Raw genomic sequence first — 121,896 nt, 5'->3', positions numbered from 1 at the left:
TCTTCGGCCTCTTTCTGTATCCCTAGTGCTTAGCAGAGTGCCTGGCATATAGTAGGCACTTAATAAACGTTCATAGCTAGGTGGCATAGTGATAGAGTGCTGGGCCCAGAGTCAGGAAGCCTCATCTTCCTGAGTTCACATCTGGCCTCTGACATTTAGTGGCTGTATGATCCTGGGCAAGTCACCTCTGTTTGCCTCAGTTTTTTCACTTGTAAAATGAACAGGAGAAGGAAATGGCAAACCACTCCAATATCTCTGCCAAGAAAACCCCAAATGGCTCACAAAGAGTTGGACATGACTGAAAACAACTGAATAACAATGACCAAATGTTTATCGATTGATGTTATCTGTTGGGTTGTTCTCCCCCATTGTTTGCAGCTACAGATGCCCCCTCTCTACTTTGCTACAATCTGGTCATTCTTCTCTGCTGGTAACCTTGGGGGTGCCCAGGCCAGATTAACTGTTCTGTTCTTCTATTTATGATTTTTCTTAATCATCTCTCTTGAAAGTCTTACTTGGGCCCCACAGCATCTCATCAGTGAGTGAATGCTAATCCCAAGAAGATAAAAGTCTCCTCTGGCCAGATCTGAAGAAGGATCAGCAGTTGAAGAGATGTCTGGGATTCAATGTCTATTAATGAAGAATTGTGCAGAACCATCGCTGCAAAGGACTTGGTCAACTGCCTCACACGTACATCAATGCTAGTTTTCATCAATCTAAGCATGCCATTTATATCAACATAGTTTTTTTTGGTGGGGGGAATGCAATTTTCATAGCAGCAGAGAAACAACCTATACATTTGCTAATAGAGTGTTCCCCAGCAAGGGTCTCTATCATACTGTCTGCAAATTGAGGTTCTTGGTTTGGAAGTGAGTTGTAGAGATCGATTCCAAGGATGATTGGGCAGCAATCCCCTGACCTGTATCCTAATGTCTTCTACCATGGATGTCACTAATCAGAGATGGATAATTGCTCTGGCCTACTATGAGCAGGACCAAAGTGGATGTGTATGTCCTATGTCATAGGGCCCTGTATTTGACACTATAGTGATCTCCTGGAGTAGATGAAGGGAACAGGGTGAGGCTGACAGTCTTATACAGTCTCCAGAGAGTGAGCCATCAGTACAAGCCAAGGTTGTTGCACTGGACCAATATTCCAAGTCCCAGTTGCCCATGGGTGATTGACTGTAAACTCAGCTGCATTAGGCAGGTCTATAGGAAGTGATATAGGGCCATGGCCCTTGAGGGGATCAAGCCTAGCTTCCCTGAGGATACTTTACTGTTGAGAGAGTGGCAGAAGTTGGAACTATGCCACAGAGGAGGTTATGGAACTACAACTCATCCTAAAGGAAGTATTGTCCAAAGCCATGTCTACAAAAACTCTCCATGATGGTTTTGGACACCTGAACCATGAGAAAATGGATTTGGTACAACATGGGTTCCCGTGGCTCTAGATGGCAGCAGATACATCCGCGGGCAGGACCCGGGCTTGGTGTGATCAGAAAAAAGTGCTTCCAACTTGAGCAGCTTACCTGGAGAGCATAAGTGGGATAGCTGGGCTGGTGTGACTGGCTATGTTGGCTCTGAAAAGGGATAGGAAGGACAATGGCCACACCAAGGATATACGGAACTCAGAAGGAAAGGGCTATCTGCTAGCGTTAATTAACCCTTCTGGGTTAATTACAATACATATTTTAACTTGAAGTCTGCTTTGATTTTCCGTTTCCTTATCTGCAAAATGGGGATGATAATCCTTGTAATACCTGTCTCATAGGATTGTTGCAAAACTCAAATGAAATAAAGCATGAAAAAGACTTTATAAACTTTAAAATGCCATATAAATGCCAGTTGTGAGCATTACTGTTATTACATAGGGCATATAGATGCCACCCATATATAGAAACATACACATATGTAAGTATGCATGTATATATGTATACATACGTATATTTTAATACAGATGGAAGAAATGTGTTATCTCCCTAGTGATGGGTGATTGGCCTGGTGGATTCTGTAGTGGTGGTCAGTTGGCCTGATGACTGATGGATTCTAGAATCGTTGGGGTGGTCAGTTGGGCTGAGCTCTGCTGAAGGACAAAGCTGGGGGAGGGAGCGCTGCTCAGTCTAGCAAGTGCTGTAGGCCAGAGGGGTGGGAGAAGGTTGTTATCCTAGGAGCACTGGAGATTACAGTTGTGGGGGTGTGTTTGGGTTTGTTCAGGGACTTGCAAAGGCTGGAGTAGGGAGAAAAATGCCCTAAGTTGTAACCTCTGAGGTTGAAAGATGAGCTTGCTGAGCGGAGGGACCGGAGATCTCTCAGACTCGAGTTTGATGAGATGTTCAGATGGGAGGAGGGAGGTTCCTTCAAGGTTCAGGTTAGTCTAGGGGAGAGCAGGCAGAGCTCACCTAGATTTTGGTTAGGCATGGGTGAAAGAGGGAGAGTTCTCACAGTTCAAGCCAAACTTGGTAGAAGGTCAATTAACAGCTCTGGTTGAGTCAGGGCAGGAGGAAGTAAGAGTCGTCTCAAGGCTAGGTTGAGATGCAAGAGGATCGGAAGTATTCCTCCAAGGCTCTTCTTGGGCACTGAATGGGTGCAACCAGAAGTTTCCCATGGCTCAGGAGCAAGGGGCATCTGGCTCTTCACAGTTGGGTTAAAGACCTGACAGACTCGGAAAGGTAGAGGGGCGGGAACCCAAGCTTGGTCTTGGCATTTTTGAACTGAACACTGCAGTGGCTGCCCAGGCAGGAATAATTATTCCTCAGGGGGCTCAGGACTTGATGCCCAGTATATGAGGCAGGGCCCAGGACAAGGTAGCTCATGCCTGCCTACAACTTAAATAAGCAGGGAGCTGGAGATGATGTGTGCCTTGCCTGGGTTACAGAGACAGGGGTCATCTACCAGGACCAGCAGAGACACTAGAGGTTCCAGGCTTTGAGCAACTGTCATAGCAATCGACTGGCCCCTTCACCAGGTCTGTTTCAATTTTGTTTTCGTTTTCCTCTTTTTTTTTTTTCCTTGGGGGTTAAAAGAGAGGGAGATGTGAGGGGAGCATACACTTTCTGTATTGTTGAAGGGACTTGGACAGGTCTGACCTTCTCCTCTCCCTACCTTATTATGTATCTTATCCAGTGTCAAGAGTTATGTTCTAAATGAAGTGAGGACACATTAGATGTCATTTCCAAATGTTATGCTGATTTCACTCCAATACTTTAACAGAATTTAATATCCCCATTCATAGAGTTCTCACTTATAAAAGTAATTAAGGAGTGAAACATGTAGAGAGACATGTGAGGGTGGGGAGGGCTGTGTAGATGTGTGATGTCTTAAGAAGGAACTATTGATGTGAAGGGATTTGTCCAGGCCAATCTACAAGCAACCTGAAGTCTCAGAGCAGAGGTACTTGAGCATTTTTGTGCCATGGAACCCTGTGGGCATCTGGTGAAGCCAGAATCACATTTTTAAATAATTGAAGGAAATGACAAATAGCAAATTTCAATTAGAGGTTAGTGGTAAGTAAAGATATAGGGCATTTTTTTTCCTCCAACTAAGTTCTCTGATATCTATCCACAGACCCAAGTGAAAAACTCCTGTCTCAGAAGATTCCCTTCTAGCACCAAGAATGTAAGTGACTTGGCCAGGGTCATAGAGCCTATATCAGAGGCAAGAGTTGAACTCAAGCTTTCCCAACTCCAAACTAGTTATTTATCCATGACACTGCGGTTACCTTATAGAAACCTACTAGCAACTTAGAAGTTTGTTCTGGTTGCTCTAAAGGGCAGCTCAGTCATAAAAAGATGCATGAGAATAACCCTGAATGTAAGCATCCAGGAAGTGCCTGTGGAAACTGGAATTGACATTTCAGGGACTTCTTAAGAGGGAATACAACAAATGATTCAATGTAATTCTGTATAATGGGGCTCAGCAGTGGACAGAACACTGGGCCTTGAGTAAGAAAGATGTGAGTTCAATTCCAGCTGCTGTGTGACCTTGGACAAGTCATTTCACCTCTACCTGCCTCAGTTTCTCACCTATAAAATGGGTAATAATAAAATCTATTTACAGGGTTGTGAGAATATGTTTGTGAAGCACTTTGCTGTTACATAAATGGTAGGAACTGTGCAGTTAAGCCAATGTGATTTTTCCCTCCCACAGAGAAACAAAGTCTTGGATTGTTGGATTCCTAGCAAGACACTTGGCCCTGGACACAAGTGGAAAGGCTGAATCACAAAGCAGCATTTGGAATGACTGGAGCCAGAGAGCATCCCGAGTGGGCTTGTACCCACTTGGAAAGGGCTCAATGGCTCCCCTGCTTTTCCAGCTTCACCATTTCACAGAATCTCAGGCTTGGAAGGGACCTCAGAGACCGCCAAGTCAAACCATACTGGATCAAGAATCCCCTCTACCACAATCCCCAATTCAGACTTGACTTCAAAGACCTTCGAAGAAGGGGAAGCCACCCTCTCTGAAGCTCCTCTCTTCCATTCTGAGACAGCCCTCCACGGAGCTGCAAGTGCTCATTCTACAACTGCTACCCATTGCTCCTAATTCTGCCCTCTCCCCCCAGGGTCAAGGAGTCCCTCGTATTCCACCCATATGAGTCCTTCCAATACCTGAAGACAGATACCATATTTTCCCCAAATCTTCTCTTTGTTGGGTGAAATATTCCCAAGTTCCTTCAAATGATCCTCTTATGGCATGGTCTCAAAGGCTCTCACCATAATAGTTACCCTTCTATGCCACCTTCTAGCTTATCAATATCCTTCTTAAAATGTGGTGGCTATTTGCTGTTCACAACAATATGGGCTGTGCCTTCCCCTCCCTAGTTCTGGACACTACCTTTTTTCCAGTCTTAGTTCGCTTGGGGTGTTACTGGTCATGTGGCATCTACTTTCTTAATAATCTAAGCACAGAGTCTAACGCAATTGACGGGACTTCCGGTTTTTCTCATGGTCACCAGTCTTCCTAGACTGGGAACAGAACTTGAAAGCAATCCCTTGAAAGCCCCAGACTTTTGTAAAGATGGTGAGAAACAATGCTTCCCGGCACCCCTGCTGGGTAAAGGAGCTGGGGAAGTGGGCTCCAGAAAAGGCTGGTTTCTCAAAGTTATTGTCGCTCAGGCTCAGTTTCCTCTTGAGGATGACTGCTCTGGTTTGCTGTCTGCATTTCCCTTTTGTGTAGCACTTTTACATAGCACTTCTGGGCACATGAACTGAAGAAGGCAGTGACAGACAGAACCACAAGACATATTGCTGTTTTCTCTTTAAGTTTTCCTAGATCAGGCTGGAAAAGGGGCAAATTGTTCCTGGAAAAGGGGCAAATTGTTCCTAAGTCCACAGACTGGGCTGGTGGGCTTGGGATCTTCTCAGGCTGCAACCCCCTTAGGAACTGTGGGGGACCACTGATGTGATTGCGGGGGCAGATTGCACATGGCTCTAGGTCCAATTCCACTGTCTCCTGAGTCATGTCTGGGGCAATAAGGATGGTGGTGGGTGTTGGGCTCTCCCAGCTCACAGGGTCTACTTTCTGTAGGACTGGGCAGCTGGTGGGTTCAGTGTGGGGAAAGGAATAGCCTGGCCCAGCAATTTCCTACCTCCTATGGACCTCAAGGACAGGTGGGAGCTCAGCCTCTTATCAATAACCCTCTTATCTGCCTGGTAGGAAAATCTTCTGGAATCTTATTGGTGACCAAAGCCTAAACCAAAACTACTAATGGCTGTCACCTCAAAACACTCAGCTCTCTGAGCACTAATGAGGAAAGCTGTGAAGCTGAAGGTCCCTTTAATTCCTATTAGGAACTCTATCATATCAAGCTCTTGAAGGCTTTCCAGTGCTGTGGAAAGGCTGCAGCCCTATAAGGGGAAGCTATGGCTGGGTGTATCTGTGAATCCCGTTGGAGCTACTTTTCAGTGTGTTGGGGAAATTCAGTCCCCATAACATCCCTGAAGTTGTGCCGGGAAAGGATGTAGACCTTAAATGTCCTGCTGGGGAAAACTGTTCTATTGGAAAGCAGTCTTGGTTTTTCTGAGGCAACCAGTGACACTCAGCAAGAGCTCCCAGGGAAAGAAAACTATGGCACAAAGGGGCTCTTGAAAGAAGTGCCATTATGGAGAAACAAACCCCAGCTTCCCCCATTTGCTGGATTCCCACCCAGGGCAGTACTGTAAGTCATAGAAACTACTCAGATCTCTGGAGGGTAAGGTGTCTACTGAGGGTATATTGACTCTTCAGGCTTGGATGCAAGCTTTGTATATGCCTTAATTTGCAAATAAAACTTTGATGTCTTGAGCCTTGTGAGCCTGAACACTTTCAAGGGGATCTGGGAGCTTGGGACAAGTGGATAACCCTAATGTTCTGGGGCTGTCTAGCTGGAAGCACCAAGTCAAAGATAGGAACCCAGGTTCTTGGTATCTTGAAGTGTCTACACCACATGAGTGACATTATATTCACTTTTCTCTCAATTCCTTAGAACAGTTATTTTTGCAAACTCTAAACCTTGCCTCTATGGAGAATTAAGATAAAGAACATTTGGGAAACTGGGTCTGGAGGGCCTAGGAATGATCTGAGTCCCTTGGCATTCTAAGACTGGATCCTAAGTGAGTGCCCAGAGGGACACAGTAAAAGAAGGAGACTGGAGCTTTGGCATTTGAGGACCAGCTATGCCATGCCAACCAAGTCATTTCTTCACAAGGTCTGAAAGGAGTCTAATACTAGGCATGGGGGTAGGAATGAGGGAACTAAGTTATTCTGCTGAGTGATTAAATGAATGGATTCTATCAGTCACCTATCACCACCACCACCACCTGATGGTCCTTTCACCCTTTGCTCAGTAAACCCATTCTCCAGATGGTTCAATGGAGGAATCCACCCCTCAGCTTACATGGAGCTACTAGACCTGGAAACATTTTCCTCAGACCCTCAGGGTGTGAAGAATGCACTTGCCAGTTCCATGTATGCAGGGAAAGTTTTTTAATCCTAACCCAGAAGTTCTAGGGTCTGTGTGTCTGCTATGAGGGGTTCTTCAGTAGTCTTGTGGAGCTGTTGCTCTGGGTGTCAAATTCACTCCAAGAGATACTAGAAAAAGAGTGTAAGCGCCTGAGGGAAAGGACTTTTTTGCCTTTGTAGCCTCACTTCATTGCACACAACAGGTAATAAATGCTTATGGAGTTGCAGAGTGTAAGTGCTAAAATAACAGATACATGATTTTGGAGAGAATAGCCTGAAAAATGCCCCAAATCACTAATAATACAACAGTTAAAACTACTAAGGTTTTCACTGCACACCTGTCAGATTGACAGGTGACGAGAGGAAAATGGCAATTGCTGGAGGGATTGTGGGAGGGTAGGCACACTGATACATGATTGGCAAAGTTGTGAACTGGTCCATTCTGCAAAGAAAGGTATAACTACACCCCCAAAGTCACTAGACTGCATATTCTTTGAAGTCAGTAACATCACTACTTGGCACACAAACCAGAGCTCAAAAACAGGAAAGAACCCTTATGCATAAAAATTGGCACTATATGTTGTAGCAAAGGATTGGAAACAAAATGACTGCCTATGAGATGGACTACATAAACATTGGTGTGTAAACACAGTTGAATGTAATGATATAAGAAATGACAAACATAATAGAGTCACAATGTAGGAATTGATGCAGAGAGATAAAGAAGAAATAGAACTATTTACACAATGACCACTACAGTATAAAGGAAAATAACTTTAAAGGACTTAAGAACTCTGATCAATGACTTCAGAACACTGATGATGAAACACGTCCTATCTCTTAGCAGAAAGGTGAAGAATGAGACACAGTCCTAGATAACTAATTTGTCAAGTGGGAGAGGAAAGGATGAGTTAGTGGGCAGTGATAGAGTAGGGAAAAAGGCATCATTAAACATTAAAAACAACAATTCAGAAAGGGACACAAAGCAATTTTATTACAATCCTGTTTAACAATCTACACTTTAAAAATTGCACAAAATAAATTCTTGGATTCATATACAATCCTCTCTTTTCCATTTTGAATACTGCCATACTTGAGTTAATAATTTCTAAGTTCATAATAAAAAGAAAAAAGTTATTTTAAAAGGGTCCAGAAGAAAGGCATCACTTCTATTTTGTGTTGATCAGACCACGTTTGCAGTGTTGTGTTCTTTTCTGGGCACATTTTAAGAGGAAATTAAGTTGGAGGGTGATCATCATAAAGAAATAACCAAATCATCATAAAGGCACATTAATTCACAACTGGTAGGGCTGTGAATTGGTCCAACCATTCTAGAAATCAATCTAAAACTGTGAAAAAAAATTACTAAACTGATTATACCCCTTAATGTAGCAATTCCACTAGATTTCTACATACAGCAAAATATTCACAGTAGAACTTTTTTGTAGCAGCAAAATAACATATGCAAAATAAGTACCCACTGAAGAGGGAATGGTTGAATAAACTGTGCCTTGTGAACGTAACGGTATTACTGTACCAGAAGAAATGGACATGAGGAATTTAGAGAAATGTGGAAAGACCTGTATGAATGCATGAAGTAAAGCAGGAAGACCAAAATACACCATGAGCACAGCAATCTAACAGAAAATGACACTAAAACAACCCAGAACAAGTGAAACAATAAGTGAAGTTGGAACATGTCTCCTTCCCTTCGGTGGAGCAGCAGTGGACTAGCAACTGGTTTGGCTACCCCATAAAAAGACTCTCAGATCTACTGATCTTGCCCTAACCTCTCTCCTGACCCCCAGCCTTGAATCCCCAACTCCACTGGACACCTCCAACTCAACGTGTGTAAAACACATCCTCACTTTGGAGGCTGCCACCATCCTTTTAGTCACACAGGTTCCTAAGTGAGGTGTCATCCACAACTCCTCTCTTTCTTACATCCCACCTCCCATCCAAGGAGTTGCCAAATCCTGTCGATTCCACTCTTCTAAGCATTTTTTCTATCCATTTCCTTTTCCAACTTTTTGGTTCTTGCTCTCTGTTGTAGGAGGGTGCCCCTCAAAGACTATACAGTGTACACGTACGTTATATTTATGTAATACATTTATTTATATATACACAATATCATATTTATATAGTATATAAAATGCTATGTGTGTAAAGTCTGGCACATGTTACAAAGACAGAAAGCCTTCTTGTATGGGTACAGCAATGGACTCTGTTCCTGTCATCCGAGGACCAGCCTACTTTGAAAGGTTCATTACAACCCTCTTTGAATGCAGCAATATCCACATACATTTACTTATTGTAGTCATATCATGCCACGAAGGTCACCTGCCAAGTGTGGAGAGATGGTGCTCATCATCAGCTGATTCCTTCTAAGGAAAGGCATGAACATTTTAATAAGATAGAGCTCTATCTAAACACAGTGGAGACATTTCAACCAGGCTTGGACTCAATGAGCACAGAGCACAAGGACAAAGGGTCAATCTGTCCAAGTTCTTCCCTCACCCTTCAGTGGAACAACACTGGGTACAGAAATGCTCTAGCACTTTTTATGAGGCCCTGATCTCTACAACTCCTTTCAGTTCAAACAGTCTGTAAGTTAGTCAGCAAGCACTGATTAAGCACATTCTGTGGCTCAAACAACACCCTCCAGGCCATCAAGGAGCTGAGGGATTTTTCTTAGTGATGAAGAGACTCATTTCCTAAGACTTCTCTCTGCCAGGCTAGAGGCTGAAATGGTGCCCTCTGACATCCATTTGCACCTTCAAAATGACCTCACCCATGTGTCACCCCAAAGTCCTTTCGTGGTATAAAACCTAGATTCTCCCTCACAAGCTTGCAGGAGACAGCAGGATGGTATAGTTCTTAAACTGAAAGTGTCTAGTACTGTGCCCAAAGATGGACTTTATCAGCCACAAATAGGATCACAGCCAGGGGTGAGCACAGAAGCCAGCCCTTCTTTCTTAGGATGTATACAACAGCCCACCTAGCCCTTTCCCCAAAGGTCTCCCTTTATAACAAATCTCTCTCTCTAATCTCTCTCTGCTATTCCTCACTGGCTCATGAAGCCTCAAGGCTACCACAGTATACTTTGCAGTCTTCTCTTTTTAAAGCTTACTGTCCCTTATCTCACATCAGTAACTTTACTTCTTGCTGAGCTTTTTCCAACCTGGCTTATCTTACATCCTCCAGGCCAGCCCACTCCAGGCCCAGAGGAGTCCCTGGAATACTAACACTTCATTTCTAGCTATGGAAAGTTTGGGTAGAGAATGGAACCACGAACCCCAAGAAGCCCACAGCCTTCCTTAAGTGACTGAAGTTGTTACTGGGCTTCACACCCTGGCACTCTAGGCTGCCTTTTCGTAACACAGGCCAATCTTTCAGCTTGTGGCTCTCAAGAGCTCTATACTAAAAACACCCCTGCCTGATAGGCTAAAAGCAGTGCCTGCTATCCTAACACCACCCTTCCTCTTGCCCTGGACTATCACTGAAAATAAGGGAGGTAATTGCCTGCCTTCCACCTGGCGCTACACTTAGTTCATGGCAAGAGCCTTCTCAATATTCCATTTAATAATGACCTTGGCCAATGAGTCAAAGGTAACACTGAGCACCCCTTGAGCAAAGTAGAATTTTATTTTGGTTGTTTAAAAAAATATCAAAATATCAATAACAGTGAGTTGTACTAAAGGAATAAGAGAGATGTTTATTAGCAGGCGAGGATATTTGTTCTGGAAACTGCTTCCTTCCTACAAGCAGCAATCCTGCCTCCTCTGCCAGAAGTAATTTCATGTCTCCAATCCTCACTGCTCACAAGAGACTCAATGGTGGAACACAGAACAGGTGGCTTACGGTATAGACAGTGTGTTTCAGAGGACCAGGAAGGCAGCCCCACAAGAAGACCCCTGAGCCTGACAGACAAAGGATTCGACCTTGGAAGTGTGAAAAGGCCTCAGTCCTCTTGGGCAAAGTCAAATGGCTGGAAATGCTTGCGGAACAAGCGAGCTAGGGCCTCCTCTTCTTCTCGGCTACGAGGGCACTGCCTCCAGTCAGACTTATCAGGAATGTTGAGGATGGCCTCACTCGCCAAAACCTCCCTGCAAAGGACAAGGCAGGTCAGAGCAACCTCAGCTAAGAGGCCCAGAGGCCATTGCCCCCAGGTAAACTTTCTCCCTCCACCCACACTGGCTTCATGTTTGCCCACACTAGCCATTCCCAACACAAAGGACTATTTCTAAGGCTCTGGGCTGGGTTCCGAGGAGATGGCAGACATCAATCAGACCTGCTCCCTAGCCCTGAAAGGGGCTCCTGGTCTGCTATGGGAGATAAGAGATGCATAAAAAAAAAAAAAAACCACAGCAGAAAACAGAATGTGATAAGTGCATTCAAGAGGTATAAACAAGGTCCTGTGAGGATTCACAGAAGGACAAGTCACCTCCTGCTGAGGGGATAGATTTCATGGGGAACATCTGGGCTAGGCTGAGTGAATAAGAAGAATGAGGGATGACTCTGGTTCTGAGAATGGGATGTGATCTATAGGAAAAACACAGGCGTGAGAGTCAAAAGACCTAGGTTCCAGTCCAGGCTCAGCTTGACCTTTTTGGCTCTCACTTTCTTCATCTGTACAATGTTGGGGCTGGACTAGGACACCTCTAGGATCCCTGACAGCTCAAATACTGCATGGCTTTGTTGGTGGCAATGAGGGGGTCAGGGGAATAAAGAGAAGGTTTGGGAGGAAAAAGGATGAATCATTTTCAATAGTGATGTTGTGGTACAGGCAAGAAAATCAGTTGAAAAAAGTCAAGAAGCCAATTGGAAAAGCAGGGCCAGAGTTGTGGACAGTGGAGTTCTCTATGGAAGAAGTCTGCAGAGGATTAAAGGGAAGGGTAAATAATCTAAAAGGATTAGCAGAGGTGAGGGGGGAAGGAGGGTTGATACTTTCTTGACCAAATATTCCCTAACCTCCAGCTAGAGATGGCAATTTTCTGATGTTTGGATAGCATTTAAAAATAGCACCATCATTTATAACCATGGAAGTTATAATCCATCTTGTCAGGAAGAAAAGACCAATGGAAAAATACTGCGGTTAAGTCCCTGCAGCGTAGGTGTCTGATGCCCTGTATGAACAGATAGACTAAACAGGTTAATGATCTAAGGGCATACTGTCATCCGATCACTACTTGCTTGATGTTGGGATTGGAAGCTCAATTCCGTGTGGACAGTCTCGGGCGGGTAAAGGTGAGAGCTCTAAGATTTAGAAGCTCCCACCTTTACCCGCCTGAGACTGTCCACACGGATTTGAGCTTTCAATCCCAACATCCCATTCACTTTGTGTGTACTTTTGTGTATGGTTAGGCCGAGCCTTCTGGAGAGCTCAGAGTTTTCACTGAAGAGCCACAGTAAAAATTCAGGACTTGATGTCCTAAACGACATTTCACTAAGTTCCCATGATTACGATTCTTTCTGCTTCACCTCTGCCGTTTCTCCAAGTCAGGGGCCATGTTATGCTGACCCCATTTCAGTAACTTCTCTGGCCCTGCAATCCTCAGGGCCACAACCTTAGTTCTCTAGCATCCCCTCTCATCCGCACTTCTCTAACAGCCTCCCAGCTGGTCTTTGGCTGCCAATCTCTCCTCCCCAGACCTGCTGAGATTAACCCTGCCCAAGTACAGTACAAGCATGACATTGCCTGCCTCATAGAAGAAAATAGAAACTCCTCTGACTTTTAAACCAAGTTCTTCACAGTCTGACTCTGACCATCTCTCCAGCACATATGACCCCCTCGCTACACACCTGATGTTCCAGGTCAAGTGGCCACCTGGGGTTCCCTGTACATGATGGTCTAGCTATGGCTTTTAGGCACTGACATAGGCTGTCCCTATCTCTGAAATGCTCTCTCTTTTCCTCTGCCTTTGGGAATCTCTAATTCCTACAAGGCTCAGCCTTTTCTGAGGCTGCGAGGGGGTGCCAAGCCTGGAGTCAAGAAGATCTGAGTTCAAATTCAACCTCAGAGAGTTACTAGCTATGTGACTCAAGGCAAGCTAACTTCACCTGTTTGTCTCAGTTTCCTCACCTGTAAAATGGGGATAATAACACCTCCCAGGGTTTTTATGAGGATCAATGAGATAATCTTTGTAAAGCACTTAACATAGCCCCTGGTACATAGCAGGTATATAATAAAAATCTGTTCCTTTGTCTTCCCCCTTTTCTAATAAGAAAACATCTTTGGTGTCCATGCTCTTTCCTTCCTTGGGCATTTATTTATTTGTTTATGTGCTGTGTCCCTGGCCAAAATGTAAGAGACTATTGTTCATCTTGCCTTTGTATCCCTTAGCACAGGGCCTTATTCTTAATAAATGTTTAAGTATCATCACAATCATCATCATCATCATCGTCGTCGTCGTGATCCCTCACATTTACATATGGTGCTTTAAGGTTCTGCAAAATGGCTTGTAGACTGTATTAACTTATTTGACCCTCACAACAACCACGTGCATTTCCTCCATTTTACAGATGAATAAAATGAGGACAAGAGAGATTAAATGGCTTTCCTGGGGTCACACAGCTAGTAAGCAGCTCAGACAGGAACTGAACCCTCATCTTTCTGATTCCAAGTCCCATTCTCAATGCACCAGCCCATGCTGCCCATCCTTTAGCAGAAATCTTCAAAGCTGCAGTCTTTCTCTGAACATCTATGATACTCACTGCCGCTACTACACAATTTGGCACATTAGATAGGACAACTTCTTTACTGATTTATGGTTATAAAGTACTTCATATAATTATTTCATTCTGTAGAAAGAAAACCCCAAAGTACTCACAGAGGCTTCAGCTCCTCCCAGGCCATCTCCAAACAATCTTTCCACATATTCTCTCCTTATCAGCAGCTAGAGGCCGGTCTGAATGGTGGTATTCTAGCTCTAATCTTTGTTAGCCAGGATGTCCCTCACACATGCCCTAAATGAGCTCATAAGTTCTCTTTCCCTTCAGACTTACTTTCTTTCTGGGGTCAAGGGCACTACCATCCTCTGTGACACCAAGACCTACAACTTCAATGTCATCCTCAACTCCTCCCTGTCTCCTGAGTCATTGCCAAATCTCCACTCCTATGCTCATAGACCCAGTTCAGGCCCTCAACATCTGTTCATTTCTGTATTCCTGCAGTGAGTGCCAGACACATAAATGGGCTCAATGAAGTCGTGGTGAATAAATGAAAAAAAAAAAAAGACAAACCTTCCAAAATGTAAAGGAAAACTCCTCTTAATTCTGTGGAAAAGCTTCTCTCCTGTGTCCAACTCCACATAAAAATATGGTGCTCCGGGCTGTGTAATCTATGACAAAGAGAGTTCTTGAAGTATGTGCAAAATTACAGAGGCAGACCTGCACAGGGCTCTTGGAAGCTGAATCATGTTAGCCAACCAGGACAATTACTCCCCTGGTGATTGAGAAGCAGCCTGGTAAGCCTGGTGACAGAGCGGGGTCCCCACTTCTCAGGAGCTCCCTCAGAGGTTCCAGTTCCAGGGTGAGCACCGGGTCTTTGCTCTGAAACTGCCTGTCACACAACCGTTTCTCTTGACAGCCCCAAGCTTCCTCAAGAAATCCAGGCCTGCACTGCCCATCTGCCTACTGAACATCTCTATACAGGTATCAGTGAGTCAGATGGTCAGAAAGCATTTGTTAAGCACCTACTGCGTGCTAAGCTGGGGGACAGTACTAGGGATACAAAAAAAAGGGAATAGACAGTTCCCACTCGCAGGGAGCCTGCAGTCTAGTGAGGGAGGAGACAAGTCACCAGGTGTGGTCAAACAAGATATAAATGGGATCAAGTCAGGGTCATATCAGAGGGCAGGCACTAAGTTTAAGAAGGACTTCAGCTGAGATCTGAAGGAAGCCAGGATGGAGGAGAAGAGAGAGCATCCTAGGCCCAGGGGATGGCCAGAGAAAACACTCCAAGTTGGGAGATGTAGTGTCTTGTGTAGGGAATAGCTGAGAGGCCAAGGTCACTGTTGTTGTTGTTCAGTCATTTCAGTTATGTCTGCAAAGATACTGGAGTGGTTTGCTGTTTCCCTCTCCTGCTCATTTTAGACATGAGGAAACTGAGGCAAATAGGGTGAAGTGACTTGCCCAGGGTCATATAGCTAATAAGTGTCTGAGGCCAGATTTGAACTCAGGAAGATGAGTCTTCTTGACTCTAGGCCTGGTGTTCTGTGCACTATGGCACCCCCTAGCTGCTGCTTCCAATGTCACTGGATGGAAGACTGTGGAAGATTGGGTACAGTCCTCCCTGGTAAGAGGACTGGAAAGGTAAGTGTTTATATATAACGGATTATAAACGGTTTTAAGAACCAAAGAGAACATTTTCTATTTGATTTTGGACATAATATTTAGCCACTGGAGTTTACTAAATGGGTGGGCAGACATGCTTTTCTGGAAGATCAATTGACAGCTGAATATCACCTTAAAATCTAAATTAGTTGGCAAGTTCCATGTTCATCCACATAGCCTCTTCAGACTATTTCCTTCTGTGAAGAGGAGTCTGGTGAGAGGAGACTGGGACAGTAAAGTGAAACTGGACCATAAGCCTTAACTGCTAGACTTGAGTTCCAACTCGACACAGGAGGGATGAGCAGCAGAACTCTGCTTCTGTGACACCGATCTGGCTGCTGAGTGAAGGACAGACTGGTGGGGAGTGAGGAGGAGATGGAAACCAGTTGGTTACTGAGCAAAAGGAGAGAGGAAGGCCTGGCTTAGGGGAAGCAGAAAGGACGGATACAACAGATATCTTGGAAATGGAATCGATAGGACTTGGCAACTAATTGGATGTAGAGCTGTGAAAGAGGAAAAGACCCAAGGCGGTACAAAGGCTGCGAGCCTCATCTGCACTAAGAGCGGTGAGATCTTAAAAAGAAATGGACAGAAGACGGAAACAAGGGCAGGAACAGAGGAGGAATATAAGACCATGACCCAGTCCTATAAAATTAGTGTCAAGAGCAGTAAGGCGGAGGTGGAGGGAAATTAAGAACAACAATCAAGCCAACAACAATCAAATGAAGAACAATCAATCAAGAACAAACAAATCAAGAATGAACAATCAAGAGGAAAAGGAAGAGCATCAAGGACACAGTCACTGACGGTAGAGAGAAGGCAGGGAGGCAAACCTCGTATTTTCAGTCTCTCTGCTCGCAGAATGATCTTTGCATTAGAAATGGCAAGACAAACATGGCCAACAGGGAGGTGATGGAAAAGGTAAGAGAAAATACTCTTAATGAATCCTTGGGTGTTAAATGAATGCACATGTGTGACTAGGCAGGTATCACCGATATTTGAATGATGATGGAAAATGGGAGAGGAACCATGGACCTGGAGAAGGGCATAATATGGTCTCAATCAAAAAAAAAGTAGGAACCAAGTCCGCAAATTCTACATTAGCATGACTTTGATTCCGTGGAAAATTCTAGAATGTATCATTAAAAAGAGGGTTGACAAACATCTGGAAAAAGATGCCATTACAAAGAGCCAGCACATCTTTATCATGACATTTGAAGAACTGGGGCTACTTTAGCTTGGAGAAGAAAAGATTTGGGGGCATGGGAGAGATTAGAACAAGACATTCAGGATAGTTTTTTTTTTTTAAATTAAAGGAATGCCATGTGGAAGAGGGACTATATTTGGTCTGCTTGGTTCCAGAGGGCAGAAGCAGAAGCAATGGGTGAAAGTTACTCAGAGGTAACTTGAGGCTTGATGTCAGAAAACCCTTTCTAACAATGAGAGCTGTCCACAAGTGGGACGGACTGTCTTGGCGAGAGGTTGTATGATCACATGCTGGGTATGTTTTAATAAGAATTCCTTTGGGCCACGAGTTGGACTTGATGCCCCTGTGGTCCCTTCTAACTTCTGTAATTCTGTGATACATTCTACTACCACCACTCCCAGAATAAGTCCTGTGTTTATGCTGTTTCCTATATCTGGAATGTCCTCTTTGCTATCTCTCCTACTTCACTGCAGCAGTGCCACTTCTTGCAGTACTTTCAGACCTGCTTCTGTGCTCCTCCTGCTTCTCAAAGAATATTCAGAGCACAAGGGAACCCACACACCGAGTATCTCCTAAGCACATAAAGGGAGAGGGGCCTTGGGACTTACCTGTTGGAGATCTGAGTGTTCTGGGATTTCTAGCAGCTCAATCTGCTGCTCCTGGGCCTGGACAATGAAGGCCTCCTTGATGTCCTCAGTGGTGCAGCAGCTGAGAGGTACAGGAACAGCCTGGGTGGGGAGAGCAGATGTCACTGACTCTGGTCCCAGAAAGGAGGCCAGTGACAAATACATCACAGGGGTGAGGAAACACCCCTCAGAATATGTTCTCCTCATCCCAGAGTGTACACACTCCATGTACTCTCTGTTAAGATTTAAACTCATGAGATAAAACCCTGCATGTGGGAGCTGAAGTAAGGTTTGAAGTGGGGAGAGGCTCAGATGAGGCCTGACCATCACCAAGACTGTTTGCTCCTATGTAATCTTTGTGGCAGAGTCAGGCCGATTTGATACTTAACAAATTGGCCAAAAGAAAACTACCACATCACGAGAAGTGTCTTATTTCCCCAAGCCCTCCCTTATTGCCCTCATGACCTCCATGAGGGCAAAGGCCATGCCTTTATCTGGTATTTCCCTCAACACCTTGCCTTGCTCACTAACAGTTGCTCAGTAATATCTCGGGTAGGTCCACAGCATGTCAACAAGCTAAGCTGGCTTAGTCACCTAAGTTCTGAGTCCCCATTTGATTACTTCTCACCTTCCTAGTTGCCTTACACTGGTCCCCACATGAATTATTGCTCTCCTCTGACCCAATTTGAATCATTCTTCTCCATGCTCAGCCCAAGCTACACCTCCTTCTCAAACTCTGACTGTTCCAGGCCATACAGATACTGTCTTTCTGAGGTCCTCCCATAATACTTTTATTGGCTGTATTATTCTATATTTAGCACTTAACACATACTGTTTTATGATACCTGTACTACTGTTACTTCATAACTGTTGACTTTTTAATACATGTGGTCCTTTTTTCCTCCAAAGAGTGTGAGCCAAAAGGGTAGACTGTCTCTTTTCTTTCTCCACTAAAGCACTAGGAGTTTCTCTGCAACTACCATAGACACAACAGAATGCTGCCAACAAGGCAGAAGCCCAGAAAGCACTGGCTATCTTCAACAGGGCATCCACCCCAGGGATAAATGAATGCACATGAATCTTGGGTCCCTCCAGGGATATCTGGGGTTCCCTCTTAATTGTTGGACCATATATCTCCCCACCTGTAGCTGGAGGTGATGACTCCTATAATTCCTCTCAAAGAGAACGTATCGCTGCCCTTTGCTCTTAAAGAGCTGTCTCACTGCAGACTTGTACTTTTCTACTTCTTCCACTACCTCTCTTGAAAGATCTACCACTGACTGGTAGTGTCCGATGGGCAAGATCAGGACATGATCATCACATAATCCGCCTTTGGCCAGGGCGAGGTAGCACTGGGAAGGAAGGACAAAAACAGAAGAGTTAGGATTCCAATTCTGTACGGGAACCCTTGTTCTTCTACAGAGGCTATTGAAGAGACTGGTTGGAAAGACCATTCCTAAGGAAACAAGCAGGCCAGTCACCTCTCAGAGATTTAAAATTCTGACTGCAGGTGTCTGCTCTAGATCAGAAATCAGAGCCACTCTTTGAGAAATGAACTGCTGAAAAACACTAAAGAGAAGTTTGGCAGAAATTATGATTAGATTAATGCCTTGCACAATGTACCTTAACAAGCTCAAAATAGATGTGGGCTATGAAAATAACAGGAATAGTGAGCATTTCTATGTTTTAAGATTTGTTAAGTGTTTGACATATGTTCTATTATTTGGTCAAAATGACTATCAAGGGTCATATAAAATGATTAGAAGAGGCTATCTATGACTCGGATAGAAATAGAAATAACAGAAACAAAGAAGATCATAAAAGATAGACAACTTTGACCATAAAAAATAGACAAGAACATTGTGAAATATAACTATAAAATCATAGAAAGTCACAATGTCTGTAAAAAACCAAAGGGAGAAGGAACTCACATGTGTGCCAATGCTGACTACCAAATGCTTTTCCACTTCAGGACTGGCAAGACAGAACCAGCAGGGCCCCAGAGGCTGAGCTTCATGTGGAAAAAACAACAGCAAAAATAAGTGTTATGATGGTCCAAACACTAGGGTAACTCATTATCCTGTACTCATCAGTCCAGTCTGATCTCAGGTCACTCCACAGTAAAGGTATCACTTCCATTCTGCTGTGGCCTGCATGAGGCACAGAGCCCAGGACTTTATTTTCAAAAGGTTTTGTTGTTGGAGAAGGCTGGTATTCAAAGAAAAGGCAAGATTTTCATTGCATGCCTCAAGTTTCCTTATATCTAAATGTAAAATGAGGAGGCTGGACTAGAAGAACTTGAAGGTCTCTTCCATCTTTGGTAATGACTTTCCTTTTCCATCTTCATATAACACTCTGTTGTGTAACACTGCTTCCCTTATGTATCACAGCCATGAGCTACTACCTTATTACGTAGTACTTACGTGGCTTCCGGGGTTGCTTGGGTGAAACACCCTTGCTGTCTCTCCCTGTGGACTGACGTTTCTTTCCTTGCTTTTTGCTTAAATCAAAGAAAAACTGAGACGCTGGTTCTTCCTGTGAAGGTAAAAAACCATGCAAACAGATATTCCTCAGTAGAGCTCTAGAACTAAAGTTGGGCCTGACATTCACAAAGATATTGCTGCCTTCCTTCTCTTTTGTTCTGCCCTCTCTGCTTTTCTAGCTACAGCAGCAACTTGTCCAGGCTCCTGCAGTACACGCCTCAGCCCTCCTGCCATGGCTCCCAACTTAACTCCTTGATCCCACTTCAGTGGTCTGTCACATGCTACCACATACCTGTAATTCCCCTTCATCACTCCACTCCCTAAATCTCTACCTCCTGAAATCCTATCTGAAATCTGTCGCTCTCTCATCCTTCAAGCCTGCGTCAAATGGTGAGGTGGCCCCTCTTCTTGCCAGGCCCAACTGATCTACATGTACAGGTGATCTATTATATCTCATCTTCTCCAGAAGATTACCTACACTGTCATCCCACTCTATCACTTCTTTTCAATCTCTCCCCCTCTGGCTGCTTCCTTATGGCATATAAATATTCCCATATCTCCTCCATCCTCAAAAAATCCTTCACTTGATCCCCACTAACTTTTGTCTCATGTAGCACCTTGGGAAGACTATCTATAATCAAGACATCTACTTCCTTTCCTCTACCTCTCTTTTTTTAATTCTCTAAAGCCTGGTTTCTGACTTCAGAATTCAACGAAAATGGCTATCTCCAAAGTTATCTTATATCTTTATCAAAGTTATCTCCTAATAATCTCTTAATTGCCAAATCTAATGGCCCTTTTACAAGCCTCATCTTTCAAGACTTCTCTGCAACCTTAATAACCTCCTATGGCTACTAACATCTCCAAGACTAAGTTCTGTTTGGCATCTACAGTGTTTCAAAATTTGGTTCTCTCCTCCCTTTCTAATCTTACATCTTACTCTCCCCAGCCTCCACTGCTCTATTCTGCCACAAATTTCGAGATCCAGTGATTCTGGTGCCCTGATTTTTTTTCCTATTACAAGATACTCCATCTCCAGACTGTGCATTTTCACTTACTGGCCCCCATTCCTGGAGGGCTCCAACTCCTAGCTTCCTTCAAGCCCCAGCTAAAGTTGCCACTTCTACAGAAAGCCTTTTCCAATTCCCTTTAATATTAGTGCCTCCCTCCCACAAAGTATCTCCACTCTGTCTTGTCTATATCTCCCTTGCATGCTGTCTCTCCCATTAGACTAAGAGTTCCCTGAGAGCAGGCATTGTCTTCTGTCTAGCACTAAGCACATTGCCTGGCACAAAGTAGGTACTTAATAGATGCTTCTTGACTATTCATTCTCCAAAGCCTAATTCAGATGCCTAATTCAGAAGCCTAAAACATTCTCTGATCCTCCTCTCTAGTCCCAAACCTGAAAGTACCATCTCTCTCCCATGAAATCTCATACCAAGTATTGAAACATCTTTAGGCAGCTGCCATACTCTACTCTGTATTACGGTGGTATGCTTCTTATCTTCCCTACTAAATTCTAGATTCTCTGAAAGCAAGGACCACATCTCATTCATGTTTCTGTTTCTTTCACAACCAAACAGTTGAATGTCTCCATGGACATAAATATCAGGAATTGGCTTAGGTAATGCTAAAGATAGACTCACTATGGGTTTAAAGTCTCTCCTAGAGAGCCCCATGGGAGCCATTCCTGCCCATTCTCCCCACCTAAGAATGTTGCCCAAAGGATAATACCTGTGAAACCAGGCCTTGTTTTCCTGACAATGCTTCCTTCCCAGATTTTCTGTATGGGTTTTCAGTGACATCTGGCGGCTGCTTCACTAGCTCTGTCACATCCATCAGATTCAGTGGGAGTATACTGAATGCATAGAGGTACTTTGGAAAAAACAACAATAAAATAGCTTCAAAGAACTTAATACTTAACCTAATCTAACACATTATAATTTCTTTATGAAAACTATCATAGAAAGGTAATAGCATTTCTTTTTAAAAAAACAGCAAGTATAACAAATCATCAAAGCTAAACAATGTAATCATATTATTTATGGAAGGAGGAAAAAAAAGGGAAAGGAGGAAGGTGGAAAATATCCTACTCAGAATGTTGACTCTGGATTGCTACATTTTACATTTTTTTGTCACTGTTTTTGTTTCTTCTTTCTTTTACCTAAAATGATGACTAATCTGCCTGTTGTTAAACTCTGCAAAACTTTCCCAAGGTATGAGGAAATACGGTCATCTTTCAAGATTTGCAAAGGGTTTCCCGTACATTATCTTGTTGGATCACATGGAAGGAGTTTGATAGAAGTGGGGTGACATTTCAGTAAAGTTAGATTGTTTCTACTAATTTTCCTATAGAACTTCAGCCACTGTTCCAAAAATAAAAAAATAAATAAAATTCTACACATGAAAATCTATAGGATTACATATGGCTTTTTGAATATTAATTTTAGGAGAGAATCAACTTAGCCTTAAGCACATGATTTTTAGAAGATGACATTCTGAAGCATGGTAATAACTACTTCAAGGGTTCTGTCATTCACCCCTTGCACTGATATACATTACAACCTCTTCACTCCAAAGATGCTGTGGTTAAAAATGTAACATCTGGTGGTCAGTCTTTGGTGGGTAATCTATTATCACTAATAACGTTACTAATAACACTAGAGCGGGCCACTCCTTGACCTGGAATGCAAGTCCTCCTCCGACCTGCCTCGAAGGGTTCTTTACATTCCTTTTGGGCTCAGCTCCAATACTACCTCCTGCTTGAGGATCTGCTGGTGCTCCCCAACCCCTGAAACTTGCTAGCTATGCCTTGTACTTACTCATATATACACAATCTGTTTTTCCCAGGAGAATGGGAGAGAGAAATTAAGAGCTAAGATTAAAAAATCTATCTTTTTAACACCAACATTTTCCCATTCTGCAAGGCTACAAATCATGAATCATCATCAAAATCATGGATGACCCAAAAAACGATGGAGAGACACATGAGTATGCAAAGCTGGCTACACGGAACCAGGAGAACATTGTACACGATAACAGCCACACTGTGTGATGATCAACCTGTGACAGATGAAGCTCTTCTCAGCAATACCATGATGTGAGACAATTCCAAAAGATGCAATCCAGAGGAAGAACAAGAGCCTAAATGCAGATCAAAGCATACCATTTTCTCTCTGTTCTTCTTTCTCATGGTTTTTCCCTTTTGTTCTGATCTTCCTTTCACAACATGACTAATGTACAAATATGTTTAATATGACTGTACATGTATAGCCTATATCAAATTGCATGATGTCTTGGGGAGGCAGGGGGAGGGAGGAAGCAAAAATTCAGAACTCAAAATCTTATAAAAGTGAATGTTGAAAACCATCATTACATGAACTGGAAAAAATAAAATACTAGTAGGTGGAAAAAATAAAAATAACAACATCAAAAAGAGTATCAACGAAATAAAGACACCAAAGACTAGTTCTAGGAAAATAAGCTGGTGCTCTCTGAAAGAGTCATAAAAAAATGGAGAAGAACCACACAGGACAAGAAGGCATGGATGGTGATATGTAACTGGAAGCACTGCACCACACCAGCGTGTTTTGGCTTCACTGAAGATAGAAGAATCACACTCCACAGCCAAAAACCCTTGAACCCATGGTCTCCGAGGACTCACAATTATAAAGTGGTTTATTAAGCACATTGCTCATTATCACTCTGTGTAAATGTCATCCTCATTTTACAGAGGAGATGTCTGAGGTTCAGACAAGGTAGATGACTTGTTTATGGGTCACAGCAAGTCACCAGGAGCTGGACTCTGCCTCTAAGCCAGGGTTCTTTCCCCTTATACCTTAATATACCTTAGAAAACTTCTGACACACTCCCTTCTGGCTGAGCTCTCTGATTCAGGCTATGAAGACAGGGATGGTGGATTAAAGCAGCCTCCATCAACTGAATTCCCAGGAAGACATCACAAAGTCTGCCACATTCCTTATTTTCATTTCTATACTAGGGAAAAACAAATGCTCCTCAGGGGTTCTAGCTCTCACTTTGGCCTTTAAGAATGAGTTCCCGAACCCAGGCCTGAGGTTCAAATCTCAACAGCTTCTTGTTTTTGTGCAGATCAAGAGTTAAGAATGGCTTTTCCATCATAAAACACAATAAAGGAAATATCATCTTTAGTGATACAAAAAAAAAAGTATGGCTAGATTTGGCCTGCAGACCATAACTTTGCCAACCCCTGCTCTAGCTGACTGAAATATGAAAACTGGTAGTTCCCAAGATTTTGCAATCCAAGCTCTTCCATTACACACTCCATATCACCCACTGCATGGATATGTGTACATGCATAAGATCACTATGAAATGGGTGCCTTTGCTTCATTTGGCCACCTTTTCTCAAGTCCTTCCTTACCGTCTTTTTCTTTATATGTGTATGCATTAGACACAGAGTCTCAAACCAGAGATGCCATGTCTAATGCATATAATGAGATCAGCATGGGACAACAGCAGCAGTAATGACAGGTTAACAAATGAATTTGGGAACCACAGCTAGGCCGTCTGAAGGGCAGAGTACTTCTGGCTTTTACATTCACAGTTTTCACTCCAGGAAATTAGTCAGGACTCACTGAAGCTGTCAGGAACCTTGCTGACCAAGACAATGCTACTGGTGAGAATAGATGATCAACTCCCAGCATTTCTCTAAGGACGGCATCTGGATGCTGCTGTCCTGCATGTGGGCATCTGCCTGGAGCACAACCCATCGGGCAGAATACCAGTGATTCCATATTTACCTTTCTCTTCTCTGGGTTTCCAACATTTGCCAGAGCTATGAATCGGGTAACATGCTGAGCAGTTTCCTGGAGGACTGTGTGGTTTCTGTAACAGATTTGAAAGAAAAGAAGAGGCTAACCACCTTTATATATCACTTATCAGAATTCTGTAAATGATTTCTATCAGTGAGTTCTCTTTTCCTCTTATGGTGTAGGGGTTTCAGATCTGAGTTCTTTAAAGGTATATGAATAATAACTGCTAATATTTATATAAATATCACTAATATTTATATAATGCTTTCAAGGTGTGCAAGTCGTAGTATCGTAGATTCAATACATATAATAACCCTGTAAAATAGGTGCTATTATTATTCCCATTTTATATATGAGATTAAGTGATTTGCCCAGGGTACATGGATAGTACATTTTGTTGAGGCAGGAGTTGAAACTAGGATATACTGACTACAATTCTAGGACTGTCTTCACTATGGTACCCAGCTGCTACTATCACTATTTCTGCTATTAAAATTGAATTGTCCATAGGTCATGAAAGCAAAGGTCTGCTTCTAAAGACACAACATGAAATCCTTTGTTACTTCCAATGTGCCCCAAGACAGTAAGAAAGCAGCCCCTGCTGCCGCAGGACTACATGTGCTACTTTTCCTCACAATACCCTCACTGCATTCTAATAATACATGATCTGACCATGCTCTGGCTGTGAGCTGATACGTAAGACTAATTTGGAATAATTGTCATTCTCCCAGCAAGCCCTCTTTTTCAAATCCTTCCCTAAAATCTTTTCTGGGCTTTAGATCTTCTCTGAGGTCTCTTTCCAAACCAGGAATTGGCTAATTCTGGCCCTTCACCTGTTTTTGTACAACAGAGATAAGAATGTTCTTTCACATTTTAAAATACAATACAATCTTATTTTAAAATGTAAAAATCATTCTTAGCTCCTGGACTTTATTACAGTTTTCTTATTTCCGTTCTTCCCTTTTCTAGGGAAGTCAGGGGACCCAAAGGCACTTTGAGCTGAACCTGGGCTCTTCCCTGGGGAACTATAGTAGCCAGGAGGTTAAATGGTCAGCAGAAGAACCACAAACTCCTACTGTTTCAATTCACTGCCTGTTTCTGATCTTACTTTCCTCCCCATAGATAATGCCTATATTTGGATAAAGACCAAAAAACAACTTTCTTGACAGGAAGAAGCATCTGAAAAAGTGATTTTAGTGTGGGACAAAGGAAAATTGGAAATAATACAGTCAATTCTCACTTCTCTGCTAATGGATCATAGCTCTGATGTTCTGTAAGGGGGAAGCAATTCCAAGCTAGAGTAAATCCTACACTGAGCTAAAAGAATTTATATTCATTGGACATGGAAAGGGAAGCAGGGAACAGATTGTCTAACTGGGCAGTCTCCTAGTAATCCTAAAATAAGTTTTCACAACGTAGCTTTATTATTTGAAATATATATATATATATAAAACAAAATTCAAAGCCAAATAAAATGCAGATTATCCAAACTTGAGCTTTTTCGTTAGTTACACATCACTTTAGTTTGAATGCTTCACAGAGAAGTTATTGGTATTGTCCTTTCCCCTGTTGTCTTCCATACTGAAATCCTCAGATATGCTCCTGAAATGACTATTAATGATGTGAGTTTTTTCCAAGAGCATATAAAAGGGCCAGTCTGACCTGGAACACTTTAATCAAGGTCTTAAGAGTAAATAAATGTAATTATAAAAGATGTAACTGTGTATGGCTTTGCTCCAAACTCTACAGAAGGGTTCTTAACTGAGGTCCACAAATCACCAAGGGCTCTCGGGACAAATTCCAGGAGGGGAGGGGTGGTGGAGGGGATGGAGAGTGTCTATGAACCTGGATGGCAAATAAATTACATCTTTATTTTCACTCAGCTCTAAATGAAATTTAGTTTTTCCTTCAATTAAGGAAGTAACATTATCCTAAGAAGGGTCTACAGGCTTTACCTGACTACTAAAAGGGGCCTACAACATGCCAAAAAAAAAAAAAAAAAATCAGAAATCTCTGTTGTAGAAGTTTAATTCCCAGGCAGAAACTATGAAATTATATACCCTGAGTAAACACTGCATATATTGTCAGACTGGTTGATGTGCTGTTTAATTTTATGGTTGAACTACTTTTTCCCTTCCCACCTTTAAAAAAGTTCTTTTACAAGTGGTGGTTCAATGGGCAAGGGAAGAGGGTAAGGTATATTCAGAAATGAAGGTGGTGTAAAACAAAACACTAATTTTTTTCAAAAGAAAAATGATACCTACCGATAAGGAAGCCTCTCATAATAAGTCTTTTCCAAGGCTGCAAAGTGATACCTGGGCTTCAAGTCCATGGCAAGAAGAGATATCAAAGAGGAGCCACTTTTCTTGGTATCCACATCTCCCTGTAAAAGAAAAATAACATCCTCTGTGACAGACCTTAATGATTCTGAGAAAAATGCAAACATGTTCACAGGTATGTGCCTGAATGTATGATATAAGCATATTGTGCTAAGTGTCGATACTTGGAGTAATCATACAAGTCTGAATAACAAAAGAACTGGGTCATATCTGGATCACAAATCAGAATGGTTTCTGGAGGCAGTCCCATCTCAACCTCTGCACACAAAATAGATCATTAAAAGCAAAACTGGAAGATAAATTAGCTCCTGCTAAATAATGTGGTATAATTTTCTCTTAAAGGGCTATAAGCACAGATATCATTGCACGGGTGACAATCAGATTTGGAAGATGATTTGGTCAAAGCAAAATCAAGTCAAATTCTCAGGTGCCAGATGTTTTCAGAATAATTTGTATGGAATATTCACATTAGAATTCATAAGCCTGGGAAGCAGGGGGGAGGGGGAAGTACTGAATTGGGTGGGCGGGACAGGGGTGGTAGGGGTAGAGAGATCTAAAAACCTGAGTTCAAGTCTATGATGTGTTACTTGGTGCTCTTGGACAAAGTAATCTCTTTGTGTCAGTTTTCTTCTCTTTAAGATGTGGGTGATAATACTTGTTCTGCCTTCCTCATAGAGTTGCTAATGATCAAGTGATACAATGTGAAAGTACTTTAAAATCAATTAAGTGCTACACAAATAGAACATGGTATTATGTGTGGACCTCAAAGATCAAAATGTCCCTTAATTAACCTTTGTGGGAACAACCATCTCCAAGCCTTCAAGAATCCTTACTGAACCTATGTAATTTCAGCTTATACCACTTCTTAGTACATGAAAGTCTGTGCCTTTCTACATAGAGTCTGTCTTAAACTGTCTTTTTTCAAACTTTTGGGGTGGGGCTGTTACTTTTATTATTCCAAGATTTTGTGAACAAATCCATTTTATGTTCATGGTACTTTGCACAATTTTATCCACCTTATTAATATTTCCTGTCTTCCTCTTTGCAGACTGAAGAAATCTCATTTTTGGCATGTTTCTACATATGAGCACCCTCAGATCACCCTCTTAGCACCTCTCTACCATTCCTGGTACCTTCACTGGCTCTTCACCAGCTCCAAGTCATTCCCCAGGATGTGTAGAGACTAATTCCAATGTAGAGAGGCTTCCAGGTTTGGTGATATCATGGGTTTGTACAAGGGGAAGAGAAAGCATTGGCTTGTTTTTAGTTAATGTTGTTGAGGAAGTCAAGCACACTGTAGCCTACTGCTGATATATTCAGGGCACAGTCTACAGTAATTTCTTAGTGCCATTACTGATACTTATGAATCCCCTTTTATGTAAAGAGTTTGAATGATTTTCTTCCGAAGGTACTCCCGTGCCACTACTCATCTTCCTGATGCCTCACTGTGGTACAGAGCTGGCCTCTCAACGGCTTTGCTATCCAAGAAGAAGCTCTGGCCTGTCCTAGACAGGGTGAAAAGGCTTCAAGTACAGGTTCATGCATTCTCATCTGTCACCTACAACTGAGACTACATAAGATCAGGGGCCCATCATCAGATGGTTGGCTGAAAGGCAAAGAATTTTTCAGCCCCGGCAATTCAACAAGACTGTCATCTAGAATGCATAAAGGGGCTGCAATTTCCAACAGTGGAAGGAGTACCTATACTGAAAAAATTATAGGTTCTTGAGTTACTGAAGCACCTTATACTTCCCCATACTGAAGCTCACTGGACAGTTTTTTGAGCAATTCTTCCCTGTTGGTTTAGCATTCCATTCCCTGTAAGATCTGCTATAGGCACTCTGGGGATTTCACCTATATGCATTCTTTGAGGTCATTTATAATAATATTAAATGAGAACTGTCCAAGTAAAGACCTCTAGGGAACTCCACAAATAAGAGGGTGACATTCCTCGTGCTTCCTGAAAAAGTCCAGGAAGGGTCTGAGTTAACTAAAATATGTAACAACCTGGAATATGCAACACAGATCACAGAAAGCACATTACTAATTAGAGGACAATTTGCTTTTGGAAATCTCAACTAGACAAAAAAAAAAAAAGCTGTATACTGGGAGAGTCAAAGTTTCACATTCAGTCCTTTTTTTCTGTTCTCTGTACAGGGGAAACATTTATATTTGTTGATGTCTGTCAATAAGACATATCATCATAAGGAAGTTTTTTAAAAATCCCGACTGGAAAAGAAGTACTCACAGATGCATTTCCAAAGTTCCCTACACCCTTGGGCCATGGGGATGTCAGCAAGATATCAACACCTTTAAACTGTGATGTGGACTGCAAAGTCGCCTTCAGCAAGCATATATCCTTGGAGGTAAAACTATAAGGTGGGGCAGGCTCAGCCAAAGACTCTATGCCACTGAGGTATGCAATCTGCAGGCCTGAGGCACCAGTGAAAACACCTTTTCTACCTACATGGGGAAAAAAAGATTGTTTTAGACAGTGTTATAACAAAAGCAGAATTACTAGAGTGAATGGCTCACATACCACAAGCACCTGCATGTGGCTGTGAATCTTGTGTCAAGGCTGTTAGACAATCACATAAAATGCCAAGTTAATTGTTTTTTTAAGAAAAAAGGGGGGCCTCTCCTCCTCTAGAAAATATCAGACAAACTGAGTCTGAGAGAATAACAGATCTAAGAGGACCCCAAGTGCACAGGTAAGAAAGCAGTAAATAAAAAAATTTAACAGCAGATGAAGCCAGGGACCATTAAAGATGTACTATTCAATTAGGCAGAGAGAAGAATCCAAGCCAGTAGGGGAGTAGAAGCAGAGCAGAACCAGAAAGAAACTATACTTCTCTGGCGAGCTAGGGCACAACCTGGGTTGGGAAGGAATTGGCTTTGGCGAGCTGGAGAGAGACAATAGGGCTTATCTCTTTTTAAAAAAATATTTTTAAGATGTATCTTACAGCAGATTCTAAATACAGTCTATGGACCTATAATTATATTATAAAAAGACTGGTTTGAACATGTTGCTATTACTGGATAACTAACAAGAAGGGGATGGGAGAAAAGAGAAGTCTATGTTGACAAGGCCACAGCCCTTCACAGACAGTGGGAAAAGGCAGAAAGTGACCTGTGCCATCACACGTACAAGATGAATTACTGTGAGTTTATAGCCACAAATTCCCCATCAAACAATATGGTTATTTGCATGTTTCACTATCACTTCCTTAGCCCTTTTGAAGGAGACTCAGACTGCTGTCAGGCCTTCCAAGCAGTCCCTGGATCTCTGTCTAAATTCTACAAAAGGAAGGAAGACTAGAAGACATGGGTAAGAGTCAATAGACAGAGATGTTAACAAGGAAGGGAAACAACAACATAAATGGGAAAGAACAACAGCCAAACAAATTTAACAGCCAAGGCTGGCCCCAGAGAAGAGCTGTGAGAAGATACCTCCCTCCCTTCTCTGAGAGGGAAGAGTTATGGCTATGAAACTCCAGAGACAATGTCAAACTTCGTCAATGTGTTGGTTACTCTGGCTGAGCAGTTTTAAAAATCTTTCCTATTCTTTGTTACAGGAAGACAAAAAGGGGGAGGATACACTGGGAAATGCAAGAGGAGAAAAAATAAAGTTTATGGTAAACATTATAAAAGTGGAAGGTCATATAGTAGGTGTGGCTTTTCTTTACCCACAATTATAACTTGTGCCATTTCATTTAATGGATCTGGGCTCTTGCTGATGGGAATTCTGCAATGCTGCTCACTTCAGGTTTTCCAGGCCTTGGTCTCTTGAGTGACTCCTTGTGTCCTCAACAGTTCGGAGCCTTTTTTCTAAAGTTCAGTAAAACTTTACTATTCTTTTAAAATTTAGATTTGTAGTAACTACAAACAATGTCTCAATACCTACGCAGGCTGTTTCTTCCGTTAGTCCCCAAATGAGTGATGCAATGTAATAAACTCAATGCTCAATTAACTGCTTTCTGGAGCTACGCTCTTCCTCCCTCTAGTTTCCACACGAGACCTGAGTCAGAATTTGAAAAAAGATATTTCAACAAAGATGGGTGCCAGAGAGAAGGGAAAAAGGGAAAGCTTACTCTAGGACTGGGAGACATGAGCTAAAATAAGATATAGAGATGGGTGAGGGCAAGATCAGGACAGAAGTAGCTCTGATGAAGGAGAATGGGCTACAGAAGAAGATAAGGCTAGAAATACTGGCTGAAGCCAGACTGAAACAGGCCTAAATTGACAGGATCAAGAATCGGAACTTTATTCTGTTGTTGCTTATCAGCCATTTCAGTCAGGTTTGACATTTCATCACCCCATTTGGGGTTTTCTTGGTGGAGATGCTGGAGCAGTTTGCCATTTCCTTCTCCAGTTCATTTTACAGATGAGAAAACTGAGCAACCAGGGTGAAGCGACTTGCTCCAGGTCACCCAACTAGTATGTGTCCAAGGCTGCATTTGAACTCAGGTCTTCTCAGTTCCAGGCCTGGCACTCTACCCACTATGTCAACTAGCTGCCCCACTTTATTCTGTAGCCAAGGGGAAATGCTACTCAAGACTTCTTGACAGGTAGGACAATCAAAACAGTTTGTTGGGAAGACTATTTGGGCACTGCTGTGAAGGAATGATTGGATGTGGGAAAAGCATTTAGGAATCTACTACAACAGGTCAGGTGAAAAGAAAAGACAGTGTGAACAAAGGTGGGCACAGAGGGAGCCGAGAGGTGGGGAGAGATACAAGAAATATCAGTGAGGCAGAATCTAAAGTACTTGGCAACTCTTTGGAGGTGTGGAGGGAAAGGAAGCAGACAGATAAAAATAAGAGCTTAGGCTCCCTAGGAAGATAGTAAGGCCATCAATAGAAAGAGTTCTTTTTAGAGGGAGGGAGAGACTGTGGGAGAAAGATCACTGAGTGAAGTTTTTGGTCCTTAGTTCAGAAAGGTTATGATGCTAACTAAAGCAGATTCCAGTGAACTAAAAAGGCTTAAGTCTGGACCTAGCAACAAACTGTGTGACTATTATCCAACAGACCAGGCTACGTTAGGATAGAGATGTTCCCCACCAGGCCTTGGTCACTAGGTAAATCAACTTCTTTTAGCCAACAGCTAACTCAGGAAATTGTCAATTATGGCATGGAAGGGGTTGTGATTTGCCTTGGTATCTTGAAAAAAATCCGATTATTTCGTGTTTGGCAATGGGTTCTACTAAGCATTCTTCATAGGTACCTCATTTAATGCTCAATTCATGTATTATTCACTTATCCTTATGTTTAAAAGCCTTATTCAAAAACTGAATTCCATTATTACTCTGAAGTCCTTCACCTTTCATTAGAATCACTTAAGAGCCCCAAATGCCCTGTCATAGCTACTGTGACTCTGTCCCTGAGAATACTTTTATCATGGAGGACTGGGCTATTACTCTCAGCTGAATTAAAATAACAAGGCTGAGAATTGCCCTACAAATTTCTTAAACTACAAAAAGTATATGAAATGAGGAGGGATTAAAATGAGAACTTTAGGACAGGAACTCAAGAAAGGATTCCATACAATGGTGCTCACCCCACACCTTCCCAATAGACTGAGAGCAACACTATTAGGCTGGGTGCAGGACTAATTATAATTTAAACTGGATTCCATATGCATATGAATTTATATGAAGCACAACTGTTTGGCAAATGGTTTCTGTATGACCAGATAAACAGAAATGAGTTCCAGACAGTAATTTTTAAGGGAATACACGATGAAAGGAAATTCTAACACTTCATAGCAAAGCCAAACATCGTAAAAAAAAAGACTATTAAATATAAAGAAAATGGATCAGACTGAAAAAGCAGAAGTTAGAAACAGCATGGGAAACTGGACAAGACCATTTAAGTTCTCCAATGTTTGTTTACCGCTTTGGATGAATAAATGGATGAGTAAGTTCACTATTAACTATAAGTAACCAAATTGACTACAAAGAACCTATGAAGGAAGATACTCTCTGTATCTAAAGAAAGAACTGATGAACAGAATATGCATAGAATGGGTTTACATATAAGGGCATGTTAGCAGAGAAAGGGAAAAAAGGAGGAAGGCTATGGCTTTAAGGTCATGGTTTTTGGCAGAGAAATCTCCCTTATTCTCTTGTGTGACAGAAGGAGCTGCCATAGGCCCATTTTATCAAACTACATTCCCACAGAGCCCAGAACCCTTCTCTGATCCATACCTAGATAAGTAACGTTTTCAGCTAGTTCACATCCATCAACATCTGGAAAGTACTTGACAGCTTCCTGGTCATTAGCACCTAGCACATAAGTCTGAATAGGTGCTTTGGAGAGGAAAAGAGAAGAGAAACATCATATAATTACCCAATGTGCTTCTAAGCATGAGAAAATTTTTCTGTGCATGTGTAACAGTTTTATCAAAAGCAAAAAATTCTGCATCAGGACCCCATTAGCAGCCCTGTGTGATACACAAACTCCTTCCAGGATATATCCTGTGCTCAACATTCAATAGCTGGGCTTAGCATACAAGCTCTTAATAAATGCTTGTGGATTGTCACTAAGTATTGTTGGACAATGGAGGTAACCAATTTATGTAATAAAAATGGATGCTGTAAATGACAATAAAAAGAACTAAAACTGGAAGAAGGAAGAGTCCCAGAAGACTTCATTTGTCCAACTGTACAATGTATTTGTACAATGTATTCTCTGGGACAGACTCTAGAGAGAGAAGTTCATAATATAAAATCCACAACCAATCTGTGACTTGAGCATTTTCCCTCCTAATATGCAGGATGTAGTAGTAGAAGATAAGCACCTTGAGGGTAGGGGCTGTTTCATTTTGTATGTAGCTGGCACACAGTAGGCTCTTAATGAATGCTTGGTGAGTTGAGCTGGCACAAGAAGGAAATCTTTAAGTAACAATACATAGGTAAAACATGACAGGACCACAAATCCTTGGTACTTTGATACTTATGCTCAAAATAGTAGTTTCTGTACCTTTCTTGATTCCTGTTTTGTATTCCTCCCATTCAGTACTTGGTGTAGAACCAAAGAAGTCACCTACACACAACAGCAGCTAAAATGAGATTTTAAAGCAGACAAATATAATACAAATATGGTCAATACAGAATCTTCATATTTAACATCTGCCAAACAGTAAAAATTGGGTTGTCCTTAACCAATCTGCATAATTTGAGCAACAATTCTGTGACTGGGTTCTAACTCTGTGTATGTTTTGTGGAATCTAAATCATGAATGTAAACTATTCAGATTCTTAGCAAGCACAAATCTATACTGCCTTCCATCACCTAAGTAGCTACCAATTCAAATGGGAGAAGATATTCTCAAACAAGATATTCTCCAAGTATCAGTCCTATTGCTCCTTCATGGCACTCAACTATCTCTGCTCTCTCTCCTTAAAGATACAGTCACAGAAACACACTAAAAAAAATCAGGCTATAATCATTCAAATCTCCAGTACCCTAAAATTTTTGCTGACTGACTATCCAAATGGTTGTATGGATTAGATCACCTAAGTCACATACAATTACAAAGCAATAAACACTAAGGAAAACTATAAGGCATCTCTCAGGCCAATCTTGATTTTCCTATATCTAAGTCACACCCAATAGCAACTGATGTATCCAGAAACTTTTCTGTATTGGTTCTCAAAGTGGTCATAAAACATTTAATTTGGATAAGTTATTTGCAAACAAAAGTATCTTGGAGAAGAGGTGACTGACTGTATCAAAGGCTGCAGAGTTCAAGAAGGAGGAGGATTACGAAAAGTCCATGAGATTTGACAATTAAGAGATAACAGTAAGATAATTAAGAGAGAACTGGAAAATGCTGTTTCAGCTGAAATGATGAAGTTGGAAGCTAAACAGAAGATTTAGAAGAGAAAGGAGAATAATAGAAGTATTGGTTGTAGACAGCTTTCTAAATCAGTTTAGGAGAATAGCTAGCAAGGATAGATAGACCAAGTGAGGATTTTTTAAAGATGGGGAGACATGTGTGTGATTACAGGCAGCTCAGAAGCAGCTAGGAGATTATGCTATTTTATCCTACCTACTAAACTGTCAACTCCTTGAAAGCAGGCAACTTATCTTTTTAATTTTTGTATCCCTCCACAAATACTCTGCCCAGAAAAGTACTCAATGCTTATTAAATGTAACTGAAGTAACGTGTCAGAATTAAAACACCATTTGTTTCTACCCGAGTCTTTTGTTGAATTGAGTCAACATACTTACTATCTCTGAAGATAGTTCATTCATTATTCAGTCATGCCTAGGTTATTAATATATCTTCCTCCATTAACCGTAGCCTATTAACCGTAACTTGACAAACATTTATCAACAAAAACAAAATGGTTCCCAGACTCAAGGGTATTTTATAATATACTACAGGGAGGTTATAACATGTAAACAGATAAATAATTACAAATCAGGAATGACTTCATGTAAGAGTTACCACCTGAGAGGTGATTTGAAAGGAGCTATAAGGTAGAGTTGAGAAAGGCGGCATTCTCGACATATGAAAACACTCATGCAAAGGCATGGAGGTAGGACATGAGGAAATGTCCTGAACAATTAACAAACTAGTTTGAGTAGAAAGGAGAGTTTGATAGGAAATAATATGGAAAAAAAGACTAAAAACTAGGTAAGATCACGCTATGGATGGATTTAAATGCCAGGCTGAGGACTTTATATTTTATCCAAGAGGCAATGGCGAAACAATGAAGATTATTCAGTAGTTGGGCGACATGGCCACATCTGCATTTTAAGAATATTAGTTTGGAAACTGGGCATCGACCAATGCCTGACACCTTATATCAAAATAACACAATCTGGCTATAAAGGCTGATACTATAAACAAACTAGGGGAGCAAGGAATAGTTTATTTGTGAAATTTCTGGAGAATAGAGGAATTTATGACCAAACAAGAGATAGAGAACATTACGAAATGCGAAATGGATAACTCTGATTACATCAAATTGAAAAGTTTTTGCACAAAGCCAATACAACCAAGGTTAGGAGGGAAGCAAAAAAAAAACAGGAAAGAATTTTTACAACTAGTGTCTCTGATAAAGGCCCCATTTCTAAAATATATAGAGAACTGAGTCAAATTTACAAGAATACAAGCCATTCCCCAATTTGACAAAAGGCCAAAGGATATGAACACGTAGTTTTCAGAGGAAGAAATTAAAGCTATCTATAGCCACATGAAAAAATGCTTTAAATCACTATTAGAGAGGTGAGAATCAAAACAACCCTGAGGTACCACATCACACCTATCAGATTGGCTAACATGACAAAACAGGAAAATATTCATGTTGGAGAAGATGTGGGAGAGTTGGAACATTAATTCACTATTAGTGGAGTTGTGAGCTGATCCAGCCATTCTGGAGAGTAATTTGGAACTATGGTCAAAGGGCTACAAAAATGTGCATACCCTTTGACCCAGCAATACCGCTTCTAGGACTGTATCCCAAAGAGATCATAAAAATGGGAAAAGGTTCCACATGTACAAAAATATCTATAGCAGCTCTTTTTGTGGTGGCCAAGAACTGGAAATGGAGGGGATGTCCATCAGTTGGGGAACGGCTGAACAAGCTGTGGTATAGGAATGCAATGGAATACTATTGCGCTATAAGAAATGATGAACAGGTGGACTTCAAAAAACCTGGAAAAACTTATATGAACTGATGCTGAGTAAAGTGAAGATCCAGGAGAACATTATACACAGTAACAACCACAGTGTGCAAGGACTGTTTCTGATAGACTTAGCTCTTCACAGCAATGAAAGGACCTAAAACATTCCCAAAGGACTTGAGGCAAAATGCCATCCACATCCAGAGAAACAACCATGGAGTTGGAACTTCAGAATGAAGCAGACTATTTTCTCTTTTGTTATGTTTTTCTCATGGTTTCTCCCATTTGTTTTAATTCTTCTACGCAAAATGACTAATGTGAAAATGTGTTTAATAGGAACGCACGTGAAGAACCCATATAGTATTGCATGCTGTCTTATAGAGGGAGGCAGAAGGAGAGGTAATAATTTGAAACTTATAGAAGTGATTGTTGAAAATTGAAAACAAATAAAGTAAAAAATTTGGGAAAAAAGGAATATTAGTTTGGCAGCTCTGCAGGAGATGGATCATAGAGAGATCAGAATTTGGAGACTATACAATAATCCTGGAGAGAAGTGATGAGAGCCTGAAGCAAGGCAGTAGTTATGTGAAAGGAAGGAAAGGGATGGACACGGAAATAGAGCCAACAAGACTTGGCAATTTATTCAATAAGAGGAGTCACAGAGACAGAAGAGTAGTGGAATGACCCTGAGGTTCTGAAGATACACTAGAAGGATGATAATATCCTCCACAGAAACTGGGAAATTTATGGGATGAGGAAAGAAATGAATTTGCTATTCCAATGGGGTATCTGAGGAAAGGTATCCAAGAGGCAGGTGGTGATGTGGACTGGAGCTTAGGAGGTACACGTCTGAGTTGTTTGCACAAAGATGATATCAACAAGAGCTGATGAGATCATCAAAAGAAAGTGCAGAGAGAGAAGAGGACCTGGGATACACCCTTAATGGTCCTTCAAAACCCAGCTCAAAAATCACCTTCTCCAAGATAATGATCTTTGCTAATCATATTCCACTCTACTTTGTCTTCTGCTATGGCAGCCAAGTGATTCAGTGGATAGAGGACTGTCCCAAAGTCAGAAGCCAAGCCTCAGATCCTTACTAGCTGTCTGCTACTTGTCTGCTTTGTTTCCTCATCCATAAAATGGAGATAATAATAGCACCTATCTCTCGGGGATGTTGTGAAGATCAAACGAGCTTCTCTTTTAAAGTGCTTTCCAAGTTTTAAAACACTGTCTAAACGCTATTATTATGTTATTATGGTTCCTCATGACTATGTGCACTAGTCACTTCGATGGCATCTTGAACATGTTGGGGTGGGGGGCTTATATTCCAACTTAATTGGCCTACTTGTCATTTCTCACGTGTGATATTCTACCTTCTTTCCCCATACCTTTGTGCAGATTGTCTCCTGTCCCTGGATGGCCTGCCCTCCTCACGGATAGTCTTGGGATGCTTATTTCCCTCCAAAATGCCACTTCCAAGAGACCCTTCCTGACTCCCCGGGTCACAGTACTACTCCCCTCCTCTCAAACTACTCTTTCATCCTGTCTATCTTTTCCATTAACTTATCTGTGTGCAGGTTGCCCTTCCTCCTGTCCCACCTCCCAGTGTGAGCTCCTGGAGTCCCCTGACTGGGACATTTTTATCTTTGTGTCTCTCCTGCCTAGCACACAGCAGATGATAAATTCTGTTGAGCTGAATCTACGTTCTCAGCCCATCCAACAATCCAACCCTAGTCAAACATGTTACACTCATGCCCCCAACTGCACTTCTCTCCTGGGGTCACCATCGCTTCCATTTCCTAACCCCTGGTCCAGAACTGCCAAAGGACGCCTAGGGCTGTGCCGTGCGGCAAAGATCCGGTCGGGACCTGGACCCCACGTCGCCTGTTTCGGGCACTGTATCCCATCTGCACCTAGCGCGGGGCTGGGCTTATCGCGGATAATCAGCACCACAAGGTGGGGTCATTCATTAAAGGAGGAACCCAAGGCATTTGTCTCAGGGTGTTTTTCTGGGACAAGGGCATTCATTTTCAGTATGAAAGGAAGCCTCTTACATCGAAGTTTCCACTTTTTTTCTGAATCGCTCGGACTCTGTTGAACAAAACGTCAAACTTTCCTTCCACATCACCACAAGCCAAGCTGGAAGCAAGAACAGACCGTGAGTTAACTCGGTGCCGGGGCGGAGAATCATCGGCGATGGGCGCAAGGCCCGGGGGTCCCGCCGTCAGCCCTCGGGACCCGCGGCCGCCTCCCCCCCGGGGCCTCTCCAGCTCTCCTTCCTCCCTCCTCCTCTCCCCGTGAACTCCACTTCCCTAGGAAAGCCGGGGAGCTCAGGCCTCGGACCCTGGCCTCCTGGGAGGCCCGTCTGAACGCGCCCCGAACCACCGCCCTAAGGACGCGGCAGCCCCCAATTAACCGCTGTAGGAAGAAGGGGGTCCCGACGAGGTGGGCCTGAGGAAGGGGTGGGGCACAGAGAGCTCCGAGAGGAGGGGAGTGCTGGGGAGGGGGGTGTAAATGGGTCTGGGGATCGGCAGATGGAGCGGAAGGCGCGGGGCCAGTGATGGATGAATGAAGCGTGTGTGTCACGAAAGGGGCCAAGGGGAGGCGGGCTGTGGGCCGGCCCGCGGCCCAAGCGCGGCCAGCGCTGCCTAGCTCTCCCACCCTTAGGCGCCCGACCCTAATTCCCACTCCCTAGCTGCCCTCCGCCAGGGTTTCCGGTTCCGGGTCACTCACAGACGCAGGGGCTTCAGAGCCATTCGGCCCGGCGGGCTCGAGCAAAGGAGATGCGAAGCGAGTCAGCGGAGCTCTCACACCTCGGCCCAGGGCGCAAGCGCCGAGTGGAAACCCTAGCCCCGCCCTCCCGGGAGCCTGCGCACCTGACGTAATACGGAGAGTGCGGGAGGACAAAAGCCTTCACCTTCAGGCGTGCCCCCACACCCCTTTGTGTTTGGAGGGGTATCCACCTCTCCGAAATGCCCCCTCCCGCCCGGGGTCCCCAAGATCCGGGTCGTCTCTGCCTTGCCCAGCGTTCAGCCCGCAGAGGGCCCCGAGAAGTGCCCTGCGGGCATAATGATGCATCACAGAGAGTCATGGGTCGGAATTTATTATTTAATATCAAGAACAGGTTATGAAGGGGGTGGGGGCGGAGGGAAGAGGAAGGAGGGAGGAGACACGGAGACGAGAGCCGCTCATCTGTGTCTGCTCTAGACGGGGTTGATCCTGATTTCTGAGCCTTGGTCCAGGGCACACGACGAAGCACACGATAGAATGGGGTTCCAGGCGGTCCAGGTTTAGGAAAACATCGGGGATGGCCAGAGTTACACATCGAACCAGAGGTGGGGGCTCGGGTTCTCCTTGGATCGGCAGCACAGCTTCCTTTTAGGAACTGAAGCATTGTGATAAGTTCCATCCCACTTATTTCAGCTCTTAGAAAACATTCTTGCAAAGTCTTTGTGCTAAAGAAGTCTTTCATCGTCTTTCTAACTTCTTGTACTTTGCTTCTGCAGGAAAAACAACACTTTAATTAAATACTTTTTGGCAGCACTGGTTTGAAATGTAATCAGACCATTTATAGGCAGTTTAAAGTGAAGGACCATCTCTATAGCTGCAAGTTTGGAGCCCATTCTAAGATTTTTGGACCTGCCCTATCCTGACCAGTCACCAGTACAGGTGCAAAGAGCTGAAGAAAGCCTATTCAACATGCAAGTTGACCTTCACAACTTCCATGTGAGGAGTCATGCCTGAGGACATTCAGCTACCTAACAGCAACCTTTAAACATCAAGACACTTGTCACCTGTCTTGTTCCTTCTTCACTTTTCTTCCTTCAAAATTTTGGTCCTTGTAGTTAACCATTTCAACTTTACCTTCTCTAGCCCAAGTCCCTTGCCACTTATACAGCACTGTATCACTATAGTTCATCCTTTTCCAAACCCCAATCCTAGATTATTTCTTCCATCCAACTTTCTTTGTTCCTAAATTCAATAAATGAAGTCATGCAACTTGAATCCATAATTTATTTTATGTAATTTTAACAGGGGTCCTCACTACTCCATGTTAATTCTTTTATTCTTCCCTAACTCCTATAACAACTTACCTTACTGTTTGCATCTTTTCTCTCTTCCCATGTCATCTGCAACAACCACCCTTTTATTTCCTAATCAGCAGAGGACCTAACTAAATACTTCTGTGAAAAAATTGCGGCAGTTCCCCCATCCTTCATTCCAGATCACCTTAAAATCTTTAAACATGAGATGGCCCTTTTCCCTGCAGGTATCAGTCTCTCTTCATAGACTTCAGGAGCTTTATCCCTGTGATCATTCCCTAGCCTTCCCAAATGCTGAAATCTCTCCTTATCCATTGTTTCCTTAACTACTTAAAAACAGGCCCATTTCCATCCTTTAAAAAAAAAAAATGAATCTCCAATGCCCTCAAACCATTGTCTTATATTTCCCCTCAATTTCATGCCAAACTCCTAGGGAAAAATAAAAAACAAAATTATTTACATATGCAATCCTCCACTTGTCTCTTTGCAATCTGACTTCCAACCTTAACACAGCTCTCTAAATGCCATCAATCTCTGAGATAACCAGATCTCAGTGTTGATTGTTCCTAGCATTTGACCCCACTGACTCTCCTACCCTGCCCCCCTTCCTCCTAGATTCTTCCTGTCCTGGGTTTTTACTTCACTGCTCTCTCTTACCTTTTTAAGTCTCCTTTACAGGATCATCATCCTGGTCCTATGTGTGTGGTGTGAGAGTTCTACCCTGGGCACCCTTCTGTTGCTACACTTTCTTTTGGTGGTCTCAGTCAAGTCCCATGGGTTTAACTATCATCATTATGCAGACAAACTCCAGACCTATATATCTAGCTCCATATCACCAATCGACTATTGTACATCTCCAATTGAATGTCCTATAGGCATCTCAAACTCAACATATACCAAACAAAATTCAATACCTTTTCTTCTCTGAATGTCCCTCAACCCACCTTCCTCTGTACTGCCTTTCTTCAGGTGTGGGTACCACCATCCTTCCAGTCACTGTGATTTGCAACTATGGAGTCATCCTTCATTCTGCTTCTCATGAGATCTCACATCCATTTCATTCTGCTCACTCACATAGCTATCACCCAAGCTCAAATCTTCATCACTTAGACTTCTGCATTAGATTACAAATTCATCTCCCTGCCTCTGTCTCTTCTTCTAGTTGCCAAATGGACATTCCTAATGACACAGGTATGACCACATCATTCCCCTGATCCAAGAAGCTCCAGTGACTCCCTCTTTCCTGTAACAGACTATAACTTCCTCAGTTTTTATAATCAGTGTCCAACCTACTTTTCCAGGTTTATGGCAAATTACTCTTCTTCACAAACCTACATTTAAGCCAAACTGGTCTCTTTGTTTTTTCCTATATAAGACATTTTATCTCCCATAATCACACCTTTGGACAGATTGTACCCCATGTCTGGCGTACTCTCCTTCATTTCTGACTCATAAAATCTCTACCTTCTTTCAAAGTTCAGCTTAAATTCTACTTCCTATAGGATGACTGTCCTGATGTTCTCAGCTGCTCGTTTTCCTCTTACCCAATTATTCTGAATACATTTTATTTTTAATATTCTGTGTATATATTCTTTCATCCCAATAGAATGTAAACTTCCTACAGAGTAAGAATTGTCTTCATTTTGTCTTTGTATACCCAGTGCCCAGTACATCTGTCCCCAAGGATCTGCTTGATAAATATTGGTACATGCTCCCTCTCCAAGCAAGTCACTAAATGAAATAATTACCTAGTTTTTTTGAATATGCGTCCAATTTGTAAGCTGCCTGCTCAAGAGCTGCTACTTGCTCCTCAATTAAAGTGATCTGATCCAGATAAGGCTGAAGTGCTGCATCTAAAAACAAAAACAAATTAGACCTTTTTGCCAAAGAGAGACAGACATCATCCTCAATAAAGACACATGTCCTCAAGTACGTCCAGACTGATCTCTCCTTGCTGCACTCTTAATAAAAAACAAAACAAAAAGCCATGTACAGCTGTGAGAACATCCCTTTACATGGGTATAAGAAACTCCCTGAGAGATAAGAAAAGGGATACCAACTATGATGCTGATTATAGGTGGGAGTCCTATGGAGACTAGCAGGAAAGAAATGGTTCTGTGCAAAAGGAGTAACAGATTTGGAGTTAGAAGGTTTGGGTTAAGGCTTTTACTATGAATTAGCCATAAGACCATGGGCAAGTAATTCAACAGTTTATCATCAGCAAAAACAGAAAACAATACCAGGCCTAGGACCATTCCTCCCCATTAGTAATGATGTCATGAGGTCTCTATAGCATCCGGTGTAAGGCAGTAACACATCATAGGAGAGAGAATCTAAATACTAGAAAGAATATTTTCTAGGTGGTAAGTGTGTGATAAGTCATCAAGTTCTGCTCTGGTCTTGATGAAATATACTATATATTGGAAGGGGAACTGTATTTGGAATCAAGACCCAGGTTGAGCTCCAAATTCTGTTATTTACTTTGTGTGATGTGGGTATTCTTTTAGCCTGAATGTCAATTTCCACACAGGAAAAATAAAGAGATTAAGGCTGTGAAAAAAGCATCCTCTCTTCTGCCCCCCCTCCCTCCCCATCCTAACTCAGTTTATGTTTTCATAACTAAACTGTGAGCTCCAGATCAGGGACTGGCACAGAGCAAGCCCCAATTGCTATTGAGTAAGAAAATAAATACTTACATTTCTGGTTTAAATCCTTTAAGTTTCTACTTATGTTTACTGCAATATCTTTCATTTCTAGATACTTCAAGCTAGTGAGTTTGTTCATATTTTCCAGAAGTTTATAGTCTTCACTGGTGGCTTTAAAACAAAGAAAAGATGGTGAAACCTTGGACATCATACTTTAGGAAAGAAATTGAGGTGGAGGATAAATACTGGTCACGTGACAATTTCACTCCTTCCCCCCCCCCCCCCCCCCAGCCCAGGCCCGGTGTGGGAAGGGCTGCTGGTGGACCAAGGGGGTGGGGGTGGGGTCCTCCCGACAGAAGCGGTCAAGGGCGGGGGCCCGTTCCACGTTTGCCTAGGGCTGCCCAATGCTTGGAATGCTGTGGGCCTGCCTCACCAGTCAGCTCGCCCGTCAGGTACGTGGCCATTTTGGAGAACATGTCCTGGCACAGCTCCGTGATGTCCGCCTCCGCGGGCTCCGTGGCCTCCTCGGCCGTCTCCACCACGGCATCGTCTAGGCCGGGGAAGGGAGAATGGGGAAGAATGGAGGGAAGGGTAGGGAAGGCGGAGGAGGAGGGAGGATGAAGAGTCGGAGAAGGAGATAAGGGGAGGGGGCCGTCGGGCCGGCCCCGCCCCCTCTGCTTCCTTCCTGCTCGCCTCGCCCCGCCACCTCAGCTCAGATCAGCCCCGCCCCATCCCGCCTTCAACACCTTCCCCCGCTCCTTCCCAAAGATCAGGGGGCGAGGGTCGCTCCTTCCCCAAGGCCCACCCTTCTTTTACCTCGTCCCAGCCCCTCTCGCTGGGCCGCAGGGACGCCCTCGGCCGTGGCCGCCATGCCTGAGCCTTCTCAGGCCCCGTAAGCGAGCGACAGGCCTTCCGGGGACTGCGCGCATGCGCCGGAGGGAAGCGGCACCTCACCGCTTCTCCCCGCCCAACCCTTTCGTAGTGTCTAGGAGCCGCCCTTCCCTTTCTGGCCCCACCTCTCGGGGCTGAAGCTCTCGGCCTTCCTCTCCATAGCCCGCCTTCATGGCTTCTCTCAGGCCCCGCCCCTCCCAGCCGCTCTCTCCCCGGCCCCGTTTCCGTTCTTGGCCCCGCCCCTTAAGGCTCTCTTCCGGACGCCTTCTCTGGTCCCCTTCCCTCGCCCCGCCCTCGCGGGCTTCATTCGGTACCCTTCTCTTCCGGTTCTTTGTTTCCGGTTGCCTGTGTCTCTCTTTCCATCTCTCCCACCCCTTCACCCCGCTTTCCTCTGTGTGCTAGCTGATTGATTTGTGGATTACCTGTCCTCAGCTGTGGACCATACCCACCTCTTGGACGCTTTCTTCCCTTGACCTCAGACACGTTGCTTTCTGCTGGTTCTGCCCAAGTCAACAGCATTTATTAAGCGCCTGCTAAAAAGAGCGGCAAAAACAGTTCCCCCTGTCCAGGAGCTCATTACAAAGAGGGAGAAAACATGCAAACCGCAGACAAGCTGTAGACTGGAGAACTTGGAGGTCATGCGGGGGAGGGCGGCTGGTAGGAGGCTTCAAGCAAGCTGCCCCCCCTTCTCAGTCTTCCTGGTGGGCAGATTCCAGCCCATTCCTCTGCTCACTTCTCTCCATACCCTCCCTCTCTCAGGGCTCTGATATGCCCCTGTCCACAGAAAGATAGGTGAGATGGGCAGGGCAAGACGGAGCTAGATTGGAGCCAGCTCTTGAAGACTTGAAGATAAGGATGATGGTAACAACTTACCCTTATATAGTGATTACTACCCTACTAGGCACTGTGCTAAGTGCTTAACAATTATGATCTCATCTGATCTTCGTGAAGACCGACTCAAGGATCATAGGATGCAGACAATGGCAGGTTGGGAAGGGTCAGAGGAGGAATCTTAGGAATTAGAACTGAAAAGAGACCTTGGAAGCATCTGGTTCAATTCCTTGATTTAATAGATGAGAAAATTAAAGCCCGGAAAGGCTGCACATGAGAGGAGTTTACTCCTCTCCTAGCCTGTGCTCTGGTCTGGGACCAACCACAAGCTTTTCTGCCCAGGATCTGCAAGTAGGGTTCCCTCGCCATAACCACCTCCAGCTCCACCACACCAGTGCTCCTTTCCACCCCAGGACTGCCACTTAGGGCTGAGATCCAGATCTGCTCCTTGATTCCCCCAGGGTCTTTAGGGTGAGGGCTCCGAAAATGGATGCTGCAGCCACCTGGGTCTGGGGCTAGGGCTGGACCCTGCTCCCTTCTCACCTAGGTGAAAGAGCTTTCTCACTGATTTTCGAAGCTGTCTTTGGCATTTGTGGGTTGAGGAATCTGGGAACCTCAGCTGCTGCCTGTAATTCTGTGCCCTGAAGCCTGCTCTGGTCCTGGGCATGCTGTGCCCCATGGCCCAGACTGGGCTGCACTCCAAGCCTGGTGCGATAGCCTTTCCTGTTGGCCTTCCAGGCTGCCTTGGACTGGAAATCTGTTTCACTCTGTTGTTTTGTGGCTTCTGCTGCACTAGAATATGTTTAGAGTCATTTTTTACAGGTATTTTATGGGCTTTGGCCATACAGCTAGAGCAGATTGGTCCTTCTACTGCACCATCTTGGCTCCGCTCCATCAGCAAATATTTAGTAACCACCTACTTTCCAGGCAGAGTGGCATAGTAAAAGAGGGCCTGCTTTAGAAAGACCTGAGTTAAATCCAGCCTCTGCCAAAGTACTAGCAGTATTACTCTGCACTAGTCAGCTTTTCAATGCCCTCAGGCAAATCTAAGACTAGCCATTACAGATCAGTTGCCAAGGTTTGAGAAATTACTAGTCCTTACCAAGAAAAAGTGCCAGGTATTGGAGTTACAAAGAAAAAAAAACTCAAAAGGAACAACAACAATTTTTATTCTTAAGAAGCTTATGTTTTACTGGGGAGTATGATATGCATACAGATATGTAAATAGTTTAGACCTCTCCCCAAACCATTTTGAATCCCAATAAAAGCCAAAGCCTGAACTAATCAATCTGACTGCTTTGCTTTGCTCTAAAAATGCCCTTTCTTGTGTCAGCAACTTTAAAGGCCAGATGAAGCTGACCAACAGTATTCTTCCTGTTTGTGACAGGATGCCTTCAACCAGAGTAGTGGGACTTGTCTTCTCATATGATATCATATAGGCATATACTTTGTCAACTGTCTTGTCAATTGGTATTTATAACTTATTAAACTAAGAAATTTCCTTTCTCATGGTATAGTTAAAGACATATGGAGACCATAAATCTGAGGGATACAGACATCCTGGGATCTTCCTAAAACATATAAAAACTTTATCATTCTTTTATCAGGTAGTCAGAACTTATGCTCTGGCTCCTTATATGTACAAGTTTGCTTGCTTTGGCCAGCTTTAAGGTAATATATAGATTTACATATCACCTAGCCTGTTTGCCTCCTTTAACCAAACTTCTCTACAACAGAGAGAATTTGAGGTGAAAAACATTAATTACTGATAAGATCAAGGAAGCCATCATTGAAACTATGGCACCTGAACTGAAGTTTGAAGGCAAATTAGGATTCTGAGTGATTGAGTAGAGAGCATGTTCCAAGCCTGTGCAAGTTTATGGAGATGGGAGATAAAATATTGAGTTAGGAAAGGAGTTTTATTTCACTAAAATGTAATATGCATATGACAGTCATATAAAATGAGGCTAGAAAAGAGAGTTAGAGCCAGATTGTGGAAGGTTTTAAATCCTTTGCTGAGGAATTGGTATTTTATCCTAGAAGAAAAAGGGAGCAGTAAAAGTTTTTGAGGAAAGACAGTGGTCAGATTTGTATGCCTTAGAAAGATTTTAGCAGTGGAAGCAGGAGAACAATATATAATTATTGTAGATCAAAGATTTAAAATAGAAGAGACCTTAGAGACCATGGAGTAGACCAGCTTACACTTCCTTGTTTTACATATGAGGAAGCTGAAGCCTAGAGAAGTTTAGTGACTTGCTCACTAAAGCTGGTTATTGTATGAGCTGAGATTTGAACCCAGGTCTTCCTGATTCTAAGTCCTGCATTCCATTTGCTATACTGGAACCAACATGAATGGAGAGTAGGAGACTAATGCTAGAAGTGTGGAGGTGGAATTGGTAAGATATGGCAACTAATTAGATGTCTAGGAGGATAAAGGAAAACTATGGATGACATTCTTTATGTTTGGGAGAATGGGTTATGTCTTCAATTTTCTTTGTTAGGGTGCCATACTGGAAGGCCAGTCAGCCAGATTTATAACCTATGAGTTATGTTTGACTTGACTCTCCATATCTAATCGATTGCAAGGTCTTGCCAATTCCACCATCATTCTTTAACATCTCACATCCACCCCCTTCTCTCAAGTCATACCCCCTAGATCCTAGTTCAAGATCTCATCACTTTAAGTCACCATAATTAGCCTATTTGCATCAATTCATTCTCCTCTTAAACTCCCCTGCCGAATTTCTTTTAGTTAGGTGTGGTCCATGTCAGATTTTTGATCAAGAAACTTCAGTGGATCCCCATTTCCTTAAGGATAAAATACCAACTCCTTAGTTTTTCCTGATTCCACATTCCTCCCCTTCACACACATCCACTCCAGTCAAATTGGCCTGTTCTTTGTATGCAATATCCATTGTCCACCTCCGTCTTTGCAAAAGCTGCTCCCCGTGCCTCTGATACCCTGTCTCCTCTGCTTTCTTTCTATGTATCTTAAAAATTTTCCTGCTTCTCCCTGTTCTAGTGTTACTGTTCCTCCATTGCTAACATTTTTAAAAAGTTTATACCTTTTTTTTTTTTTTTTGCTTGTCTGTGAAAATGTATCCCCTGGTACAAGGGATTTTTAACCTCAGGTCTAGGTTTGTGGACATAAACTCTGACTCTGGATGTATTTTAGGGGGCCTAATCATAAACCTGGATTGGTAAAAAAGACCAAATCAGCTTCATTTTCACTAACCTCTAACTGAAAGTCAGCATTTCCTTCAATTATTTAAAAACATTAATCTGAGAAAGGGGCCCACCGTCTTCACCAGACTGCCAAAGGAGGCCATGACCCTGGACGGCTTTGCCCTAGCAGAAGGCACGTTCTTTCAGAGCTGGCACTGTCACCGTTGCCCGTCTAGCTCCAGTGCCTGGACCGTAAGTGTCTGGCCCCCAAGGCCAGCTGCCTGCTTGATTTGGAAGCCCAGAGCTGCAGCTTCATCAGCCTGGACACTCCCCTCCACTTTTACAGAGTTTCGGTTGGGTGGGGGCGCTAAGAGTCGGGCTGGGTGACCCGCTCTCCATCCCAACACCCCAGCTGCCTGACTGCAATACCCACCTCCCGGGGCGCTTGCAGGAGCCAAGGTCAAGCAGCAGGGGGCGCAGAGCTCGAGTCCGGTGGAGCCCGAGGTGAGCCCGCAGGTGGGCGGGGCCTCTAACGTGAGAGGGGGAGGGCAAACCTGCCCCAGGGAAATTGGTATTTCCTGATCTTAACAGGCCCGGATGTGACGTTCTCGCTCTCGCGAGAAGGTCGTGTTGGTGGGGCCGGCGGCGGGGGCCGTGAACCGGCCTGGAAGCGGCGGCCGAGTCTGCGGCCGACCCCGCTCCCGCCCATGGACCGGCCCCCGGGGCTGCGGCCTGGCGCGGGCGGGCCCTGGGAGATGCGGGAGCGGCTGGGCACGGGCGGCTTCGGGAACGTCTGTCTTTATCAGCACCGGGTGAGGCGGCGGCGGGGCGAGGGGTGAGGGGTGGGTATATTGGGGGGGGGCTGTCTGGTGCGCGCGCGCATGGGAGTGCGATTGCGTGAGCGTGACCCGCGGGGTGGGATCCTGTTGGGGAGACGTGGGTGAAGGGTCAGGGGTGCCCCTGTGGGTGTGGCCCTAGGGACAGGGCGTGACTGATGCCTCGGGGATCACGCGTGTGACACACTTGGTGTGACACTGGTTGTGATTCTGTAGGGTGACAGGGCCCGTCCAGTGCCACACTGCTGGCTGGTTGGCGGTGAAGAGTGTGTGTGTGTGCGTGTGTGTATATGTGTGTACGTATGTGTATATGTGTGCGTGTGTGTGCCTATGAGTGCGAGCATTTGTGTGCCTGTTGTCCATGGCTGTCTGCAGATTACTGAACTCCTTAGAGAGGGATCTATCGTTAGACTGCGGCGTGTTCTTGCCACCGTCATTGGAGCAAGGACTGTCTTTCCCCTCGTTTTCCTCCTCTGTGCTTCGCCCGGAGTCTGGCCCCTGGTAGCCACAGGCAGTGTTAAGGCTTCGTTGGCTCTTGTGGTGCGTATGGTCCTCTGCTAAGTATCAGAGATGAGGAAAGAAAGAGGCAATATGATTTAGAGTCCCTGAGTTAGGACAGCTAGGTGGTGTAGTGGATGGAGCGCGGGACTTAGAGTGTGCTGCCGTAGACTGTGTGACCCTGAACAAATCACATCAGTAAAATGGTGACAATAATAGTGCATAGCACGTTGTTGTGAGGATCAAATGAATTAACACATGGAAAGCACTTTAACAAACCTTAAGCAGTACATAAATATTAGCTGCATGTTATCCTCTGTGTTCAATATTTATGACCTTTCCATCCCAACTTCAACCACAAACCATGATAGTCCCACCTTAGACCTCACCAAGTCATACAACAGTAACAATCCAAGATCCTGAACTATCAAAATCTACTCTCTTAAAATCCTTTTCTCCTTTATTCTCTCCCATTATTCTCTGAAACTGTTGTCCAGACCTTTCTTTCCTTTCCACAGCTCACTACCTGCTCTCAAGTTCTCACAGTTGTTGAAGCAGATGATTTAGTCTCCTATTTTAAGGAAAAATTGAATTATGAATGGGGAAGGAGAGAGATTGGACAGTTTCTGGATTGGGAATGATAAGATTGGAAAGGGTCCAAGAGGTACTAGATATTGGTGGAATAGAAACTCTGAAAACTATAGACTTCTCTTTCAAGAAGTTCTTAAGTGAAAAGGTAGAGGGAAGATGATTCAAGGAGATGGAAGTTATTGAAGCATGAGAGAATTTCTAGAGTAAAGGAGACCTGAGCATGTTTATAGGTGGAAAGGAATCAGTGAGGATGGAGCAGAGGAAGGTCCCAGAGAGGTAGGTGGAAGAGGATAGGATTAAGTAATTACACTTTCATGTTTTGGCTTCTGTGACAGTAGATTTCCTGGTCTTCCTTATACTTTTCTGCATATTCAGTTTTCTTTTCTGAGTCCCCTTTTAATAGGATCATTATTTTAGAGCTGAAAGGAAGCCCCTCCCCACTCCCACTTCCCTTTGACGGATCAGGGGACTGAGATTTAGGTGATTTACCTAAAGTTAATAGAGTAAATAACAGACTTGGGATTGGAACTCAACCCCTTTTGCTCCAGATCCGGTCTTTTGTCTTTCTGGAGTCTGCATCTTATTTCCTTTGGTTTTGTTTGTGGCCCCATTTTCTTCTTACATCTTTTTGGTGATTTTTTTTTGGATTCCCATAGTTTCAGCTAACACCTGTGTGCTTATATTGCCCTAAGCATTGACATTAAGTATTGGCTCCAGTGTACCTTTAGTTCTCCAGTCAGAGTAGAGATGAAGATTAAACAATATACACAGTTTCATCTCTTACATTGTTTAGTCAAGTCATCAAGCATTTATCAGGTGTTAATTATGCTCAGAATACAATTTCTTTTTTTGGTTTGATTCATCTATAAAACTTTTCCAAGAAGTTAAATAGCTATATTATTTCAAATAATAAATGATGAGAAGTGGTAACCCGTTTTTTGGTATTATAGCTCTGAACTTCATATAGCTCAAATCATGGTTATCCTTGAATTCTTCAAAATTTTTGTTGTCATATTGAAACCCTGTTTTTACCCATGAAACAATCTATCGTAATATAGTATTTTTTTTTAAAATAAAGCATTTCAAGCACAAAAGATAAAACTAGATATTTTATTTAAGAAACCACTTGTTTTTATTCATCATGGTATACATGGTGATGATGTTTAACAAATCTCAGTAATTAAGTTCATTTGACACAAGTTTTTTATTGATTCATTTTGTTTTGATATAAGGTGCTACCCTACCCCCAACACTCAAATACAGAATTCATTCCCTGAAAAGTTAAAGCAAAACTATTTAAGAATGATTGACTGAGAGTATATATCACTTTACGGTTTCACAGTTTAACAGTCCATGACAGGAAGAATGTGTTCTTTTAACTTTATTTAGTATCTACGTTATCTATTGTTTTTGACTTGCGATCATCTTTTACATTGTTATAATCATTGTTTATATTGTTTCTTTTGTCTTTTTCCTTCAGTTTGTATCTCTTCATAGACTTCTTGTGTTTTTCTGAAATTTTTATTTTTATTGTTACTTGCAATGAAATAATTCATTACATTCATAGGGTATAGTGTTTTCAGCCATTCCCAAGCTGTTGGATATGTTTTGTTTCCAGTTTGTTATCATTACAAACTATGTTGCTTTGTATTTCCGTTTAGCTCAGCAGATATTAACTACGTGCTTTGTGCAAAAGACACTGTGATAAATTCTGGAGGATGCAAAGACAAAAAAAAAGCGAACAGTTTTTGTTCACAAAGACATTAAATTATACAATAAAGAGATTTTTTTGATTTAATATTGGAATTCCAGAATTGCTGTATCTTGCATTTGGATTTGCTCATCATATCATATAACTGTCTTGTGTGATTTTTTTTTTTTTTTTTGGTTTTGTGTGATACTCTCTAAGACCTCATCACCTCTGCCACATAGAACACATTTACTGCCTGCTTTCTTGATTCTGGGACTGAGGATAGTTGCTACTTGTCCTTTTAGAATTATCATAGACAGGTGTGGCATGCCAGTTACTTACTTGCATTGGAAGTGAAGGATTAGAATGTTTGTTTTTATTGAAACCAAGTTAGACTGGTATGCACCCTATATCCAATTTGTGGGCAGGTCTCAGGCTCTCTGTCTTGAGCCTTATGCATTTATTAATAAATGAAAAGGGATGGGGAAAAGAAGATTATGTTTTATGGTATTGTTTGTAAAAGAACATTGTGATTGGAGCTAGGTAGAAGATCAGTGAAACAATTTAAGTGAATGGGTACCTACATCCTGTTACGTACTGACTTGAAGGCTAATTTTAAAGATGATATAGGTTTGGTATGTAATTCCAACTAGGGAGAATCAGCATGGGGTTTGGGTTAAGTGGGCAAAGTAGCAAGGGTTGGGTGGGTGCTGAAAACTTGGGAACTGTTCTGGGCAAGAAGATAACTTCTTCCTCTCAATCCTTCTCTTTTTTTCAGGAACTTGGTAGCAAAATAGCTATTAAATCTTGCCGCCTGGAGCTAAGTGCAAAAAACAAAGACCGGTGGTGCCATGAAATCCAGATCATGAAGAAGTGAGTATGTTTTGGGACTTATATTTCTACCTACCCTTAGTATGTGCCAAGGCCAGAGCCTGATAGTAAAAGTCTGAGAAATCTCTTAAGTTGGGTTTTTTTTCATTATAAAATAGGTATATTTTCCATTAAGAAAGACAATTAGACTCAGTATAGGCTATATGTGTGTGTGTGTGTTTGTGTGTATAAATTGTCTGCACCGTGAGGGCTTGATCATACCTTCGAATTGAGGCCTGCATAACATACTGCCCCGGGCCACATATTTTGCAAGCCTATTCTAACTTGTGCACTTTGTCCCCATGTTGTGCTTGCTTTCTTTTGGGATGGTCCCTTATAGTAGCTTGTCTTGTTATCATTTAGTATTTGATGGTTTTCAGAGTGCTTTTGTATTCCCTTTCTCCTAGGATCTTATAGCAATCCTGGGAAGAAGTCTTAGAGAGATTGAGCAACTTTGCCCAGGGTTGTATGATTAATAAATCACAGAGTGACCTGAACCCAGGTCTTTGATCCTAGTTCTCTGTGTTTTTTAATCATGTCATATGGCCTACCACTTGAGGGGAAATAATGTCAATTGGTATTAAAAATGATGGCTTGGTCTTCCATTATCCTTAAATATGAAGGTTCCTTTATTTTCACTGTATTCTTATAATTTCAGGAAAACAACATAATTTAGAAAGATTTGCAACATTAGAAGACTCTCCTCATTAACTGAAGGAAAATTGTTACCTAGGACCATTCTCCCAATCCCCCCTTTTTTTCCTTAGTTATTCCAGTTAATGAAACTTTATGATAGGTGGATAGAATGGACAATGCCACCAATTGTTATTGCTATATTTCAGGATACTTTATATCATTATTATTAACATCATTGTAATTGATCAGAAGAGTTGGACTCAGTAACTTTAAGATCCCTCTTAGTTCTGTTTACTGTGGATTTTTAAGAAGGAGTCATGTATGTTAAATATCCCTTCCCTTATAGATTGGGACAGACAGCATACTTTGAGTGAAGAAATGGCTGGCGAGTGCACAGTGCTGATGAGGCCAGGGTTATAGGTCCAGTGCCCATACTAGCCAAGTAATTTTGAACAGAGAAAAATTCCATTTCACATCTGGACACTAACTTTGGCTAGTCATCTGGTAAGGGCATTTGCTGGTCACAAGGGTAATTTCAAATGGCATTCTGTAACTCATTCCCATTATTGACAGCAGTTTTAAGTATGTTTTCTCTGAAAGTCCTGCTTCTTTGGGCTGCAGGTTTGAATCATATCAGAGTACAGACTCATAGACTGTCAGAGCTGGAAGGGACCATTGGGCTAATCTTGTCTAACTCACCATTACAGATGTCAACCTGAGGTCCTTTGAGGGAAAGTAGCTCAGGGTCACATGGCTAGTGAGTGGGAGAGCAGGATGGGAGGCCAGTTCTTATAATTTCAAATCTTGTATTCTTTCCACTACACTGTTATCTCCTTCATCCTGGGCATGTTTACAGGAAGCTTACAGGCCCCTGTGGTGAAACACCATGAGGTGGTGCCACATGAGGGAAAATTTTTTATTAGCATTTTGCTCTTTTCTGTTTAGGTTGAATCATCCCAGTGTTGTAAAGGCCTGTGATGTTCCTGAGGAGATGAATTTCTTGATTAATGATGTCCCTCTTCTAGCCATGGAATACTGTTCAGGGGGAGATCTTCGGAAGGTAGCTGGGGCTGGTCTGGATTGGGGGTGGGATCACTCTGGTCACCAGCTAGCTTAGTTGATTTTGATTTGTTTGGGGGATTTACATTCTTGTTATTGGTGAAGATCTTTGGAAGGTAGCTAAGGCTGCTCTGAGTTGGGAGTGGGATCACTCTGGTCACCAACTTGCTTAGTTAATTCCGATTTTTTAGGAGGATTCACATTCTTTATAGCCATGCAGTGATGAGCTGATAGTTTAATAGTTCTATGATAGTGTTTTTATGGTAGAAAAGTATGATTAAAATCCCAGGGTTTATTTATGGTGCCTACCCAGAATAAACTTGTCAGAAGAATTAGCCATATAGTAGTAGAATGGATGAGCAGGACCTCTACTTTCTCTTTCTGACATATTTCCACTCTCCCTTCTTCCTTCATTTCACATCTGCCATTGATATCTGCCCATGTGGGCTGTACGACTGGTATCTTTAAACTTCTTTAAATTCAGATAATATGTTCCCTTTCTTCTTTCTATTCTGTCTACTAGCATAGAATTTAAATAGTCTCAGTTTAGGTTTTTGTCATTTTTTTCCTGACATCATTTTTTGGTCATAATTTGCTTTCTCGTGTGAGTATATACTACTTCAGGGTAAAGTTATCAGTGAGTATGACTATGGTTATTGATACATCACATTTATTTGAAGAGTACATATTTTTAAACTCCTCTTTTCTTCCTTTAGTTACTCAACAAACCGGAAAATTGCTGTGGACTTAAAGAGAGTCAAGTCCTTTCTCTGCTTAGTGATATTGGTATGTAGTTGATCAAATTGCCATCATTTGATTATTGTTACTTTTGTTGGGTTTTTGATGAGGGGAAGAGATCTATGTACAGTATTAATACTTTAGAGGAAATGTTAGGCTATGTCCATGAATCACAAATTGGAATTCAAAAATCTCTGTGACTGTCAAAACAAAATTGAATGCTGGACTTTTGATAAAAGTGTTGATTTCTTGCTAGAAGACATCTCCATTTAATAGAAGAAATGTCCTGACTTATTTGACTAATAACTGCATAGAATCAGTCTTTTTGTAACTTTAATTTAGCAATTAGAAGTCACCTTTTCCAGTTAATATAGCAGCGTTATACTTTGACTTGATGAACACAATTTTGAATTTTTGTGTCTGACTCCTCAAGCGAGCACCTGTGACCATGAAACTTCATGAATATGTGTGAACCAGGGAGTTCCTTCCTGAAATTGTGTGCCTAAGAGATTTGAGTCAGGAGAACTTGGGTTCAAGTCCTGGCTCTGACCCTTGGTAGCTGATCTTTGTCAGTTTTCTCATCTATAAAATGGGAGTAATAATACTTGTGCTACCTACCTCACAGGGATGTTGTGAGGAAAGTCTTAAATAGCTGTATAAAAGTGAGTTGTTGTTAGTCCCTCAAAATATATTTTTTATATTCATTTAGGGTCGGGGATTCAATATTTGCATGAAAATAGAATTATTCACAGAGATCTAAAACCTGAAAATATAGTTCTTCAGGATGTTGGTGGGAAGGTAGGTAAAATGCTGAAGGACTTTTGCATACCTGCTAAGTGTAGCATATCTAGCTTATTGGGCTTAGAAAAAGATCAAGGTATTTTAAAGTTTTTGATGTTTTGCTCTGGGGGAAAAAGGAAGCATAGTTGATACATTTTTATACCAGTTTAATTTAAGAAAAGTTTGTATACTCTCTAAATTCTAAGTGTGATCCAAAGACCCGTTAATTTGGCTCAGTGTTAAATTTGGAAATTTTGATTCTTTGTTTTCCAAACAAGTGACTTTGAAAAGATATGTAGATTTAAAATAAATACACATAGTATTCATGAATTGTAATGGAATTTGAGTCATTTTCTGGATACATTTTAAGGAAAAAAAACCTCTTTCTGAATAAAACTATCTATTGTCATCTCTTTGTGTTTTGAAACTTTCTTTTCTTTTTCCTAGTGCATAAAACTTTTACTGTACTGTCTTTGGCGTAGTGTAATATCCCACACACTCTTCATAGAGGTAGACTTAGTATAGAGCATGTTAGAGATGGAAAGACAATATTCTTCCTTGTTTTAATGCTACAAGTCTGAACTAATTTTTGGAATTGGTACAGAGTAGCATAAAAGCTGCTGTAAAGTAGTAGGCCTATAATTGTCTTGGGTTCAGTTGTTTTATTAGTCACTCCAGACTTTTCCCTATAGACATCAGCATAACATGTTCTTCTGGGCTTTATCAGGAAGGGCATTAGAAGCAGCATTTTAAAATATGCATTTTTTCCTCTTCTAGAAACACACAGTGTGTACATAGTAGGAATCCCAGTTGCAGTTCTGGTTACTCCACCTAAAAAAAAAATTAGAGAATTGGCAAGAGTCTAGAGCAGGGCATCTAGAATGAATGAGGAAAATAGGGAGGATGGCTGAGAGGCTGTGATATGGAGAGAGACTGAAAAGATTGGTCCTAAAGGATATGATGGGATTTCTTAAAATTATTAAGAATATGGATTTGGTATATGTAGAACAGGTTATTCCAGACTATTCTCTTTTTCTTTTTTTTGAAAAGTTAATTAGATCAGGAGATTAGGGTAGCTATCATTCACTTAGATTTCAGCAAAGCATTTGAAAAAGTCTTTAGTGCAGCCCTTGTGGACAAGGAGAGATATAGGCTAGAAAGCTAGATGACAGAATATTTCAGTGACTTTGAAACAGGTTGATGGACAGGACCCCTAAAATAGGCATAATGAGTTGATGGCAATTTGACATGCCCCTGGACTTTGAATTTGACCCTGATATCAATGATTTGGATAAAGGTATTGCTTGTTAATTTACCAGATTTGCAGATGATCAAGGAGATCTAGTTAACACCTAACAAAGATCTGATCGTGTCGTTCCACTCTTAGCATTTTCAGTGGTTCTTTGTTGCCTTTAGGATAAAATATAAAATCCTCAGTTTGGCATCTTAATCCCTCTACTATTTGGCCTCAGCCTCCCTTTCATGTCTTCTGCATCGCTCTCCTTACCTACATTCCCTGTTCCAGTTACACTGGCCTACTAGTTCTGCCCCAAGTGTGATATTCTCTTTTCTGCTTTTCATGTCTCTATACAAGTAGTTCCTTCTGTGTGAAATGAACCCCTTCTTCTCTTATTCCTTGTAAAATCTCTGGCTTCCTTCAAATCACAACTTGATGCCACCCCTTGTCTGAGCTTTTTTTGATCTCTGCTATTTAGGAGTTTCTTCTTTCTAAAATTCCTTTATATTTTCCTCTCTGTTGACACGGGTTCCCTCCAGTACAGTGTAAGCTCTTTGAAGGCAGGGGTTTTCACTTTTGTCTTTATTTCCCTAGTACCTAGTCCAATGCCTTACATCCATGGTAGGTGCTTAATAAATGTGAATTGTGTGAAACTGAATTGAAATACAGGGGAATGATAGTCTGGAGCCAGAAAGATCTTAACAGGCTAGTTCATTGGGTTATATCGAGTAAGATGAAATGTAATAGGTGGAAATGTCAAGTCCTACTCTTGAATTAAAAAAGAAGAGTTTTTCAAAAGATCAGGACTGGAGTATTTGTCTAGATAGTTCCTCTGAAAAAAATATCTAGGGACTTTAGGGGGCCTGTATGGTAAAAATGAGAGTGTGGTTGTGACATGGCATCTAGAAAAGCTACTGCCATCTTCAGTGTCTTGTCCTACTGGACTCTGTTATACTCTCCCTTGGCCAGACCACATCATGAAGTTAGCAAGCTTTTATTTAGAGCATCCTTTGTGCCAGATAACTTTGATAAGCCAAGAAAAAGGCAAAACAGCTCTTGGCCTCAAGGCTCAGGATGCCATCTTTTATATAAGACACAGATAAGCTGGTGAGCATCTGAAACAGTGAAGGGCCTCAGAGCCATGTCATGGGAGGACGTATCCTGGAGAGGTGAAGACTTTCTGTGGAAAAGGAATTCTACTTGTCCTGTTTATGCCCAGGACAGAACTTTGAGCAGTGGAGGGATGCTTCAGAGAGGCTCATTTTTGCTTGAAATAAGGAAAAAACTTCCTCACAATTAAGTGAGCCCAGGATAAACTGCTTTGGGGGGTAGATGGGCAGGTTCCCCTCACAAGAGGTTTTTTTAGGTGGGGCTCCATGACTGCTCACTTGTTAGGATATTCTGGAAGACAGTCTTAGTCTGATCTGCTCTCTGAGTTTGAAATTTATGCTTGACCTTGTTCTCCAGTATTAGTGTATTCTTCAATATTTTTTCTGACTATTAAACGTAATTTATCTGATTAATTTACAGATAATTCATAAGATAATTGATTTGGGATATGCCAAAGACCTTGATCAGGGAAGTCTATGCACATCTTTTGTGGGAACTCTGCAATATCTGGTGAGGCTTGTTCATTTTCTTTCAGTTAGAGAATAAAGGACTTTCATTCTTCTTTCTTATACATTCCTAGAAGCCATGAGTAACATGAGTGTACAAATAGTGTAGAATATTCTTTCCTATTCTCAGTTTTTTGACATTTAAAACATTGTGTCTTTCAAAGGCCCCAGAACTCTTTGAGAATAAGCCATACACTGCTACTGTTGATTATTGGAGCTTTGGGACAATGGTGTTTGAATGTATTGTGGGATATAGACCTTTCCTACATCATCTGCAGCCATTTACCTGGTAAGAAATGAAGGAAAACAGTTGGGCTTTCTGAGGGTAGAAATTAGTAACTCACTTTTTTATAAACATAAATTGAAATGTAAAACATCTGTTATATCTTAAATGTTTGTGTATGACCAGGTTATCCCTTATGTTATTTTCCAGGCATGAAAAGATTAAAAAGAAAGATCCCAAGCACATATTTGCTTTCGAAGAGATGACTGGAGAGGTTAGATTTAGTAGCCACTTACCTCAGCCAAATAGCCTCTCTAGGTAAGTGAGTTATACTTGAGATAATTTGCCTCAATTTTACCAGGGTTGGTTAAGAACACCATAGAGAAATGCAGCTTGCCAAGCAGAGACTTCATCTACCTAGAGCGTGGGAGGTCAGTTCCCCCCCAGATCCTTCCTGCCTGCTCTCCAAGAATTATCAGGAGGACAGCTTAAATGGTTTCATTGCAAAGATCTCCTGTGTGAGTTGCCAGCAACTACAGAACACACTTTGTGCATGACTGGAGTGGCTCTTGCTTCTCTGACTTAGGTGTAGTTGTGCCCCTTCCCATGTCCGTATCATTCAGGAGTCACAGTATGATGGCAGAGCCACGAAGTGAGACAGGGAGTATGCAGATAGGCCCAGGAAACCTCCCTTTGTCACATCTGTGTGGTTTGTACTTTAGTTTTATAGTAGAGCCCATGGAGCAGTGGTTACAGTTGATGTTGACTTGGGATCCTCAGCAGAGAGGGGGAGGTCTGGATCCCACACTGAAGCCGGGATGCTTTTTGCTCATGGACCACATACTGAACTTGAAGGTGAGTTTTGTTACATTCTCCCTGAAAAACATTTAAGTCCAACTAAAGCCTCTTTAGGAAATGACTGAGAAATCTTTTTATTTTTAAATGGAAATAATAGCATGAAAACTTAATTCCATTCACCTGTTTGCCTAGAAATATTCTTGCTCTTTCTTCTTGTGGCCACTTGGTGGCACAATGACGATGTTGGACCTGGAATCAGGAGAACCTGAGTTCAAATCCTGCCTCAGACACCAATAGCTTTGTGACCTGTGACATGTTACTTGACATCTCTCAGTCTTAGTTTCCATATCAGTAAATGGCACATGCCTTGTAGGGTTGTTGTGAGGATCAATTGAGTTAACATTTAAGTGCTATATGTAAATTATTATTATTACTAATAACAATATTTTCAGTGCTTGGGCAGCTAGGTGGTCCAATAGATAAGAAAGAGTGTTGGTCAACATGTTCTGCTTGATCCCAGAGGTCTGTGTTGGAAGCAGTGGCTAGCAGTCTCAGGGAACCAAATTTGGGCCAGATTGAAGGGGAAAAGTGCTTGATAGTTTAAGCTGTCTAAACATGAAATGAATCATGCATGGAAGTCTTTATGCAGAGACTAGAGGACCACTTGTGGTGGGGGGAGGAAGGGATTTTTTATTGGGGATTCCTGAAGGGGGGAGGGGGGAGAGAACACTTGGAATCTGTGACCTCCTTTCCAGCTCAGAGATTCCATGATCTGATAACAGCAATGGCCTGTTGCAGGTTGAACAGCTGAACTGAGTGAGCAGCCCTAACAGAAACATCGATTTGCATTGAAAGGATGTTAGCTCCAACTACATCTAGTTGGTACCTTTAATCTCTAATTGCTTTACTTAGTGCAGCTGGGAGTCTGTCCTATTCCCTGGCAATGAAGCCATGTATTTCCTATACACTACTGACTGTTTTGCTTTGATTCTGAATTTAGCAGTGTCGGCAGACCACTTAGCTTGAGGTAAAGCCAAGGTTGTTCAGTGCATTGGTTTGGTAGGAATTTACTGGGTTTTTGAAAGCCCATGAATCCCTGAATGTTGACTTGAGTTCCTGATTTTTTTTCCCTGAGGATAATGATCCTAGGTTTTAAGAGTTTTTTGGTTTTTTTCATCTTAGGTACTGTCTTAGTCCTATGCTTGTCTTTTTGTTACCTGTCTTCTTCTATCTCATCCCTGAAGCCCCCCATCCCCCCACCCCAATTCTCCAACCCCTTGTTCTTAGAGAAAAGTGTTCATTTCTCCCTCAAAAATCTTTGTTTGGATACTTGATCTGGACCTGATCTCTGTCCTGTCACTCCCTACCTTGTGTTACATTTATCTCTGTACGTGATAGACATTATGCTCTTTTAAAAAAAAATCCTTAGCACTGCACATTGTATATGATTAATAAATATGTTTGATTTAATGGAGTGTCTTTTCTTGTACAGTTGTTAAATAATAACATTAAATAATGATAATAGCAGCTAATATTTACGTAAGACGTACTATGTGTCAGACACTGTACTGAGCTCTTTACAAATATTATGTTATTTGATCCTCACAACAATTCTGGAATGTAGGTGCTGTTGTTATCCTCATTTTACAGTTGAGTATATTGAGACAGGCAGAAGTTAAGTAACTTGTCCAGGGTTACACAGCTAGGAAGTGTCTGAGGCCACATTTGAACTCAGGTCTTCCTGACTTCAGTCCCAGTGCTGTAGCTGCCTACAGTTTGCATTTAAAGGTTCATTGATTGCCTACTTTATTTTGCTTCTGCTCCTGCTAAATATCTGTTTTTGGTGGGTTTTAAAGTAGGCTCATTTTCATTCAAATATAGTGTCAGCCTCAGGGTGCAATGTGAACACCCTTTTTGTTTTGTGGGTGGCAAAATGTGTTGGGTGATTTGACCATGGCATCAGCTTAATTTCACACCATTATAATATCATGTGAGAAAAAATAATCTGAAGCCATACCCAAGCTTGACCTAACTTTTGAAGGGTGATGAATGTGTAAATCTGTGAACTCTTTAAAGGCCCTTTCCATCATTTGTTGGACATTGTGTCTTGGTCTTTATGGAGTCCTAGGGCCCTTTTTCTTTGAGAACAGTGACGTTTTTTTCCCTTCTGGAAAAATCACCGTGGGGCAACGTTGGAAGCAGGAGGATTGATGAGGTGACCCTTCAAAGACCTTTCCAATCCTAGGACTGTGTGGTTTGTTTTTTTAAAGGTTGTGTGGGTGTACTTATTTGTAGTGTAACTGTTTATGATACTGAATGAAATGAAATTAGATTAAAAAAACTCAACCTTTTTATAACTGCCTGGTATTTATTTTTCCTTTTCTGTAAGAGATATTGTTTCATTCTGGGTACTGAGAAGTTAGAAACCAAACTGAGTTTACTTAATCACCATTATAATTTATCTGGTAATGGTCATAAAAGTTGCCTGGATATGTGTCATATTTCTCTTAGTTCCAATAGCATTTATTTGGGACCTGCTGTTTGTCTAATATATGTTTACTGAGGGCACAAGAAAGGAGGACAAACTGGAGCCATTAGATTTTAGAGGATAATTCCTGGGATAATAAAGTGAGATCTAAACTGGAGGCATGTCCTTAGTGTGCTGGTATGGTTGCTATTCTCACACATTGTGCCCTTCCCAGAATACCATAAATAAGATGTAGACTCCATGCAAATCTACCCATGGGAATGGGATGTTCCATTGGATGCTAAAAATATTCCAGGGAGGGCTTACCTTCCTGCCCAGTGGTAGATTCTGGAGACTTTGAAAAAGAGAATACTTTATTCCTTATCTAGCTTAAGCACTCCTCATAGCTTAAGACTTCTCCAAGGTGTAGCTACTGGCAGCCCAAGGACCTTAAATTGATCTGAAACTCATTTATTTTTACTTCTTCTTGTTCCTTCCATTCTGAAAAGCCTATCTTAATAGATAACTGGAAGAAGTATTAGGGATAATGTAACCCAAGCTTCTCATTTTTTAAATAGTTTTATTTATTTATTTTTAGTTTCCAACTTTCATTTCCACAAAATTTTGAGTTCCAATTTTTCTCCCCATTTTCCCCTCCCGCTACCCCATAACACCTTGCATTCCGATTACCCCTTCCCTCAATGTGTCCTCCCTTCTGTCACACCCCACCCTTCCCTTATCCCCATCTTCTCTCTTTTCTTATACAGCAAGATAGATTTCTATACCCCATTACCTGTATTTCTTACTTCCCAGTTATATAGTGTCAGCCTCAGGGTGCAGTGTTATATATCATAATAGTTCTCAACATTTGTTTTTAATACTTTGAGTTCCAACTTTTCTTCCTTCCTCCCTCCCCACCCATCCCCATTGAAAAGGCAAGCAATTCAGTACAGGCTATATATGTGTAGTTTTGCAAAAGACTTCCATTATAGTCATGTTGTGTAAGACTAACTATATTTCCCTCCATCCTACCCTGTTCCCCATTTATTCTATTCTCTCATTTGACCTTGTACCTTCCTAAAAGTGTTTACTTCTAATTACTCCCTTCTCCCATTTGCCCTCCCTTCTATCATCCCCCTTACCCCACTTGTCCCCTTCTTCCCTACTTTCCTATAGCGTAAAGTGTAGTGTTATTCCCTCCTTGAGCCATACGTGAAGAGAGTAAGCTTCACTTTTCCCCTCTCACCTACTCCCTTTTCTCCATCGAAAAAGATTTTTCTTATCTCTTTTATGAATTATAGCCTGTCCCATTCCATTTCTCCCTTTCTCCTCCCAATTTATTCCTCTCTTACCCCTTAATTTCATTTTTTATAGATATCATCACTTCTGGTTCAACTCAACCTGTGCTGTGTGTGTGTGTGTGTGTGTGTGTGTGTGTGTGTGTGTATGTATGTATGTGTATAATCCTTCCACCTACCCAAATACTGAGAAAAGTCTCAAGAGTTAAAAATATTATCTTTCCATGTAAGAATGTAAAAAGTTCAGCTTTTGAAAGTCCTTTATGGTTTCTCTTTCCTGTTTACCTTTTCATGCTTTTCTTGATTCTTGTGTTTGAAAGTCAAATTTTCTGTTCAGTTCTGGCCTTTTCATCAAGAATGCTTGAAAGTCCTCTGTATCATTGAATGACCATTTTTTTCTCCTGAAGTATTATACTCAGTTTTGCTGGGTAGGTGATTCTTGGTTTTAATCCTAGTTCCTTTGACTTCTGGAATATCCTATTCCAAGCCCTTCAATCCCTTAATGTAGAACCTGCCAGATCCTGTGCTATCCTGACTGTATTTCCACAATACTCAAATTGTTTCTTTCTAGCTGCTTGCAATATTTTCTCCTTAACCTGGGCACTCTGAAATTTGGCCACAATATTCCTAAGAGTTTCTCTTTTTGGGTCTCTTTCAGGAGGTAATCAGTGGATTCCTTCAGTATTTATTTTGCATTCTGGTTCTAGATTATCAGGGCAGTTTTCCTTGATAATTTCATGAAAGATGATGTCTAGGCTTTTTTTTTTGATCATGGCTTTCAAGTAGTCCCATAATTTTTAAATTGTCTCTCCTGGTTCTATTTTCCAGGTCAGTTGTTTTTCCAATGAAATTTTTCACATTATCTTCTATTTTTTCATTCCTTTGGTTTTGTTTTGTAACTTCTTGGTTTATCATATAGTCATCAGCTTTCCTGAACTCCACTCTCGTTTTTAAAGAACTATTTTCTTCAGTGAGCTTTTGAACCTCCTTTTCCATTTGCTTAATTCAGCTTTTTAAAGCATTCTTCTCCTCATTGGCTTTTTGGACCTCTTTTTCCAATTGAGTTAACCTATTTTTAAAGGTGTTATTTTCCTTGGCATTTTTTTGCTTCTTCTTTAGCAAGCTGCTGACTTGCTTTTCAAGCTCTTCCATGGCCTGAGCCTATTGTATGTTCATTTTGGAGGTACTGGAGGCAGAAGCCTTGACTTCTTCTGACAGTATGCATTGTTCTTCCTCATCTGAAAGGATGGAAGGAAATACCTATTCACCAAGAAAGTACCCTTCTATAGTCTAATTTTTTTTTCCCTTTTTAGGGCATTTTCCCAGCCAGTTACTTGACTTCTGAATCCTTTGTCAAGAGGAGGGTCCTAATGCTCCTACCTCCCCCCAAGATCATGCTCTGGGCTGAGATACAGATCAGCTGCTCAATTCCCCCAGGGTTTTTAGGCAGGGGTGGGATTGCCCTCAGGGCTGAGATTCAAATCAGCTGCTCAATTCCCCCAGGGTCTTTAGGCAGGGGCAGGGACGTCACTCAGGGATGAGGTTCATATCAGCTGCTCAGTTTCCCCAGTGACTTTAGACCCAGTGCTTCACATATGGATGCCCTCTGTTGCCGCCTCCACTGCTGTTGCTGTGCCACTCCTGCTGCCGCCGCCGCCTCCTGAGGCCAGTGCTGGGGGGGGCGGGGTGGGGAATCCCGCACCCCTCTAGCCTAGTTGAGAAAGCTCCCTTACTGACCTTTGAAGCTTTCTTTGGCACTTGTGGGTTGAGGGATCTGAGACCCTCCCTGCTGGGGATTCTATCCTGGAGGCCTGTTCCTCCCAGTGCAGCATGACCAGGGCTGGGCTCCAGTCTACCCAGTGTCCTGTGAGATAGACCTTTCCTGTCAGCCTTCCAGGTTACCTTTGGCTGGAAATCTCTTTCATTCTGTCATTCTATGGCTTCTGCTGCTCTAGAATTTGTTGAGAGTCATTTTTTACAGGTATTTTATGGGCTGTGGGGGAAGCGCTAGAGTATGTGCATCTTTCTACTCCGCCATCTTCAGCTTCTCATATTTTTAAAAGGGAAACTGAAACTGGCTTAAGGTCACACTGGGACTCTATAGAGGCAGGATCTGAAATCAGGACACTGCCTCATGCTGCTTTCCTAAGCATGGCCTCATCGTTTCTCTGGATTTCCTTTTTCCTATAAACAGTACCACCAGCTGCCCATTTACTCAGAGTTAAAAAACCTGAGTTATCCTTGATTCTTATGCTCTGCCCATCACATTTAATCAGTTCCTATGCTCTGTTGGATCCACCTCCTCCGTGTTTCTTACATCTCCTTTACATTTTCACTGCCACCATGTAAGTATTAGACCCTTATTATCTCTTACCAAGATATGTTTCACTTCTCTTTTCTCCCTTCCCCAACACCTGTGGTAGGGAATCCATAAATATATTTTGAATTGGCATTCTTGATTTTTATGCCTTTGTGAGGAGCCCTGGAGTCTCCATCTTAGGATACTTAGCATTTATTTCCATTGCTGCTGAAATAAGAAACAAGACAGATCTGGGGGAATTTTTCTACCAGAAAAATACCTAGGTTAGAAGTTAACCCAATTTTGAAGAAGATTCTTTTTACTTTAAAAAGTTTATGTAGAAATAATAAAGAAAATCCTTTATGTGTCTCCTAAGAGAAAGGGTTGACTGCCTTGCATTTGATTTTTAAAAGTGATTGTAATAACACCTTGGAGAATTTACCTAGAAGACTAAAACTTATCTTTGTAGAATAGAAACTTTTTAAAAACAATTTTGAATGTTTGACATGTCTTTTAGGTTTGTTTTTTTTTCAGTGATTGAAAATTCATCTTTTTTCTCTCCCATCTACTCCCTTGATCCCAATTGAAAGAGAAAGGAAAACCTAAGCCCTTGAACAAATATACAGTCAAGCATAACAAATTCTCAAATTGGCCGTGTCCAAAAAATATGTCTCAACATGAGCCTATCACTTCTCTGATGGGTAGGGTAGCATGTCTTATCATGAGTCCTCTGGACTATTACTTGGATCAGAATTCTTAAGGCTTTCGAGCCGTTTGATTATATAATGATGTTGCTATTCTAGAAATTGTTCTTCTGATCTGCTCATTTCACTTTTCATTAATTCATACAAGTCTTCCCAGGTTTCTGTGAAATTGTAACCATCATTTCTTACAGGAGAAGTTTTCCTTCATATTCTTATAGCATAATTTATTCAGCCAGTCTTCAGTTGATTGATGCTCCTTTAGTTTCTAGTTCCTTGCTACCACAAAAAAAACTGCTGCAAATATTTTTGTATGTATGGGCCCTTTTCTTCTTTCTTTGATCTCTTTGACTTCCTAATCAAAGGCCTAGTGGTGGTATTGCTGGGTCAAAGGATAAGCACAGTTTGGTAACTTTGGGGGCACAGTTCCACTTTCGTAATGATTAGATTAGTTCACTGTTTATGAGTACCTGTTTTCTACAACTTCTCCATAATTTATCATTTTCCTTTTTTTGTCAACTTTCTCAGTCAAATGGGTTTCAGGTGGAGCTTCAGAGTTGCTGTAATTTGCTTTATCTAGTGATTTTTTCATGTTGCTTTTGATACCTTTGAATTTGTCCTCTGAAAACTGCCAGTTCACATCCTTTGACTATGTATTGATTGGGGAATGACTCTTATTCTTATTAATTTGAATCATTTCCCTATGTATTTTAGAAATAAGACCATTACCAGAGAAACTGGCAGTTTTAATGGCATATAATTGGGCATAATTTAGTTTCCGTGTCTTAAACTTTGTATACTCCATAGCCCCTTACTCACATTAAACAATTGGCAAACATTAATTAATCATTATCTTCTCATTTATACAGATAGCACATATATTAAATATGACTTCTGCAAAGATCATTTCCTTCCTGTTGTTGCCTGAGGAGAGTCTTCATTCACTGCAATCTCGAATTGAGCATGAAACTGGAATAAATACAGCTTTTCAAGAACTGCTGTTAGAGATGGGAATTTCCCTGGACCCCCGGAAGCCTGCTTCTCAGTGTGTTCTAGATGGAGTAGTAAGAGACTTCTGATATCCCTAGAAAGTGTGTGAACCTGGTTATGCTCAGAGTTTGCATACTCACTCCAATTCCTCTTTTGTCTTTTCAGCTGAGTTGTTCAGAAAGATAAAATAGAATGATAAACATTTTATTTTTTTCTGAGTTACTTCATTTATTTAGATCCATATTTCCTACCTTGCCACCTCTACTTCATTTTCTTCCTTTTTCCTGCTTGTTCCTGAAGACCTTGAAGTAGAGTAGGCAGGCACTGAGTTCATAAGCAGGCCATGATGACAAAGTCTGAGACTAATTTGATTATCTCCATCCCCGACTATTAAGTCCTGCAATGACATTTTTATGGTTATGTTTTTCAAATTATTGGCTATTGATCCTCCATATGTTATATGCCACATCTATGTGGAAGATGTGACTGTGCTAAGCAATTTAGGCAAAAACTTCTCATTTACATATTAAAATAGTAAGCATATTGACATTAATGCCTTCGGGGCATCTGGGAAGAAAGAATCTGGGCTGTCTGGGTTCTTGGAATAGGTACTCATGGGGTTTGTTTCTCTTCCAGCGAGGCTGTGATAGCTACATGGTATATTTGTTTGATAAAAGCAAGATCGTCTATGAGGGGCCCTTTGCTTCCAGAAGTTTATCTGAATGTGTAAATTATATTGGTAAGTAATGTGTCATTTGTTACTGACCTGAGACCTACAATAGTTTCAGGTGGAACGGTCCTTTGGTGTTAACTGGTCTGAACTCCTGTAAAGAAAGGGTTTCTGTGTTGTGAAATGGAATTCTGATTTTTTTTGAGATGATAGGACACTGATTTGTATTCCTTTGTTTTTCTCGGGCAGCTCAATGGTGTAGCATACAGAACACTAGATTGGAAGTCAGGAAGTTCAGAGTTCAGATCCAGCCTCAGATGCTTTCTAGCTGTGTTACTCTGGACAAGTCACTTAGCCTCCTTGTCAGTATCAGTAAATATTTATTAAGTGCCTGCTGTGTGCCAGACGATGTGCTCTGTGCTGGGGGTACAAATAGGAAAAGAAATTCTATCCCTGCCATCAAGTTTACAGTCTAATGGAGGAAGACAACACATACAAAATTAGTTGAAAAGGGGATGGGGAAGGAAAGGGAGGGGGCAAGTTACTCCTGGGTGGGGCTGGGGAAGATGCTCTTGTGTGTACGTGATGGGTTCTAGTCCTGTAGAGTACAGCAGATGGGAAGTGAAGAGATGGCTGACCTGGGAGCCCTCTTTAAGTGGAGGCTTGAAGAGGTCAGCCCTTTGCCCTCCAGCTGAAGAGCCTGATGAGGTGTGAGTGCCAAGGTTGGTGGTTTCCTAGGGTCATGATGAAGTCCAGTTCAAAAGAGTGTAGCTGGTGCCTCAGTTTTTCATAAAAATGGAGATAATAATAGCACCCACTTTCCTGGTTGTTGTAAGGATAAAGTGACATAACGTTTGTAACGCAATTTGCAGACCTTATTAAAATGTTATGTAAATGCAAGTTTATGTTGCTATTATTGTGAGGTGTGAAAGGTGAGAGAAGCTAGCTAAATAATGGTGAGCAACAGGACTAAGCACCACACACATACCATGTCATTAAGAAGCCTCCTCATTTGACTGAGACTGAATCTGGGAATGACAGAGTGGATCTCTGGGTTAGCGAACCCAAATTAGGAATATTCTGAAGGGAAGTTAGTGTTCTCTGTGTCATGAGAAGGAAAACTAGACTGAGCTCTGGGAATTGGGTTGGGCCGGGCTAGGCCTTTTGAAAGTGAATATTGCATTCAGTCTGGAACTGAATAGATTTCTTTTGTGCTTGGCCGCGTCGGTGGAACTGTGCAGTGTCATCAGTATGGATATTCTTCCACTTGTGCAGGTAATTACCCATCCATGACTTCTTAACATATTTAAGTCTTATCCATGAATTTTCCTTTGCTACCAGTGCCACCCTCAAGCTGCCTGTCTGTTATTTGTTGTTCTTGACATCAGACTGATCCATCCCCATTCTTTGGGCATATACTTCTCAGCTTTTACGTTTTATCCTACTATTTGTATGTAAATGATCATTGGTTACATGCTGCAGCTTGCTTATGCCCACCATGCATCTCTCTGTTACTGTTTTGGTCACTTTAAATTTTGATTCTTATTTTGTGCTGTTCTGTGATTCAGAGCTATCACTGGAATGAGATTGGTATAAAAAAAGACAAGCTTTGTGTCTGAGAGCAGCCAGGAATTGTTGAGTGCTCCACAAATGCACAAACATAATCTAGCTTACTTCCTTTCCAGTTCCTTCTGTGTTCAGCTCTCTGTCTTTAGGGCCTAAGACTGATGGATGGGCTGCCCATACAGCTGAATATCTTTCTCTACCCCTTAGATTTTCCTGATCTGGTGAGGGGCCATGTGCAGAATGTTTCATGTTCAGTCTGCACAGTACACTGGTGGAGAGCACCTCTTTTCTGCTCGATTTGATATTAATTACCACGTGATTGTTTGTCAGTCATCTCTCAGGGAGTCATGTTTGATTAATTTAATAGGAGTTTAATTAATACTTCTTGATGCATGAGGAGCAGTTTTTAGGAAGAGTACTCTGGGGTTTTAGTGTCTGTAACCTCAATATGAATAAGCAGTGTGACGACACTGGCCCCAAAACTGTGTGGTTTGTTTATATCGCTTCCGTATCTCATTTGATCATCAGGCATTTATTAAACTTGGGTGATGTGCCTAGAACTATGCCAGGCTTTGGGATGACAAAGAATGAAACATTCTCTTGTTACCTTCTAATATATTCCTCCCCTTCCTAGAGAGATACACTTTATAATGAATAAGAGGAAAATAACAACACTAACAAGCACATCATCTGTTTGCAGTATGATAGGAGTGGTCCATGTTCATATTCCTCCACCTCTGCAGAGAAAGGAGAGAGGGAGTACATTCTCTTATCTCTTGACCTTAGCTTTTAATGGAAGTGTAAAGGCCAGAACAAAGGAGAGAACCAGCCTTCTCTGTTCTGTGCCCATGAGATAACATCTTGCTTATTGGTGATGTTTTGTACTTTGAAAGAGATTAATGAACTGAACAGTATTCAGAGGATGGCCAGGGTAATAAGCTTCTGTGGCATATGTTTGAGAATACTGTGGGTGTATAGCCTAGACATTGCTTATTGACTTAAATGGATCATGATTGCTATCTTTAAATATTTGTGGGATTGTCATGGAGTTTAACTTATGCTGCTTGAACCTCAAATTGAGATTAGTAGGTAGGAGTTAAAGTGGTACCAGTTTCAGCACAGTATAGCTTTTCAAAAATTGAATAACCCATGTGGGGTGATAATAATAGTTAACATTTGTATAGTGTTTGAGGATTTAAAAGCATTTAATACACATTATTTCGGTTGACCCTGATAGCAAGTTAGGCACTATTATTATTCACACTTTACAGATGAGGAAATGGAGGCTGAAAGGTAAAGTGACTTGCTTATGGACGTACAGCTAATAAGTGTTTGAGGCAGGACTTGAACTCAGGTTTACCTGATTTGGAGTCTGTCATCCGCTAGTCCAAACTGTCTCTCTAAGCTTCTTGTCACTGAAACAAGCCAGGTGACTCTCACCTGTCAAGTAATGGAGTAGGAGATTGAACTGGATTCTCTTAAAAAAATTAATTTTTTAGTTTTCAGCATTCACTTTTATAAGATATTGAGTTCCAATATTTTTCTCCCTCCCTCCCTTCCCTTCTCCCTAAGACAGCATGCAATCTGATATAGACAATACATGTGTAGTCATATTAAACATATTATCATATTAGTTATGTTGTGAAAGAAGAATGGGAACAAAAGGGAAAAACCACCAGACAGAAAAGAAGAGAAAATAATCTGCATTCGGACTCCATAGTGTTTTCATAGATTTTCCATCTTGAGTCTTTTGGAATTGTCTTAGGTCATTGTATTACTGAGAACGAGCTAAGTCTATCAAGTTGGTCATCACACAGTGTTACTGTTACTGTGTACAATATTTTCCTGGTTCTGCTCATGTCACTCAGCTTCATTTCATGTAAGTTCAGGTTTTCTGAAGTCCACCTATTTATCATTTCTTATAGCACAATAGTATTCCATTACATTCATATACCACAACTTGTTCAGCCATTCCCTAGTTGATGGGCATCCCCTCAATTTCCAGTTCCTTGCCACCACAAAAAGAGCTACTGTAAAGATTTTTGTACATGTGTATCCTTTCCCCTTTTTTATGATCTCTTTGGGATGCAGACCTAGTAATAGTACTGCTGGATCAAAGGGTATGCACAGTTTTATAGCCCTTTGGGCATAGTTCCAAATTGCTCTCCAGAATGGTTGAATCAGTTCACAACTCCACCAATAGTGCATTAGTGTCCCAGTTTTCCCACATCTTCTCCAACATTTATCATTTTCTTTTTCTGTCATATTAGCTGATAGAATAGGTATGAGGTGGTATTAAATTGAATTCTCTAAGTTTATTTCTCTTGCAAGGATTCTTTGATTCCCTGAAGAGAGTTATGACTCCTGAAAATCGCTTTGGGAAAATGAGTAAAGATCGTTGTCCATGACTCAGAGATGGTTTTAAGTCAGGAAATAGGCCATAGAGAAAATGTAAAGGATGTATCTGGTGGAGGGGAGGGAAGGGGTAGTTGTGGTGGTTGTAGCACAGCCAACTTCCTGCTGGAATTGTGTGAGTAGCAGGTATTGACGAGGGTTGCTGTGGATTCTTCACATGTACAGTTTTAGGTAAGCACATTGGAAAGAGAATTGGACTGGGTGACAGCCAGAATTGGGCTAGGTCTTCTGACTTGCTGTGTGCCTTAGGAAAGTCATTTGACTGGACCTCAGTTGCCTCATTTGTAAAAGAGGGGAAAAAAAATCTCCACTTGCCTTATGGGATTGTAAAGACTGAGGGAGACAAGGGCTTTGAGAACACTAAAAGTGTAAAACTATAAAATTGTGATATCTTATTAAAGGTTTCTATAGAGGAGAATTTAGTCTTAATTGCTAATAAGAGGCCAAAGCTTTCATGGGGAATAATCCTTTAGAGCTGAAGCTGACTCAGGGGTGTAAGCTGTATATTCTGGGGCTCTGGAGTCATAAGGTCATAAGTCTGGAGTCATAAGTCAACTGGGTTACCACAGTTGTCCTACTGGAGATCACTGTTGGAGAGCTTTGGAATTCTCTTAAGGGCTTAGAAGCAAAGATTCTTTAGGAAATACTGTCAAATGAAACATGCCATCCACTTCCAGGTAGAGAGGCGATGTACTCAAGGTGAAGATTGAAGCATATTTTTGAGAGGTGGGAGGAACCTGGCTAATGCATGGCCAATGTTTGCTTGACTATACATATACAAAAACATATTTTGTTTTTCTTGCTTTCTCCGTGGGTGGGAGGGGTGAAAGGGAGAGAATTTGGAACTGAAAAGTGAATTTTAAAAATGTTGTGGAGCAAAAAAAAATAAAACACAATCCATTTTAGTTCTTCTTAAACATTCAGTTAGCTTTTGGATCAGTTAATAAGATTGCCAAATTAAAGGATGAATTTCCTACTTAAATTTAGACCTTTCTCTGGGCAGAGTCTGCAAGATTCAAACTTTTGCCTTTTCTGTTAGAATGAGTATGGGATGTAAAGGGTAGGGTCCTCTCAGGAGGCACTCTGCCTTGCATATCTTCCACAGTGCCTTGCACATGGTAGGTAATGTTTGTTTAATTCTGGAATAGGCCAGGCCATGAGGAATCTTGGCAGTCAAAACTAGAAAATCAATTCACTCTTTCTAAACAAAGTTTTGCTTGATAGCTTTTGGTTTTTTGCATCATAACCATTTTAGAATTAACCCCTTTCTCTTTCCTATCCTGCCACATTTTGGTACTCCTCATAGCAAGCATTGCCTGACAGTGTTGGCAGGATTCTGCCCCTGTGGTCTCTGGCCTTGGTGCTGAGGGGAGATGAGTTTCATGTCTTCTCTGGTACCAAGATTGGTTCTTGCAGCTTCCTTTCAGTGTCTTTTTCATTAACATTATTGTTGTTGTTGGCTCTGCTTCCTTTCTTCTGCATCAGTTTATACCAAGCCTTTTTTTTTTCTTTCTCCACAGTAAAGGACAGCAAAATTCAATTGCCAGTCATGCAGCTGCGTAGAGTGTGGGCTGAAGCTGTGCATTATGTGTCTGGGCTCAAGGAGGACTACAGCAGGCTCTTCCAGGGGCAGAGAGCAGCAATGTAAGCAGGCCTTGGGATCTGAACAGAGGCACCACAGCCCAGGGGCTTTGGGTTGGGAAATACTTCAGGCCTAAGTAACCAGTGTGCTGGGCAGGGCCACTGGCACATGATCCCAGAACCCATGTCATTGGTTCACAAGCTGTAAGACTCACATGGAAGCAGCAGGGTGCTAGAGTAGAGTACTTTGGTGTAAGACCCTGAACAAGTCCTGTAACTTCCCTGAGATTGTCACATAAACACTCAGCTTTCCCAGCTTTAAGATGGGGGTGCTAATATTTGTGTAATACTGTGAGGAATTGTGTAATGCTGTATGGTTATGTGAACCATAAAACACAATTTAAAATAGGAGTTGTTCTTGTCCACTGAAACCTACTAAGCAAAACGTTTTGAGGAGGTGCTTGGTAGCAGTGTTGCAAGGTCTTTATTTTGGCAGATAACACTGAATGTAAAACCTGCTGACCTGCGTGCTGACCAAGTTTGCCTCTTACCCTGAATATCACAGTGTAGGGACAAGGTTGACATTTTTACATCAGCCTTTGGTTCCTTCTGACAAAATGTGGTTATTTCTCTTTGAACTGCTTTAGGTTGAGTCTTCTTCGCTACAATGCTAACTTAACAAAAATGAAGAACACCATGATCTCAGCATCTCAGCAACTGAAAGCAAAATTGCGATTTTTTCATCAGAGCATCCAACTTGACCTGGATAGATACAGTGACCAAATGACTTATGGGATATGTAAGTATTCCATGTAGTCCAAGGAGAAGGAGGGTGGAAAGCACTTTGAAATTAGAAAGGCTCGTCCAAGTGGAGTTATTAGTATTGTTGCTGTTGTTTGTTATTAAGAGAATGTAATAAAAGAGGGGTGAATCCTGTGCTCTGTATACGTACCCTGCTAGTTGCTTCCCTTGTTAAGTTCTGTTCCTGTCTGCTGTGAGATGCACTGATTTGTTTTGAACTTCAGTGTTTTTTTTTTATTGTCTGTGATCTTTTAATTCTTGCCTACTCATTGCCATTTGATGCTTTCCATGGGAAACTCAAGTTTTTTGATTTGTGTGATTTTTGGAGCCAATGGTCTAAAAATCTATGGACTTGAAATTCTGCTCTTAATAGACCCAGAGTCTGTCTCAGAGCGTCTGCAGTTGTTTCTCCCCAACACAGAAACCTCTTGGGTTATATTTCTGACCTCCCCACTGTCAGTGGATGTTATGGCCTTGCTATTTGTGACCTTCCAGAGCCAGCATCTTTTATAGTGTGTTGCCTTGGATTTACTGTCCTTCAGATCCAATATAAACCTGCAGAATTAATACAATTTGAGTAAACAAGATGAGGTCACCAGTACTCCTGCCATAATTTCTTCTGTGTACATACATAACATATGGCACTGGCTTTGTACCAGTGAGTGTCTGCTCTCTGTGAGGTACTCTTTTCACACTGAGTCTTCTCAGTTAGGAGATAGAGTATTTTGAATAAGAGTAAAATACAATTACTAATGTTTTAAAGTGTTTGTGGTCACAATAAAAATGAATGTCCAAGAATATGGACATGTTGACCATTGAAGCCTCCTTCCTTTGTTTTTGTTCTTGGCTGTTTTCAAGATAACCCTGACTTTTGTTTCAGCCTCAGAAAAAATGCTAAAAGCCTGGAAAGAAATGGAAGAAAAGGCCATCCAGTGTGCACAGGTAAACCCTTCTCTGAGACTGATTTATGCTGTCTTCCCTTGTAATTACCTTTATTTGCGAGTAAGAGTATTGACTTAACACATCCATACCTGTGGTTGCCCAGAAATCTTCTCTGATGTTCTGAGCTGGCTTTGGATGGGTTAGTGTTTGTCCTTCATTCTTGAAGAGGACCATGACATCAGGAAGGTGATGCCACGCAGTTGACTTTGATTTCAGTGAGGAAGGGGTGTGCAAAGTCACCAGCCTCACTTTCTCCTGCAGAGCCATCTGGTACCAGTGGCCAGATATAGATCAGGAAGACTGGAGAATGGCCCTGGATCCTTGAGATGGGTGCTCTGTTCATGTAGGTACAGGTCACTTATTCAGATGACCGCTGCGTAAAGCCCTTTGTCATAACTCTCTACTCTCTCTAGAAGCCGAGACATTGTTGTTCCTTTCATTCCTTCCTTGCCTTGATCCTTCACTGACTAAATGAGGGCAGGTGTTAAAGAATGAATATCTGGTGGTAGGTTCCTTGAGTCCAGTACCACTTCATGCCACCTGTTCAGGCATATGAGAGCAAGAGGCAAGAAAGTTTCGTTAAGTTGTAATGAAAGCTACATTGGTAGTTTCTGCATATCTTTTTTCTCTTTCAGTTTTGAGATTGCTATGTATTTGTGCCTTGACAGAGAAGAAACTGGATGGTGCATTAGATTATTTTTGAGATGGGCAAGTAGAGGACAAGAATAAGTGGGAAATCTTCTTATGTGGAAGATTAGATTTCATGTCAGGAAAGAGGCCTTTTTATATTATAAACAAACATTTCTCATTTCCACCATTAAAGCAGCAAGTCCTCTATCTTTCTTTAGACCTGTTCTCCCTTCTTAATCCTCCTGTGTTTTGTGGGTACAGTTGAGATGTCTGTAAGTGATACCCTTATTTTGTCTGAATTAGGCTGGTGATATTGGATACTTGGATGAGCAAATCATGTCCCTGCATACAGAAATTGTGGAGCTGCAGAGGAGCCCTTCCGCAAGGCGTCAGGAAGATGTCATGGACTCTCTGTAAGGAATCCTGCCCTTGGATCTTTCTGGGCTGGGGCCTGGAGCTGGGGGTGGCTAGGTGATCATGACAACATTACCAAGTACTTGGGTTGTTTTCTGTCTGCTTGGCTTTCATCTGATAAATGGCAGTATTGTTAAGAAGTTGCTTCCATTAGATGTATTAATTTTTAGGTATTTCCAAAAATTGCCCCCATAGCCTGAGGTATGTTTTCATCCTCCTAAGCAAAAAGAATGTTGAACTCTTCCCAGTTGGAACATTTCCCCAGTACTTCTGGACTGTGTGACTTACCTTCTTTGAGTCTCAGTTTTCTCATCTCTAAAATGGAGATCATCATATTTTGAATGTTCTACCTCAAAGGGTTATTGTGAGGTTGATCTAAATGAAGTCCTCTGAGTGTGAGTTTCAATTTTCCTATTGCTCCCCACATCTAGGGGATACAACCTCTTGCCTGAGGTGCTCCAGAGGAAACTTCAGATTTGCTCATGATCTACCTCCTAGGAAGAACTCTAGCTTATGCCCTTATGAAGAAAAGCAGTTTAATTGTAAATCAGCATTTTGGAATAAAATACAGTAATATTTTAATTATAATAAATTATAATATAGTGATAAAATATAGTAGCTTTTACCTCTCTATCCTCTGAAGTGGACACTAAGAAATGCTCTCTAATTGGCTAGTAGAGTTCTGTTCCTTCTTAAAAATATGTAATATGACTAAAAGCAGTCAGCTTGCTTCCAGTTGTGGATTATTAGAAGTATTTAATGACATTTGTCATAGCATGGCTGTAAAACAGTTTGATTTTTCTTTTGTAGGGAGCAGAAAGCCATTGATCTCTACAAGCAGTTGAAACCCAGATCTCCAGGTGAGACCCCATCATAGCACAGGAAAGAACTTCCCAAGGCTAGTGGTCATTTTCACCTACTGTCTTGGAAGGGTTGAATTGAAATCTGGTGCCTGAGGTTTACAGAATGTTTACAGTACAGAGAAATTGTCATAAGCTTTCCATCTTGGGGAACCCAAGAGGTTAGAAAAGGAAAGCAAACAGGAAACATGAAGTGATAAGATCTTGGAAGGAAGATGGGAGCAAGATGAGAAAAAGAGCACAAATGTCTATTGACTGCTGAGGAAATTGGTGTCTCTGGAGAGGGAAGATCCACATTCAGAGTGGGACAGGGCAGTCCTTAGTGAAAACTACTCACTTGTGTGACTGCTTCTGCCACTGGTTCATTGTTTGGCCCATCAGACAACATTTACCACAAACCAGGTGGGCAGCGTGTGGCATGTTATGATTAGAAAGAACAAATTAGTCTGCATACAGCTTTGCATTGATTTTGGTGATAGGAAGGTTTTTTAATGATGAACGTGGTACCAAAAATCACATTCTCATCAGATGAAACAACTAAAGGCCAATCCCTCGTAGGTGATTAACAAAGTGAAAAGCAGTAAATGGAAACCAGAAAGGTCAGGGAAAGAGGTGTCTGTGTACTCACTCCCTTGTTTCCTTCCTCTAAGCCCGTGAATGTTTGGTTAATTACGTTGTTTTGTTTTGTGGCATGAAGATTTAGAGGGGCTTTGGGGATGATGACATGCCAACCTCTCACACTCTCTGGTTCTGATGGTTCTACAGCTGCCCTTGTCCCCAGGGTTTGGGACCTTGGGACCATGTCCCTTACCTTCTCCTCCTCCATATCCCTTCTCATTGAGAATTCAGCAGTAGGTTGACATACTCAGGCCATTTGTTTTAAGTGCAACAAGCTGTTTACTGTGGTGAGGAATCACGGGATATGAATGATCTGTGCAGGTTGGTAGGTTCAGGGTGCCCCAGCTTTGTCCAGTTTTGTCCAGCTTACTTAGAGAAATCTTGGTCATGAAAACACGTCCCATGCTAGTCCTTCTGGGCCTCCCAGGAACTTTTCCTTATCCTGCTCTGCTTCTGTCCCAGGACAAATCAACCCTTGCTGTGAGGTGCCCACCTAGACCAGACCAGTCGGTCTGGCCAGGCTTCTTTTTCTGGTTTAATTAGTTTGTTCTTGCAGATTTTTGAGTTGACATTGATATGAGACATAACTTGGTCTAATTCTCTTTCATGTTTACTTGTTGCCACTTCAGTCAATAAGCATCATGCATCTGTTGCTTCTCTGATTTCTTCCACTGCTCAGTTACTTTCTCCTGGTCCCACAGATAGTCCAGATTTTTTCCTTGTCCTAGAAACCATTTATGAGTATATTTATTTATGTATATATAGTCAAGAAGCTCTAGTGTATGGAATTTCCAAAAACGATGGCTGTATAACAGGAAGGGCTTGGGGTATGAAGTGATTGGGATGTTTGAGGTGAAATAGGATAAGAGAAGTTGAAAAGTCTTGGCTGTCTGATGGTAGAATAGTGGAGCTGTGGGAAAACTGAAGGGATCCCTGGTACCTTTAATCTTTCCCATCTTCATTTTCCACTTCTATTAAATGTATTACCCAGTGGGATTGATGTGAAGAAAAAATTTTGTAAACCTTAAAGTGCTATATTAATTTGAATTAGTTTGAATTGTTACATTTTCTTTGGCCTATTCTGATAGTCATTCATTTACCAAATTGTATTTGGAATTTAAATGGTAATGCTTTCAAGATTTAGGGGACAGTTGTTTTTCAAGGCTGTTGGTGAAGAGTGACTGGTCCTCCTGTTTGTGATTTCTTACAGATCATTCCTACAGTGATAGCTCAGAGATGGTGAAGATCATTGTGCTGACTGTGCAGAACCAGGACCGCGTACTCAAGGAGTTGTTTAGTCACCTTAGGTAGAGATTCTCTTTTTTTCCCCGTATTAAAGCCGAGGAATCCCAAGCCAGTGCTTCCCACAATGTCGTACACATGCTTATTAGCAGAGAGCAGCACGGTGCTGTGCTTGTATTTGTTCATATTCTTCAGGGGATTGGCCCTTCCTTCCTGACACTGACCATGGCTCTTCTCTCCAGCAAGTTGTTGGGCTGTAAGCAGAAGATTATTGACCTGCTCCCCAAGATTGAAGTGGCCCTCAATAGCATCAAAGAAGCTGACAACACGGTCATGTTGATGCAGGGAAAGAGGCAGAGGGAAATTTGGCATCTGTTAAAAATTGCTTGTGTAAGTGATGCTTTATAGTGACCTGTGTCCTTAAGAGTTGTTATTCCCTGCAGAAAGGTGTTGTAAGAGTGTGATGAGCTAAGCCTTTTTTCATGTATGTGTTTCCAAATAGGCTGGAAATGCTGCTTTTTATGCTTGGCTGACAGCCATTGAGATTCATCCCCTATCATCACCTTTCCTGTGCTGTCCTGTTTCTTATCTCTAGGTCCACTGTAATATATGAACTTGAATTGGCTCTATCTGGAGAAGGATTTAGAGAAAGCCCTGAAGTCCCAACAAGAGATGTTAACCTGCTCCTTTTGGTGCTAAGACTTGTCCCATTTAGATACTCTCTGGGTGGATTTCTTTGCTCCAGTCAGAAGGAGAATTCAAAGAGCCCAGAGGAGTACTAGAAGGGGCAGATGTTTGACTTTAGATGTAGTGAATCAGTGGGCCAAAGACAGTTGATGAAATGGTGCATAAAGGCCTATGAACACACATAGGTTGCATACATGATAGATTTTAGAAGTTAAAATAGCAAAGAGTATGAGTAGATAATAATATTTGACATTTTTTTCCCATCTTTTCAGACTCAGAGTTCTGCTCGATCCCTTGTTGGAACCAGTCTAGAAGGTGCTACAACTCCAACTCCTGCAGGACTACCCTCAACTTTGACAGCCCCTGCCACCCGTTCTCTGTCATGTGTACTAAGTGCCCAGGATGGGTGGGTTTTCTTTTTAATAATACATAGTTTTTAGAATGAAAAATAAGAATATATTTGCTCTTCTCCACCTGAAATCCAGAATTCTGTTCTCTCTTTTAGTTTTATTGTATTCTCCTTTTTCCTGAATCCTCCCCCTTGCCACTTTCAGAATGCAAACTTGAAAAACTCAGAATGCAGACTTGAAAAACTCAGTGGTACCAACTAGGGACCCAGCCCATAGTTCATCAGACAGAAGGTTGGAGCCACATCGCATGTGACCAGATAGCTGAATGTTCTTCATCTTACTCTTATTAATCACATTACAAGAAAGAAAACTGATAAATTTTTTTTAAAGAAAACAATTTCCACAGTCTATTCTGGAGTCTTGTTAGATTCAACCCCAAATCCCATTGCTAATTCTGTAGTACACTAGAATCATTGGTCATAGGTGTTAAAAGGAAATGTCTACCCGGGAAGGTTGGAACAAGAAATCTTTAGGTGCTTAAAGGATGAATACCCTCTTCTGCTTTCATTAGAGATGCTTTAGTCTCAGGAAGCCTGTGGGAGTCCATCCAACCCAGATCCTGTGTTTCTGAGGACTTAGTACTTGTAATAAATGCTGACAGATAGAAAGTTCCCAAGTTTGGTGGAACTTCCCAGGCATTTCTTACCAGAGGAAATCTGTGCTTACTTAGTCCCTTATATACTAGTCCTGTCCCCAAGAAGGGGCTGGGTTTTTTCTTTTGACCACAGTAACTAGTAGGGCATAAAGGGGTGAAGTCTGCATTGGTGGGGAGACATTCCCACTGACAGAGCTTCTGAAATATTGAAGAACAGTCCTAATGTTACTTGTTCTTCCATTTAGAACTCTAAGCAGACCACTAACCACTAAACAGTACTACTCTGTCCTAAGACACGAGCATCTCTTCATAGTATCCCATCTCCCCATATGTGCTGGGGTCCGTTTCACATGGTCATTCACTCCCAACCCCCCGCTGCACTCCAACATTGCCTCAGGTGCTTGAACCATAATGGTGACCTCAGCTCAAGACACCTTCCATGGCCGTCCTTAAATGCCTTCTTGAGCCACTGGACAAAGATTTGTGGCAATTTAAGGTCATTTTTATGTTCAGTGTACTTCTTTGGAATTTGGCTATCTCTGCTTGGTAATTTATTAGCCAAAAGTAATAGGATGCACTGCAGTTTCCCTATAGTGGTAGGAGAAAGGTATTTTAGACAGTTAAAATTTTTAAATAGCCATATTTGCCTGTACAGTCATCCTTTGACATTCATGGGTTTCACATTCATAGTTTTAGTTATTCATGAGTTGACTGTCAGCAATTAAATGGGAATTTTTGGAGATTTGCAGCATACTGCAGATGATGCACATGTGTAAAGAAAACCAAAAAAAAAAATTAGTCATAAATGCTGCATATTATTAATCTGTTTTTATCATGCACTACCTTAAGTATACATATTTACATTTATTACAAAAAGTTAACTTTTAAAGTTAATAATATTGAATGTTATAATACTGAATGATGTCAGAAAATGTGAAAAGTTTGTTAAAAGTGCAATAAAGAACCACGGTCTAGGCACTCAGGGAACATCTCTTAGTCTCTAACATCTGGACTCAGTCACACGACTCTCTCACAGTCATCACTGTATCGTGTACTTTTTGTAGGAGAAAGGAATCTGTGAAATAATTGCTGCAGCTACATCTGTGGCTGCAAAGACTGTGGAGTATGCAAGATACCAGTCTCGTGTAGAAATTGCCACTTTTTTGTGGTTGCATTTTGCTGTTTTACTTGTTTTGTGTGTTAAATATGATTAGAATTATTAAAAATAAAAGTTTGGGGTGGAGTCTATAGTTTGCAGTTTTTCACATTCTCAGGGGTCCTGCCCTGCTGACTCCTGCACATGTTGATGGACAATTGACTGTCCATCTTTTTACTGATTTGCCAATCTCCTTGTAAATTTATGGAAAAAGAAAGGACACTTACTTGGCACCCATCTGGTCTGTAATTTACTGTCAAAGACAGGGCAGTGGAAGAAAACATCATGTTCTTTAGCCTAAGTTTAAATTATTTTCTGTTTTATTCTACAGAGAAACTTTTACACAAATAGTAGAGGAAAATCTGAATTATCTTGGCTGTTTGAGTACTGTTATTCGTGAAGCAACAGAGGAACAGGGTAAGAGTCTGATGGTAAGTCTTGCTTTCTCTTCCTTGCTCTACCTGGGCTAGAGCAGTCAGTCCTATTCCTGTTTGATATTAAAATGCCCAGTGTAGCAGAGAGAGGAGCTTTATGTAACTAAGTACTCAGATCTCCATAGTCTGATATATTCTGAGCATTCAGTACTGAGTACTGAATGAGTACTTCTGGTGGAATTACTTGGGTGATCATTTACTTACATTTGTCTGACTTTTCTTTGTTCATTTTGGCCTTTAAGGTGGGTAGAGTATAACACAGCACTTAAAATTTATGTTTGGGATGGATGCTTCTGACTTGAAAAGACAATTGTTGCATGTATGCTGAATTAACATGATTACACTTGTTCATAGATATTAACAAATGCACATATTAGGTTAGTGTGAACAGTATCATGATGATAAAACTTGGGAAACCTAACTGCCCAAGCTTTGCTACATTTGAGCTCCCAGTTAATTTCCCAATTAATTTAAAAATACTTTCTGTTTTAGTCAGTTGCATTTCCTCTTTTCATTTGCAAATTACTGGAGATGATTATCAAATTCTTTTTTTTAAACATTTTAATTAATTTATTTGTTTTTAGTTTTCAACAGTTACTTCCATAAGTCTTAAATTTTCTCCCCCGCCCTCCCTCCTCCCTCTCTGAGAAGGCATGCAATCTTATGTGGGTTCTACACGTACATTCTTATTAAATACATTTTCACATTAGTCATGTTGCATAGAAGAATGAAAACGAATGGGAAAAACCATGAGAAAAACCAAAACAAAATATAACACAAGAGAAAATAGTCTGTTTCATTCTGCATTCTGATTCCATAGTTCTTTCTCTGGATGTGGATGGCATTTTGCCTCAAGAGTCCATTGGGAATGTTTTAGGTCCTTGAAACAGTCCTCTCACACTGTGGCTGTTCCTGTGTATAATGTTCTCCTGGTTCTGCTCATTTCACTCAGCATCAGTTCACATAAGTTTTTCCAGGTTTTTCTGAAATCCAACTGTTTGTCTTTTCTTATAGCACAATAGTGCTAGTACATTCGTATGCCACAACTTGTTCAGCCATTCCCAAATTGATGGGCATCCCCTTGATTTCCAGTTCTTGGCCACCACAAAGAGAGCTGCTTTAAATATTTTTTACGTGTGGGACCTTTTCACTTTTTTATAATCTCTTTGGGATACAGGCCTAGAAGCAATATATTTTTGTAGCCCTTTGGGAATAGTTTCAGCTTGCTCTCCAGAATGATTGGATCAGCTCACAGCTCCACCGGCAATGAATTAGTATTCTAACTCTCCCACATCTTCTCCAGCATTTATCATCTTCCTGTTTTGTCATGTTAGCCAATCTGATAGGTGTGATGTGGTACGTCAGAGTTATTTTGATTTATGTCTCTCTAATCAGTAGTGATTTAGAGCATTTTTTCATGACTCTAGTTAGCTTTAATTTCTTCTGCTGAAAACTGCCTATTCATATTCTTTTAAGAATTTTTCAGTTGGGGAATGACTTATAGTCTTATAAATTTGACTCAGTTTTCTGTATTTACTTTTATTTATTTAGTGTATTTTACAAATGAGGCCTTTATCACAGATACTAGTTGTAAAAATTCTTTCCCATTTTTCTGCTTCTCTCCTAATCTTGGTTTGGGTTTGCTTTGGGTTTGTTTGTGCAAAACCTTTTCAATTTAATGTAATCAAAGTTATCCATTTTGTACTTTATAATGTTCTCTGTCTCTTATTGGGTCATAAATTTCTCCATTCTCCTTAAATCTGACAAATACACTATTCCTTGCTCCCCTAATTTGTCTACAATGTCAGCTTTTTTACCTAGATCATGTACCCATTTGGATTTTATTCTTGTGTTATGGTATCAGGCATTGGTTTATGCTCAGTTTCTGCCACACTATTATCCAGTTTTCCCTGCAGTTTTTGTCAGACAGCGAGTTCTTATCCCAGAAGCTGGGGTCCTTGGGTTTATCAAACAGTAGAATGTTATATTGATTGACTACTGTGTCTTGAGTACCTAACCTATTCCACGGGTCTACACCTCTATTTCTTAGCCAGTACCAAGTGGTTTTGATGATTGCTGCTTGATAATATAATTTGAGATCTAGTGGGGCTAGACTACCTTCCCTAGCATTTCTTTTCATTAATTCCCTTGATATCCTGGACTTTTTGTTCTTCCAGATGAATTTTGATATTTTGTCTAGCTCTAGAAAATAATTTTCTGGTAGTTTGGTTGGTATGGCTCTGAATAAGTAAATTAATTTTAGGTAGAATTGTCATTTTTATTATTTAGTTTGGCCTATCCACAAGCAACTGAAGTTTTTCCACTTACTTAGATCTGACTTTATTTGTAGGAAAATGATTATCAAATTCTTTTGAAAGCTGTTGTAGTGCAAAGAAAAAAAATTGTTTCTGACCTCATTTATCTTTTTTTTTTCTTTTTCTTTTTCATGTCTGGATTTAGAATCTTGATTGGAGTTGGCTGAAGTAGTGATGGCCTCTACTGTCCCAGAGCCCATGAAGATATTGTTCTCATGTATCCTACAGACACCAGAATCTGCTCTAGGGTTATGTGTACAGGGATTGGTTTTCATTCATTTTAACGTGTGTTCAGTGACCTGAAGGTCATTGGCTTTTTATTAAATGTGTATCGTACCATTTACCAGGTATAGCGACTTGGGAGCACTGTGAGCCACCCTTTTGATGCTTCAGAGCTCTGTGGTTCTATTTTTTTCTCCTTTAGCCCTTTCTCCTTCACAGAAATACAGGTCAAGGGGAACCTTATGGAAGTGGAGAAAAACACCAGGGGGCTTGGGGACAAGAACCTTCATAAACTGACTTTCCTTTTGAGAATGGAATCTTTGGGCCCTTGGGGGCCCGCTGCAGGTGATTTAGCTCCAGCAGATGATGGATTTGACTGGAGTGAATGTGCTCCATGGTGGTGAAGCCACAGCTCTTTTTCACCTTGGCCTTTGATTGTTCTAATTTTTCCTGACTTCAGATTATTTTCCTAGGAAATTGAGGAAATTTGTGTTGGCAGAGAGATAGAGATATTGTTCACATGGCACCAAAGACACTGCCACAGGAGTGAGAATAAACGTGCTGAACCACACAGTTTTTTTCAGTGAGCAGGCACGGGTTTGTTCTCATTTCTTTCTTCTAACAATACCTTTGGTCCTTGTGAGCGCTGGCAACCTCTCCATAGTGGTGACTCGTGGTGTAAATGTATTGTATACACTGACATGTATATGTGTTTAAAATGTACATTAATAATGTCGTTCTGCTGTAATTTATGTGGAGTTCAGAGATCAGCTTTTTCAGGTCCTACACACGACATTGGGTAAACAGCAATGTTTTCAGGAGTCTTTAACAGGTTTTATTGTATAAATTTCATACAGTATTTCAGAAATTTAGAGAGTATGGTTGTACAAAGAAGTCAAATGTTTTTATATTACATGTGAGCTAAATGATGTTTTGTGTATTAAATGATTTTTAGTCTCAGTGGTCAATTAAATTCTTGTGTTGGAGTAAGAAATTGCCATGTGAATTCTTGCTTGCCAAAGTCAGCAAATGAAATTCCTCAAGAGAATGTGTTCTTTGGCATCTGTGCCCCCAAGTGGAAGGGTGACTGTCAGTTGTTGGTGAGCCAAAGAAGTGACACCTCCTGGTGGCCAGTTTAGATTCTCCCAGCATCTTGGATGCTACTTTGGAGGTTGTTGGCTCTTGCTAGGAGCACTGTAGGGACCAGATAAAGGCCACAGAAGGGGAACATTGAGGAGCCTAACAGAAGTAACGTGGGAGGAGGGACAGGTAGTGATGGCCTAAAGAGGCATCTTGTGGGCTCTTTGAGGAGAGATGGGAAGGTACAGTCAGTGGGTATGAGGAGGCTAGAGACGAATGATTAGTAATGAAGTGATCTCCCAAGGGGAAGATTATCCTGAGTCTGAAGAAATGACCCTGCAAGTGGCCACTGAAGGTAACAGGAGAGAAAAGATGAGGGTACAGTGAGGCCAAAGGACAGGTACTTAAGGAGACAACCCAAGAGCACCCCACGGACGAGGCACAGGCATTTATCAATGACACGTACATGCACAGGATATTCTGAAGGTGTAGGATGATACAGTGAGAACACAGGCACATGGGAGCCCATTGAGATCATGGTCACTCTACAGAGGGGCAAAGTGAGGCCAAGGATGATGGTGTGTGGGCCTAAGCTGGGATGCTGGGACATAAACATGAGTGATGGAGACAATGAGAGGGATAGATGGGAACACAGTGAGAACCCAGTAGAGTGAAAGTTAATAGAAGCTGGTAAACTGAAGGGTGTATATACTCATGGAACCAGCTCAAGGGAGAGAGACTCCCTTTGTCCCAAAGGAGCTCAGGCTCTTTGTGTCATATGCTCCTTTGGAAATTTCATGGAGCTTATAGAACCCCATATAAGAATAATGTTTTAAAATGCATACAGTAAAACACCCAGGGTTACAAAGGAAACCAAATTACAGAAAAACAGAATTTTGTTTTGGAAGGAGAGCGGATGAGGTAATCAGGGGTTAAGTGATTCACCCAGGGTCACACAGCTAATAAGTGTCAAGTGTCTGAGGCTGGATTTAAACTTGGGTCCTCCTGAGGATGGATGCTTTATCCACTGTGCCACCTAGCTGCCCCTATTATCAGACTTTAAAAAGTTCATGGACCCCAAATTAAGAACTCTTCTCTAAACCCATCCCTGTCCCTTGACTTCCACCTGTTAAGGGCACCACCATCCTTCAGGTTACCTGGGTTAGCAGTCATGGGGCCATTCTTAACACCGTCACTCATCCCCTACCCAATAGAAGCAGTCTAGGCAAGTTTTGTCCCTTTCTTGACTTACATAGCCAACCTGGTTCAGGCTTTGATTACCTCTTCATTGGACTATTCCAGTAGCCTCCTAATTTGTCTCCTCATTTTCCAGCCTCTCCTCATAGCAGTCCGCTCCACACAGTTGCAGAATTGTCCTTCCTAATTTCTAGATCTGCCCATATGGCTCCTCATTAGCTGTAGGAGGGCCGCTAAAGCTCTCCTAATCTGACTCCAATCTCTAACTTTCCAGGCTTGTTTCACATCATTTACTCTCAGGTACTCTCTATTCCAACCAAACTGACCTGCACATGACATTCCTTTTGCCTCTCTATACTTTTACCCAGGCTCTCCTCACACCCAGGAAGTTCTACGTTCCTTCTGCCTCATGTAATCCCTACCTCCTTTCCATTTTAGCTCCTGTCACACCCTGATCAGACCTTCCTCTTTCCCTCCTACCCCTCACCTCCAGATATTGTTATCTCCTTCCTACAACATTTTTTTGTATCTGTGTCTATGAGTGGACATCCTCCCAGTAGGATGAGATCTCCTTGAGGCCAGGAATTTTTTCTTTTGTCTCTTTGTGCTGCCAGCATCTAGAACAGTGTCTTGTATACAGTAAGCACTTAATAGAACATTGGGAACTTCGTGGGAATAGTTTGGTATGGTTGTTGTGCTTTGATCTCCATCCATACTTTGTTGCATCTCAGCTTCTGAGGCTGCATTGAGTGCACAATCATCTGCAAACAAAATCATGCACCAACACTCCCTCCACTTTGGTCCTGGCTTGTAGCCTTTTCAAGTTGAAGAATTTATCATCTGTGTGGTAGAAGACCTTGATGATGTGTTCTTCGTTGAAGAGAGTTGCACACAAAAGAATGGGCATGGATATTGAGGGCATCATTCCCCTGAACATAGGCACCCTCTGGCTCCAATGAAGACTTAGGTACACTGAGAACACGGTGGAGGAGGATACTTTGAATGCACATAAATAAGCTGAAGACACAGGCAGGTACTGTAGAGATAGATACACTGAGGGCAAAAGCTGTAATCCTGCAGAGTTAGTGAAGACAGGTTGGTAAACCAGGCAAAGGCATCTATGCTGGCAGGTGACCTGAGTTCACTGTTGAGTATGCTGAAGATACACAGCCCAGTCTTCCAGCACTAAAGCAACAGGGCAGTATAAACAAACAGGTGCATGTGAGAAAGAAGGGTCTGAAAAAGTATTTGGAAAAAAATGGTGGTACTTAAAGATGATGCCTTTGGAGACGCAGATTCATGCATCAGATCAGGGTTGGATTATGTGGCATGTGAAGTTTGAAATTCTACAATTCTGTGCTTTTGAGGACAGACACAATATGGGCACCCAGGACAAACGTGAGTGCCTCCCAGGGATCAAAGGTGGTAAACTGAGGAACCATAAGAACATCAATAGTTGAACGAAGGAAATATAATTGAGTTCTCTGGACACCCTGGAGATAGAAATAGGCTACAAGAGAACCCAGGTTAGTACACTTAGGGCCTGGCAGGAACGTTGTGCTTCGGTAATTGGAGGATTCAGTGAAGATACAAAAATGTTGAATGAAGACCTAAGTATATGTGTGTCTATATATATGCACGTATACATGTATGTGTATGTGTGTTCTTGTATATACATATACAAAAACATAAGTACATACACAAACACATATGTATGTATATACACACATATATGTATGTATATCCTAAAATTGTTTAGTCGTTTCAGTTGTATCTGATACTTTGTGACTCTTTTTTGGGGTTTTCTTGGCAAGGATACTGTAATCATTTGCCATTTCCTTCTCCAGTTCATTTTACAAATGAGGAAACTGAGGCAAACGGTGAAGTGACTTGCCCAGCTAGTGAGTGTCTGAGGCTGAATTTGAACTCGAATCTTCCTGACTCCAGGCTTGCGACCAAGATACATTGAGCCTGAATCAGGAAGGTGTAACTTCCACCCATTGCTCCTATCACTGCCTTTGGAGAACTTTCTTTTAGCCTCAGAGAATAAAATGAGGTGAATAGGTGATGGCTGCGAAGAGAAAAAATTAGGCTTCTTGTGAGGAAAAATTTCCTAGCAATTTGAAACTGTCTAAAAGTACAGTGGGCTGTCTTGGGAGGTGGTGAATTCCCTCTCCTTGGAGGTCTTCCAATAATTGCTTATCAGGTATATTTAATAGGGATTCCTTTGAAGGATATACGTTGGATTAAATGGCTTTTCAGGTCCTTTCCAAATCTGAAATTCTGCACTTCTGTGATAACACTATAATCATTGTACTTGGATTCTAGTTCAGTTGTTTCGGTCATGTCTGACCCTTCATGACCTCATTTGGGGTTTTCTTGATAGAGATATTGGAATGGTTTGCCATTTCCTTCTCCAGCTCATTTTACTGGTGAGAAAACTGAGGCAAACAGGGTGAAGTCACACACACACACACACACACACACACACACACACACACAGATGAATCACAGGAGTTGAAAGATCTTACAGAGTGAGAAGGCAGCTGTGGCATGGTGAGAAAGTCCAGAGAGTTAGAAATGCATCTGAAAGTGAAATTCCTTCCAAGGAATACTGTAATGGAGCCTACCCATCTCTGTCCTCAGTGTCTATTCAGAGTACTTGCCTATTTTGTCTGTCAGCTCCCTGTATGATTTCCTTTTTGGGTCCTTGATGTACCTGTGTCATGTCTTCACTGCATCTTTAACTGTATTTCAGTAAGGCATTTCCCAGAAGACTAATGAGAAAGAGCACAATTGGTACAATTCTATTTAATCAACATAGCAAGCACTCTGCTTAGGATTTGGAACTGAACGAATGACTGGGCCCAGAGAGTGATAGAAGCATGTTGTGAGCCTAGAAGGTGGTCTGGTGGCATACCCCATGGTTCTTTCCTGGACTCTATTTTACTGAACATTTTAATCAGTGACTCAGATGAGGGGATAAATGACAATCTTAATAAGTTTCTGGTCTGCATGAAACTGACTTGGGAAACCTATTAATCACTGGATTGTGGAACTGGGAATCCAGAAAAGATCTTGACCAGCTGAAACCAGATACTGTCTCTAAGAAGAATTTGAATAGCTGGAAAGTACTGTACTTAGATCTTTTTAAAAATCATTTCCTTTACTCAAGCTCAGGATGGGGAGGACAGGACTGAATGACCATTTGTTGGGGTATTGTAGAGGGATTCCCAGTACAGGCATGGTTTGATCCCTGAAGTACCTTCCAAATGGAAGATTCTGTGATCATAGGGGATGCTGTTCACCACAGATAACTGATCAATGTTAAAAGCACACTTGCTGCAAAGAAAACTGAAAAATGTTGTTGCTTGTATGATATTGTACACAGAACATGAGAACAGAATTAGAAGGCCAAGGTTTGCGTCCTACCTTGATCATTTGCTATTTCTGTGACTTTGGTCCTCAGTTTCATCATAGCATTTATATAGCACTTTAAGGTTAATAAAGCACTTTACAAATATTATCTCATTATATCCTTCAACAGCCCTTGGAAGGGTTACCATTATTCCCATTTTACAGATCAGGAAACAGGCATAAGGTGGTTAAGCAACTTGCCCAGGGTCACATAGCTATTAAGGGTCTGAGGCCATAGTTTGAACTCAGGGTTTTCTGACTGCCAAGTCCAGCTGGATGCCTAGGTACAATGTTCTGTAGAATGAAGGGTTTGGAATAGATGTTCAATAAAGTCCCTGTAAGCATTAAGTTTTTTTTTTGTTGTTTGTTTGGTTTTTTTTTTTTTGAGGCAGTCACGGTTAAGTAACTTGCCTAGGGTAACACAATAAGTGTCTGAGGCTGGATTTGAACTCAAGTCCTCCTGACTCCAGGGCTGGTGCCCTAACCACTGTGCCACCTAGCTGTCCCAGCATTAACATTTTGTGATCCTATGTCCTTACTATATATGGATGAACATGACTCTTCTGATTCTGCACAAGAATGGCAGACTTTATCATCAGACTTCATAACGATTGCTGATTTTTCAAGGATAGAACATCTTGACCTAGTTCTTTAGTAGGATGAGAAGGCTACAGGTCAGTACATGTACATCTTTCTATTACATTCATTTCTGCAGATACTGCTTAGTATTCTGACTCATTTTCCAACAATTTCACAACCTTAGGTTGCCTGAGACCTTCTTGAAATCACCTGGGCTAAGATGCTCTGACTCCCCCAAGGGCCACCATGATGAGTTAAGAATCAATCCTTTATCAGTGTTGTTACATTTGCTTTCCTTCCATGCAAGATAAGATTCAGGATTAACCTTGGCCTAGCTCTCTTTTCCTTAAAACCCTGAGATTAGGCAGCAGGAGAGTATTAGATTGCAAATGTAAGGCAAAAGGCTGTTTCTAATAGTAATTGGAAGCATTTAGATTCTGAGCACCAGATACGGTCGTTTCAAATCCGTGTTCCATGCAAAGAAGAAAATACAGCAAATCCAAAGCCAGGGAGCAATGTTAGTCATGTCATCATGCCTCCTGCACTAAGCTACCATATCAGCCGCCAAATCTCTTGCATCTGACTCATATCCGTTCTCTTTGCCGCTTCCTTAGTTCAGAAACGCACCTCTTTTGCTAGGATGTTGCCTTTCACTTAGCAAATATCTATTATAATAATAGTAAGTAATATTTCTGGACAGCTGGGTGGCACAGAGAATAGAGAGTCAGGCATAGAGTCAGGAAGACCTGAGTTTAAATCCCATCTTAAGTCCTTTAGCCCTGTTTGCCTCAGTTTCCTCATCTGTAAAATGAGCTGGAGAAGGAAATGGCAAACCACTCCAGTATCTTTGCCAAGAAAACCCCAAATGGGGTCATGAAGAGTCAGGTGCGACTGAAACAACTGAACAACAGCAACAAAAAGTAATATTTTTATAACATTTTTAAGGTTTACAAAATACTTTCCTCACAACAGCTTTGTGAGGCAAATAGTGCCAATGTTATTTCCATTTAATAGATTTAATAGAGACTCAGACAGGCTGCCATTTGTCCATATCAACCAAGCTGGGATTCAGACTCAATCATGACACATTTACTCAATTTATTAATCAATAACAGTCCCTGCCCTCAAGGAACTCACACACTAGTTGGGAAGACCACAAGCAAACAAATATATGCAAACAAGCTATGCACAGGACCGATAGGAAGTAATTAACCGAGAAAGCATTAGAGTCAAGAAGAGCTGGGAAAGGCTTCCTGTAAAAGATGGCATTTTGTTGCTGTTCCTGTCTGCCTTTCGTTCTCGTAGAGGACCCTAACATTGGGAAGGTGATGCCATGACATGCAAGTGAACTGGATTTAAGTGAGGGAGGGCTGTGCAAAGTCACCAGCCTTACTCTCTCCTCTGGCAGGCAGAATTGAGGAAAGGGTCACTCTTCCCTCATGAGGGGACTCAAATTTCCTAATTACAAATCTGGAGGCCTTTTTAACTCATGCTAACTTCAGTTACTATGCATAAGGCACTCTATACGGATGTGTTGGGTACAATATAGAATCAATTGAAAACAAAATAAAATTTCGAAAGTTAAGAAACTTACATTCTAATAAAGGCATTGTTCTTCAATACTCCAATGGATTTGTGATCTTATTAATGCAGAACCTTCCTCCTGTGGGCAGATCGCAATGCCTTCCTCTGGGATTCTTGTCTAACCTAGCTGGCCATTTTGCAGTCACCGTCTCTGGTTTTCACCCTTCACATGGCAGCTCAAGTCATTTTCCTAATGTAAATCTCTGTTCCTATCACTCTTCTACTCAAATTACCTTTTGAGGTTCCCCAATGCCTGCTTTTAAAAAATGAGCTTCTAATCTTGATATTCCATTCTGCCATTTGTAGTGTGGCTCTACCTTGCCTTCATATACTAGGAGTACCAGTCAAACTGGACTGTTCTTCCTTGCGTGTTTTTCTTTTCTTTCTCTTCTGTCTCTTGGCCTTTGCTCATACTGTTTTCCATTCTTAGAATGCACATATTCTCCCTCATCTCCATAATTTGGGGTCTCTCTTTTCTACAAGGCCCAGCTTAGGTGGCATCTCTTCCATGAGTCCCCTTTACATGTACTAATTCATTTCAAGAGGAAGAGACTTCCTGACATGGAGGGGTAATTGGGAAAGGCTTCATGGAGGCAATGACTTCTGAGCTGATATTGAGAGAAAATTAGGGATTCTGAGTGGTGGAAGTGAGCAGGGAAGTATTCTAGACATAGGTTACCACTTGTACAAAGAAAACCGAGATGAGATGCTTGAATTCAGGGAACAAACAGCTTGTGGAATACATAGTTTTTCTGAAATGGAGGACATGTGAGGGTGGAAAGGGGAATAATCTGCCAGAAAGGCAGGTGAGATCCATATTGTAGAGAACTTTAAAGGCCAGACTGAGGTTTTGTAATTTATCTTGAGGCAGAAAGGAGCCATCAGAGAGCTTTGAGTAGGTGAGGGGCATGATTGGGTCCCTGTTTTAGGAATATCAGTTTAGTAGCTTCTTGGAGGATGACTGGAGAGGGTAGCGACTGGAAGCAGGGAGACGAATTAGGAGTCTAACGCAATAGTCCTGGTGAAAAAGGATGAAAACATGGAGCAGTGACTATGAGTGAGAGATTGATGAGAAATGTAGAGGTTATTGTTCAGGCATTTTCAGTTGTGTCTGACTCTTTGTGACCCCATTTGGGGTTTTCTTGGCAAAGATGCTGGAGTGGTTTGTCATTTCCTTCTCCTGCTCATTTTGCAGATGAAGAAACTCAGGCAAACGAAGTGAAGTGACTTGCCTAATGTCACACAACTAGTAAGTATCTGAGGCCAGATTTGAACTCAGGAAAATGAGTCTTCCTGACTTCAGACCCAGTGCTCTGTGCACTTTGGCTCCACCTAGCTGTTCTATTGTAGAGGTAGAATGGACAAGACTCATGGCTGGTTAGATGTGCTGAGTTGGGGTGGGAGTAGAGAGTGAAGGATCAAGGATGACTCAGAGGTTGCCAATCTGGGTAACTTAACAGAATTGTGGTGCCTTGCATGGAAATAAGAAATTCAGAGGAAGGATGAGTGAATTAAGTTTCTCTGCAAAGTATTTGAGAAAAAAAATGCTCCATCAAAGTTTATGTTAAAAAAAGAGATTTGGCAAATTATTTGCAAAAATGCTGTGGGTGGGTTTAAATATGTCAGTTAAACCAAAAAAGCTCAAAATGATTTAAGTCTAAAACATTTCAATATGGTTTCTATTGGTTTATTCTATTGTCACAATAATGACAATTATTATTATTCAGGACTTTCTGCATACCTCCAAACCATTCCTTTAAGAATACATTCTAGTGACCCTGGGCAAGTCACTTAATCCTGATTGCCTTGCCAAAATAATAATAGATTCCAGAATTTTTCCAGCAATGAAAGTCAAGCTCATCCTCCTGTATTTTGAAGATTCTTGCATTACACAGGGCCTTTCAGTTTAAAAAGCACATTTACATCCATGGCCTCAGTTGATCCTTTGCTGTTTCCTACTACTTGATCCCTGGGTGAAAATATCACCCTTCCTTTCTCCGTAATTTGCAATCGAAACCTTGCAATATTTATTCGCTTAGGGCCATATGTGCAATTGTTGATGTCTAATTGTGTTAATATATAAATCTAGCCCTTGTGATGTTTTTTCTTTTGTGTTCTGAAAACCTAAACAAAAGTCTTGGGGAAGAGGGGTGCGTAACAAGGCTAATTTCTCCCTGAGAACTTTAAAAACTTTTTTGCTTTTTATAAAAATGCAGTCTGTGGGCTGCCTTCTGATACGTTTTAGGAGAGCAGAAGATCCAGGTGATTAAAACAGGCTCCAATTCAAATCTATTTTCCACCTTATAAAGCCATCAAGAATCTCAGCTTCCTAATGAAAAGACGTCTGTGATTACTTTGCCTGGGGAAGTATCTCCCACTTAGGATATTTCATCAGTCACATGTATTCTTAGGATGCTTCCTAGGTACATTCTGTCCCCTGCTATTTGATAGACTAAGGAATGAATTACCTAAATGTTTTCTCCAGAACCATAAGACTTTTTAACCTTCACCTTAACATTAGAAAAGAACATTTCCTTGATGGGCAGATAGACTTCAGGAAAACCTGGAAAGACATATATGAACTGATGCTGAGTGAAATGAGCAGAACCAGGAGAACATTATACACAGGAACAGCCACAGTGTGAGAGAACTGTTTCTGATAGACTTTGCCCTTCACAGCAATGCAAGGACCTAAAACATTTCCAAAGGACTCATGATGCAAAATGCCATCCATATCCAGAGAAAGAACTATGGAATCGGAATCCAGAATAAAGCAGACTATTTTCTTTTTGTTATGTTCCGTTGTGTTTTGTTTTTCTCATGGTTTCTCCTATTTGTTATAATTCTTTTATGCAACATGACTGGTATGTAAATGTATTTAATGGGAATGTATGTAAAGAGATCATATAAGATTGCATGCCATCTTGGGGAGAGAGTGGGGAAGGAGGGGGTGAAAATTTAAAACTTACGGAAGTGAATGTTGAAAACTGAAAACAAATCAATTAATAAATTTGGGAAAAAAAGGACATTTCTTTTAAAGAAATACCTATGAAGCCAATATTCTGGGCTATGTTTCTCTTAATAACAGACATGGTGTCCCAAAAGTCTTAGTGCAATTGCATTAAGCTATTAATGTATAAAAATGGAGAACCACTGTACACAGGTCGTGGACTGTACAACACTTCCCCATAAAAAGCTATACATTGCTTTCAATTTCATCATTTATTGTTCTTGCTAATGGAGAAGAAGTTTCTTTTTTCACTTCTTATCAGTGTTGCGGAAGCCAGTCTGTAGACATCGAAATGAAAGAAAGAAGGATTTCTGGTTGATAGTTACATATCCAGATATTCCTGTTTGCAGATGATAACATACACATTTTGTTGAACCTAAAGAGCTCTAAAACCTCTCATTAGTATGCAAGAAAAGTGGCTGAGCTGTTCATATGTTTTCATCCATTGACATTACTACTGGGCATAGACACTCCCTCCCTCCCCCCGCCCCAGGAGGTCCAACAAAGACGTCTGATGTATACCAAAAGGGACAGCCAAGGGGAGCTATAGTGCACAGAGTACCCACCCTGGAGTCAGGAAGACTCATTTTTCTGAGTTCAAATCTGACCTCAGATACTTACCTGGGCAAGTGAACCTGGGCAAGTCACTTCACTGTGTTTGCCTCAGTTTCCTCATCTGTAAAATGAGCTGGAAAAGGAATGGCAAATCACTTCAGTATCTTTGCCAGGAAAATCCCAAATGGGTGAACATGACTGAAAAATGACTAAATGATATAACCAAAAGGTTCTCTCTCTCTCTCTCTCTCTCTCTCTCTCTTTTTCTCTCTGCAGTAAAGAATTGAAAACAAAATAGAAGCCTTCAATTTGGAATTACTGAAAAAAAATGTGGCATATGAATGTCATTGAATATATTATTATTATTATGTAATAAGAAGGCAATTAGGTCATACAGTGGAAAGAATCAGGAAGACCTGAGTTCAAATATGACAGATTCTCTCAACAGACTCTTTTATTAGCTGTGTGACCCTGGACAAGTCATTTCACTTCTGTTTGCCTCAGTTTCTTTAACTGTAAAATGGGGATAATAATGACACTGCTCAAAGTTGTGGGGATCAAATAATATTTACAAAAGTGTTTGTCATGTATTAGATGCTATATTAATACCTACTATTATTTAAAAATGAAAAATATGAGAAATTCAAGGAAATATGAATTTTTTGAATGAACTGAAATAAGCAGAACCAAAAAGAGTACTATACACAAGGATTATAGCATTGTAAATGAAAAAGTTGCTAAAGAGGAAGCCAGTAATGGTTCCAGAGAAAAGAATGAAACAGCTCTCTCCTGAGAGTGGGAAGGTGGGGTATTCCCTGTAAACTCCATTGTCTCCCTGTTAACCCCAGGATCAAATATTAAATGTTTTGTTTGGCATTTAAAACCCTTCATAACTTTGCCCCTTTTCTATCTTTCTATTTCCTTTTCTCCCTTTCATGTACTCTATAGTTCAGCGACACTGGACTTCATGCTGTGCCACCCACGTGATGGTTTGTCTTCTGACTGCATTTTCATTGGTTGTCCCCCAGGCCTGGAATGTTTTCCCGCCTCACCTCTGCTCCCTGACTTACTTCAAGGTTTAGTTTCAATCTCACCCTTGGCAGGAGTCATTTCTTGATCTTCTCTGCTGCTGGTGCCTGTTGTCTGAGATGACCTTCCATCCACCCTGCACATTTTTGTTGGGACATGGATGGCTGTTGTCTCCTCCATTAGAAGGTGTACTCCTTGAGGGCCCAGACTAGTTTTTTTTTGCCTTTCTTTGTACTTAGCCCAATGTCTGGCCCATAGTCAATAATAACGATGAGCGTTCATGTAGTGCTTTAAAGTTTGCAAAGGTTTTACAAATATCTTATCTGGAGGGAAAGGGATAAATATTTATATTGCACCTACTATGTACTAAGCACTTTTGCAAATATTATCTCGTTTGATCCTCACAATAACCCAGGGAGGTAGGTGCTATAATTACCCCCATTTTATGAATGAGCAAACTGAGGCAGATAGAGGTTAGTGACTTGGTCAGGATCACAGCTAGTAAGTGCCTGAGGCTGGATTTGAACTCAGATGTTTCTGACTCCAGGATCCACCCAGCTGTTTCTAGTGAGTACTTGATAAACGCTTGTTGAATGACTACTTAAATTTTGTTAAATGTGGTCATTGTATTAATGGTTTTGTTAAATCAGTTTCCTTTTTGTTTTTTTTTTTTAACATGAAAAGGCAATAAATAGTTGGACAGCATGAGTGGCACCCTGATATTTCCAAGAAATAAATAGAATATGAGGAAGTCATCCCAGCTGATCAGATAGCTTCTCTAGACAACAGCTGTGACCAGAATGTATTCCACATTCCACTTGTGGATGACCCTTTCATCTTGGTTAGTCTATAGCATCTAGGAATTCAGCAGTTAGCTAAGGAAGTATTTCATGATCTTGGAGCAAAAACCAGTGTGTACCATCTCCTGCCCTCTCCAGTGGAGCCCATGAGGCTGGTGAAAGTAAGTGTTTGCTGGTAGTAGGCTGGCATTTAGTTCTGAAAGTTGAAAGGATATCCAAAGGTGGGAGTGGTTATCATTGTCAGAGGATTTAAACCTTATCGTTAGCCACTGATAGCCTCCCTTGAATACATGACACACAGTTCAACTAAACTCAACATTCATTAAACCCCTACTATGTGTCAAACACATGCAGCTAGGCATGGCAGCTAGGTAGTGCAGTGGATAAAGTGCCAGACCTGAAGTCAAGAAGACGCATCTTCCTGAATTCATATCTGGCCTCAGACACTAGCTGTGTGACCCTGGGCAAGTCACTTACCCTTGTTTGCCTCAGTTTCCTCATCTCCAAAATGAGATGGAGAAGGAAATGGCAAACCATTCCAGTATCTTTGTCAAGAAGATTCCAAATGTTGGACATGACTAAAAACAACTGAACAACATATTCCAGACACCAATAGGCACAGGGTAAAGACAAGATAGCTTTGCCCTCTAGAATCTTACCTTACATTGGGGAACAAAATATGTAGACAGATGAGTTAATTACAATGTAAGCTGGGGAGAGAGTAAGCTGGGGAGGTAGGTCCCCAAATCTGTTTTACAAGACTCAGAGAAATTACTCTATTTCAGAATAAGAATTTGGATCTTGCAGAAACTTTGTTTCTAGTGTTATGAAAGGTGAAAAAAGAGACAAATTCTGACTCCGTGCTAATTCCCCTTTCTCTAATGAGCTCAAAATGTCCTTTACAGACACTTGATGATTTTAATGCAATGGATTGGAGCCAAGTATCAAGATTTTTTTCTCAACAAAATTTTTTTCCCCAATTACATGTAAGAACAATTTTTAACATTCATTTTTAAAAATTTTGAGTTCAAAATTCTCTCCATCCCTTCCCTCCTTGTCTCCCTGAGATAGGAAGCAATTTGATATAGGTTATACATGCACAAGCATGCAAACCATACTTCTATATTAGTCATCTTGTGAAAGAAGCAGGTGTCAAAATTGAGACAACTGGCATAAAGCCACCATTGCGCTGAGTCCAACATTATTTATAATCTGACCACACTTTTCCCATGGAACCTTGTTTCCCATACTCCTAAATAAACTCTGCTGTAGCCAGACGGTCTCTTCAGTTTCTGATATTGGCTTTTCTTATTTCCATCTGCTTCACTGTTCTTTGAGAAACTTCATTCTTCAGGACCAGCTCAGATCGCATCTTTTGCAACTCTTCTAACCCACACACATCCCCTTCTTTCCTGAATTGTTTTCATTGGACACATTTTTAGCTCTTACATGGAATTAGAAAACAATTGCTAATTTAGTCTTCCAGGCTAGACTATCAATCTTTTTCTTCTGGACAGGGTTATATCTTATGCTTCTCTGTGTCCAGGGCACATAAAAAAGTGAGGCAATATGGTTTAGTAAACAGAACATTTGCTAGAATTTAGGAGTCCTATCACACTTTGCTGTGTGAACTTGGGTAACTTATTAAGCCTCTCTTTCTTCCACAAAATGAATTTATTTCTAACGATAGTATTGTAGCCATTGTGTATATTTTCCTCTTGGTTTTATGCTTTAAACTCAGCTCGTCCTCCCATGATCCTCCAGATTCTTCATATTCCCTGTTTCTTATGGCGCACTCCATGTACTTCGCATGTACTTCATTCAGTTATTATCCAAAAAAGGGTATATATCTCATTTTCAGCTTTCGGCTCCCACAGAGATGATGAGTATGACCATTTTGCTACATATGAGACCTTTCTTTTGGTCAAAGCTCTCTCTGGGGTATCTACACTGGATTACATGTGTGGACTATTGAGTCAGCAATAGTATCTTAAGTGTATGCCATGTGCAAGGCACAGGGATATATGCTGATGGATACAGAATGATAGATATACTTTCTGAGGTGGTTGTTTTACCCAATTTTGTTAAAATCTTCCTTTGTTACAAGGGAGGATTCAATGGAGGTATATTTGGAACCTATTCCAACATAGAAAAAGGCTTAAATTAAATATGTTAGGAAAATGTGAAATGAAATGAGGGAACTGGAAAGTATACTGGTTCTTGAGAAAGAGGGCTTGGGTTCAAATCTCATCTGTGATTTTTAATTACTCGGGTGATCTTAACCAAGTCACTTAATGCCTGAATGGCCTCTGCACTTCTTGAAAGAATTTCTTCATTGGGAGATCCTATATCAATGAGGTCAAAGGCTCTGTTGTGAAAAATAAAAAAACTTAAAAAAAATGAATGCATATTGAATTAAACTGAATTAAAAGTAGACAAGTAAGTAAACTTTTAAATCAATGTTTTCTGAATCAGTTATCTTGTGTAATTATATTCAGATGTTAACATATTGTGGATAGACTTCCTCTGGCTTTTAAGATTAAAAAAATGGGGGGAAATACCAATTCCAAACCATTTGTTTACTTGTGTCAATCAGATGATTGGTTTATGGTTGCAGGTCACATGATTTTCTAAACAAAGTGTATTTTATGTTCTAGTGCCAAAATTTACAAATTACCATTCAGAAAAGACAAGGATCTTTTATCAGTCACCTAATCTATATCCTAAGTACCTTCTCCTTCAAGCGCATGTTCCTTTTCTCTTCTGAAACCAGAAGTTGTTTGGTTGTTCATCTATTTATTTTTTTATTTTTACCAAGATTCTTCTTGTTCCACTGAAAATCTTTATGTGTTGGTGTGGCAGTGACCCTGGGCTTTGAAAGACTGTGTTAGCAAAGTACAAAATCTGGCAGGTCCTACTAACTGGGAAAAATTCAAATTCAAGGGGTTGACAGCCAGGCTCACATTCAGAGAGGTAAATAAACAGAAGGGTGGCCACCAGTGATGAATTGCTTTGTTTTTGCTTTCCTGTCCAGGGCAAGTCATGAAGACTGTCCGTTAGGGTGGAGAGGTCTCCCAGTCTGTATGCATGGTGTCTCTGGAGACTCCTCAAAGATAAAAATCATGGTTCCTTAAAACTGTTGAAGCCAGGGTGGAAAACAGAGGAAAAACACAGTTTACACCAACATAGTTTTAGTATTATCATAGCATTGAGACACCTTATGAGAAATTTCAATCCAAGATTATCATACCTTATTTGCACATCTCAATATGGGAATTTCTTTTGGAGTACCCAGAAAGAAAACTTGACTTAGAGGCATGATTCAAAGCTAAGTTCCTCGACACTTGCTGTTTGCGTATCGTGGCAAGTCATTAAATGTCTTTGAAACCCCTCACTTTTCCTTCACTGTAAGATGGAGATGATAACTATACTAGGTTATTGGAAGACAACTATGTGCTTTATAACCTTTAGACTACTCAGTAGATGGGAGTGATTGCTCCAGAAAACCCCAATTTCTTCACTGTTACAGTCCTTTATCTTGTTTTTCAGTGCTGGCAGCACCTGTGAAGTATTGTTATTAACTGCACTGGTTCTGCTTGAATTAATTCAATATGAAGAATTCAGAGAGGCATTGATATGACTTCCAATCTAAGTAAATAGATAGAGAAGAAAGGACACATAACCAGGAAAACAGAATTCAAAAAGGTTATAATAATGTAAGTAGAAAAAACAAAAAACAATTGAAATTTAAGACTGTAATTACAAGGTCTAAACTTGGCTCCAGGAAAGAGTTGAGAAAATATACCCTGCTTCCTTCTTTTCATTGGTGTGTGTGGGGGGATGGGGAATGGGTGTTTAAGATTGTATATGCTATGAGAGAAACTTCATATTGGTTAGTTTTGCTAAACTGCTTCCCCTCTCTCCCTTTTTAAAAAATTCTTTGTTACAAGGAATAGCTTAGAAACAGAAGGGAGTGATATGTTTAGAAAGGAAGATGATGATGTAAAAACAAATGTTATTAATATAATTTTAAAAAAGAATTAGTTCAAGATTTATTCTTTCAATATTATATTTGTTGAATTAACTAACTTAAATGCCCCTCGAGGTGACAGGATAGGTTGGCAGAGTAGGGAAGGCTCAAAACTGGCAACTGGTTCCATAGTTAGCTTACCTGGATTGTGCCCATTGCTCAGAGTGGAGTTCACCAGCAGGGGCTTGTGGAGAATAAAAGCAGCCTCATGCACTTTCCAATGAGATAGAAACTGTACATTCCCACTGTCTAGTGTTTTATCCACAGGGAGGAAAATCCTCCAGCAAAAATTACATAGTACTTGAAAATTTTCTTTGTTCTTTGGAGAAGACTCAAGGAACACAGTTGGGATTTCCTGAGACTAGTCATAGAAACTTTCCTGAGCAGGGTAAGCTGCCTTGAAATGTGTTACAGGAGGTTTATTTTTCCTTTGTTGAATCTTTTTGTATATTAATTCTATTCTATTTTCATTAAGTACCTACTGTATGTCAAGCACTGTCAGTTAATCAACAAGCATTTATTAAATACTTGTTATGTGCTATGCATTGTATTTAGCTCATACTTAGGATATAAAGAAAGGTAAAAACCAAACAAAAACAACAACAAATCCCAACCCCCAAACCAACAAACCAAACCCCAGTCTCACATCTCGGGGAGCTCATGCTCAAATGGGAGAAACAACATGCAAATAACTATGCATATTCATGCACAAAATAAATGGAATGTAATCGGGGCGGGGGGGAGGGGAAGACAGGAAAAATCTTCCTGAAGAAGATGGGATTTGAATTGAGTCTTGAAAGAAGTCAAGGAAGGAGGAAGGGAAGCCAAGATGGGAGAGTACAGGTAGGAATGCAGCTGAACACTTCCAAAATTCTCCTTCGAACAATTTAAAAATAACTCCTCAAATCCAATTTTGGAGTGGCAGAGCCAACAAGGCAGAGTGAGCTATTTCTCCAGCCTAAGACGGTTTAGGAGGCTGGCAGGAGAGGTCTGTGCCACCAGGGTGACCAGGTAACGAGCAGCAGACCTTGCAGGTGTTATGACAATGGTGGCCGCAGCAGCAACTTTGGGAGCTCTCAGCCCAGGGACAGTAAGAGGGTCAGTCAACTGGTCAGAAAGAGATTACAGAGGGTACCCTGCTGGCACTGGGTGCAACTGGCATTGATTAGCTACTGTATTGCCCATAAGCAGTTCTGGGTTGCAATTCCAGGGCAGAGGAGTACTTTTGGTTACGAGAGAGCCGGGGACCTGGTCACAATTCCAAGGCCAGACAGGGTGCTAGAGCTTACAGCTTCAGGGGAGCAGAGACCCTTCCTGGGTAAAGACCAGATGGAAGACCAGAGAGCAATGAACACACTTCTCCCTGGATAATACCACACTGGAAGCACCAAAAACTTGCAGATCCCCAGAATTAGCTCTGCAAACAGCAACATGGAAAAGCCTGACGTTTGGAACAGTGCCTCCCCAACCCCAAGTGAGCAGAACCCAAATTTAACATATGTGTTCAAAGTCAAGAAAGGGCTGGAAAAATGAACAAACAGCAACAAAGGAACTTTACTGAAAGAGCTGCTACAGTGGTAAAGAAGACAAAGATCTAAATTCAGAAGAGGGCAACAAAGCCTCAAAGCAAAGTGCTAATTGGCTTCAAGCCCAACAAAAATTCCTAGAAGGGTAAAAGAAAGATGAGTGGTAGAGGAAATATTGGAAAAAAAAAGAGTGATACAAAAAAATTATAAAAAGAGAATTAACAGTTTGGTAAAAGAGTTACCAAAGTTCACTAAAGAAAATAATTCCTTAAAAATTAAAATTGGGCAGTTGGAAACTAAGGACTTCATGAGACTTCTAGAAATAATAAAACAACATCAAAAGAATGGAATAATAGGAGAAAATGTGAAATATCTTGTTGCAAAAACATCTTAGAAAATAGATCAAGAAGTAGTTTCCTCTCCCACTACTTAATAGTATTTTGTTTTTTCCAATTACATGTAAAGATAGTTTTCAGCATTCACTTTTATAAGATTTTGAGTTTCATTTTTTTTCTCCCTCCCTCCCCTTTTCCCTCCCCAAAATGGCAAGAAATCTGATGGAGGCTATACATGTACAATCATACTAAACACATATCCACAGTAGTCATATTGTGAAAGAAGAATCAGACCAAAAGAGAAAGACTGAGAGATAATTTAAGAATTAGTGGAAAACCTGAAAACTATAATAAAAAATAGTCTAGACATTATATTTCAAGAAATTATAAAGGAAAACTGCCCCAATATCTTACATCCAGAAGGTAAAATAGAAATTAAAAGAATACAATTACCTCCTGAAAGAGACTCTAAAATGAAAACTCCCAGGAATGTTATAAATTCCAGAGTTCACAGGTCAAGGAGAAAATACTGCAAGCAGCCAGAAAGAAACAATTTAAATATCATGGAGGCACAGTTAGGATCACAGAAAACTGAGTATTTTCCATGTTAAAGAAGTGGAGGACTTAGAATGGGATATTCTGGAAAGCAAAGAAGCTAAGATTACAATAAAAAATAACTTATCCAGCAAAACAGAATATAATCCTTCAGGATGAAACAAATGGATATTTAATGAAATAGAAGGCTTTCAAGCATTCCTGATGAAAAGACTAGAGCAGAACAAAAAATCTGACATTCAAACATGAGATTCAAGAGAAGCATAAAAAAGATAAACATGAAAGAACTATCTTAAGAGATTCAATAAAGTTGAACTGCTTATATTCCTGTATGAGAAAATAATACTTTTAACTTTATTAGAGCAATTGGAAGGAATCTATATAGACAAAGGGCATGAGTATGAGTCATTTATGTTGGGATGATCTCAAAAAAAAGGAAAGAAAAAAGAAAAAATGAAGGTGTGAGAAAGAGGGATGCACTGGGTGAAGGGGGGAGAGGTAGAATGGAGAAAATTTTCTCACATAAAAGAGGTTGTGCAAGGTACACACTTTTATAGTGGAGGGAGAAATGGCAATTTAAGGCAATCCTTAAACCTCACTCTCATAATTAATTCAAAGAAGGATGAATATATAATACATATACATACATATATACACACAAATTTATATGTATGCCTATATGTATATATACACATACACTCAATTGAGTATAGAAATCTATCTTTACCAAATAGGGAAATAAGGGGGAAGGGAATAAAAGATATGGTGGAAGGAGATGATAAAAGGGATGATGAATTAAGGGATGTTCAGAAGCAAAACAGACTTTTGAGGAGAGACAGGAGAGAGAGAGAGAGAGAGAGAGAGAGAGAGAGAGAGAGAGAGAGAGAGAGAGAGAAACAGAGTTAAAATAAAGGGCTGGAGCAGAATCTATTATGCTTCAGCTTAAATAAAAAAAGGTAAAAATAACAATCATGATTTCAGACAAAGCAAAAGCAAAAATAGACCCAATTAAAAGAGATAATCAGGGAAACTTTATTTTGCTAAAAGATAACTTAGACAATGGAGTAATAGAAAATTTTTTTACCATAAATGTCTCTAATATAGGTGTCATTTCTCAAATACTTAGGGAACTGAGTCAAATTTATAAAAATAAGATCCAATTCCTAATTGATAAATAGTGAAAGGATATGAACAGAAATTTCAGAAAAAGATAAATGGTCCAAGCATATGAATGGAAATTTCAGAAAAGGAAAACAAAGCTATGTGTAGTCATATTAAAAGATTCTCTAAATCACTATTGATTAGAGAAATGCAAATTAAAACAACTCTGAGCTACCATCTCACACTTGTCAGAAATGACAAATGCTGGAGGGGGTAAGAAAAAATAGCTACACTAATAAATTTTTGGTGGAGTTGTGAACTGGTCCAAACATTCTGGAGAACTATTTAGAACTATACCCAAAGGTCGATAAAACTGTGTACAGCCTTTGACCCAACAATACCACAATTAAGTCTGTATCCAAAAGAGATCAAAGGAAAAAAGGAAAGGACCTATGTGTACAAAAATACTTATAGCAGCTCTTTTTGTACTGGCAAAGAATTGGAAATTGAAAAGATGCTTATCAGTGGAGAAAGGGCTAAACAAGTTGTGGCATATGATTGTGATGAAGTACTATTGTGCTATTGTGCTATGAAGGAGGGGTGATTTCAGAAAAAACATGGCAAGACCCAAATGAACTGATGCAAAGTGAAGTGATAAGAACCTGAAGGTAATTGTGCACAGTAACAGCAATGTTGTAATAATGATCAACTGTGAAAGACTTGGCTGCTCTGATCAATACAATGACGCATGACAATTGCAAATGACTTGTGATAAAAAAAAAATGCTATCTACCTCTGAGAGAGAACTGAAATGAACTCTGAGTGCAAATTAAAGTATAATTTTCTTCCTTTATTTTTTTTTTTTTACAATATGGCTAACATGGAAATATTTTGCATGATTTCACATGTATAATTAATTTGCTTGCCTTCACAGTGGGTGAAGGCAGGGTAGAGGGAGGGATAGAATTTGGAACTCAATTTTAAAAGAAAATAATGTTAAAAATAACAAAATAAAAAACTTAAAAAAAGAAAGAAGCCAAAGAGTAGAGGTGAGGAGGGAGAGGGGGAGGAGGGAAAGAATTCCAGGCATGAGGTGAAAATGCAAAGAAGTCAACTATCTTGTTTGGATAACAGTAACAGAGAGTAGCCTATGTGGAGACTAGGGAGAGTAAGATGTAAGAAGTCTGGCAAGGTAGAAGAGGGCCACATTATGAAAGGCTTTAAATGCCGAACAAGATTTTGCATATTTGATCCTGGAAGCAACAGGAAACTACTGAAGTTTATTGAGTAGACGGGGTATATGTGATATGGTCAGATCTGCACTTTAGGAAAATCACTTTAACAGTTGAGAGGAGAATGAATTGGAATGGGGAGATACTTGAGGCAGGGAGACCAACTAGTGTGAGGTGATTGGGGCCTGTAGAACTTTCAATTAGAGATGTATAAAAACTTATGCAATTAGAGATATATAAATATAGACATATATAAAAGCTTATGCAAAAGGAGTTTAGCAAATACTGTGCTAAGTACTGGAGATGAAGAATAAAAGGGTTCTTGTCTAATCTGCAATTTTTTTGGTCACCATATCGTGATTTCCGTGGAACAGGAAACTCTCAAGGAGGAACCTGCCTCTACCAATGCATGTGGGCACTCATCCTGCGATATATATATATATATATATATGTAATCTTAGAAGGTTTTTCAGTCCATGGAGATATATACGGTGACTTGTCCAGAGTAACACAGTATGTTTCAGATACAGAGCTTGACCCCAACTTCTTACCGATTCTGTAATGTATCGATTACACTTCTCTGTTTCCCAGGTATTTTGCAATTACTAAATAAAAATGATTTGGAGTGAACTAGAGTTGGGGTGGGGAACCTTCTGCCTCGAGGCCTTCAAGTATCACTTTTTTAGGTCTTCAAGTATCACTCTTTGATTGAATCCAAACTCAACAGACTAAGTCTGTATTCAGTCAAAGGGCCGCACTTGAGAATCTAGAGGGCCACAGGTGGCCTCGAGGCGGCAGATTGCCCATCTCTGCAGAGCAACTGAAAAATAGTAGACATTTACATGACCACAGGGCCAGTTTCCTTCTCCTTCCCCGCCCCCCGCTCCAGCGTTTTTGAGTGTAGGGTGCATAACTGCAGACGTTACCTGATCGTTCCAGGTGACGCTGGGGAACCTTAGCTGAGACATTCCTTCTCGTGGTACCCAGGACCAGAGGATGCATCCCAGCATCACCTTTTACGCCCCAGCGCCAGTCACACGGGTTCGGTCCGGTAGATGGCGTAGTTTGCTAAGAGAGGTCCCAGCGGCATGCTGCTGCAGCCACAAACCGAGGCTCGGGTCTGTGTGTAGGCTGGGAGCTCACCTGGTTGAGATCCTGGTTCCAGTAAGACCCACCCTCGCCCTTTAGCCCTAGCCCTGCCCTCAGGTGAGCTGCCCTTTGGCGTTCCCCCAGGCAGAGGTCCTTAGGATCCGCACGCAGCCCCGATTCCTCAGGAGAGAGCGCTGCATCTGCCTCGGAAGCGCCAGGATGCCTCCAGGGCAACCGACAAAGCACTGAAAAGAACTGGGGGATGGGGAAAGGATGGGGCCGGGGGGGTGGGAGGCGGGGGGGGGGGGGGGAGGGGAGAGGCAGGGGTCCGCACAAAAGCGTCGGCCGGCTGAACTCGGCCCCCGGGCGCTGCTCTGTCTCCTACATCCCTCCACTCGAGAGCTTCACACTGCGCCCAACGATATTTCGATATTCGAAATTCCACAGAGGAGCATCTCAAAGTAGAACCGGATTCAACTCCGGAAGAGGCCCGGGACTCAGCCTCTCTGTGCCCACCTTTACCGCGCTGAGATCTCTTGATCGGAGGCCTCTTGGCTCTTCAAAGCCCTCTTGTGATTTGGCGAATTTCATTTTTTGAAGGAACGAGTTGGAGGAAAGAAGAGTCAAAAGATAGAGTTGGGCTTAACGAACCTCTCACTTAATCCTGCTTTAAGAAACCTTGAAAATTAACACTAAGGAGTTAATACCTTTTACAAAACCCTCTAGGAAGAAAATTCTCTAATACATAAGGTACAAAAAATTCCCTTTAATTATTATTATTTTTAAAGGAACTTAGGCATTTGTCCTGCTACACAAAACAACGATAGAAGAAATTCCTTCCTTGAGGCTCTCCAGATCAGAGGGAAATTCTGCAGGAATGAGGCACAAGCAAGTCACTGGATGAAACTTAGAATATTTTATTGACTGCTTTGTACAAAATAGGAAATTTTATTCCAGTCCATCCAAGGCCACTGTACAAAAACTATGTACATTGTCTATCCGTAAACAGTTTCCTTAATTCTGATATGCACACGATTTTTAAAAATACATCTTTTAAATATCTGAAAGAGGCACTGCCAAGCAGATTTCTGACCTCAAATGCAACACATAGTAATCAAATAAGAAAAAGAAAATCGAAAGGCTTGATAATTACAAAAACCTGCTGCTCTGGACACTGCACTGTGGAGATGGGCAGAGATCTGAATGTACAGTCCTAAGACATCTTATTTTCACAGATTTACATAGAAATGCAAACCTAGGATGACTTCCATAGGCTGCTGCCAGGGGCCTGCCTTCCTCTATATTTATCAGGAAGAGGCCCTTAACTAACTGCCTGATTTTGATTGTGTTCACTCCAGATTACTAACCAACTTGTACCTTGGTTCTGTTTTTAGACTGCTTCAGAAGATGGGGTTAAAAAACATCTAAGGATATCTCCATAAACTCCTCTGAGTAAGTCCAGGGTAGGACTCTTCTTCTGGGAACCTAGAACCTTGGATTTAGAGCTTCCCCCCATCCCTTTCCTCACTCTCTGGAGAGAATGCCACACAGGCCCTGATAGAACTCTATTCAGTAGACTGATACCAGCCATGGTTTCACTCTCAAGCAGTTCATACACAGAACTTTTACCCATTACAGGGTTATTTCTCTCAGTCACAGATCAAGACACACAGATCAAGCCCACACCAATAGGCCCTTCTGGGACACCCAGATTTCAGGTTTAGGCCTAAGGCTTGTCTGAAGGACTCCAGGCTGGCCGAGTCTTTGGGGTTATATAAGCTGACTAGTGCCCTCTAGGACAGATAGTACATGCCATAGGTGACTGGGGTTGTAAAAAGCCCCGGCACTGGCTGCAGGGTGCCCCGGGGAAAGGTGCTTGAGGCCCCATAGAGAGTAGGTGAACCCTGCAGGTGAGCCCCCAACGGGAAGGGCAAGGCAAAAGAAGGCAGAAGGGGCTTGGCCGCTAGCTTCAGTTTCTCTAACTCGGCTTCCTGCAGTCTCTTGGCTTTTGCCCTTCGATTCTGAAACCAAATCTTGACCTGTGTCTCGGTGAGGCTCAGAGAGCTGGAGAACTCGGCTCGCTCGGCAATGGACAGGTACTGTTTCTGCCGGAATTTCCGTTCCAGGGCCAGCAGCTGTGCCGTGGTAAAGGGTGTCCGAGGCTTCCGATTGTTCTTATGTTTTCGGAGGGTGCACGGTGGGGGACTGGGGGGCCCTGTGAGAGAGAGACAAACACAAAGAAGCTATTTGGAGAGTCCAACGACTGAGGCTTCAGGTCATGAAGATACTGGGTGACGTGGTTTAACTGACAATTTGATCCTCAAGTTTCACTGTTATGACTAACTTAGCTGTACCTCACACTAGAAGAGTTGGGGGGGGGCGCAACACAATTGGGGGAAAAATTGATGTAGGGGTAACCTAGTTGGAAAGAGGGAGGAGAGGAAAGAGGGAGAGAGAGAGAGAGAGAGAGAGAGAGAGAGAGAGAGAGAGAGAGAGAGAGAGAGAGAGAGAGAGAGAGAGAGAGAGAGAGAGCGCCTTCAGCTGGGGTGCAAGAAACCACTCAAATGCAAAGGATCCTCATTCTCTTGACTGGCCTTGGATGTATGAGCATCATCACTCTCTTCATGAGAAATGGAGTTCACCAGGAGAGAGGTGTCCTGGGCTATTAGGGAACATGTTCCTTCAAGATCTCAGTAGCGAATAAATTAATTTCTTTTGCTCTGCAGACCCACCATACTCCCATCTCTGAAGGTGAGAAATTCTACTGGAAAACTAGGGTTTAGTACACCAATGACCCACCCATTTTTTTTTCTTCCTCTCCCCTCACCTCCTCTGCAAATATTCCCAGAAAATGCTAGATGGTGAATGTAGGGGTGAACAACTTCTGAAAGTCAATAGTCAATCAAATAGGCTTCAACGTAGGGGGCTGCTGTTTATAGAATAACAGATAATGGGAGTGGGAGAGAACCAGGTTGGATTCTTGTGTTTCTAGATCCTAAAGCCTGAGCCCAAACTGATAAACCTGGTAGATGATATAAATAGTTATAAGTTATCACTTCAAGTCCTACTCCTTTCGGGGGAGGAGTTGTTTTTCTCCAAAAAGGGAATTATTTAGGCGCACCACATAGAAAACTATTTTCAAGAGAAAGGACTCACTGCTCTGAGCCTGATCTCCCATTTTAAAAGCTAAGGATTTTTTTTTTTTTTGCAGGGTAGTCGCTCCACACAGCCAAACCTCAAGCCTGCCCACCTCTTCAAAGTGAATGGATATTGGCGAGTAGGCTTTTTCTCCTGGGGAAACAGTTGGGGAAGGCCAATGGTGGAAAAGCCCCTCTATAGAGGGACTTACAGAATTGGCAAAACTGGAAGGACTTTTAGGGACCATCTGGCTTAACCTCTTCATGTTACAAACGAAAAAAACTGAGGTCCAGGAGGGGAAGTGTCGAGAACCGAGGTACTTTGACTCCCAGTTTCCCCTTGGCCTTTTTGGGACCCCCAATGGGGTGACCCATGATGCGTATGTAAGAGCGGTCAAAACAGGAACTACGGGCTGTTCGGCCTCCCCACCTGCCTCCTTGGAGCTGAGGTCGGCCCGAGGGACGCGGGGCACCAGGCGGCTCCCCCAGGCAAGCCCCTGCGCCCCTTGCCTCGCAGGCCTAGAGAGAGGCTGGCAGGAGAAGCGGAAACCCAGAGGCTGTGGCCCAGGTCTGGATGTCGCAGCGGACTTACGAGGAGGAGAGGAGTAGGTGGCGGAGGGGAACCAGGCGCCGGGCTCCGCGTCCCCCCGGGGGCTCTCCCCAGCAGCTGCAGCGGCCGCCTCCACGCGGGGCTCCGCAGCAGCCCCAGCTGCCGCCTCCTGTCCAGCGTCGGGCGCGTAGCGGCCGCCCCGGGGCTGGCCCGGGCTGTGGCCGTGGCCGTGGCCGTGGCCAGGGCCGGCGCGCACCTCGGGGGCCCGGGCCCCCCGGGCGGGTCTGCGCTCCAGCACCAGCAGGGACTCCACGCTGAAGGGCAGCGGGCCCGGGCCCGGACGCTGCCCAGCGCCCCGCGGTGACGGCGAGAGCGAAAGCAAGGGCTCGGTCCCCGGGCCCGCTTCCTCCGTCCCGGGGCCGCCGCTTCGGCTGCTTTCGGCCGCTGCGCCGGGTCCCCTCTGGCCACCAGGATTCATGGTCAGGGACGAGGGGGCCATACACCCCGCAGCCAGGGCCGGGGCCTCAGCCCGCGCGCATGGGGCTCCTGTCACGCTCCGGGCTCCAGAGGGCTCACGGAGGGGTGGGTCTGGGGCGGGGGCGGGGGCAGGGGGGAGGGGAAAGGGGGGAGGGGAGAGAAGGGCTCTCTCTGTAGCGGGCTCGCGGGGCTCCAGCGGCTGCGGGCGGCCCCCCGCCCTCGAGTCTCTTATAAAAAGGCGGCGTGAGCCCTTTCATGCCGCCGCCCTCCAATCGGGGCCCCCCCTGCAGCCAGTGACGCGAGGGATCCGACTGCTATTGGCTGCGGCCGCCGCTCCGGGCTGAAGGAGTTTCGGGCCGGGTGGAAGCGGACAGTAGGGAGGGGCGGGGGCATGGGTGGGGGCTCGGGATCTTTCGGGGGACGCCGAGCGGCGGAGCGAACCCTACGCAATTAAGCAGTAGAGCCGCCGCTGCTGCGGATGCTCCCCGGGTCCTGGGACCCTTATTAAAACCATACAGGGGAGGGGCGGGCTTCGGGCTCGGGGGCTGGGGCCCCTCCACTCTAGAATATTAAGCCTGCAGTATTCAAACAAATTAGCAGCCTTTGGGGCTTTGATCTTCCTCTGCTCTCACTTTTGTTTCTCCCAATAGGACTCAAGAAGGCTAAGGGATCCTTGGTCCGACAGCCTCAGCAGCCTTAGCTGATGAGGAAACGCGAGCTTCGGGCCCCACTGATTGCACCCGGGACTTTTACTTTATTTTAATTCTTTACCAACCATCATGCATCTTAAGGCTGAGGGTGATTTTTCGTCTTCGTTTTTTTTCCTTGAACCTTTGCCGCGCCTCGAAGTCTCCTATTTTCCTTATCAAAAGTAATTGCTAATTTATTACCAAGGGCCCCAGTCTCTCCGCTGCGGAGCTCGTCTCGGTCCTTTCAGGTTGCTGCGGCCCCAATTGAAAAGCACCAGGCAATCCTTCACCATAAGTCAAAGCATTTAATAAGGCAGACAAGTTATGTTTTGGAAGGCGCCAGCCTCGGCAGGATCAAAAAGGAAGCTACCTCGGGGAGAATAGGCAACAGTTAACTCTGCTTAATTGTCCTCCCAAAGTTTAATGTCTAGTGCAAGCTGAAAGGAGTACGATTCTCACAGCCTGCTTTCTTTTATTGGCACTTAACTATGTACACGCCGGAATCTTTGAAAGCAGTTGCTTGGCACTGCTGAGATCAGGGAAGCGTTCGCCAAGGAACAGCGTTAAATAGATCTCAGCGAAGGCTTAGGTTGCAAGAATTCCTCTTTTTCTTTTAAAGTGATTTTTTTTCTTTCGCACTTTTAAAAGGGTTTTTTTTTTGGCTGTTGCTTTCTTCGCTTCGATCTTATTTTCATCTTTTCTCTTTGAACCTTCCTTATCTGAAATCGTCTTTGTTTCTCTTTTTCGCTAGTTCTCTCTCCCTCTTTCTGAGGTCAAATCTTACCTTCTTTTTAAAACTACCTCTCTAGTCTGTGGTGCTGTGCTTTCAAAACGTGTCTCCCCAGTGGTGCCAACAGTTCCAAAGACCTGGCGGTAAACTTGTCCACCGGCTTGGACAAACACCAGGCCTCCCCCTCCCCAGCTTCTGCCTTTAAAAAAAAAAAGGTTGGCTTTGCCCTAAGGAAAATAAATGTTGGTCATTCGCAACAGCGTCACTTCACCCGGCACCTAACTTTTAGTTCTTAGCCCCAGGATGGTGATGATGAACTAGTCCCGATTACGGAATACAGTAATGAGACATTCCCCCAAAGCCATAAGTGAAATTCAGTCACTTCTCATATTGACTGGGGAGAGTCCCAGGGCGACTAAATAGACAAATTCCTCTAGGTTCCGAGTTCCAAACACTATGTGATTTGTTGGAAATCAGTTTCAACTTTAGGGAGACTGCCGCCTAACCCAGACTCTGTAAACTTCAGGAAGCTGAGAGAAAACCCTGTCTCCTCCCAAAGGATTAACATCTTTACAGACAGAGAGGGAAACTTCAAAGTCTTTGGCTGGGGCCATCGTCCTCAAAAGTTCAGTTGTCATTGGACTAGTCTGAGTCAGCGAACTCGTTTTCGGTATTTTTAGGGACAGTCGGAAAATCCAGGGAAGTCGTAAAAATCCCTATATGCTTGCCCGCCCAGGCCCCTCTTTGCTGATGCCCCACTGCTTCTGACCTTAGATAGGATCCCAGAGTCTCGCTAGACCGGGAACTTAGGCCAGAACGGGGCCTGCCTCGGCTGAGTTCTGGGCGGAAGGCTCATTAGACCCGACGGCTCCCGGGCCTCATTCTTGTGCAAGTAATTCTGTCCACTCTTTTCTGGGAGCTCCCCCGCCTCCGTCCCCCCTCCTCCCCCAAGGAAATCTTCACAACCGTCAGGAAACTGAAAGTCAGGTCTTCTCGCAAAGTCTGACTTTAAAAACTGAGTTGGGAATGAATGCAATTTCCCAGAGAAGTGGAAAAATCAATTGCCCGAACAGCGAGTGATAGAAACAGACGCTGTTCGGGAAAGTTGCGGACAGTTCGGGTACTACCTGAGGACATCCGGCTTCCCTTTCCCTTCGTAGTGAATGTCTATTTGACAACCTCAGTAATCTCTCCTCCAGATGTTTCAGCGCCTCTCAGAAAGTGTTACAAACATTCCCTCCCTCATTTCCCATAGAACTAAAAATCAGAAAGGACGATCTCGTTTTATTATCTACTTATTAATAATCATGAAATTAGTCTCACATTCTGAAATAGGTTCCCAGCCGACACAGCCCTTAACTCCCCCCCCCCCCCCCCCCCATCAATACCAAGCAGATAAGATTGCAGGAAATTTCCACGTTAGAATAAATGCTGAAATGCCTACAGACGCAGGATAGTTAGGAGAAGGGGAGTCATTTGGTGTCATCGGGAGACCCTGAACAAACCCACTTCAGGTTAAATGAGATACTCGCACAGGTATACCTGTATGCTTGAAAGTCTAGAGTATGCTACCAAGTTTTCCTCAGTGGAAGCCCCAGGGTCCGACCAACAAATGAGGCCAGAAAAGTTAGGGGTTGGGGTTGAGAAGCTTGAATTCGAAGGACACAGATCTGTTAAAAAAAAAAAAAAAGCTCGAGACAATCTTGTTGATATTAAAAAAAAAAAATCTTGTCGAGGTTTTAAAAGCCAGGCAATTGCGAGCCATAGGAAGAGACGAAGAGACAGACGGACATAGAAAGCCCTCCATTCTGTTGCTTCCGCGCTGAGCGTTCCTTTCCCCACAGCCAAACGATTACAGTTGATTTTGCTAATAAAAAGCAAGGTAGTCCTATGGGTAACCATTTTATTTATTTTTGTTAATATTCCAGAACTCAGGAACAACGGTCAAAATATGTGTATATGTGCATTTTTATTTTGGATTAAATAAGTCGTCTTAATGCAATCCAGATTTCGGGTGCCGTTTGACTGCCCGGCTAAACCAAGGAAATTCAATTAAAATATTTTTTTCTTGATGCAAATTTAGAAGCCTCGCTGGAAAAATGTCCGCAGACTAGTCGCCTGGTCCCAGTTGCAGTATCTGAAGGGCACAAATCAGCCCTTTCTCCACTTTTAGACAGATTCCCTTTCTCTAATGTAATAAAGCTGTTCTAAGTCGATTGATGATAATTATGTCCTTCAGACGTTTCCTTTGAAGTTAAGGGATCCTGGGATCCCGTAGTTTTATCTCTGCAGTGCTAATCTTGAGAGTGTCCAGGAAAGAACTGTAATAAGAATGACAGGGCCGGACAAGCTGGTGAGTTTCGGGGTGACTTTCAGGCAGAAAGGAATTCTCGAATTGGGGAACGCTGGATGCGTGTGTTCAACCCGAGTCTTGCCGGGGGACATTTCCCCCAAGGTGACACTTTTCGTTAGCTCCATCCTGTAGCTCAGGGACTGACCAGTCTTCTGAGCATGTGTACGTGTAAGGACTGGGGCGGATCGGGGAGATTTCCTTTCTTATTAAAAGCTGTTGGGGAAAGGGCCGAGGCGTCCCGTTCCGCGCGCCTTTGCCAGTCACCAAACGCTGGCTAGCCTTCGGAAGGGACTGCCGCCCTCCGAGCTTCCTGAAGAGCGCCCTGGCAGGAGATTCGAAAAATCCTCAAGAGCACCCCCCTCCCAAATGTCCAAGACCATTCCTGGTTTCTGCGGGAGCTAAGGCTCCTATTCCCTGCAGACTAGCAAAACGAACGTTCGAAAAGCGGTTACCTGATGCCTGGTACCTTTACCAGGTTCCAGGTTAAAGCCCCAGGCCCTTTGGGTTTCACATCTCGGGGAGCTTTTTAGTCCCTCCCTCCTTCCTCCCCCTCACCGAACCCCGCTTTTTGTCCGCTGGTCTGTCCTGGTTTCCTAGATTTGGGCGGAGCCCTGGAATACTTGGGGATCTCCCTATGGCCTTGACCCCAGGGGCCTTGAGGACCCTGGCGCGGGACGTTACCCTTTCGAACGTTTATCTCTTTAGGTTTTGGCAACAAGTGTGTCACCCAAACTAGTTAACACGCTCGACAGGCATCTTTTAAAAACTATTTTGAGACGGAGACGCATTTACAGCGAGCATTCCAAAGAGACCACCCCGTCCCTTCCCAGCATCCCAGATCCCGGGAAGTGTAATTGACACGAACTGGTAGAGCTGGACCCACTCCGGGGGATAGCTCCTAGGGCTTGTAGGGTTCCATTTGGGGTCCCTCCTGCCCGGTTGTGCTCTCTCTTCTCTCCAAAGGCGCCTGAAGACTTTATGGTTTCTTTTTATAAAGACCCCAGGGACCACCGGCATGTTGAATCGCGTAACAAGTGTTCGAGGTTTCTTTTTTGTTATTGTTTTGTTTTGAATGAGTTGCAAAGTTACTAATTGGCCTCGAAGAGACAAAACAAATCGGAAATCGAACATTTCTTGCAACAATGGCGGGGAAAGGACAAGAGACTGGCACGGCGGGGTCAAAGAGCAGGCCCTAACCGAGAAGAGAGCGCAGTGGGCACTCGGCTTCATACAGCAAGGGGAAAGAGAAAAGGGAGGGATGTAGTGAGATTCAGAGGAAAACAGACAGCACACAGACAACTCGTCAGTCCTGCCCAGGTGAACCTAAACCAGGGCAGAGGCCGAGTCGGTATTATAGCCTGAGGCAGAGGCAGTCACCGAAAGGAAGGGGAAGAGGCAGGAGAAAAGAGAGAAAAAAGAAAAGGGAGAGAGAGAAGAGAAACAGGCTGGGGTAAGGAGAGAGCAACAGGGGCTGTGGTTTGAGAGAGAAGGTTAAGAGGCACTGGCAAGAGAGAGATTGAAGGAGAATTGTGAACGGGATGTGTGAAGGGGAGGAAGAGACAAGGGGTGGGAGAAGAGGGGGTAAGAAAAGGAAGGAAGAAAGAAGACGGAAGGAGAAGGGAAAAGTGAGACAGATATAAACCAGGGGGAACAAAAATTAGTGCAGACAAGGCAAAACAGCTGATCCAAGGAAAGAGTTAAGAAGTCCAAGGTATATAAAGGAGGGGAAATTGGGAGAAGATGACTAGAGAAAGAGCTTGAGAAAAAGATGAGGTGACATGTTAATATTATAATCTAGCATCTTTGGGATGATCCTGTAACCTTTGGGATTATTTTTCTCTTTCCTCTTTTGAGGCTGTATTTACTGCTTTACAAGCAACTAACTTTTCTTTCCACCAAAGAGAAAATTGAACTTATTTCAAGGTAAATACTTAACATCTGATAATTTCTTACTATCCTGGGCCAAGGCAACTGCATCTCCAGTACTGACCTAAATACTTATCCCAAGCCTTTGACTCAATCTGTCTTGATATATGTGTGGACAAGATACTGAGATGTTGCCTGGAGTGTACTAACCCCCAGAGAGAAAGGAATCAGTTACTCAGGAGAAAGCATTCTTCTGTAAGACAGGTTGGTTGAAAAAGCTGAATTTCTGGCCTTTAGCAAGAAAGATTTTGTTGTAAATGGAATGATTCCTCATCTTCCATTCTTTTTCCTGTCTCTCTTTCGTGTCTGTGCTGTGTTTCCTCATCTCTCCACTATGACTGAAATGAATCCCTGGGGCAAACCTTTTCTTTAAGGCCAGTTCAGGTACCATATCCTTCATGACATCTTCCTGGTTGAAAGTGGTCTCTCCCTACTCAAATTTCTCACAGTTTTTATCTGCATGTCTCTTTAGTATTTTTGTTATTCCACTTGAATGACACATTGATGTATCCTTTTTTCTGATGAATTCATAGGTTATATCTAGAATTCTCAGCAAGTACATTGCCACTACTGCTCTGTAGTTTATAGACTCAGAGAAGTTTATAGACCTAGGGGCACTGACAGCACCAACTAATTATTTGGGGTCTGTATATAGCTTGTAGGTGTCACAGACTGTACTTGAAGCCAGGTCTTCTTGATGCTAAGGCCAGCTCTATCCACCACATCACACCACACCACACTCTTACCCTATGTATTTTATCTCCCTTATTATATTGAAAATTCCTTGAGATCAGGGACTGTCTTATGCCCTTTTTCCTTTCTTTGTTCTATTCTCAGCTCCTAGCTCACTCATTTAAACAAGTAGGTGCTTACTGGATGCCCTCTGAATTGAATCGGATTGAAAACCTTTTCCTATTTCTTCATCTATTCATATTTCTTCCACTTCTCTTTCCTTCTGTTCTCTCTTCATCTTTTCCTCCTTCATAACCATATATACCTCATTTTACCTTTGGCTAATAAAAATCTTATGTGGCTTGGTGTATGGTTATAAGCCAGTGGATACTATATTCTCTGAAGAGTTAACAATGAGAACAGTGCTTGGCAGATAGTAGATACTTAATAGATGTTTATTGACCGACTGCCTGAGTATCACTCAGAGGGCCAAGTGAGACTTGGGCTGGGACCTATTGTTGGCCAATCAATGGGAGCCAGAGTGATTTGGATTTAAGGCATGGTCCTTAAAAAGGAAATCTAGCCCATAAACTCCAAGATATCTTGTGAGGTTTCAGCAATCAAAATTTATATTCCTTTGGGCAGAGGACATGCAGGTAAGGGTAGGATTACCTATGTGGACAGAGGGAGAAAAGGGGGAGAAGAGAGAGAGAGAAGGAAGGAGGCAAAGATGTCAGGAGGGAAAGAAGAAAGGAAGGAAGGAGCATTGCCCAACTGGAACCGGCTGGTTGGGTCCCCAGTAGGGGCATTTGCTACAACACAAAGATTGTTTGTCCTTCATTCAAGAAAAGGACCGATGACATCAGGAAGGTGATGTCATGACTTGCAAGTGAATTGGATTTTGGATGAGACAGGGTTGTGCAAAATCAACAGCCTTGCTCTCTTCAGTGACAAGATCTAGAACAGGACAACTGGAGATTTTCACTGGATCCAAATGGGTCCAGAGGAGATTGAAGCTAGAATGAAGGACAAAAACTGCAACAACTCAGAGGGCAATGGGGAAGCACATGGTGAGTGTGAGGAGGCTTCAACACATAAGGAGCAAGATGCAGGGACAGAATAAAGGACGGAATTTTTGGAAAAGTATGATAAACCAAAGAAGAAGTTATGTAGTGAGACTGAGGGTAAACTATTGGATGGTTCATGTCCTCCTGTGAAAGGGAAAGAAAGTGAGCAAAGTTCTCAGCATGTTGGGGAACAAGTGGGAGGACATGGACAAGAGCCATGTTGGAAGAGTAGGTCTGTCTGGGTGGGCTGTGAGTTATGTCAAGGAGGAAAGAGTCACGTGGATGAGACTGAAGGTCCATTTGATCATGGTGGCAGCTAAGGGCATGGTGGAGAGATTGCTGGCCCTGGAGTCTAGAAGACCTGAGTTCAAATCCATCCTCAGACACTCACTATCTGTGTGATCTTGGGCAAATCATTTAACTTGGCTTGTCTCAGTTTCCTCAGCTATAAAATGGGGATAATAATAGCCTCTATCTCCCAGGGTTGTTGTACAGATCAAATGAGATAATCTTTGTAAAGTGGTTAGCACCAGTGCCTGGCGCATAGTAGGAGATATATAAATGTTAGCTATTATTATTATTATTTAATAAAATTAGGAATGTATATTGATGATGCCAAATTTCCAAATCCAAATTCCCTATTTCCTCATTATAACCACTTAGATGGGAAAGGGGGTCAAGTAGAACATACATGATTCCTGAATGGTCTCCAGTATGTTCTATCGATAATATAGTAAGCAGTGATTTAGAGGCAAAATTTCTTGGCCAGATTGTTGCAAATTATTTAGAATTCAGTTCCTGATTCACCGAGCCACATATATTCATCCAATCTAGGGCTTAAAGGGACCTTAACCATCATCAAATTGTATATTCATTTAAACTCCACAAATATTTGTTAAGCACCTACTGGTTCCTACGAGGAACTGTGTTAGGCACTGGATATCTGATCTAGTCTGATCTGGTTGTTGTGCTTTGTTCTTGAAGAGGACCAAAATGACATCACCATGATATAGTGAAGTTTCTATGTGTCCGACTATGACTGATCACACCAATATAAGCTTGGAATGCTCTGCCACAGGTTAGGCACAGATAGTCTGTGTGAACATTTGGGGTGGTTACTACAAATTTGCACATCCTACATTTCCTTTGTGCTGTTTCAATTGTGCTTTGCTCATAGAGCACAGCATCCTTTCTGATGTGGGCAGTCCATGCTGAGCGGTCCTGTGCCAGTGTCTTTCATGTCACACAAAGATATGCAAAGAGCTAAATGGCAAACAGCCCTTGTCCTCAAGGAGCTTATAGTCTACGAGAGGATGCCACATATAAACAGATGATTTTAGAAGAGGGAGAGTATTAGTGACTAAGGGGATCATGAAAGGTTTCTTGTGGGAGGTAACACCTAAACAGCTTTGAAGGAAAAGAAACATTCTAAGAGACAGAAAGGAGGCTAAGAAAACACTTCACACTACCATATGCCTTTCCATTGACCTCTGAGTGACTTAACAGTGGAGTGCAGTCCAGGAATGGGATGCAGACAATGCAGAAGATGGAATGCTGAGTTTAAGGACCAATAAGTAAGCAAGTTTGTCTGGATGAGGGTGGTAAGGACTTAGTATAGATTTTATATTGGGGAGGTATGGAAAATAAGTCTGGAAAGGGAAGCTGGGGTCAGACAGGAAATGGTAAGCTGATCAATTTGTATTTTATTCTAGAGACAATGTTAATGTTGTTGTTCAGTTGTGTCTGACTCTTCATGACCCCATTTGGGGTTTTCTTGGCAGAAATACCGGGCTAGTTTGCCATTTCCTTCTCCAGCTTATTTTACAGATGAGGAAATGGAGGCAAACAAGGTTGGATGACTAGTCCAGAGTCACACAGTTAGTATCTAAGGGTGGATTTGAACTCAGGTCTTCCTAATCCAAGTCTAGCACTCTATCTACTTTATCACCTAGAGATTCCTGAGGTGAGTGATAAGTGGTACCAGTGAAAACCAGTTTGACTTGTCCAGACTCAACCCCTCAGGATACATATATGCCAAGGTTAATAAACCCAGAGGCTGAGCATCACTCTTCTTCTCCAGACTCTTGTTGGATTGGTAACGCCCCTGCCTTGCATTCTTCAATGATTATTCGACAATTAAAAAATACTCATTTTCCTGGTTCTCTAGAGAACAGGGAAGTCTCTCATTGTGATACTGTCTTTACCTTAAACTTTGTAAGTCTGAGCCTCAACAGGCTCAACAGCGCCTTCAGTGCTTGTGCAGTTCTGCATTCAGAAGCCCCTACATTGTGTGCTTCTCTCAGCTGAGGCCAGCGGAATGATGGCCTGAACACAGAGATTGTTCCATTTGGACATCTGTTGTT

At 41.9% G+C, this 121,896-nt stretch overlaps 3 protein-coding genes, 2 long non-coding RNA genes, 1 other non-coding gene and 1 pseudogene across 11 annotated transcripts; 2 read left to right on the top strand and 5 right to left on the bottom strand.

Annotated features, from left to right (window-relative positions):
* The first annotated feature begins 2,337 nt into the window (after positions 1–2,337).
* Positions 2,338–6,281, top strand: LOC140517329 (uncharacterized). Its single transcript, XR_011971545.1, has 2 exons — positions 2,338–2,967; positions 4,149–6,281. It is a non-coding gene; the product is annotated as an uncharacterized lncRNA (long non-coding RNA).
* Positions 6,282–10,564: 4,283 nt separating this feature from the next.
* Positions 10,565–39,241, bottom strand: CWF19L1 (CWF19 like cell cycle control factor 1). 2 transcript variants are annotated; one of them, XM_072628466.1, is made up of 14 exons: positions 39,087–39,241; positions 38,408–38,492; positions 33,700–33,778; positions 32,925–33,026; positions 28,968–29,182; positions 26,645–26,763; positions 24,369–24,453; positions 21,323–21,463; positions 19,529–19,640; positions 19,037–19,116; positions 18,248–18,457; positions 17,088–17,207; positions 14,181–14,278; positions 10,565–11,044 (listed from the first exon to the last, which is right to left on the bottom strand). In XM_072628466.1, exons 1-14 carry the CDS (start codon positions 39,107–39,109, stop codon positions 10,900–10,902), a joined length of 1,614 nt encoding a protein of 537 aa, XP_072484567.1. In that variant the 5' UTR covers positions 39,110–39,241; the 3' UTR covers positions 10,565–10,899. The 2 variants fall into 2 exon arrangements, with proteins under 2 accessions (XP_072484567.1, XP_072484568.1); XM_072628467.1 differs by lacking the exons at positions 32,925–33,026; positions 33,700–33,778 and having other exon boundaries at positions 39,087–39,153.
* Positions 17,374–17,523, bottom strand: LOC140521886 (small nucleolar RNA SNORA12). Its single transcript, XR_011973164.1, has one exon. It is a non-coding gene; the product is annotated as a small nucleolar RNA SNORA12 (small nucleolar RNA).
* Positions 39,242–39,440: 199 nt separating the features above from the next.
* Positions 39,441–44,135, bottom strand: BLOC1S2 (biogenesis of lysosomal organelles complex 1 subunit 2). The gene is made up of 5 exons (XM_072628468.1): positions 43,858–44,135; positions 43,475–43,591; positions 43,093–43,212; positions 42,145–42,249; positions 39,441–39,853 (listed from the first exon to the last, which is right to left on the bottom strand). The coding sequence occupies exons 1-5, from the start codon at positions 43,910–43,912 to the stop codon at positions 39,822–39,824; spliced, it is 429 nt and encodes a 142-aa protein (XP_072484569.1). The 5' UTR covers positions 43,913–44,135; the 3' UTR covers positions 39,441–39,821.
* Positions 44,136–48,543: 4,408 nt separating this feature from the next.
* On the top strand, positions 48,544–85,807 carry CHUK (component of inhibitor of nuclear factor kappa B kinase complex). Of its 5 annotated transcripts, none has more exons than XM_072628465.1 (21): positions 48,544–48,740; positions 52,322–52,416; positions 53,995–54,109; positions 54,825–54,894; positions 55,556–55,644; positions 58,394–58,483; positions 58,644–58,768; positions 58,913–59,020; positions 59,425–59,557; positions 67,135–67,329; positions 67,892–67,994; positions 73,427–73,550; positions 74,135–74,286; positions 75,169–75,230; positions 76,164–76,273; positions 77,085–77,134; positions 78,963–79,059; positions 79,237–79,384; positions 79,954–80,087; positions 82,174–82,273; positions 84,737–85,807. In XM_072628465.1, exons 1-21 carry the CDS (start codon positions 48,636–48,638, stop codon positions 84,761–84,763), a joined length of 2,232 nt encoding a protein of 743 aa, XP_072484566.1. In that variant the 5' UTR covers positions 48,544–48,635; the 3' UTR covers positions 84,764–85,807. The 5 variants fall into 5 exon arrangements, 4 of the variants coding, with proteins under 4 accessions (XP_072484566.1, XP_072484563.1, XP_072484565.1 ...); XM_072628462.1 differs by having other exon boundaries at positions 48,545–48,740; positions 82,174–82,259; XM_072628463.1 differs by lacking the exon at positions 48,544–48,740 and adding an exon at positions 53,396–53,553 and having other exon boundaries at positions 52,321–52,416.
* A 9,978-nt stretch (positions 85,808–95,785) lies between these two features.
* LOC140517324 (uncharacterized) lies at positions 95,786–108,209 on the bottom strand. Its single transcript, XR_011971543.1, has 3 exons — positions 107,770–108,209; positions 96,302–96,368; positions 95,786–96,020 (listed from the first exon to the last, which is right to left on the bottom strand). It is a non-coding gene; the product is annotated as an uncharacterized lncRNA (long non-coding RNA).
* Positions 108,210–108,833: 624 nt separating this feature from the next.
* Positions 108,834–112,368, bottom strand: LOC140517323 (homeobox protein MSX-1-like; annotated as a pseudogene).
* Positions 112,369–121,896: the final 9,528 nt, after the last annotated feature.

This window comes from Notamacropus eugenii, chromosome 1 (assembly GCF_028372415.1).
Source record: "Notamacropus eugenii isolate mMacEug1 chromosome 1, mMacEug1.pri_v2, whole genome shotgun sequence".
NCBI classification, from domain to species: domain Eukaryota; kingdom Metazoa; phylum Chordata; class Mammalia; order Diprotodontia; family Macropodidae; genus Notamacropus; species Notamacropus eugenii.
Note: the sequence above shows the minus strand (reverse complement) of the source record. Positions and strands in the feature narration are given on the sequence as shown.

Coding starts and splice junctions, on each gene's coding strand:
- CWF19L1 (XM_072628466.1), bottom strand. CDS start 39,109: ATGGCTCTGAAGCCCCTGCGTCT. Junction 19,641..21,322: donor AACAAGGCCTGGTTTCACAG/GTATTATCCTTT, acceptor TTACCTTCACAG/GAAGAACCAGCGTCTCAGTT. Junction 19,117..19,528: donor CAAGCAACCCCGGAAGCCAC/GTAAGTACTACG, acceptor TTCCACATGAAG/CTCAGCCTCTGGGGCCCTGC.
- BLOC1S2 (XM_072628468.1), bottom strand. CDS start 43,912: ATGGCGGCCACGGCCGAGGGCGTCCCTGCGGCCCAGCGAGAGGGGCTG. Junction 43,592..43,857: donor GCGAGAGGGGCTGGGACGAG/GTAAAAGAAGGG, acceptor TCCCCGGCCTAG/ACGATGCCGTGGTGGAGACG. Junction 42,250..43,092: donor AAAGGATTTAAACCAGAAAT/GTAAGTATTTAT, acceptor TTTTGTTTTTAG/ATGCAGCACTTCAGCCTTAT.
- CHUK (XM_072628465.1), top strand. CDS start 48,636: ATGGACCGGCCCCCGGGGCTGCGGCCTGGCGCGGGCGGGCCCTGGGAG. Junction 74,287..75,168: donor CCAAATGACTTATGGGATAT/GTAAGTATTCCA, acceptor CTTTTGTTTCAG/CCTCAGAAAAAATGCTAAAA. Junction 79,385..79,953: donor ATCTGTTAAAAATTGCTTGT/GTAAGTGATGCT, acceptor CCATCTTTTCAG/ACTCAGAGTTCTGCTCGATC.